Source organism: Hyaena hyaena, unplaced genomic scaffold (genome assembly GCF_003009895.1).
Source record: "Hyaena hyaena isolate Hyena2069 unplaced genomic scaffold, ASM300989v1 scaffold_379, whole genome shotgun sequence".
Classification (NCBI taxonomy): Eukaryota; Metazoa; Chordata; class Mammalia; order Carnivora; family Hyaenidae; genus Hyaena; species Hyaena hyaena.
Genome location: NW_024081011.1, coordinates 939,603 through 1,061,498, shown reverse-complemented (window position 1 = coordinate 1,061,498; position 121,896 = coordinate 939,603). Strand labels below are relative to the sequence as shown.

General features: G+C 39.1%; 2 protein-coding genes and 1 pseudogene across 4 annotated transcripts; 2 read left to right on the top strand and 1 right to left on the bottom strand.

The window, feature by feature from the left end:
• Positions 1–270: 270 nt before the first annotated feature.
• MXI1 (MAX interactor 1, dimerization protein) lies at positions 271–82,369 on the top strand. Of its 2 annotated transcripts, none has more exons than XM_039250715.1 (6): positions 271–713; positions 19,040–19,172; positions 44,597–44,626; positions 74,302–74,416; positions 75,027–75,198; positions 79,812–82,369. In XM_039250715.1, exons 1-6 carry the CDS (start codon positions 452–454, stop codon positions 79,973–79,975), a joined length of 876 nt encoding a protein of 291 aa, XP_039106646.1. In that variant the 5' UTR covers positions 271–451; the 3' UTR covers positions 79,976–82,369. The 2 variants fall into 2 exon arrangements, with proteins under 2 accessions (XP_039106646.1, XP_039106647.1); XM_039250716.1 differs by lacking the exon at positions 271–713 and adding an exon at positions 17,553–17,760.
• Positions 82,370–88,596: 6,227 nt separating this feature from the next.
• Positions 88,597–102,116, bottom strand: SMNDC1 (survival motor neuron domain containing 1). 2 transcript variants are annotated; one of them, XM_039250725.1, is made up of 7 exons: positions 101,929–102,116; positions 100,033–100,483; positions 98,642–98,761; positions 93,672–93,814; positions 92,910–93,071; positions 90,542–90,695; positions 88,597–89,862 (listed from the first exon to the last, which is right to left on the bottom strand). In XM_039250725.1, exons 3-7 carry the CDS (start codon positions 98,759–98,761, stop codon positions 89,725–89,727), a joined length of 717 nt encoding a protein of 238 aa, XP_039106656.1. In that variant the 5' UTR covers positions 100,033–100,483; positions 101,929–102,116; the 3' UTR covers positions 88,597–89,724. The 2 variants fall into 2 exon arrangements, with proteins under 2 accessions (XP_039106656.1, XP_039106657.1); XM_039250726.1 differs by lacking the exons at positions 100,033–100,483; positions 101,929–102,116 and adding an exon at positions 95,811–95,998 and having other exon boundaries at positions 98,642–98,727.
• A 5,713-nt stretch (positions 102,117–107,829) lies between these two features.
• LOC120244295 lies at positions 107,830–108,221 on the top strand (annotated as a pseudogene).
• The last annotated feature ends 13,675 nt before the right edge of the window (positions 108,222–121,896 follow it).

The window sequence follows — 121,896 nt, the reverse complement described above, 5'->3', positions numbered from 1 at the left end:
ACTAGTTTGTTTTAATGCAGGTGTACTCGGAGGCATCGAGTATTTTTTCTATTCGTGTTAAAATACAGCGCTCTGCTCTGAGGTGAGATTTGGGGAGAGGCGGGGAAGGGTGCAGGGGACGGGCAGAGGGCGTCCCCGTCTCGCTTTTCTCCACCTTTTATTTTGACCGGTCCGGTGGCGACAGGCTCGCACTAGGACCCAGGCGCCAGAGCGCCTCCGTCTGTCCTGTAGGTTCATTCAATCTCCCATACACACAGACCCACTGCGAGACCGACACACACTCACACACACTCACACACACAACTGCACGCAGCGCGGCTCGGGAAGTCAGGTCGCCTCCTCGCCTCGGCGCCTCCTCCGCTCCGGCCAGCGGGGTCGCCTCCGGGGACCGGAGCTCGGCCGGGCCGCGCAGCCCCGACAGAGGACGAGCTCGGCGGACCCCGGCTGCTCCATGGGCAAACGCGGGCGGCCGCGCAAGGAGGCGCGCTGCGAGGGCGCGGGGCTGGCCCCCGCCGCGCCCCCGGCGCTGGCCGCGCCCCAGCCCCCGGCCCAGCCCGAGGAGCCCGCAGGGGCCAAGCTCAGGTGCCCCTTCTCGGACATTTTCAACACCAGCGAGAACTCGATGGAGAAGCACATCAACACTTTTCTGCAGAACGTGCAGATTCTGCTCGAGGCCGCCAGCTACCTGGAGCAGATCGAGAAAGAAAACAAAAGTAAGTTTAGGGGCCCCTGCGCCTCCTCGGCGCCCGGCTCTTTCTTCCTCAGCCACTTGGGCGACCCCTGTCGCCTGCTCGGCCCGCGCCCCCCTCCCCCCAGCACACACGCAGCCCTCGGCAGTAAAGCCGATGACACCGGAGAAAGGACACGCACGCACAAAGCTGCTAAAGATGTAACAAAGACGAGCGGGGGGGTGGGGTGGGGATGGCGAGGGGGGCCTGTTGGTGCGTCCGTCTGTCCGTCTCCGGAAGGCTGGGAGGACCGCCGGATGGACAAGCGGGGGAGTGTTTGCTGACAACTGAGCCGAGAGCTCATCTCTTCGAGGTCGCCTTTCTTCCTTTTTCTACCCCCCCCCCCCCACCCCCCGGAGCCTTCTCGGGCAGACAAGTGTTGTTTTTCTGTCGCTCGTTCCTGGGTGGGGTGGGGATTAGAAGCCGAAAGTTGGAAATCGTAGGCAGAGCTCAGCGGTTCGAGAGAAAAAAAACACACACGCAGACACACACGACAACAATAACAACAACAACCAAACAGCCCTCCTCGGCGTGGGCTTGGTCTGGCTGGCTCGGCTCGGCTGCTCCCTTCTGCCTGCGGAGCTTTTCCTCCCCTCTCGCAGCCGGGCTCAGGCCGTCGCGTCCAGCGACACCGTCCCCCGGCACCTCCGTCGCCCTGGGGTGCCCCCACCCCCAAACAGGCCGGTCGGGCCGGGCAGCGCCCGCAGCTCGCCCCGGACCCGCCGTCCTGCGCCCGGGAAACTTGGCGAGGGGCACGTAGCTACAGGGAAACTTTAGGATCTCGCAGGAAACAATAGTTGGGGAAGAAGGTGTGGGCTGTTGTGTGAGGTTTCTTTATTTTCCCGGAGACGACTTGGGAGCGAGCGCGCCCGGCTGGGAAGGCAAACGCCTGCCTCGTCGATTTCCACCGTCCTCCCGCACCCCCCCCCCACCTTTGCCGATTCAGGTGGAGAACAGTGCCGGGGAGGGGGTGGTTCTGGGAGCCCCACCCCGGCCTGGCCTCCTTTTTTGTATTTGTTTGTTTCATTTTTGCCTCTGCTGGGTCCCCCAGTGCTCCCAGGCGGTCGACTCGGCGTCCTAGCGGGGGCACGCGTGTGCGGTGTCTCCAGCACGGTCCTCACAAATAATAGCCGCGAGAAGGGTGGAAGGGCCGAGGCAGATAAACCGATAGACTGGAGAGAAAACCAGGCTGTTTAATCTGTCCGAACAAGTAGGAAGATCAATGAGACGAGAGAGCGAGGAAAAAAAAAAAAAAAAAAGATCCGATTGCAACGTGTCAGATCTTGCAACCTCCTCCCCCCAAAACACAACCACCACCACCTCAAACACAAAAACACCTTAGCTGACCAACATCCCAGGCCTCCAGTGTGAAAGTAACCGTGTGCTGCCAGCGCAATCGTGCAGTGGCTGAAGGCAAACACAAGGGTTTGTGTAGGGAGGACGGTTGTGTGCGTTCTTTTCTTTCTCTTCTCTCCTGTTTTCTCGGAGTGCCTGGGTTGCGAGAAAGGCGCATCGCTGGCTGCGTAGCCGAAGCAGTTTGCGATTATTCATCGGGGCGGGGGGTGGGTGGGCGGCGAGGTGCATTTGTCAGGCGGGTAGTTTCTGAAAAGCCAGAGCTGGTAGGGAGCTGGGTGAAGACGTGGTTTTGTTTGGTGTGTTTGCTTTTGTTGGAGGGGGGAGGGGCGCGATTTCTTCAGCAACCCCCCCCCCCCCTTGTCCGGGGTTCTCTGGAGTCTGCCCCGTGGTACGGACTCCGGCGGGGGGTGCCCCGAAAGAAGGCACCTTGGCAGTGTGTGGCAAACACGACCCCCCCACCCCAGCACGGTGTACTGAGGAAGCGTTTGGAGCTTCCACCGCGTCCCGCCCCCCCTTCTCACCCGCAGACAATCGGAGACCTCCGTCCCCCCTTGCCGCCTCCCCCCCCCCCCCCCCCCCCCCCGCCGCCGCCTCCTAGTTTACCCCGTGCCGGGGCTCCGGCGTGGCCACCAGTCACGTAAGCAGAGGGCCGGGCGCGCCGGGCCGGGCTACCCCTCACGGGGCGGGCCAGCGGCTGCCGACTGGGGCTCCTGTGGCGGAGGAAGCCGGGGGGCTTCCTCCCGGTCCCTCTCCCGAACGTCCGCGCTGCAAGCCCAGCAGCCCCCGAGAGCGGCTGGGGAACCTCAGCGCCCCAGTCAAAGTCAACTTCGTGTGCGTAATCAGCCCCTCGGCCCCACTGCCACCCCCACCCCCCGCCACGGCCGGCTCCCCGCGGGAGTATTTTTAGCTCTCTTCCCTCTATTTGCCGCTGCTGTTTGGCTCTGCGTGACGTGATGCCAACGGCCCCCAGATTTCCCCGAGAGCGTGGGGGCGCTGCGCCTTGCCCGGCTTGGCCGCGGGGACCCCGCTCCAGGCCCTCGTCCCCTCCCCAACAGCTCACGCAGGCGGGGGTGACCTCCAGCAAACTAAGGGCTACCATCGCCAGGCCCTCTATTATGCCCCCTGCAAACAGGAGCGGCCCACGGGGGTTGCTTTATCCTCCCCACTTTCGCCCCCCCCCCGCCCCCCATCTCCCGCCGGGTCTGGGTTTCCTGGTACGGAAAACGGCGGGCCCTATATCTGCCTTAATTTATTGGGGGCGCTTCTTCGCGCTGGCGGCGCTCGCCGTTGTTTTCTGTTCGCTGCACACAATGCCCGCGCGTCACGGCGGTCCGCGTGTGCACAGCAATAACGCGAGTTGGGGGGCGGGTCGTGCGTGCGCCGGGCTCGGGCACTGCGGGTCGCTCCGCGCGCTCGGGGCTTGTTTTGCTTCAGAGCCCCGCTTTCCGAAACGCTTACATCATTCAGTCGTTGGGGGAGGGAGGGGGATCTGGGCGTTCCGATAGGACACCAGCATTTCTCAGGTCCCTGGTTTTTGGAAGGAAGCAGGGATCCTAGCTGTTTATGATGTTTATTATGATAGGAGGGGGCTCAAGTTTTGGGTTTTGGGCAAGTTTTTTTTTCTTTTTAGGTCACTACTGCAAAGGGCATTGCTGGCCGGCTCAGGTGCACAACCTCCCCGCCTTCATTTCAGCCAGTTCCCCGGTAATCACTTGATCTCAGTTTCTCCGCCTCCTCCTCCTCCCCCTCCCAGCTCGAGACACATGGTTTCCACATGGAGACAAACTTCTTTCCTCTGACTGGACTTGACCTAGCTGCGTCGTTCAGCCTATCGGCAGCTTCAGCTTTCTCTGACGTCACGCGTTGCTGAGGCCTGAGACTGGTGGGTGGAGCCAGGAGGCAAGCCAGGAAATCTCTGGGAGCTGTAGTGTGGCCAGCTGGTACAATCCCTTCTTAAAGGGACGCTCTTCTCCCCTGAGACGGGTGCCAGCCTTGATTCTCCATTTCGGGTTCTCTGAGACCTTCCCGAAATGCACCAGTAGACCCTGGTCACGAGTTCACACGTTTCGTTTTTACTGTTGTTTGCAAAGTACTTACTTGGCAGCAGCTTGCCTTATTTTCCATTGTTGCCAGAACTGCTTTTCATTGCCTCTTTGAGGTTTCCGTAGTAGGAGTGCTCACCAAGTTGTGGCCACAATGTTGAATTATTCCCAGTAGATATGGTGAGCCTCCTCAGGAGGAAGGGGTTCAAATTAAGTCACCCACTATTGACCGTTCTGTGCAAGGCAAGGATTCCCAACGATAACATGGGTAGCTTCTGAAGTTCCAACTGATTGATGTGAATCCTTAAGGATCTCAAATTAAAAGTCTCCAGAAATATTAATCATGGAAACTATGACCTGGTATCACAAAATCATAAGTTATATATAAATCATCTCTGGCAACACCTATATCCATTTGGGGTCCAGTGAAGGGGTGGCAATTTAGGACTGACTGATAATTAGAAAAATATTTACTTCCTGTTTTGGAAAAGGTTAAAACAAAGGGAGAAAGAATGAGATTCACAAAGCGGCATTATGTGCAGAAAAGCTGTTCAGTGGTCAAGTAAAAGCTACTGTAGTAGGGTAACATCTAGAGGGTTAGAAATGGGCTTCCCAGTGTCTGGGGAGGGTCACTTTGGGGGCAGTGCTTAAGATAGAGAAGAATGATGACATGGCAGTAGGAGTCATAGATTGCCCTCTGGAGTAGATTATCTGGGTTTAGAGTGAGGTGCTTTCCTAGGGGCATGGACAGGCCAAGGAGCAGCCTCTTTCTTCTTCCTGATGGAGGAAAGCTGCTGCTGTGTGCTGACATTTGGCCCCACCCTGCCTTCCTCACGTAATCTCCTCTGCTTCCGTCCAGCAGGTCCACCAGCAAGCAGGCTTCGCAGTCGTGCCTCTGTGCTTGACTCAGACCCTTCCCTCTGTCTAGAATGGCTTCATTCTCTTCTTCCACTGGGGTTATCTGTTTCTTACTCACTCTTCAAGACTTAGGCCAGCTCCTACCTCCTCTAGGAAGCCTCCTCTGGCTATTTCTTAATTCAGGGTAGTTGAGAGAATGAAAGCTTTACAGTTACCCAGATCGGGGCCCAAATTCCTCCTTTGCTGCTTACTGGCATTGTGACCGTATGTGCAAGTTGCCTAACTTCTCTGAGGTTCCATTTCTTTTTCGTAAAATGAGGATACAACGGCACCAGGCTCACCTCATTGCTGAACAACTAAATGAGGTACTCCATTTAAACATTTAAAGTACCTGGAATATAGTAGGTGCTCAATAAATAGTCTCTTCTCTGAGCTTTGATAATCAGTACTATGCAATTTTCTATGTGCTTCCTGTGTATCGGCTTCACCCTCACAGGGAGATGATTAGCATCCTAAGGGAAAAGATCACCAATAGTATTTCAGTATACGTCACCATTGCATATAGCATACCACTGGGCATGTATAGAAGACACTTAGTGTACATTCTTTGATTGGTTGGATTTGTCATTTATTGGCTATGGCACAGTGATCAGGTTTGAAGGCCATGAGACACAGAGTAGACTTTCTGGAGACTTGGAGAAGAATTGGAAATACTGATCTCTTCCAAGGAGAGAGGAAGTTTCATGTAATCAACACAAGACTGCCCTTGGGCTACAAAGACCGGGGGCTGCAAAGAAATGGTAGTTCAGGCCTGGAGAGCTGAAAGTGCCCACTGTCATCAACTGTGACTTTGAAAATGAATCAGTTACTAAAAGAGCAGGAGACTAGGGCAAGTTATGCTAAAATTAAGGGTTTGATGGCAACTAATGTTCAAGCAGGTCACATTTCTGCATAGCAGACATCTTACGATGCATTCGTTCATTCCGCAAATATGTATTGAACATGTAGGATGTGCACTTGCTTTTTTCCCGTAAATTCTGTGGGTTCATTTAAGGTGGGAGTGGAATGGGACATTTGGTTTTTGGAGAGTTGTGTAAAGAACACTTTTTTAATGTTATTTATTGTTGGGGGGTGGGGGAGAGAGAGAGAGAATCCCAAGCAGGCTCTGTGCTGTCAATGCAGAGCCCAACATACTCTCGAACTCACAAACCATGAGATGATGACCTGAGCTGAAATGAAGAGTCAGACGCTTAACCGACTGAGCCACCCAGGTGCCCGGTGTAAAGCACAATCTTAAATCAAGTTTTTATTTATGCTGCATCCTAAATTATGTTTCTCAGATTCAACTCTTTTCTTCCAGTTTTAAATATGATCTCTGCCCACTGGTAAATGCCAGAAGTAGACTTTGAGGCTATTGTTGTGGTTTTCAGAGTCCCAGAGCCCCCAGGGACCAGGCACCCTGCAGAAGGAGCCAGGGAAAGGGAACAGAGCCTTAGAATTTTGGAGAAGTTGATTTGAAGCATTCCTGGTGGGGGTGGGAGGGGAGTAGAGAGGAGGTTCTGTCAGCTCCAAGGCAAAAGATTATGCCCACTGACCTTCCCGTGCTGATGAAAATGCTCTCGCATTGACACACCCAGAAATGGGAATTTTCATCTGAGGATGGCTGGGCAAAAGTCGGGAGGCAAAACCGAGGGAAATGAAGAAGATTCTAGCATGTTGCAGCAGCAACTAATTACATTACCTAATGTCAATACTGGTTACCATTTTTCGAGCACTGACTATATACCAAGTATGGGGCTAAGCGTCCATTATCTCCTCCAATCTTCACAACAACGCCATGATGTGTGCAACTTTATTACCCCACTTTATAGAGGGGGTAACCAAGGTGCAGGGATGTTGAGTAACTTGCCCAAAAGGTCATACCGTTTAGTAAGTGGCCAAGCTAATTTTTGGAACTTAGGCCTCTGATTCCAGAATGAGCTTGCAGTCTTAACCATATATGCATGCACACATTTTCTAGACAAGGAATGACATCCAGAGAGGTAAAATGACTTGCCCAAGGTCACCCAGCAACCTAAAGCAGAGCTCGTATTTGAAACACTCTGTTGATTGTTCAAGGTCTTCCTGTACACACCCTGCTTAGAAAAGGCTTAGAAGTGAGGCTGAGGACAGAATAGCCAACCAGAGAGGGTTTTTTTGTTTTTGTTTTTCAGACTTGTTCAACTCTCCTGGCCCCAACTCAAGTTTAGGCTCCTAGGAAACACCACCCCCTCCTGCTGCCTTTCCCAAGTTTGTCCTCTGGGCATATCAGCGGACTTGGGCTGTTGCTATGGTGCTGGGGCCAACAGCAGGTTCATCAAAAGCTGGGTCTTTTGCCTTTAAAAAAAGCCCGGCCCTGCAGAAACGAATTGGCCACAAAGATTTGCATCAGTCATTGTGGCTTGTTCTGTTTTAGATCCCCCTGCGTCCCTACCCCACCCCCTCCTCCCTACCACCACCACTTTCTATAAATACAGTTGGATAAATATTGATTTAAACTGGGTTTCTGGAAGAGAAGCACATGGCCGCCCTGGTCTTCACTTAGATACCACCAGTATGCCAGGCCGGACACACCTAACTCCCGACAGCTCTGGCTTCCAAATGACCCGTTTTGGGGAGGTGAGTTGTGGTTTTGTGGCTTTGAGTTGAGAGAGACAGAGAGAGAGAGACAGAGAGAGAGAGAGAGACAGAGAAAGAGAGAGAGAGAGAAGGAGTGAAAAAGCAACAATCCAGCAAGAAATGGGAATCTTCTTGCAGAATGAAGAGAGCAATTTTCAGCAGGCAGCAATGGGGAGCGGGGAGCCAGGCATTGCAGTCTGGCCTTCTGAACCATCCGCTTGCCTTTCTCATTCTTCCTTCCACTGCATTTTGGGTGTTTTTAAAGGAGGCGGGTGGTAAGACAGAGTGTCAGTCAGGGCCAGAAGGAGCCCCAGAGGTCACAGAGCATCCATCATCCTCACTCTCACAGATGGGGAGGCTGAAGCCCAGAGAGGGACAGTAGCTTGCCTGAGATGACACAGCAGAAGCAAAACCAGATTCTTCTGGGCCTCTCGCCCTGGTGTGAGAATGGGTTATAAGCAGAGCCCCAAATTGGGCTTTTGTTTTACAGGTCAGGTGCTTATAAAGTCAGCAATTCTCAAACCTGGTTTACTGAGCCTAGGGTGTGGCTGGTTGGTGATTGCAAAGGCCATTGCAACATTCACAATAGTCTTTCAAAATGAAGCTAATTTGAATTCGCCATTTAGAAAACATTTTTTTTCTTTTACACTGGGGCTGGGGGAAGTAGGAGGGGTCCAAAGGCAGTGACAGTGACTGGATGGCTACCCAAGCCTCATCTGAGGAGGAGAAATACAAGTCTTCCCAGAGGGGCCTCCTCTGGGGGCGGTGGGTGGAGCTCTGGGCTCACACTGGAGAGTGGCTTCAATTCCACAGGGACAGACACCTGCTCTCAGGCTCTTTTGCGACTAAGGGGAAGTAATTGTCTCTGATATCATTGTCCCTGAGTGGCCTGGCTGGAGGTGTTAAAGCTGTCAACAGCTGACTTGATCTCTCTGGCCAAAAATAATGGGAATTTGCCACCATCCCCTCCAGAACTTGAGGCTCCTTCTTTGCTTCCGCATCTTTGCAGAGTTGCGCTAGGCCCCTTGCTTGTGAAACATTTTGAAAGTTCAGGTGACCCTTGTTTTGAGCAATAAATCTCCAGGAAATATATGTAAATCTCTCTCTCTCTCTTTTTAAATTTAAATTAGAGAACCTCTCTTTAAAAGGCCCTTGTGGCACATACTTTTATTTGGAATTATGTTTCTTGCCAGGAATTCTCCTTAAATTTGTTCTCGAATGTCTTCCTTCCTCCCTTCTTTCCTTTCTTCCTTCCGACTGATAATTTAAGGAGCACATATTGTTTTATGTCAGGCACTGTGCTAGGCCCTGGAGATACAGTCCCTGCCCTCCTGGAGCATATACTTGATTCCCGTGCCAGATTTTAGAAATTCAGTTGTCTTAAACTGAACCCCAACACTGTAGAAGTACATCTGACTTGGACCACGGTTCTAGATATCATTACAGACAGAACAAAATGTCTCTTGGGCTTCCCTCCTTCCCTGCACCCCCAAACCCCCACCTCCATGTTTCATGTCTTTTGTGTTTGTCCTTGTAATTTTTAAAGATCTTACTTTTTTTTTTTTTTTTAAACTACCTGAGCTTAGGAAACTAAATACCCTGTAAGCAGTCTTGTAAATAAAGACATTCCACTCTCGGTTCTTCTCAGAACAGGGCATTCTGTACTTGGAGGACTGTCCACACCAGTGTTCCTACCAAGCCCACCCTCCTATATAACATGCCCTTGGCCACATACCTCTAATATCCAACTCCAGCATCTGCTAAGGAAATTTAAACACAGCAAAATTAGAAAGATAAACATAGGGTCCTGAGGGAATTAGGAAATTCAAACCAAAGCCAATAAAAAAGGATTTGGATTGCCTACTATTTGAGATATTTTACTCTTGTATCTTTATGGCCATTAACAAGAATACTTGAATAAAGATGATTTGGGACAATTTTAATACTGTTGTATTAAATTGGAGGGCATGCCCAGGGCTGCTTTGTTTGTGGCCTGGGTGGCAAAGTGTGAGCTGGGGTGGCCTTTGTTTTTCTTTCTACAGGGGCCCAGAGCTGCCTTATGGCATCCCTGGTTATCTCTCTCTTACCTCCACCACAACTGACCTCCCGTACCATACTTCTTGACTCTTTTAAGGCCCTGAGTGCCTTGCATATGACCCTCTTTCATTCTTCTCACCAGCTGTAAAATGTAGCTCAATTCAACAGGTAATTTCTTTTTTTTTTTAATTTCTTTTTTTTTAAAATTTTTTAAATGTTTTTTATTTATTTCTAGGAGAGAGAGAGACAGCGTGAGCAGGGAAGGGTCAGAGAGAGAGGGAGTTACAGACTCTGAAACAGGCTCCAGGCTCTGAGCTGGCAGTCAGCACAGAGCCCGAGGCGGGGCTCGAACCCACGAACCGCGAGATCATGACCTAAGTGAAAGTCGGACGCTCAACCGACTAAGCCACCCAGGCGCCCCTCAACAGGTAATTTCTAAAACCTGCCAGGAGCCTGCACTTGGTCCTTTCAAAGTGCAGGAGCTGTGGAACTGGAGAGTTCCAGCTCAGATTCCAGTGCAAATGATAGACAAATAAAGACCAATAAAGAATTCTTGCCTGTGTCCTAGGAGTCTGATAACCTGTCCCCGGGGGGAACTACTACAGGTGCAATGTTGTCTCTGTTTTCCAGAGGAATAGTGATGACGACTCCCTTTACTGAGCAGTTACTACGTACCAGCACAATGCTAAGTGCTTTATATTAAATCCTCACAAGCAACAAATAGGAGGGTGCTAGGATTATCCTCATTATAAATGAGGAAAGCCTTAGCCTTAGCAAGCCTCACTAACGTTCCCAAAGCCACAGGTTAACGTAGAGTGGGGCTGAGACTCAAACCTAGGTTTTCCTTTCTTCCTAGGAGAACTTAGGCCTCAGGAGGCGAGAGGCAAGAGATGGAATCTGGAATGTTTGAAGTCAGCTGAGCTGAGGGTCCCCTTGGGGCTGCCTCCCGGGAGTCTCTTTACTTCCCACTCATCCTAGGACAGAGAGAAGGCGGCCAAAACCTTCCAGGGCTCTTTGCGTATTGACACTGAAATCTGATTAGGGCCCTTTTTCTGAAGGGCAATGGTCTAGGGTGTTGCTACTTTCATGTGCGGCACCACCTTGCCCAGCACCCCCTGGGGAACTCACCCAACCAGTAAAGCTCCTGTGGTTCTGCACACCAGGGTGGCAAGGGTGTGAATCCATACCCTGTGAGGCTGTCCCGGGTTTCCTGAAGGCGTTTGAGCTTGTAGGGGAACTGGTCTGGCCATGCTTGGAGCCAAGTGCTTCTGCCACAGAAGCCAGAGGGGAGAGACACGTGTGAGCTGCAGAGGTGAGCTACAGACCCTCGCCGCCGCCGTGACAGTGGGGCTGGGCTGGTTCTGGTCAGTCAGCAGAGGTCCAACCTCTTCTCCTCGATGAAGACTAAGGAAACCAGAGTGATTTTAAGAGTGATTCATACCACTTACTTGTTTAAGCCTTTCTTTCTTATCTCACCCTTACTGTTTAGAGTGAGTGTGGTCCAGGGCCATTTGGCATCTGCTGGGAGCTTGTCAGAAATGGGACTCCCAGGCTCTACCCCAGACCTGCTGAATCTGAATCTGTATTTTACCACAATTTCCAAGTGATTTTTGTGCTCATTAAAGTTTGAGGAGCCAGCCTAGACGGCCCTTGTGATTGCCCTGATGCTTCTACCCACCTAGAGCTACCCCCCGCATTTATCATTTATCCTTTATCCTACTTATCACAGTTTACAATGATTTTACTTGCTTATCATCAGCCTGTCCAACTAGAATACAAGCACCTGGAGCACAGGGTCCATTAAGTAGTTGCATTCATTATTCTGTCTTCAGCTCTAGCTTCGTGCCCAACACATAATAGATGCTTAAGGAATATCTGTTGAATGAACGATGAGTTCTCTGTCTTTAATCTTCTGACCTAGTGCTTCTCAGCAAGGGAGCTACTGGTGAGATAGTTCTTCTTGTGCAGATTAGTCTAGAATACTGCAGGATGTAACATCCTCGGTTTCCACTCACCAAATGCCAACAGGACCCCCCAGTCATTGTGACACTTAAGAAAGCACTTAAGTGCTTATTATTTCCAATAAGACACTTATTATTTCCAAAACCTCCTGGGGGATGGTATTATCCCTGGCTGAGACCATTGCCCTAACCAATTTTGTGTGGTTTGTCGGATCAAACATGCCTCGATGTGGGGTCCCGGAATTAGAAAATCTAAGGTTGAATCCACTCACTACCTAGGTGACATTGGGCAAATCCCTTACGCTTTCTGGGCCTCGTCTGTGAAACTCTCAGAGGTGTGCTGACAATGACATGAACTGACTGTATGAGCAGTGCCATGTACACAGTTGGTTCTCATTTCATGGAAGCTAGTGTGCAAATGGAGGCACAGTGTCCTAGCATCTCTGGGGAATCCCAGAATCCGTATCCTGGGGCTGGGAGAGATGGTGAGGTCACTGATGCCCTTGAGCAGACAAGGGCCTGGTGTGTTTATTCTTTTTTTTTTTTTTTAAATGTTTTATTTATTTCTAGGAGAGAGAGAGAGACAGCGTGAGCAGGGGAGGGTCAGAGAGAGAGGGAGTCACAGACTGAAACAGGCTCCAGGCTCTGAGCTGGCAGTCAGCACAGAGCCCGACACGGGGCTCGAACCCACGAACCGCGAGATCATGACCCAAGCGAAAGTCGGATGCTTAACCGACTAAGCCACCCAGGCGCCCCGTGTTTATTCTAAATGGTACACCTATGGCTGAGAACTCAGCCCCAAGGCAGCAGGCTGTGTGTGTGGTTTAATGGTGACCAGGGCCTGACTGAGCCTAAGAGTGACCTCTACTAGTTTCTGCTGCCTGGAAGGGAGTGGCGATGCCAATGGGTGGGGGCAGGGCAGCCCTGGCCAGCCTCCTGGCAGGGGAGGGAGGGTTACCCAGGACTGTGGCAAGAATGTGGCGCATCCTCTTAGCAGCAAGAAAGGCCTCTGGCGATTTTTTTTAAGGCTTTAAAATCAAGTTGCATCTACGTTTGAAAGAACTGGTCATTGCATTCAAAACCTGATACATGCAACAAAAAAACCAGATAGTATGTTCTTGCTTTTGAATACAGATGCAAACATTCTAAAGAAAATATTAACTCATGGAATGAGTGCCGTTTCAAAAGAATAATATACTATAGCTGACCAGGCTATATGCCTGGGATGGCTGAAAGTCACGAAATCTATAGGTATAAATGATTACAACCACAAACTAAAGGAGAATAGTAGGTGACCAGAACAACAAATGATGAAATGTCATTTGAGAAAAGTATCTGGGAGGCATTCCTGATGAAGAAAACTACTTCCATACAATAAAGATTATTTACCTGTGGTGGTCTTTTAATTATTGCAGTGTAACGAGGTTAGGCCTCTGGCTCCATCATCACCAGCAAAGGAGTTGATTCTGAGGCCCCTCTTTCCTTAGAGGACAATGAACCTTAAACGGAAAACAAAAGCAGGCTGTGGATCCCTTTGGAATGTAACTTGATATTTAGAGGTTTGGGGCTCCTCAAATTTAAAAGATCACAAAACTTATTTATTTATTTTTAAGAACATGAATCAACCAAAAAAAAAAAAAAAAGACTATAAAGATGGGTAGAGAGCACAGGATGAGAGTCTATAGGTCTGAATCCTAATCCTTCCTCCATCGGATTGATAGCTGTGTGGCCTTGGGTAAGTTACCATACCTCTCTGACCCCTCAGTTTTCTCATCTGGATGATGGAAAATGGAGACTGGATTGAGGAATAAGCCTGATGATATAAACTTCTATGAAATAAACCATGAAATGGTATTTGGGGGGACATTAATGTGGCATGTTCCTGGAAAAATCCTTTACCAAAATCTAGAATACCTTATCAGTTGCACCCCCAAGTGGGATGCTCTGGGGGTCAGCAAGTGGCTTAGATGTGCATATTAACTGAGTCCTGCAATGCAGGTTTCTTCTTGGATCCAAATTAATGCAAAAAAAGAAAAAAAAGGACATTCAAGAAATTAACGCGTCCATTATAATCACCGAAATAGGCTGCTGTAATAGGGGCCATTTAATAAAATTGTAAGAAGCCCTTTTCTAAGGGGGAAGAGATAGGCCAGGATGGAAGTCAAGTGCAGCTGTTTGAGCCTCTGCCAGTGGCCTGATCTCACCAGAAAACTGAAGTTAAAAAACAACAAACTTCCAGATTCAGCGATCTCAGATGAACACTGCCTCCCCCTGCCGTTTCCTCCCACCCCCGTGTCCTTTCTTTCCCTGTCTCCCCAGCTCAGGCACCTGGGTCGCTTGGTGCTTTTCCGTGTGGTTGGGATGTCAGCCGGCAGCTCTGGCGACTGGAGCCCTGGGAGGCGGCAGCTACCTCTCGGGTTTAGCATTACGTCATCCCTTCTAGACCCAAATTTATCTCGGCTGCACACAGACCCGCAGTTCTGAGCCGCCGCTGACTTGAGGAGAGCTTACGCATGAAGTTAGGCAAGGCTGACTCACTGGGCAGAAGGAAAGGTTTTCTGCTGCTCTTCACGTTTTTGGGCCCTGAGGGGAGAGGTGGGAAGGAGGCTGCGGTTGTCATTTTGGGATGGAGGATGCAAAGATGTATAGCTGTTATGGTTCTCATTTAAGAGCTCAGGACTCACCCTTCCTCCATCTTCAACCTTCATTATTTGAAAGCCCCCATCCTTAAAGATAATTGCAGAAAACAGTGCCCTTCACAGTAAGCATTTTGCACTTTCAGGGGAGTGCTCTTACTAAGCGCCAGGTGTCACCAACACAGTGACTTTGGACTTGTAATTTAAACTCGTGGTCCCTTCCCTCTTTTCCATCTCTCCTGTTTGCGGGAAAGATATAATGCAGACCAGCCTCCTCCATTGTTCATGAATCTGCAATAAATCATTTGGAAATTTGCATTGAGTAAACTCTGACAGAAAGGACCCCTAAGAATGGAGAGCTTTGCCTGTTTACTCCAAAAGGCAGATTTTCCCCATCTGGGCTGTGTTTGTTACAGGCATGGAGGATTCGGGGGGGGGGGGGGGGCTTTTTCCATCTTCAGATGAGGCTTCCCAGAGAGAGATATTTTAGGGACAGGACAAAACCAGAGACTGTGGGTAAGGTCCCAGGTTCTTTTGTCAGAAGGCAAAAGCCTTCTGGAAGCCTTGCTTTTCCTCAGTTTCCCCATTTGCATTGGTAGTGCAAACTAGATTCTTTTGAGCAAAAGAAAGGCCATAGCTGCCTTTGGGTCCCTCCAGGCTGGGATTGGTGCTGAGGGATGGTTTGTGGGGAGCATTACTCTCCTGAGGCTAGAGCCCTAAGATTTGTGCTGTGAGAGGCCCTTGTGGCCAATGTCAGAGCAAGAACTCAGGAAGTCAGCCAGAGCGGAGAGAAGGAAATGGCACCTTCAGCTGCTATCAGAAAGGCTGAATATTCCTGTACATAAATGCACCCTTAACACCACCCCACTGCCCACCATCACCATCACCTCTGCTGTTCTTTAACATATGCAGGTGGCCTTTTTGGTGACTGTTGCCCTACTGTCCATTTCCTCATCTCCCTCTTAGCCATGGCCCTAAAAGAAGGGCTGATTAGTTTATCTGGAGGTCAACTGTGAAAGGTCAGGCATGTGCACCAAGTATCTTGCTTTCCCTTAATAACCTACTAGGGCTTATGATCTATGGATTTAAACCCACGTGCATTTTCAGTTGGTACTTTTTTTTTTGACTGCATGTCACACGGTTTACCTCCCATCAGGGAGACTTTTATTTGTCATAAATCTACCTCTTTTAAATCCTGAAGTAGCCCTTCACAGTGTGGGATCTAAAGATTAAGAGTCTACAAGTGATAGAAACTTAACTTTCAACCAGTAATTTTTGCCCTCAGCCAACAGATCTTATTGAATAGCTATTTTCTTTTAAATACTTCCATTCTTCCCCTTACCCAGTGTATCCCTTGTTGAGAGTGGTTGTTACTGATACCCAGTGGGAAAGCCCAGATCTGAAGTGACCTAACCAACAGCAGAAAAAGCAAAGTCCCTGTTTCAAAGTCTTTACAAAAAAATCAACTCTCCTGGTGGCTTGTGGAGACCTCTCACTTTGGATCTCCCTGCATTTGATGGAACACCGATTTGGTTCTTAAATGTGGTGCCAAATGTAATATTTAAAAGAGCCGACATAATTTTGCAGCCTTTGACCTCATTGGTAATCTTGTTCACTTTGGGGGAAAAAAAGGGTGAAGGAGAGAGGGCATTAAAATGCAGCATGAATCTCATGATATTTTTGAGAGTAAGATTTTCATTCTGGGATGATGTATTTTGCAGTGGCCACTGGAATGACCATAGGGAAGGGGAAATTCTCCCCTCACTAAGAGCTTCCTGTTATTTTGGATGTCCACAAGCAGGTTAAAATAATCAGGGTGGGAAAAAGTTATGGATGTTTACACATTTCCCAGCTTGCTCGAAGAGCATTCAACAGTTATGACCCTCTTGCCCTTCCTCTCCCTAGACCAGTGGTTCTCAACTGGAAGTGATTTTGTGCCCTGGCAGACATTTGGCAATGTTTGGAGACCTTTTTGGTTGGTAGTGTGCTACTGGCATCTAGTGGGTAGAGGCCAGGAATGCTGCTGAACATCCTGCAAAACACAAGGGCACCCCCGCCCCAACCCTCCTGGATTATTTGTCCAAAATGTCAATAATTCAGAGGTTGAGAAATTCTGGTCTAGACTTTGAGAGGTTGTTAGACTGAGGACTTGGAAAGAGAATGGCACTGAAGACAGCCACTGGAAGCCATTTGTCCCTGATTTCTTTAGCCACTGCTTTCAGTTCCCTCTCTATGGAGAAGAACAAGAGAGGAAACAGTCATCACAGCCTCCATTAATTGAGTATCGTGTACTAAGTGCTGGAATCTTTTCATTTAATCTTTACAATAAGCCCTACTGGTTACAGACTTCTGGAGAGTAGGGTCCATGCCTGTTTCTCTCTTTACACATTATGTCTAGTATGTGCCTGGCACATGACAGGCCCTCAATGTTTGGATAAATGGAGTAACCATATCCATTTTATACATAAGTAAATGAGGCCTTAAGAGTCCAGGCAGCTAGTGTAAGTAGCAGAGTCAGGATCTGAACTGAACCCTGTGTGACTTCAGGTCCGAATCACTTACCCACCGAATTATATTCCATCACTTGCAGCACCAGTCATGGGCTGAGGAGAAAGAAGTTTTTAAAAATAAGATTTAAAAAGCCCATGAAAAACAAAACTACTTCTGTGTGGAAACTAAGGGGGAAGAAGGGCCTTATGGAAGCCCTCTCTGGCTCTGACAGGATCATCCCTTGTCTCCGAATAGTGACCCTGGTTTCTCAAATGCTTCTGTTTGTGCTGGCCGAACAGCACATTTTGCGATGGGGAAACTGAAGCATGGAAGTTACAGGAAAATGTGGTACTAGATAGAGGACTGGGACGTGGCACTTCAGCTAAAAAATGCTTTAGCTTCTGGGCACCCGCTGGGAGTCGCTGAGAAAGCAGCTTCCTCGCTCAAATTCTTCCTTCCCAAAAGTAAGGCCCAGATAACTTCTTAGTCCTTATCCTGAAGACAGACGCTAAGGGGAACTACATCTCCCGGCCGCCATTGCGGAATTTGGCAGGGCGCAGGCGCACCGAAGCGGTGGGCAATTAACACTCCCGGCGTGCAGAAGAGGGGCGGGACTACATTTCCCAGGAGGCAGAGGAAGGGGCGGGACGGGGCGGGCCTCGGTGCTGCGCCCGCCCCTCCCCCGTGCTCGCGCGGAGAGGTAAACAAACCGCGCGCGGGCTGTCGGCGGCGGCGGCGGCGGCGGCGGCGGGCGCGGCGGGGGCGGCAAGGGCGGCTGAGAGCGCGCCGAGCCGCGGCCGGGCTGGCCCGCCCGCCCGCCGCACATGTCCCGGGGCGGCGCCGGCCTGTAGCCGCCCGCGGCGCCTCCTGTCGGCCGGGGAAGGGAGCGCGGCGAGGCCCCGGTCGCCACCAGCTGTGCCCATGGAGCGGGTGCGGATGATCAACGTGCAGCGCCTGCTTGAGGCGGCCGAGTTTTTGGAGCGTCGGGACCGAGGTAACCGCTGGGCACCGCCGCCGCCTCCGCTGCCACCTGAGCCCGCGCACTCCTCCGCGCGCGGAGTGCGGTGCGGCGTGTGAGGGGAGGGAGGGTGCGTGCGTGAGGAGCGGGGTGCGTGTGAGGGGAAGGTGCGTGTGTGAGGAGAGGTGCGTGCACGAGGAGTGTGTGAGGAGTGCGTGTGTGAGGGGAGGTGCGTGTGTAGGGACGGGAGTGCGAGGAGGGGTGCGCGTGTCAGGGGAGGAGGGGGTGCGCGCGTGAGGAGTGCGTGTGAGTAGGGGTGCGTGTGAGGGGAGGCAAAGATGCGTGTGAGAGGAGGGGTGCGTGTGAGGGGAGGCGGGGGTGCGCGCGTGAGGGGTGCGTGTGAGGGGAGGCAGGGGTGCAGTGTGAGGAGGGGTGCGAGGGGAGGGTGCGGTGACGGTAGGCACCTGGAGCCTGTGAGGGGGCGGTGCGGGAGCGGCCGCGCGTGCGTGTGTGTGAGGGTGGCACGTGGGCGCGGGGAGGGCGAGGCGAGGCGGGCGCGGGGGGATCCGGGGGCCGCGGGGCGGTGCGCGGGAGCAGGCGGAGGGGGTGTGCCGAGAGTGGGCGTGAGCCCGGGGACTTGGGAGGTCGGAGCGCAGGACGCCCTGCGGCCGGGGGGAGGTAGGGGAGACCCGGCCGGGAGCGGAGGGAGGGAGGGAGGGAGGCCTGCTGGAGAGCGAGTGGGGAGGAGGCTGCCCGCCCGTGGGGAAGGGACGTCTGAGAAACCGAGGTGTGAGGAGGTGGGACCCCGTTAGGGACAGGTGGCAAGAGACGGGGGAGGGAAGAGGAGGGCCTCTGGAGCCTGGGGTCGGGGGAGAGAATGTCCTGAGACTAGACCATTGACTTGTTCAAGTGCCTGAGAGCGTGGCGCTTGGCGGGGCCGCAGAACGGGGAGAGTGGAAGGGCGCTTGTGAGGCCGGTGAAATCGTCGAAGTGAACGGTAACGGGTCTCCGAAATCCGTGTGTTTGAGTCAAGAAATGTTGGAGAAAAGGATTTGGGAGAGGATGGAGGATTCCCTTGGTTTAGGGGGAGGTATCTGTACACCTTTCAGGTGATGGGCTGGGTCTGTATATAACGTCACAGGTTTGGTGTCCTGGCAAGGACCGGGAATTTTATCTTCCAAAAGGTGGAAAGTTTTGACCTCTTTTTTTCCGTCAGCCCTTTTCAGCAGTGTGTGACTCCAAGGCTACGGATCTGTGAATCCGGGGATTTGGGTATAGGCCTGTTCTCATATCTTTTTTCTTGTTGTCTCTCTAGAGTGTGAACATGGCTATGCCTCAACGTTCCCCTCCATGCCGAGTCCGCGGCTGCAGCATTCGAAGCCCCCAAGAAGATTGACCCGGGCCCAGAAACACAGCAACGGGAGCAGCAACACCAGCACTGCCAACAGGTAGCAAGCCGTGGGAGGTGTAGAAAGGGTGGCTGGTGGGAGGGAGCACACAGGCGGAAATGGAGGCCCTGGTGACCTCAGTTCTCTAACACCGAGCGTGGAGCAGCACCGGGTAATAGCCAAATGAGTTCCTTTGTGACCATCCTTGGAGATTTGGCCCTTTGAAAGTAATAAACCCTAGGTATCCCACCCTGACTTTGTGTGGAAGGGAAGTGGAATCTGAAAGACCACTAAAGAGTTCTTGCTGGGATTAAGTGGGGAGGTCTGTGACCAAGAGGGACAGTAAGTTGAGGAACTTGGACAGACAGCTGTCCATGGACCCAACCACATGCTGAAAGTAATCTTGGGCCGGCTTTAAACTTGGATGATCCAAGAAGAATTTTTCAAACCCAGAAATAGCTCAAGCAGGATATAAAGCAGAATCAAGGGTTTTGTTAAAGGAGTGTAAATATTCAGAGTAGGAAGTTAGTGGGCGTGGTCTGTTTGTTGTTCAAGCATGAAAGGGAAGACCATGCTATGAAAGTGTTGTCTCTTATGGATAAGATTGAATTGGTAAGGGAGCTTTTAAATTAAAAACAACAACACAACAAAAAGAAAGAAGATGCTTATTTTTCAGTCCAAAGAGATCCCAAGAAAATACCTGTCTGAATGTACTCAAGACACCGTTGACTTCCATTTTTTGAAAACTTTTGGTAGTGTCTGGCTGTCTCTTCAGTGTTTTGTCCCAGAGGGCCAGTGAATTCTAAGGATTCACCTCATAGGAAGTTTTCAAAAGGCCATCTTAAAATCAACAGATGCTGTCTTTTCCATCGGTAAGAGGGATTAAATGAGACCTTTTTTCCTAATTCCCAAAGCTTTGTCTAGAGAATATAAGCTTGCTTGCTTTTTTTTTTTTTTGTAGAGGCACAGAGCAATCTCTCAGTAACTAAGTTACCTGAAGAGTTTGGAGAACTCCAGACAAGTAGTTGGGTAGCCACTTGGGGAAGCAGATTGGGAAGAGAGCAGGAGTAGGGGCTCTTACTAATTGATGCAGGAAACCTGAAGCTCCTACAGTAATAATCAGAGCTTAAAAGGTTGGAACTTCTCACTCTGAATTTTCGACATTGCTCAGGCAAAACTAGGATTCACTCTTCTTCCTTTGATTAATCGTTCAAGCTGTGTTTTCATTTTTGGCTTCTTCATTAGGACTATTTTGTATTTTTTAAACTTAATTTTTAACCTTATAAAACTATAATTACAATTTTATAAAATTATAAATTATAAAACTAGTTATAATTTTATAAAATTATAAAACTAAAACTAATGCTGTATTTTTGTTTATGTGTGGGTCTAGAGGGTTTGTTATAGTATGATGGGTCTGGGATGAAAATATGTAACATGGTATGTAGCATTAAAAAAACAAATACAGATTTTCTTGTTCACAGTTTCTCTGGTTAAGGTGTCAGCAATTAGGATCCATATTCAAGAATTCATGGGTTTTTCAATCCACGTGTAGATTAAAAAAAATTTTTTTTTTTAAATTTAGAGATGTGCAGAGTACCAGATAGGAAACCAGGCCTGGGTTTTGTCGTGCTCCAAGTATTTATTGAGTTTTTCCTATTTTGTAGGAATCAGATAAATGTTATTGTTACATTTTCTCTTCATCCTTGTTCTCATCTATAAAATGAAGGGATGGACTGCAGATTCACCAAGGTCCCTTCCCCTGAAGTTCTATGACACTTTTAGTGATCAGTTACTATATTGGTTATGCAGTATGCCATTCCATCATTGAAGATGTGACATTTTAACTAACAATTCAAGGATTATAGAGGCATTAATTAGACCTGCATTTCTAGATTTTACCAATTACATTACAGGTCATGAATAAGTCTTTGTCCTCTGTTGACTTCTACTTTGCTCAACTTGGAGTTTTGCCTAAGTGTTGTTTCTCTTTCATGGTAATGTTTCTGTTAGGATTTTACAATTGTGTGTAGGACCACAGTGCTAATTACCATATGTTGTAGCATAGCATATCAGAAAAAATTTAAAACTACAGGCATGCCATGTTCTCTCAGTACCCATGGGAGAATAATTATGTGTATATTGTACCACCCAAGGCTAAGGAAGATAATTTTTCATAGGATCATAAGTAATAAGAAGGGAAGAGAAAGAAATAGAATTTAGAATGTATTAAGGTCCACCTATGGGTATGTTTAGCCTTGGGCCTGTAGATGAGAACTAGTATGTTAAGCAAAACGTTAGAAATTATTTTTCCTTACCAAGGAAAGGATCGAGGAGCCAAGGATTAATTTCCAGTGCTGGGGTGTGTGGAAATGAGGTTGTTAGTCCATTTGAAGGAGACTTTACAGACTTCTCTTAACTTTAAGCCTATTACTGGACCTAAAAGAAATTTTATTATGTTGGTTACATAAAGCAGAAAGATGATTTGTAAAACTTTCCACTTAGTAGTCTTCTGAAACAAGGAAAGGAAGAGAGTTATGAGTGTATTTGTTTTATTTTCTGTGTCAAAAAGCACTTGTCTCGAAGTTATTACTATCATGCATCTTAGATGTTGATATCTTGTATGTCATACAATGACATTTGTTTCTCTGACATCATAGGATCTTTTCAGATATAATGTTGATTTTTTTCTTCCCTAATATTTTCAGGTATAATATGATCTTCCTGATATGAAATGTTATTTTATAAATTTATTCTGAATGTTAACTCCTAATATTATAAATAAGTCTTGAAATCTTCACAGAAGTATAAAGGAAAGAAAATCAGTGATGTAATGTGATATTACAAGCTTGTACCTTGAAAATCCCAGTAATTTCATTTTTTGGTATCCTTCTAACTGACAATTTAGAAGTGAGATCTATAATTTGTGATTATTTTTTAAATACCCGGTTGACTTTACTGTAGTCTTGGTCATGGCCTTCTGGCACATTTCCTAAAATTATCCTTCCTAAGATGTTACTGCTATTAGAAAACCTGGCTGCAATTGCTGTCCGGCTCATTGAGGAGCATCAGATAAGTTTAAATTCCCAGCTTTTTAACTCTTTGGTCTCACAACTGAAAAATTTCAAGATCTGTTAGCTTTAGAACTTTACTAACACTACTCTACCTGGCTTCACTGTAATGCTGATTTTCTCCTAAGTATCTCATGAATTTACCTTCTTTTCCCTTATCTTCATTACGACTTTCCTAATGAGTTACCATCCATCTCTCAACCTGGAGAACCATCATAACCTCCTAACTTGTATCTGTGCAACCACTCCTGCCCCATATACAATTCTGATGAATTATATTGGCTAGTTGCCTTTTAGTTCCTTCAGTACACCATGTTTCCTTCTGCTTCACAGTATTTGCACATACTCTGTTCTTTCCCCTTTTGCCAAATTGTGTCTGTCTAATAACACTTTCCACTCAGTCATAACTTCTGGGAAGCTTTTCTTCATCTGCCAAAGTGGATAAGGTGTTCGTGTGCCTGATGGCACATTTGTGAATATACAGTTTGTAAATATATACAGTTCTCTGATTGATGAACTCATGTCTCATTCATTGCACTAAAAGCTCTACGAAAGCAGAAATTAAATCTCTTCTGCTTAAGGATTTATCCCCAGTCAACTATTACAGGGCCTTGTACATAGTAGGTGTTTCTTAAAGAATGGAAGGTTTTCAGACTCCAGGTAGACTACCCTCTTTTGCAACTGAGTTTCTCTCTTGGGCTGAGTGCCATATTAAACTCTGGAAAGATATTAAACACTGGAAGGAGAAATTTGCAATTCCTGCTTTGGCAATCTCTGATTAGTTTGTATTCTTTTTTTCTTTTGAGAGCCACAGACAACACAAGTAGGGGAGAGGCAGAAGTGGGGGGGGGGGAGAGAATCTCAAGCAGGGTCCATGCTGCCAGCACAGAGCCTGATGCAGGGCTTGAACTCCTGAAGCCATGATATCATGACCTGAGCTGAAACTAAAGAGTTGGATGCTTAACCAACTGAGCCACCCAGGCGCCCCTGATTACTTTGTATCCTAAAGGATGTTATAAGTTATACATTTGGAAGGGAAAATAATATGTAGTATTTGAAGAATAAAAAAATATATACTGAGTGTATATTGTAGTATACTATAGTGTAGTATATAAGTATGTTATAGTATACTGTAGGATAGTATATAAGTATATTATAGTATACTATAAGATAGTATATAAGTATATTATAGTAGACTACAGAATATTGCAATTAACTTTAAAGAACACTCATTGTCATCCTGTCATGAAAAATATTAAAATTTGTATATGCAGGAACCATAAGTCTGTCAAATACTGGCAGTAAATGTTGGTATGAGCCTATGACGCATAGCAATTGCATTGTTTTAATATGATGTAGGAAGTAGTAAGCACCAATTTATGCTTGAATTTTAAGTTGAGGAAATTTTATTCTATTTGGCATCCTTTGGGTATTAAAGAATCTCACAGTAGCAGCCATATTTCAATTCCACCAGCTAGGATTGAGGGCACTGAAAAACAAAACTTTTCTTTTGCTTGCAAGGCTTTAGTTTAACTTTTCTTAAAACTACAGAATCATGAAATATGTTAGTCTTAGAAGGAGTGATTGTACTATTATATTTTTAGGTTTTTTAGCCTTTATGGCTGTCTTCATGCATTATTAGTTTTTTGGAATAGTGGTGAACTCTTTTTTTAGGATAGTTGTAGAGAATTTTTTCCAGTAGAAGTAATTTGAAATTTGTTATGTCTTCTGTTTTTATTCTTAAACATGTACCTATTTGTTCACTGAATAGTTGAGTGAAGCTTACAGTTATTGTGAAATTTCTTTTTACTATTCTACGCTTTTCAAATTTTCTATATCAAGAAATAGTTTCTAAGTCTGTCCAATAGAAAATTCCCAAAGTTTCAGGATAAAAGTAGAGATCTGTAGCAGTTAGACTCTTTATGATGTTAGTATTTTCCAAACGTTGAGTGATTACCACATCCTATGTAGTGTTTTCTGTGATATTCTGTCTTCGACTAAAACCAAGTTTAAATGAAAAATTCTCAAGAATTATTTATATGCTTCACCCTTAACAAACTCCGACTTTCCATTAAATGCTTCATTGAAGCATAAGTTTACTGTTGCAGAGTTTCTAAAGGACATATTCCCTATGGAAGTATTGTTTCAAGGAGACTTGATGATCATGACTTGTAAGTCAGTAGGACAGCTGCTTCTGTTCCTATTTGATGAGCAGCCTTTTGCCAGAATATTGAATACATGATGTGGAAGATCACAAGTTCTAGAAGGGAATTCAGAATTTCATTTGGTATAGTTCTCTGTTTTATGAAGGTAAGATATTGACAGTCATTTTATGATTAAAACTCATGTGGCCTAGAGATGGTAAGAGATACCTATTTAACTATAAGTGGTGGTTGGTTTAATATCAATCTGGATTTTAAGCAGAATATGCATCATTCTAACCAGATGAAACTTTTAACTTGAAGAAAGGTTTTTCCTTCTAGATTTCTCCTTACGAATGAAACAGCATTACTTGTAACCTTTTGGGTACAGTATGATTTCTTAAGTGAAACCCTTCTCCAGATACAAATCTAACCGAAGAGGTTTGATGGTATGGTTTGACCAAGTATATTTCCGGGCTCCATTTTTGATCAGTAACTCCAATGTAATTTAAGCATGCATATTTGTTGTTAGATTATTTTTGTATTTTATTTTGGCTTCCTACATTTTAAAATACCTGCAGCTATTTTCCCCCTCTCTGTGTATGTGTGTAGGAGTGTGTGTGTGTGTGTGTGTGTGTGTACACACCATCTTCATTACCATTTAATGAAGGAAACTTGTTACCAAGTAAATATATAAATACATTATTTCAAACTGTGATGAGTTTAATATGGGAAAAATAGAGGAACCTATGGGGATCCTGTAACAGAGGACCTGACTAAATTTGATGAAGGAAGGCATCTCAAGAGTTGAACCTTTTGCAGTCTTGCTTTCTCTTATCTTGAACATTTTTTCATGTTCACACACATCTGTTAAATCATTTTTGATTATAGTATGATACTCTGTTTCATGTGTATACCATAATTTGTTAAGCCAGTCATCCATTGATGACATTTAAGTTATTTTTAGATTTTTTTACTCCTTTGAAACAGGGCTACTGTGAACAAATACCTCTGCACAGATACCTTTGTGAATTTGTCCACCTAGATCCTTAGGATAAATGTGAAGAATTAGAATTGTTGGGTCAAAGAATAGAATCCATATTCAAAAATAATAGTAACTCTTTGCATTTAATATACCACTTATGCATAAATACATTATTTAATATACATTATTACCTCATTTCAATTTCATAACATTTCCGTGAGATAAAATGAAAATATCTTCCCTATTTTTTTTTTTGATGAGAAACCTAGACTGGCATGCAAGGTAACTTCCACAGGTAGAACTAGGAGATGAGACAGATCCCTGGATTTCTTTCTCTAGGATCAGCAAATAGTCCTTTGTAATAATTTACTTAAAACTAAGACTGAGTGACTTTAACCTGAAATTTTTGTGTTAGTGCTCTCCTTTTTTGCTCTGCCAAATGCTTGAAACGTGTGCAGCATCTGCTACTTTAATGTCTTCCCACCAATATTTTTCGGCTTTTGCAGTTTATTTCCTTTTTAACTAGCTATTGAGACTGCTTTCTTAAAGGTAATTAGTAACCAAATTTATTGGACTTACACTATACACACACACACACACACACATATGTATATAACTGTTGTTATATATGCTTCCCTACGATAGAGGAGTTTATGGTATATTTGGAAATACATGTGTATAATAAAATGGTAAATAAGACAAGTCCGTAAGTTGTTATAAATAAACATGGCTATTTTTGTCAGATGACAATGTACAGATTAAATTATTTAGATTTATAGAAGAGACTACAATGAGTTATTGTAGAAATGCTATAGATTCATAGTATATAATTATTCATTGATTAACTTTAACATTCAGGGAGATATAGGTATTCCATAACTTTGTATAAGTGAAATTCCTTGTATTTTATCTAAGTGACTAATTTCTTATAAGAGAAAATAATTTGGTTTGATAATTTTGTTATTAATGTTGCTACATACATTTCAAGGGAAAGTATTGTGGATTTTCTTTTTATTTAGTTTTATGACATTGGGTAAAAGGGTTTCTGTGTGGGTTTTATTTCCTTATGTTTGTTTTTCGTGGGAAATATTTTTGATAGTCTTTTGAGAACACTATGTATCATTTGTGGAGGCCACATGATGAGAGCTTTGAAGCCATTTGAAATGGGCATTTTTAAATTATAGAAGAACATAACTTTAAATATAGAAGAACATAGTTTAATTATAGAAGAATATAATTTTAAATATCGAAGAACACAGTTTTGTCACATATTTTGACAAAACAACTGATTTTCCTTTATTCTTATTTTGATTAATTAGACATGGACAATTTGGAATTCTTCTTGAGGAACTATAAAGAACCTTTTTTTAATGTAATGAGAGACTAGAGGATAAAATGTAAGTTTGTTTTGGTACAAGAGGAAATGTAAATTTTGAGGTTTTAGGTTTTGATTATGGTAGGTTTGTGTGATAGTATATATCTTCTATATGAATACCAGGAAAAAAGTGATTTTCAGACTCCACAAAACTCTGAATGATATATTGTTAATACTGAATGTGTTACGATTGGTTTCTATAGTCTTTGTTGTTAACAGTCAGTGCACAAAAGTTACAATTTAAAATTTAAAACTAGCCTGGCTCTAAAACCATTTGATGTTCTTAACATTATCATTTTAATATGTTATCCAGTCATTTGTCCTTTGGAAGGCAGGTTACATTCCTGGAAATAGTGCGATAAGCCAAAAAGAAGTACTTGAATCTCATTTTTCTATAGAATCATTGTTTATTAGGTTACCAAAAGCTCAAAGTCTGATATTTTTATGGAATTTATCACAAATACCATATTTAATCCATTTAAAGAAACAAAACAATTCATCTATATAAAAGTTAAACATTTTTAAGTATATATAAATTAATCAAATAGAATTACATAGTGGTTATCTCTCTGTTGTAAGGATATAATGCCAGAGTCATAGTGTGTTATATAGTTGTAATTTTCTTAATGAAACATGCCTTATTTATTTGCAAAAAGTGGATGATGGAATGTGAGTTACATGAGGGCAGAGACTTTGTAATTTTAGCGTATAATCCTAGTATAGGCACTCCTCATTAAATACTAAATGAATAGCTGAATACTCAGAGCGTGATCACGTAGATCTGAAGGTATTTTTGAATGACATGTTTACATATTTTTGAGAAGACTTTTAGAGAAACTTAGGCACAACTGATTTCCTTTGTAAGAAATTGATCTAGGAGTGTTTAATATCATTATTCTTATTGTCACTCTATTTGTGAGCAGTATCCTTATTGCAGACAAAGTTATGTTTGTGTTTTTAGCATTGAAATCGAAGCTCATATTACCAGAATTGCTGAGGAGCGTTTTTCTTTTATTCTTTAAACAAACATTTAAGTATCAGTAGGAATTTAATATTAACTTACTAAGTACCAGAATGTGTTTCATACTGTTGGCCATTTTCTTTCTTTCTTTTTTCTTTTTTTTTTTTTTTTTTACAAATAGTTTATTGTCAAATTAGTTTCCACATAACACTCAGTGCTCATCCCCACAAGTGCCCTCCTCCATGCCCATCCCTCCTCCCCCCCCAACATCCATCAGTCCTCAGTTTTGGTCAGCATTCAAGAGTCTCTCATGGTTTGCCTGTCTCCCTTTCCCCCACCATTTCCGCCCTTCTTTTCCCCCTTGTTCCTCCGTCAAGTTCCTCCTAAGCCTCCTATACGTGCAAACACTTGATATTTGTCCTTCTCTGCCTGACTTATTTCGCTCAGCATAACACCCTCAAGGTCCATCCATGTTGCTACACATGGCCAGATTTCATTGTTTCTCATTGCCAGGTAGTATTCCATGGTATAGATAAACCACATCTTCTTGATCCATTCATCTGTTGATGGACACTTAGGCTCTTTCCATGTTTTAGCTATTGTGGAGAGTGCTGCTATGAACACTGGGGTACATGTGCTCCTATGCCTCAGCATTTCTGTATCCCTTGGGTAAATTCCTAGCAGTGCTATTGCTGGGTCATAGGGGAGTTCTATTGTTAGTTTCCTTAGGAACCTCAATGTTGGCCATTTTCATTGATGTGGTAAATAACCTGGATGTTAATAATAAAGTGTAACAAGTGTGAAGCACTGTCCTGTGAGATGGTCTCCTATTCTACATGTCCACAGGAATACTTGAATGTGAATGATCATAGCACTATTCATAATCACCAAAAACTGGAAGCAAAATATCCATAAGCTGGTAAATGAATGGACAAATAAAACGTAGTATATTCATACAATAGAATACTCTCCAGCAATAAAAATAAGCTGCTCACTCGTATAACAGAGTGGATGAACCACAAAAACATCAAATAAAGTCAGATACATAATAGTACATATTTTCACATGATTCCATCATGTGGAATTTGTAAAAAAAAAACAAAACAAAACTATAGAAATTAGAAAGCAGATCAGTGATGGTCTAGGGATAGGAGTGGAAATTGACTGCAAATGGGCATGAGGGAACTTTTGGGGTGATAGAAGTGTCCTAAAACTGGGTTGTGGTAAAAGTTATGCAGCTGTGTAAATTTACTGGAGTTCATTGAACTGTACACTTAAAATGGGTGAGTTTTATAGTATGCATATTATTGTACCTCAGTGGAACTTTGAAAAAATTGCCTGTTCATGTTTATTGTACTGAGTCTTGAACATGTGACAGAGGCTAAAAAGAACTAAAGGTACAGTGAATGAATGAATGCATGAATATTAAGCAATGAAGCCTTCAAAACGTGAAATTAACCAATAAGAAGTTAGGAGCTGGGAGTGTGGCTAGTTGGAAAAAGGTACCTCCATTCTCCTACAGCTACCAAAGCAAGGAGAGTCAGCTATCCTGCCAGCCTCTCCTCTACTGCACTCTTTGAGAATCACTTTTCTGTGTGATGTACTTCTCTTAGACTATAACATCTAGTACTATAGAGGGGAATGGAATATATTAACAAAAAAACTTGGGATCAACTTAAAAAAAATGGGCTTAGTGTTTATTATAAGTAATGCTGTTAATTATGGTACCATTCATTTCTTTTCCCTCCAAAGTATGTACTGAATGTTTATGTCATGCCCGACTCCTTTCTAAAATATCAGATTATAATTTTGAAGTCAAGGAATTTAGGAAATCACTGATATTTTCTCCCATTTTAAAAAAAATGTTTATTTATTTTTGAGAGAGACAGAACACAAGCAGGGGAAGGCGGGGAGAGATAGGAAGACAGAATCCAAAGCAGGCTCCAGGCTCTGAACTGTCAGCACCGAGCCTGATATAGGGCTTGAACTCCTGGACTGCGAGATCATGATGCAAGCCAAAGTCAGACACTTAACTGACTGAGCCACCCAGGCATCCTGATATTTTCTTCATATTTAAAGGTTTTTAGGGGCGCCTGGGTGGCTCAGTTGATTAAGCCTCCAACTTTGGGTCAGGTCATGATCTCACGGTTCGTGGGTTCGAGCCCCATGTTGGGCTCTGTGCTGACTACCAGCTCAGAGCCTAGAGCCTGTTTCAGATTCTGTATCTCCCTCTCTCTCTGACCCTCCCCTGCTCACGCTGTCTCTCTCTCTCTCTTAGAAATAAATAAAACAAGAAATTTTTAAAAAAAGGTTTTTAGAGTTGCTGTGTAATAGAATATGTTATCACACATTAAATATCCTGTTTTAACTTTTGGAAGTATGCTTAAGAGCAATAATTTTAATTTTTCAAATTCTCTGTAGTTTTTTGTTTTTTCAAATTTTTAAAATTTTAATGTTTATTTTTGAGAGAGACAGAATGCGAGCAGAGGAAGAGCAGAGAGAGAGGGAGACACAGAATCTGAAGCAGGATCCAGGTTCTGAGCTGTGAGCGCAGAGCCCAATGTAGGGCTCGAACCCATGAACTGTGAGATCATGACTTGAGCTGAAGTCAGACGCTTAACTGACTAAGCCACCCAGGTGCTCCTATCTGTAGTTTTTAATACTGCTTTCCCACCTAAGAAGTGATTATTTCATGAATCATGTGTGACTTCAGTATGTATTAGATGCTGCTTAATTTCTGGCATTACTAAGAATAGAAAGTAAGGTAGTTATCTTTTATTTTAAATACATAACATTTTTAAAAAGTAATAGTTGTATAGAGTTGCAAAAGTCAGTTAATACCAAATGGCTTATAAAGAATAACAACATTCCCCTGCCTCATCTCTTACCTTCCATTTTCTGCTTCCTAGACACTACCACTTCCAATAGCATAACAATTTCTTTGGCTGTTTGCTTTCTTTTTTTTTTTTTTTTTTTTTTTAAGTTTTCATTTACTTAAGTAATCTCTGCACCTAGTGTGGGGCTTGAACTCACAATTCCGAGATCAAAAGTTGCATGCTCTTCTGGGGCACCTGGGTGGCTCAGTCGGTTAAGCGTCCAACTTCAGCTCAGGTCATGATCTCATGGTTAGTGGGTTCGAGCCCTGCATTGGGCTCTGTGCTGACAGCTAGCCCAGAGCCTGGAGCCTGCTTTAGATTCTGTGTCTCCTTATCTCTCTGACCCTCCCCTGCTCATGCTCTCTCTCTCAGAAATAAATAAAAACATTAAAAAAACAAAAACAAAAGTTGCATGCTCTTCCTACTAAGCCAGCCAGATGCCCCTGCTTTCTTATTTCTAAGTAAGAAGCAGGCAGCCTAGGTGGCTTAGTCAATTAAGTATCTGATTCTTGACTTTGGCTCAGGTCATGATCTCAGGGTTGATGAGATCAAACTCCCTACTGGGCTCTGGGCTCTGGGCTGACAGAGGGGGAGCCTGCTTGGGAGTCTCTGTTTCCCTCTCTCTGCCACTCCCCTGTGCTGTCTCTCAAAAATTAAATAAATGTTTAAATAAACAAATAAGCTTTCCTGCTTATTATCTGTTGATTTCCTATTATGGAAGATGAAGATTTGACTCCCTATACTCTTAACAGCAGATTAATTGTATGCCAGAAATGAAAATTTTTTTAAGTACACATAAATATAGATATTTCCCAAAGGAATGATGTGTTTAAATTGTGCACTTTCTAGTAATTTATATTATTAGTCTCCCACAATAAGGAATTAATATTTTACTCTCATTGTTGAGTACTTTGTGGTATATTAGATTATTGCCTCAATTTCTGGATGAGGCTTACTACTTTTTTGAAAAATAAGTTTTGTTTGGATATAATTTCCATACAGTAAAATCCCCCATTTTTTAGTGTATAATTCAGTGACTTCATGTATGTATATACAGTCACATAACCTCCAGAAAAATTTTATAGGATATTTTTATCACCTCAAAATATTATCTTATGCCTCTTTATAGCTTCCTATTTGTACCTCTTTTCCCTTGCAACTTCTAAACTGTTTTCTGTTACTGCAGTTTTGCCTATTTTACAGTTTCATATAAATAGAATCATATATATACTCTTTTGTGTCAGACTGCTTTCACTTAGCATATTGTTTTTTGTGTTTTTTTTAATGTTTATTTATTTTTAAAAAATTTTTTAAATTTATTTCTAGGAGAGAGAGAGCATGAGCAGGGGAGGGTCAGAGAGAGAGGGAGTCACAGACTGAAACAGGCTCCAGGCTCTGAGCTGGCAGTCAGCACAGAGCCCAACGCGGGGCTCAAACCCACAAACAGCGAGATCCTGACCCAAGCGAAAGTCGGACGCTTAACCGACTAAGCCACCCAGGTGCCCCTTTTTAATGTTTATTTTTGAGAGACATGGAGAGCACAAGTGGGGAAGGGGCAGAAAGAGAGAGAGGGAGACACAGAATCTGAAGCAGACTCCAGGCTCTGAGCTGTCAGTGCAGAGCCCAAAGAGAGGCTCAAACCCATGAACTGTGAGATCCATGACCTGAGCTGAAGTCCAACGCTTAACCAACTTGAGCCACTCAGGTGCCTTTAGTATAGTGTTTTTTGAGATTCATTCCTGTTGTTCTACATTTCAGTAGTTCATTCCTTTATATGGCTGAGTAATAGTCCATTGTATGGATCTACCACAATTTGTTTATCCATTCACCAGTTGATAGACATTTAGGTTGCATATAGTTTTTAGCTATTATAAGTAAAGATGCTATGTACTTTCATGAACAGGTCTTTTGTATATATATGTTTTTATTTTTCTTAGATAAATACCTAGGAGTGGAATTACTGGCTTATATAGTTTAACTTTAGAAAGAAACTGCCAAACCATTCTCCAAAGTGTCTGTACTCATTTTACATTCTGACTAGCAGTGTAGGAGACTTCCAGTAGCTCCACAACCTGGATGGCCCTTGGTGGTGTTAGTCTTTTTAAATTTTAGCCATTTTGGTGGGTCACAATAGCTTCTGGTTTAGTTTGCATTTTCATTATAACTAATAATCATGGATCTTTTATATATGCTTGTTTGCTATCGATGTATCTTTTTTTGGTGAAGTGTCTGATTATATTTTTATATTTTTTGCCTTTTTTCTATTGAGTTGTTTTCTTGTTGAGCTGTAAAGTGTTCTTTGCAAATTCTGGATACATGTTCTTTACTATGTATGTGTTTTGCAAATGTTTTCTCCTACTCAGTGGTTTGCCTTTATAATTTTTTTTAATGTTTATTTATTTTTGAGAGAGAGACAGGGTGCCAGCAGAGGAGGGAGAGAGAGACACACACACAGAATCTGACACAGGCTCCAGGCTCTGAGCTGTCAGCACAGAGTTCAATTCGGGACTCAAACTCACAGTGAGGTCATGACCTGAGCCAAAGTTGGACACTTAACCTACTGAGCCACCCAGGCGCCCCAGCCTTCATTTTCTTAACAGTGTCTTTTGAAGAACCAAAGTTTCATATTTTGATGAAGTCCAGTTAATATTTGTATTTTATTGTTTATGCTTCTTATGTCCTAAGAAATCTTTACATAATCTAAGATCATGAAATTTTTCTCTCGTTTTCTTTTAGTAGTCCTTCAGATTTAGGTTTTACATTTAGATCTAAGCAAGCTTTATTTAGAGTTAATTTTTGTAGAAGGTGTGAGACAAAGGCTGAATTTCATTTTTTGGCAAATAGACATCTAGTTGTTCCAGTACTGTTTTTTGAAAAGACTATATTATCTACATTGGATTACCTTAACGTTTTTGTAAAAAATCATTTGACCATATATGTGCGAAACTATGATCGGTCCTTTGATCAAAATATTTTTATTTCAAAACCGCAGTGTCTTCATTACTGTAGTTTTTTTTTTAATAAGTCATGAAATCAGGTAGTGTAGGTCTTCCAATGTGCTTCTCCTTTTTTTCAAAAGTTCCTTTGACAATTCTAAGTCTTTTGCAATTTAAGATACATCATAGAATCTGCTTGTCAGTTTCTGCAATAAAGCCTGCTAGAATTTTGATTGGGATTGCATTAATTCTATAGATCAATTTGGGGTGACACATGTGAACGATATTGTATCTTCTTCTTAATGAATATGGTATGTCTCTTCATTTACTCAATTATTTAGATTTTTTTGTTTTATTTTTTAAAATGTTTATTTTTGAGAGAGAGAGAGAGAGCACAAGTGGGAGAGAGGCAGAGAGAGAGAGTGGGAGACCAGGAATCCAAAGCAGGCTCCAGGCTCTGAGCTGTCAGCACAGAGCCCAGTGAGAGTCTCAAACTCAACGAACCACAATATCATGACCTGAGCTGAAGTCAGGCATCCCTAGAGGTTTTTAAAGTTCAGCAACATTTTGTAGTTTTTCAGACTGTGGGTAATTACATGTTTTGTTAAGTTTATTCCTAAGTATTTAATATTCTTTGATGCTATTGTAAATGGCAGTTGAATTTGGTATATTAGTTTTAGTAATTTGTTTATTCCTTAGGATTTTCGAAATAGAAAATAAATGATGCTTACAGTAAAGATATTTTTACTTATCCCTTTCCATTCCGTATGATATTTCTTTTTCCTGTCTTATTTTACTAGTGAGGACCTCTCATACAGTGCTAAATAGAAGTAGTGAGAGTGAACATCCTTGCCTTGTTCCTAATCTTGAGAAAATATGCATTCTTTCACCAATAAATATGATAATTATTTTTTGTAGATGTCTTTTCACAGGTTCAGGAAATTCTTCCCTAATTTACTGAGGATTTTTTTTTTAAATCATGAATAGATGCTGAATTTTGTTAAAGCTTTTTCTGCATTTATTGAGATTATACTGTATTTTTTTAATTCTGTTAATGTGGTCAGTTACAATGATTGATACTTTTGTTGAATCTTTCATTCCTGGAATAAACTGTACTTGGTCATGGTTTATTTTGTGATAGTGATGCCAGCCTCCTGAAGTTAACACAGCATCCACAAGTTTAAGGGTGCAGTCCTCAACATGACTGCCCTCACTACAGATGCCAGCTGCAAGCAAGTTCAGGAGTCTCTAGGCCACCTACCCTTCTGACTAACCAACTGCAAATTTGGGTTCTCACAATCCCTTCAGGTTTGATAATTCGCTAGAACTACTCAGAGAACTCAAGAAAGCACTATACTTATTATTACAAATTTCATTATAATGTACAATTCAAGACTAGTCATATGAAGAGATACAGGGCAAAGTCTGGGAGAGTTGAGAACATTGAGCTTCTGGTTTTTTTTCCATTTGGAATCAAGATGCATTACCTTCCTGGCACATGGATGTATTTACCAACCAGGAAGCTCACCTGAGTCTCAGATTCCAGAGTTTTTATTTCAGTATCATTATGTAGTCATAATTGATGAATCGTTGGCCACATGATTGAACTCAATTTTTAGTGACCATTCTCTCCCTGGAGGTTAAGAGGTCAGGTGATGTCAGTAGCTTAAAGCCCCGACCTTCTAATCACACAGTTCATCTTTCTGGCATGAACAGACCCCAATTTGAGTCATCTCTTCGGCATAAATTCAAGTGTGGTCCAAGGGCCCACCATGAATAATGGAGACACTCCTATAACTTGAGAAATTCCAAAGTTCAGGAAGTCAGGACAAAGACCAGACACATTTTTTGCTGTAAAACTGATATTTTCTATTTGTTGATTCAGTTTGCTGAGAATTTCTGTGTCTATGTTTATAAAGGATAGTAATTTGTTTTTTGGGTTCCCCCCCCCCCCCAGTGTAATTTCTTTGTCAGGGTTTGCTGTCAGAATAATACTGGCCTGAAAATGAGTTGGGAAGTGTTTCTTCTTCCTTTATTTTTTTCAAAGATTTTATGCTTCGTAACATTTGCCCATGAACACTTCTGGGCCTAGAGTTTTCTTTGTGGGAAGGTTTTTGATTATGAATTCAGTTTTAATAGATGCAAGAATATTCAGGATTTCTAATTATTTTGGAGTCAGTTTTGATAATTTGTATCTTTTCAAGAAATTTATCCATTTTATCTAAGTTATTTGAATATATTGACATAAAGTTGTTCATAATCTCTTACTAGTCTTGTAATGTGTATAAGATCTGTAGTGATCTTTTAACTGGTGTTATTATTTTTTGTATTGGTAATTTTTATCTCCTTTTCATCAGTCTTAGAAGTTTATCAATTTTGTTGACTTGTTTATAGTCAGCTTTTAGTGTTTTTCCCCCCCCCCCAACTTTTTTTTGAGAGAGAGAGAGAGAGAGAGAGAATTCCAAGCAGGCTCTACACTGTCAGCGCAGAGTCTGATGTGGGGCTTAAACTCATGAATCGTGAGATGATGAGGTGAGCCGAAATCAAGAGTTTGGATGCTTAACTGACTGAGCCTGGTCACCCCCGTCAGCTTTTAGTTTAATTGCTATTGCCTGTTGTTTCCTGTTTCTTATTTTGTTCATTCCTGTTCTAGGCTTTTATTATTTTTCTCCTGTACTTCAGAGTTTCTCAGCCTCAGTAATATTGACAATTTGGCCCAGATAATTCTGTTTTGAGCATCATAGGATGTTTAGCAGTATCCTTGACCTCTCCTCACAAAATGCCAGTAGATCTCCCTAGTCGTATTAACAGAATGTCTCCAGACATTGCCAGATATCTTCTGGTGAGCAAAATAGCCCACACTTGAGAACCATTGCTCAACTTCTTTCAGTTTAGTGTGCTGCTTTTTCTAGCTTCTAAATGTGGAATCTTAGATCATTGATTTTGGACTCCACCCCCAACAAAAAGAGTTAAAGCTAAACATTTTTCTCAAAGTACTGCTTTAGCTGCATTGAACAAATTTTGATTATGTTGCATTTTCTTTATTATCCAGCTAAAAATATATATGTATATATATTTAAAGATTTTATTTTTTTGAGTTATTTCTACACCCAACGTGGGGCTCAGACTTACAACTCTGAGATCAAGTGTTGCATGCTCTACCAACTGAGCCAGCTGGGCGCCCTTGTTATTTTCTGATTTCTTTGTGATTTGTTCTTAAACCTGTGTCTTCTTATTTCCTTCCTCTGTTTCATTGAGTTTAATTTGCTCTTCTTTTCATAGCTTCTTAAGGTAAAAGAGAGCTTACTCTGTATGACATTAGTAGTAATAAACATACTGAAAGTTATACTTTACAAAGTGTATAACTTACAGATATTTATGTAGTGAGCCAAAAGATTTATCAGAGATTTAAATTAGGGTGTTTGCTATATTTGAAATAAGAATTACTTTTTACTGAATTCATTTCATATGTAATTAAAATTATTTTCCTTATTGATTGAAAATGAACATAGAGAAAAACAAATTCTAAGTGTATAATTTGATGAAGTTTCGCAAAGGTAAAGAAATAAAGTGTTATAGACTCTTCTTAGAAGCCCTTCCCTTTGACTCTTTCCAGTCAGTGTCACCCCCTCCCTGAGGCAACCACTATTCTAACTTTTGATACTGTAAATTAATTTGGCCAGGTTTCAGCTTTGTATGGGTGGAGTTACACAGTAGGTATTTTTGTGTCTGCCTTTTTTCATTCAATTATGTTGAAATTAAAAGATTCATCCATGTTATTGAGTAATAGGTGTTCATTTGCAAAGCTCTGTAGTATTACATTGTATAAGTATTTCACAATTTGTTCATCCATTCTACTTTTGATGGACATTTGTTTCCAATTTTTGGCTAGTATGAAAAGAATGAACATTCTTTGGTATGTCCTTTAATAAACATATATTAGTTTGGTATATGCCTATGAGAGGAGATGCTGAGTCCATATAATGATTGCATACATTCAGCTTTCATATGTAAGTTTTAAGGGAAATTTTACTGATTGTAGTTATTCTTATGCATCCTTTTTAGACACTTTTTATGTGGCCTTAGTTATTCTGGTTATGTTTTTGTCATTGTTAAGGAAGAAGAAATATGTTTCTTATAAGGCATTTTTCCTAAAAGCCTGCAATATTCAAGTTTTAGTATATTTATGGTTTTTAAAAATGTGTCCCTTTAGTAGAAACAAATATACAAAATTACCTTTTTTAAAGAATGACTTTAATAAGTCATGGAGGTGAAAAGTATGACATAGGGAATATAGTCAATAAAATTGTAATAACATTGTTTGGTGACAGATGTGACCACACTTATTACTAAGTGAGCACTGACTAATGTGTGGAATTGTTGAATCGTTATGTTGTATACCTGAAACTAATATAATACTTTATGTTAATTATACTTCAATAAAATTTAATTTAAAAATTAGCATGGTTTTTCTTCTATTACCACGGTGGTTTTAAAATGTTATTGAACCCTGTATTTATACCACTAGCAACAAAAAATTCTATATTCTTGTCAGTGCCCTTCAGGCATATACTTCAGAGATCCCTGTACTAATATGGCTGAAGTTTTCTGTTTTTCCTGTCCTTTGAGTATAGGTATATGAAACTACAAGTTTTAAGATACAATTAGTAGATATTTGTTTGGCTTCAGAGAATGTGTTCTTTTCATTATGTGGAGGGCAACATCCATTAGGCACTGTAGGATTACAAAGCAAGTAAATAAAACATGTTAACAAATTTGGGGTTGGCTCATCAATTCCACAAAGATAGATCTTTCCTTTTGCTAAAAGAGAATATTAATTCTGAGAATGGCTGCTTTTATTTTTTCCTCACAGTGGCACCACTCTTGAGCCAGACTGTACTATTTTGTTCAGTTTCAGTCGTATGCTTCATTTCATTGACTGCCACCAAACTACAATCTAAAGAATTAAAAGTTTATGTATTAGAGCTGTGTTGTAGTCCATGAAAAGTCACAGATCTGGTTGAGATAATGATTCCCATTCAAATAGGAAATTCTTTAGCATGTCTCTCTTAAAGGGATATTATTTGTGAAAAAAGATTACCTGTGATTCAGTGATAAAATGATAGAAATGTCTTTTCTCTGTCCTTGAAAGTTAAACATTCAGAGTAAGGATATCTGAAAGGCATACAATTCATTAGTGCTTGCTTTCAGAGGTGCATTTTATTTAGAGAAGAGAAGTGGGCTAACCTGATGGATTATTAGAACATCTCAATTTTATAGAGAATTCATCATAATTGAATATTTCAGTGGCAAATTATTGGAAGGGTTTGTTTGGACACATAGGCTCAGAGAAGCAAAGAGGTTGTTTCTATTATGTGATACTCATTTATTGCCAGCAGTATTTAGATCATTATTTGTGTACACATAATTAGTCATTTTTCTCTCTGTCATAACCTAAACCTTGTACTGTCTTCACAGCTGACTAAATGACCAAAATACTTATCTTTTCTTTCAGTATCATTTTTTCATCATTATGGTTGTTTATTTCCAGGCTAATTCTGAGTGTATTGTGAACTTATTGATTTATTGCCCCATGTAGTATACTCCATCATTTTAGGTAGTATATTTTTAGTTTTGTTAAAAATAATAAGAGTAGTTGCAGTGGCTGATACTTACTGAATATTTTTTATGGCTACATGCCTTCACATATTTTTCTCTAATTCTCACAGTAACCCAGCCAAATGATTTGTTATTATTCCAGTTTTACAAACAAGGAAACTGTTAACTAGAAAGGTTAAATAATTTGTTTAAAGTTACACAGCTAGTGTGAGTGATAGAGTTAATAGACTTGGGACTTTTTTCCTCTAACACAATGAGTCTTGATGACCTATTAGTTGTTTTTTGTTTTTGTTTTTTGAGAGAGAGAGAGAGCATGAGCAGGTGAGGGGCAGAGAGAGAGGGAGACACAGAATCTGAAGCAGGCTCCAGGCTCTGAGCTGTCAGCACAGAGCCCAGTGTGGGGCTCCAACCCACAAAGTGTGAGATCGTGACCTGAGCTGAAGTCAGATGCTTAACTGACTGAGCCACGCATGTGCCCCCTATGTGACCTGTTAGTAGTTGTTTTCTAGTTTTACTTTGGACTTCACAGTGCTGCTTGTTTATTTTATTATTTTATTTTTATGTTTTTCTTCCAAGTTCTTATTTAAAATCAGTTAACATAAAGTGTAATAATAGTTTCTAGTGTAGGATTTAGTGATTTATCACTTATGTACAACAAACACCTGGTGCTCAACAAGTGTCCTCCTTAATGCCCATCACCCATTTAACCCCCTGCCCCCCTCCAGCAACTCTGTTTGTTCTCATAGTTAAGAGGTTCTTTTATGGTTTGCGTCCCTCTTTCCACACATTCCCACCCATGCTCATCATTTTGTTTCTTCCAGTTCCACATGAGTGAAATCATATGGTATTTGTCTTTCTCTGACTTACTTCGCTTAGCATAATATTCTCTAGCTTCATCCATGTCATTGCAAATGGCAAGATTTCATTCTTTTTTATTGCTGAGTAATGTCCATTATATATTCATACCACAACTTCTTTATCCATTCATCAATCGATGGACATTTGGGCTCTTTCCATAATTTGGCTTTTGTTGGTGATGCTGCTATAAACATCACGGTGCATGTGTCCCTTCAAATTAGTATTTTTGTATCCTTTGGGTAAACACCTAGTAGTGCAAATTGCTGGAGCATAGGATAGTTCTATTTTTAACTTTTTGAGAAACCTCTATACTGTTTTCCAGAGTGCCTGCACCCGTTTGCATTCCCACCAACAGTGTAAGAGGATTCCTCTTTCTTTCTCCACATCCTTGCCAACATCTGTTGTTTCCTGTGTTGTTAATTTAAGCCATTCTGACAGGTGTGAGGTGATATCTCATTGTAGCTTTGATTTGTATGTCCCTGATGATGAGTGATGTTGAACATCTTTTCATTTATGTGTTAGCCATCTGTATGCCTTTTTGGAAAAATGTTTATTCATTGCTTCTTGGCCCTTTGGCTAAGATCGAGTGTGGGGAAAATGGTTATTCATGTCTTCTGCCCGTTTTTAACTGGATTATGTGTTTTTTTGGGTGTTGAGTTTTATAAATTTCTTATATATTTCGGGTACTAACGCTTTATCAAATACTTCATTTGCAAATATCTTCTCCCATTCTGAAGGTTGCCTTTTAGTTTTATAGATTGTTGCCTTTGCTCTGCAGAAGCTTTTTATCTTGATGAAATCCCAGTAGTTTATTTTTGCTTTTGTTTCCCTTGCCTCAGGAGATGCAAAAATTTACTCTGCCAATGCCAGAGTGGTTTTCCTCTAGGATTTTGATGGTTTCCTATCTCACATTTAGGTCTTTCATCCGTTTTGAATTTATATTTGTGTGTGGTGTAAAACAGTTGCCTAGTTTCATTCTTTTGCATGTTGCTGTCCACTTTTCCCAGCACCATTTGTTGAAGAAACTGTCTTTTTTCCTTGGATATTCTCTCCTCTTTTGTTGAAGATTAGTTGGCCATATAGTTGTGGGACAGCTCTGCTTGTTTACTTATGCTCCTTTCCATTTGTTATGTCCTTTGTCTACCTGGTCCAGCCTCTACTAGTAGCAAATAGTTCGTCATTTAAGATCCATACCAAATGCCACCTTTTTCTGAAGTTTACCCTGATAGCCATATTTGGAAGTAAATTCTACCTATTTTATTTATTTATTTGGGGGAGGGGACCAGAGGGGGGGATAGAATCTCAAGCAGGCTCCATGCCCAGCACAGAGCCTGTTGCAGGACTCCATCTCACAACAATGAGATCATAACCTGAGCCAAAATCAAGAGTCAGATACTTAACTGATGGACCCAGCCAGGCATCTCAATACTGCCTACTTTAAACTCTCATAACATGTTGTACTTTTCTTCATATATTTATTTTGCCTTGAGTTACAATTATTGCTATACATGTTTTAAAATTACCAGAGAGGGTCTCTGATTCCCTATAGTCTAAGACAGTCTTAAAGATACAGAGTATTTGTTGACTTGATATTACAGGCAAAAAAGCCATGAAAATAGAAGTATTACTGATGGATTTTTTAAAAATTATAAGAGCATGGCAGTATGTTGAAGATTAGTGCACCCATGATCATTTTTGTTTCTTGATGCTTGGAAATATTGTTAAATGCTACTCGTGGTATAACTAGATATGATGTGCATTTCTCGATTTGATGAAAAAGTTCATACTCTTAGCTGTCATTTTATATTTTTTTTAGAAATAAGATAAATAAAAGTCTGAGAGAGGTGGGAAGAACCTGCTGTTTTAATTTTGTTCACAGCAGTGGGTCAGATTGTTCTTTTGGTGCTAGCTTTGATAATAGATTGAATACAATATTGGAATTCAACAATTGGTTATCTTTGGATATATATTCTTTTGTATTTGGGTATATATTCTTTTACATTTATGGCCATATGTGGGATCTCTAGACTGTTTAGAGTAAGTTTATGGTAAGTAATCTACTTCTGTCTAAATTGTTTCCATTTATTACTTAATTTCATTGTTTTTGTTTTACTAGTTTTAGGTTTTCTTCTCAGATAAATGCAGTTAAACCAAAACTTACTGTAAGGGGGTGGGGATTTCATTATTGATTACCCATTTAAATTTTGAACAATATTTTTTTGTTTTAAATCTCTTTAAAATATGTCTTTTTCCACTTTTGACTTACTGATTTCACTTTGACAAAAAAACTTAAAACTTTTTATAAATATTTATATAGTGATAGAGATTTTGCTATAATTTGTTTTGTTGGGTTTTGAACTCTTTTAAGTCTTTCTGTTAAACTAAAAGTTCTATATGTTTTTATGATTTCTTCCATCTAAATTGTACATGTCCTTGCAATTTGGCTGAACTCTTGAAGCATCGTTAAGATTTTTTTTTAACCTCCTTTGAGGGAGAAGTCCTTTTATTAAGACTATCTCTTGAAAATGAACATCAGTCTTTTTTTTAATCTGTGTCACTTGGATCTTCTGAAACTGTTAAGAAAGCAGAAGGTAAATAGGAGACAGTAACTCCAAAAGACCTTTGGCTCAGTGGGTAAAATTTCTACAAATTATAAGACTGACAACAACACTCCTATTAAAGTTTGTTTGTTATTTACTTAAAATTTTTTAAAATTTATTATTTATTTTTTGAGAGAGCATGAGCAGGGGAGGAACAGAGAGAGGAAGACAGCTGAAATCAAGAGTTGGACACTTAACTGCCTGAGCTAGCCAGATACCCCTAAAGTTTAGAAATGTATCCATTGGAATAACAAATCAGATTAAAGTGATCAGTAATATTCTAAAAACATTTGACATTAACCAGAATATATTAAATGATTATTAGTTTCTGTGACAGGAACTTAAACTCTATAAAATTCTTGTTAATGGTAAATTATTATAAAAGTAATATATTCATTCAAGAGAACTAGTATAACATAATTCTAATGATAGCTAACAAGAGTTTTTATATTTTGTTATTCAGTATAAACTGTTTATTCCTCCTAACAATCACATGAGGCAAGTACTATTACTTTTCCTATTTCATAAATGAGGAAACTGATCACAGAGAAATGAAGGGACTTTAACTAAACCATAGTATTTGAACCCAGGCAGGCTAGCCTTAGAGTCTTTGCCTTTAACCTCTCTTTACCAGGTAGTTAAGGATTTGGATTTTGGAATAAGAAAGACCTGGGTTTAAATCATGGCTGCTACTTACACTCTTGGGACAAGAGCATGTCTCTTGACCTAAGGTTCAGTATTCTTGTTTATAAAACAAGTGTGGTTTAGAGGATAAAATGAAATAATGCATGTTAACTGTTTAGCACACTGTTTAGCAGTTCAACTAAAGTAACAACATGTTAACAACTATAGTTCATTAGATGATAAGTATTAAAACAAATACTGGTGAGCAAAATGAAAAAAAGGCACAAAAAGAAAACCACTGTTAGCATTTTGAGGTATATCCTCCCAGTCTTTTAGAAGTGTGTTTCTTGGGGCACCTCGTGGCTCAGATGGTTAAGCATCTTAACTTTGGTTCAGGCCATGATCTCATGGTCTGTGAGTTCAAGCCCCTCATCGCACTCACTGTTGTCCACCCAGAGCCTGCTTCAGATCCTCTGTCCCCCTCTGTTTGCTTCTTCCACCCTAAAAAATGAATAAACACCTTAAAAAATAAAAATAAAAGTTATCACTCAGCAGTAACGCAAACCTTACTCAGCTTCTGTGCTAGCCAAAACTTTTTTTCTCCCTAGTTCAGGAGTGACCAAGTAGAGCTGGAAGAGGACACAGAAGTACATTTTTCTTTTTAAACAAAAAGGGGATTATGTGTGAATTAAAAATCTACAAATCAGGGCTTCTGGATGGCTTAGTTAAAAATCTGACTCTTGATTTTGGCTCAGGTCATGATATCATGGTTTGAGGACCCCGCATCAGCTGTGCTGTCACCCCTGGAGCCTGCTTGGGATTCTCTCTCTATCCCCCTCTTTCTGCCTCTCCCTGACTCCTGCAAATACATACACACACTCTATCTCTGAGATAAATAAATAAACTTAAAATTTTTAAAAATCTACAAATCAACAAAATGTAGGATGGGGTAGATAAGAAAACGTGCTAGCATTAATTTTATTAAGAAAACTGAGGGGTGGCTGGGTAGCTCATTCAGTTAATCATTTGATTTTGGCTTAGGTCATAACCTCACGTTCGAAAGTTTGACCCCCACATGGGGCTCACTGCTGTCACTGCATAGCCCTCTTTGGATCCTGTCTCCCCCTCTCTCTGTTTCTTCCCTGCTCACACTCTCTCTCCTTCCCCTTCAAAAATAAATGAACATTAAAAAAAAAAGTTAACAGTGAAACACCAGTTTCAGAATATTTAGTTGTTAACTAAAGACACTGTATCCAAATGAATAGTTCTGATGAATGTAGACTATTTCTTCTTGATGAGGGAGATTCTGGAAGTCTGACTGTATATTGCATTATTAAAGAAATTCACTGGGTGTGGTATAGCAGTAACTAATCTCCCTTTCTATAGCCTTAGCAACAAATGGCTAATTACTTTTTTGTTTTCCTTGTTTTCCTTTTAGGTCTACACACAATGAGCTGGAAAAGAACCGGTGAGTCAGTGATGAGTGCAGCTTTCATTTTTGTTAAAAAGCAAACTCAGTGTTTTATCTGTGAAAATAATAGTACGTATGTAGTTATAATTTTATTTTAAAATGTATAGCATATCATGATTCTGATATATATGTATTCTTTCCAAAAAATGACTTAAATAGTAAGTTTATACTGTCTAAACTGGAGGACATCAATAAGTTTTTAAGCTCATTTGAATTTTGAGTTCATGGCGTAGCCTTTCTTTCTGTTTCTAAAAAGAGGTTAATTGTGATAGGCTCATGGCTTGAATATGGGCATACGATAGGGTTAGGTTTCCGTGGTGTGCTAATACTATGACAGATTGTAGGTCATTGAATTTCTCTTTGCAGTTTGTTCATTTGTTCATTTATTCATGCATTCAGCAAATCTTTATCAAGCATGAACTATATGTCATTGCCAGGTAGGCATAATGCCTTAGATAGGAAATATAAGGATGTGTGAGATAGCGTTTGTCTTTAAAGAACTTACAGCTTTCTGAGGGAAACAGGTAACTAAAATACTGTATAGTGTGGTAAGTATGGTAATGGAGAAGCAGAGGGTACTGAAAAATCTCTTTGAAGAGTCACCTGATTTTCTTTTGAGGGAGTCTTAGAAGGCTCTAGAGATGATGGTAAGTGAGTACTTTGTGTTGAGGGAACTATAAGAGGTTCAGTATGAGTACAGTATAAAAGATTGTAGCAAGAGGCAAGCCAGAGTTTGGGTTTCTTCTGAGAGCAGTAGGGAGCTGTTGAATGATTTTGGGTTGTCATGTGATCAGATTTGTGCTTTGGAAAATCACTTTGGCCATAGTGTGAAGAATTGGTTGTGTGAAGAAGGGATCTTAGACAAGAAAACACTTTTGGAAGTTATTGGAAGCTTCCAATGTAAGGGATAGAAGTAGGGTAAAGAGACTATATGGAGTAGAATCAGTAGATACTGGTGATTTGTTGACTATGGAAGGTTAAGTTTTAGATAGTATTACTATTTACCAAGAAAAGTAATGAAGGATGAGGAGTAGCTTGGGAGAGAAGATGAGATTGTATGAGCAAAATATTCTGTTTTTGATACAGAGATTAGATTAATAAACAAACTGGAATAATCTGCATCAGCCATTTCTGACAAAAAAGATTTCCATGACCTTCAACTTTTTGTCCTACTTTTTTTTTTTTTTTTTTTAAATAAAAGGGTCTTTCCAGATTGACTAACCTAACTGCCTCATTGTAGATGAATTTAAATGTCAAGTCTTCTTGAACAGGCTTACTTAGCATAGTCCTCCAGGCTGACTTAGTGGGTTTTACCACTTTGTTTGCACAGTGCTCTGTTCTGTTGTATCTCCTATTGTAAAACTTAATCAGGTAGTATTGTAATTACCTGTTCATATGTCTGTTTCTGCTGAAGCCTCAAAGGCAGGAATTCTGTTTTGTTCAGTTTTATAAACTCAGTACTTAGTATTTGATGCATCTGTAGTAAATGATGGCTTTCCTATTTGTGAAGGATAAAACTGGAGCAAAGTTTGGTGGTCTAGTCCAAAACTGCTTTGTGGCAAAGCAAACTTTTCATATTAAAGAATCACCTTTCTGTCTTGTATTTCTGTATTAAAGGACGTATCTGGTTAGTTTAAACATGGCAAAAACTTTTACCAAGAAATGACAGCTCTGAGGATTTTAAAAAACTTACATTGTACTTTAAGTTAGAGCATTAGAGAATGTATTTTGGGCCACATTTTAAAATACTAGTAAACACCTGGGGGTGCCTCAGTGGCTCAGTTGGTTAAATGTACTCCTCTTGATCTCGGCTCAAGTCATGGTCTCAGGGTTCGAGTGCTGGAGTCCCGCGTTGGGTTCTGCACTGCACAGAGCCTGCTTGGAATTCTCTGTCTTTCCCTTTCTCTGTGTTCCTCCCCCACTTGTGCTGTTTCTCAAAATAAATAAATAAACTTCAAAAAAAAATAGAATAGTGGTAAACATCTAAATGTAGTCCTTGGGAGACCCTCATGGGAAATCTGGCAAAAGCCTTTAACACTGAAGTGAAAAGACTCTTTGAGTAAACTATTTGGAATGGAGCTTTTTAAACCTTTGAGTAAATTTTAATGTATTTCATGTATCAATTCTGACTTATTGATAACTTTATCACCCATATTATTACTTTGATATGTCCCAGAGTTGTTTAATCTAGTATGTGTTTGTGGCACTGGTGTTAACATGTGTAGCTTTTGATTTCCTGGACCATACGTAATCTCTAGTGTTTCCAGTGAAGGTTTTTTGTTCTCATTTTATTAACTTAGATCTAAGGCGCTGGCTGATTACCTACCCTGTCTCACTCAAGACATGATTTCTTCATCCTCTATTGTCTTCTTCTTTCTCCCTTCTTCCCTTCTTTTCTTTCTTCTTTCCTCTCTTCCTTGAGGCTTAATTGAAAGGTAATATAGACTTAACCTTTCCAAGATGTATTTGGTTTTTAAAAAATTTATTTTTGAGAGAGAAGGAGAGAGCTGGCAAGCAAGGGAGGGGCAGAGAGAGAGGAAGACAGAGGATCCGAAGCAGACCCCCATGCTGTCAGCGCAGAGCCCAAGACAGGGATCGAACCCATGAAGCATGAGATCATGACCTGAGCTGAAGTCAGATGCCCAACTGGCTGAGCCACCCAGGTGCCTCAAGATGTATTTGTTTTTAAAAGGGGTGGTTATCAATATGAATAGATTTCAAATTTAGTGGAATGTATCAGAGGGTGAGTACCAAAGAAGAATTCATTTTAATAATCTATACTCCACTTATGAAAAGTTAGAGGCTTGTGATCTAGCAAAAAAAAAAATATATATATATATTTATATATATGTGTGTGTGTATATATATGTATATGTGTATATATATGTGTGTGTGTGTGTATATATATATGTGTATATATATATATGTGTGTGTATATATATATATATATATGTAAACACAGGGTAATTTAAAGGGAGGGAGGTATTTTAGCCAAATGGCAACAAGGCAACACAAGAATATTTTTAAAATTTAAGCCTGTGTTGTTACTATGTTTTTAGCCTCCCTCCCTCCACCCCCCTCCATCCCTCCCAGCCCATTTTATTTAACAGTTCTTTCTTTTCCCCAAGGCACCATTTTTATTTGATAAAATAAGGAAAAAGTTAACCTAGCTTTGGCTTCCTTTAAATAGAATTTTGACTTTGCCTTTAATTTGCTTTTGAGTGTGATTTTTACGTGAGGAAGGTAATTCACTATCAAGAGGGTAATTTGATTTTGTCTTCATTCTAAGAAAATGTTCCTAAAGTAAGTCATATTCTTGAAAATTTTCCACTTTACATGTTATATATTTATATCAGGAGTTGTTTTTTTTTAACTTGGTTTAAAATCTTGCGTATAAAGCTGCTCTGTGGTAGTCTTTTTTTTTTTTTTTTTTTTACTGGGGCAAAGCAGTGAGAATTCGTATAGATGATTTTAAAGTGTTAGCGAATAAGAGAGGAATTCCAGATAGTTACCTTACTATTTTTTTTAAAATGTTTGTTCATTTTTTGAGAGAGAGAGACAGAGCATGAGCAGGGGAGGGCCAGAGAGAGAGCGGGAGACACAGAATCCAAAGCAGGCTCCAGGCTCTTAGCTGTCAGCACAGAGCCTGATGCGGGGCTCAAACCCACAAACTGTGAGATCATGACCTGAGCTGAAGTCAGACGCTTAACCAACTGAGCCACTCAGGTGCCCCCAGATGCTTATCTTAAAGCCCTAAGATTATTGAAGCTCTGGGTCTGGCCTTGAGACAATAGCCAGCAAATGTTGACTTTCATACACCCAGATCTCAGAGGAAAGCCTAACGTTTGACATTTGGGGTCTGGCAGGCCCAGTGTAGTTTGCTCCGGCCTACAATTACCCTAATATGCAAATAGCCCACTAGGAAGCGTGGACTAGTTTCAAGACTGTTAAAGGGATTCAGGTTTTCTTGGATAGATCCTGAGGGCTTATTTCTGCCTACAACTTTGATGGTTACATTGAGCCTACTTTAGACAGTTCAGAGCATTTATTACTTGTATACTTACCTTGTCCCCCTAGACCTATAATAGCTTATAACTGACTCCAGAGGTGGAGGTAAAAGGGAAGCAAAGTACCTTTAGATGTTCTACATTCCTCAGGAATCTGTATGAATCCTCTCATGGTATATAGTTCATGAATCTTTGAGATTTAAGAATTAAGTTCATGTTGTCCATTGGCTTATCTTATGAGTTGTATCCTTAGCAAAGAAAAGACTATGCAGTACAGATTTTAGATCATTTCATTGCTTTTTCATTTTCTTAATTCAGACTACTGATGTTATTGAAAGAGTCAACAACTTTAACAGAACTTTAGTAGTCAAGAACCTTAGTGCTGAAGACAGGAGAGGCCTTTCAACCCTGATAGCTGTCATTCCTTGGAAACAAAAGGCTTATCCTTATTGCAATTTGGCGGAATCTAGTAGGGCCAAATGAGGATACTGGCAGAGCAGTATAAAAGAGAAGCAGGTCCAATGAATAGTAATAGGGATCTTCCATATAAAGACTTTCTCATATTTCTGAGGGAAAGATTCAGATGACATATATGGAGTACTCTATTCCCCCCACTATGCAAGACTGTTATGTAATCCTGTATGGTAGGAAGGCAGAAAGTGTATGTCAAAGTGTTATTGAAAACTAGCCATTTTGACCATCATAACTACAATTTGAAACAAGATGATGGAAGCACAAAAATAGTCCTAACCATGATTCTATCTGATCATAAATATGATAGCTGTATTTAATATCAATCTTCAGTAATGATTAATAAATACTGTTTGTGGCGTTGTGGTGGATAAAATGAAGTATAAGATCCTGACTCGGTCCTGTCTTAAAGCTTTAGGTCATTATAGTTTGGTAATTATTTGTTTCATCTTTCAGTACCAGGAACTAGTTTAGTTACCAGGGCATGTCTAGAAAGGTGCATTGAAAGTGTCTTTGAAGTTGAAGGTTGAAACCCCCTAGTAGTCTTATGCAGTCATTTAGTGCGTCATTTTGAAAAAGAAATAGAAAAGACTAGAAAATACCAAAGTGCATTGCTTGAAGTAAAGTTAAATTTAGAATTATGAAACTTGAATATACTGGGTTATGATATAAAATGCTATGCTCATAGTGAAAAAGTCACTGCTCTGGATAGTGAAGGAGGATGTATGCTGAGACATGAAGAAGAGAGAATTTGAATCTATGGAAAAAAATAGGAAAAGAGGTCAGAGTAAGTATAGCCATAGAAGCAATGAAAGGTGACATTATAAAGGAAAGACTGAGTAGAACATATTGAATGGAAGAGCAGAGTCTATCAAATTAACACTAGGAAATGAAGCCAGAAAGGTGTTTTGGTGTTTGATTGTGGAATGGTATTGAATGTTAAGGAATTTGGATTTTATTTGTTGGTAGTAGTGAGTTTTTAAGGCTTTTGAAACAAAATGATAGGTATGATCAAATTTTTTATATATTTAAAAAAAGTACAGTCTAGGTATAGAAGCAGGGAAACTAGTTTGGATTCTTTTGAAGGACCTCATCTAGTAATAGGATATAGGAACCAGCACTCAGGTGATGGAATTGGGTACAGAAACGAAGAGAGAAGACTAAGCAACACCATTGCATAACAGAATATTATTTTCTGTTAACTGCTACCATTCATTTTTCCTTACATTTCATTATTCACATAGCAAGAGTGATGTTCCTAGGACATCAAATCGTGGGACGTATCAAATCATGTCATTTCAGTTTGTAGTCCTCCACAGCTTCCTTTTGCAATTAGGTAAAATCTATGACCTACAAAGTCCTTCTACTCTACCCCTTGTCTCCTGTGGTCCAGTTGACATTGCTGCCTTTCTTTTCCACCATGTTAATTTTCATCTTAAGGCTTTTGCACTTCTTTGTTCTGCTTGGAAAACCCTTGCTCTACTAGCTCTTCATTATTATTTAGTTGTCCGGTCATCTCCTTAGAGAACAGTAATTGTTCCCCAGTCACTCTATCCCATTGCCTTTTCTGCCATCTTAACATTTAATCTGTCTGAATTATTTACGTTTGAGTTACGGGACTTCTTTTATTGAATGTAAGTTTCAGAAAGGCAGGGACTTTGTTTTATTTACCCTTAGCACATAGCAGTCATTCAGTAAATATTCATTGAATGAAAAATGATTATATGTGTTATTGACTGTACCCGTCATGAACAGTATATGCACTTGAATTATAATGGCTTAAGTGAAAAAAGACAATTATAAAATAAAATTTTATTATCACAGTAAAATAATTTTATAGGATATATATGGAAAACTTAATTCTTAAGTTTTAAAACTTTAAGAAGTTTAAGAAACTTCTTCTTAATTGGGAGCATCTTAAAAGGTTTTTACCATGAAGGACTTTATCTTGCTTATAAGAAAAGAATCAGGAACTAATTGATTCTTTTAGTTCATTAGGATATTATGTAGTACACTAGGACAAAGACAGGTAATTTTCTAAAGAGAAATAGTTTACCTGATGTAATTCATCCTCCATTTGTGAGATTTTCATTTTTTTTCATTCTGTGAGTTGAAAATGGCAAGCATTTTGCAAGGTAAAGATTTATATATACTTGGAGACTAGAAAATCATAAGTAATTTCAACTTTTTTGTGTTAAGATTTTTGATGTATCAGTTATTTATATTTATCCCAATGATTTGTACATGATAAAGAATACAATATTTTTTTCTAGACTGTCTACATATCCAGTTTCCATTTGACATGGATATTTTGGCAGAGTGATTGTTTTGATATACTTTATTTTAGAACAAAACAGAAGACTAAGTCTTTATGACCATGGGTTAAGGCAGCAGTTTCTTAGTATATTACCTGACTACTTAGGATTCCGTGGAAGGAGAAGCATATCTTGATGGGCTTTAGCTGTCTATTTTGGGTGCTTGTATGACATTTGTTTAAAAAGAATATGTACTTTTTTAAAAAAGATTTTATTTTTTAAGTAATCTGTACACCCAAAATGGGACTTGAACTCACAACTCCAAGATCAAGAGTTGCATGCTCCACTGACTGAGCCAGCCAGGTGCCCCAAGAACGTACACTTTTCTTTTTTTTTTTAATTTTTAAGGTTTATTTATTTTGAGAGAGAGCACGTGTGGGGCAGGGGCAGAGAGAGAAGGAGGGAGAAAATCCCAAGCAAGCTCCCTGTTGCCAGCACAGAGCCCGATGTGGAGCTCCAACTCACGAAACCATGAGATCATGTTCTGAGCTGAACCCAAGAATTGGAGGCTTAACCAGCTGAACCACCCAGGCACTCCAAGAATGTGTACTTTTTTTTTTTTAATTTAATGTTTTATTTATTTTTGAGAGAGAGAAACAGACAGTGTGAGCAGGGGAGGGTCAGAGAGAGAGGGAGACACAGAATCTGAAACAGACTCCAGGCTCTGAGCTAGCTGTCAGCACAGAGCCTGACGTGGGGCTTGAACTCACAAACCATGAGATCATGACCTGAGCCGAAGTTGAATGCTTAACCAACTGAGCCATCCAGGTGCCCCCAAGAATGTGTACTTTTATACATAGTGTGCACATTTTTTTTAAAAAATGTACATTTGCTAGGAGGAAAAAATGAATTACAAGATGGTTTGGCAGAACTTTCACTGAAACTTTTAACTCAACTAATAGTACCCAAAAGATATTTGCTTGCATTAAAGACAAGTTATGGGGTTAGTGAAACTAAACTTTTATTGTAGGTTTGAAATCTATGACTGCTGGATCAGAAGTCCACAGTTTGGGATTCGGTTTAATAATTTTGGGAAGTTTAATCAAAAGCTCTTCCTAGCCTTGGTTTATTACTAAGGTGTAAATCTCAGTATGAAAATACCTTATAGTAACTTCCTTAGCCTGATAAAGGGCATTTCTGAAAAACCCACAATTAACATCATACTAAATGGTGAAAGACTAAATGCTTTCCCCTAAGATCAAGAATAAGACAAAGATGTCTGCTCTTATGGTTTCTACTCAACATTGTTCTAGAGGTTCTAGCCAGGGAAATTAGGTGAGAAAAAAATAAAAGTCATCAAGATTGGAAAGCAAGAAGTAATAGAACCATTTTTACTTGCAGATATTGTAGTCTTATGTATAGAAAATCCTTAGGAATCCACATATACAAAAAAACTATTAGAGCTTGTCAACAAATGTAGCAAAGTTGCAGAGTTCAGGACTGACACGCAAAAACTAGTTGTGTTTCTGTACATCAGTCTGAAAATGAATTTATGACAGTAATTCCACTTCTAGTGGCATCTAAAAGAATGAAATACCTAGAAATAAATTTAACCCAGGAGGCAAAAGATTTGGATACTGAAAAGTACTACTTAACATTGTTAAAGTGTCAGTACTGTCTGTATTGATCTACAGATTCAATGCAAAATCCCAACTTCTTTTTTAACAGGAATTGACAACTGCTTTTAAAGTTCATATGGAAATGCAAGGTACCCAGATAAGCAAAACAATCTCGAAAATAACAAAATTAGAAGACTCATACTTCCTAATTTCAAAACTTAATACCAAGCTACATAATCAAGGCCATGTGGTATTGGCCAAAGAATAGACTTATAGATCAATGGAATGAAGTCCAGAGTATAAACACTCACTTTTGTGTTGTGCCAAAGACATTTTTTCAACCAAGAAGGCAAGACAGTTTGGTGTCTTTTCAACAAATGGTAGCTGACACAACTGGATATCTACATGCAAAATAATGAGGTTGGATTGTTACCTCACACCATACATAAAAAGTAGCTTAAATGGATCATAGACCTGAATTTAAGAGCTAGAACTATAACTTTATTAGAACATGAGAGTAAATCTTTGTGAATTTGTGCTAGGCAGTGGTTTCTTATATATGACACCAAAAGTACAACCAACCAAAGAAAAAATTAGATACTTTGAACTTTATCAAAATTAAGAACATTTGTGCTTCAAAGGATACCATTAAGAAAATGAAGACAAATTACAAAATGGGAGAGAATGCTTGTAAAACATATCCATTAATAGTCCTATATCCAGAATATAGAAAGAACTCTTACAACTAAACAATAAAAAGACATCCCAATATAAAAACTGGCAAAAGATTTTTTAATACCTATTTCTACAAAGAAAATATACAAATAGCCAGCACCTGAAAAGATGTTCAACATCAGTGGTCATTAGGGAAATGCAAATCAAAACTATGTGATACCATTTCACACTCACTAATGGCTAACTTAAAAAAGCTCACTAACTTTTGTGGTCATCCATTCATTGTATCAGTCATTATTGATTGGTGGAAAGGTCCTAAAACGTTGACTGACCTCATAGTTTGGCACTTACAAAGTAGTGATATCACATCATCTGATGGCACTACTCAAATGACTCAATACTTTATGGTTACTTAAGACCTGTGATTAAACACATAAGTTTCCAATATGTTAATTATGTGGTGCTACTACCTAATATGGTTTGAGTACTTGATAATGAGTAAAGTTTGTGCTCAATCGCATGTAAGAAGGGTGTTTTTAAGGGTCTTTAAGAACCTCTTAACAGTGAAATCTTAACAGAATTAAGACCATAATGTATAATACATTGAAAGGTTGTACTAGTTGTGCAAGTTTCTTTTAAGCTGTAATAAAATACAACCTAATTGTATTTGTTAGTCTTTGAACAACAAATTTAAAAAAATGTAGTTGTGGAGGGAAGGGGAAATATCATTGTCCAGAGACCAAGAAAGAACTACTGATCTGATATTCTGGTTAGGCAAATAAAATGAAGCTACTTCCCTTTTTTAGTCTAAAGATGGAGAACTGACACCCTTATTTAATTCATGTAAAAGTCCTGAATAAGATAATTTTATTCTTTGTACTTTAGATAGTAGGAATCCAGTTACAGTACTGAGTTACTGAGAGTAACTATAGAACACAAAAAAGTATTTATGCATTAGAAAGTAGTGGATACTTATTTAACAGAGTTTTTCTATTGAAGCTGTAGAACCAGATGAATGTAGATGCTAACATTATCAAACAGTATGCAGAGTACAATCGCTGTTTGTCATGGAGACATATATTTGATGCATTTATTTTTGTATGCAAAAAAAGAATATTCTAACTGTATTTTTATAGAGATAGGAATGCTGAAAACTACAAACTAAAAATAGCTGTCAGAGTGCAGGGATGGGCACCTGTTAGAATTAAATGTTATATGAGATAGAGATGAAGTAATTGGTGGGTTTTGAAGATAAAATTTATGGTTAATAGAGGAAGCACAGCCAAGATAAAATTACACATCTAAAATGCAGCCTGTGCAATGAAGTCATTGCATTGCTATCTAGATAGATTCACAGTTTCTGTATTGACCTTTGTCAGAAATAGCTCATTAAGGTTAAGCTTTCTACTCCCACCCCCAGGCCATGAGGTGACAGAGGCGGACTTAGACAAGGATTACATGCTAGAAATCAAGTGTTCTCAGAATTACAGCTCTACAGTTCCTAAACTGTACTGAAATCACTTCTACAACCAATAAGATGGGAGGAGGTGAGATCAGTAGGTCTTAAAAATAGCCCAGAAATGTTATAACTTGAAACTCTAAAATTATTTCTAAAAATAAATAATTGTTAGACTTTAAATAATTGACATAGTGAATATTATAACATGGTGAAGGTGTAGTACCTTTTTATCTAAGTGATTGCCAAGTGTGTATCTCTGTGCCGCTGTAACTTGTTTAAGAAAACACTTCCTCTCAAACTACGAATTTGTAATTTGAAAAAGGGAATAGTTTAATTACTTGACTTTTCTGGTACGTTTTAGATGATGCAGTATACAAACATTTACTTCATATGCATCTTTAAGGAATATGTTTGATCCATAAAACTATACCTTTTATACTGATGTTCATAATAATTATATAGCAGCGGAATTCTACTAGACTTTTTTTTTTTAATGTTTATTTATTTTGAGAGAGAGAGAGAGTGCAAGCAGGGGTGGGACAGAGAGGGAGAGAGAGAATCCCAAGCAGGATCTATGCTGCTGGCACAGAATCTGAGGCAGGTCTCGAACTCATGAACTGTGAGATAATGACCTGAGCCAAAATCAAGAGTCAAACGCTCAACCAGCTCAGCCACCCAGGCACCTCAGAATTCTACTAGACTTTAAGGCAACATGCTGTTTTGCTAAAAGCCACAGATAGTACTTAGTATAATATAAATGCTCTGATAAATAATGGTTTAATAATAATAACTGCAATTCAAGTACTTTTTCTTAAGCACCTTCTTCATTTAAAGAAAATTCTATTTTTGTAGAAATATTGGCAATTAAAGCATGTTAAGAGGTATATCAGGAAGAAATCTTTTTATTACATCAAGAGATTTCTTTTTTTTTTTTTTATATATATTTTTATTTATTTCTAGGAGAGAGAGAGAGAGAGACAGCGTGAGCAGGGGAGGGTCAGAGAGAGAGGGAGATACAGACACTGAAATAGGCTCCAAGCTCTGAGCTGGCAGTCAGCACAGAGCCCGACGCGGGGCTCAAACCCACGAACCGCAAGATCATGACCTAAGCGAAAGTCGGATGCTTAACCGACTAAGCCACCCAGGCGCCCCTACATCAAGAGATTTCTTTAGTGTCTTCCATTTTTTAACCTTTAAAAAAATGGAGAAATTCAGATCTGTTTGATAATTTTAGCTTTTGCAGAGTTCTTTTGTATCTATATTTTTGTATGTTTCTAGTGAATAATGCCAATTGAAAGTCCCATGGGTATTACTAGTGGAAAAACCACAGATCTAAAGGAGAATTCAATAGTGAGAATAGAGTCTTCTAATATGGTTACTTGCTAACCAGTTCTTGAAGACAAATTGACTTAGAAAATAATTAACAGTCCTGGATAAACACATGACATGTTGCTTACACTCAAATTTTCTAACTCAAGAAAAGTAGAAACTTAATAAGCTTGTAAATATATGACTTTCTTGTTTTATTGTTATTTTGGGGAAAGCTAATGGAGAAAGATAGATTTTAATACTAAACATGGTTTCAGAACTAATTTCTTGAAAAGGATACCTGAAATCCAATACAGCTTCTTTGTAGGTTTGTAATATCTTGATGTGAGAATTGTACCAGAGGTCAGAAGATAATAATTTTCCTTTCATCTCTACTACTGGTAGGCTGTGGATGTTATATAAATGGTCTGGTTTCTTTGAGTCTTGCTTTCCTTGGCAGCAAAAGGAAGAGACCTAGATGATTTCTGAATTCCCTTCCTACATGAAAAGTTTCAGAGTTCTATGAGTTTTAAGTTCAGTAATCATAGACATATTAGAAACTTTATTATTATTCTGTTGTTTGCCAGGCATTTTCCTAATATACATGTGCAACATACATATTTATAAATACATACATAAATGCAAATGCATGCAACCCCTCCCCCCAACACACACAAAAAAGGAAAGAACAGCTGGAAAAATGACTTTAGAACCTCACCTCCTTTAAACTTTGGGACTTTGTAAAATATCTAAAAATTATTATAATACATGGTGCCATAGCTGTAATAATAAAAGTAATGATACATAATAAGTGGTTCTGTAAAACTAGAATTTACTTTGGGAGGCATATGTGCCTGTGTGTATATAAATAATATAAACACATTCCTCAAAGCTGTATATGTGCGTGCATGCGCGCGCGCGCACACACACACACAGACACACGTGAATTCTGAAATTTAAATGCTACTGAATATTTAGGACCTTGTACCTTTTGGAAAAATACTTACCATTGACTTCTAAGGAAATGTAACAAGTTAATCTATAAACATTATTGTGCTAAGTCCTGGTCACATTTTTTTTTAAATTCTCTTGTCTAGTTTATTTTTGCTCAGGCTACAGAAACCCTGTAGTGTGACTGTAACTGGATTGTATTGCTGTATCAAATCAGTCATTTTAAGAGGCCCCTGTGATCACTAGATGAGGTATGCCATACCAGGAGGAAAAAGCACATTGTGGTTACACAGAACTTTAAGGAAGGATGGTGTGGCTTATTTAAAACATTTTATCTATAAACAATCTGAAGAGAAAGTAGCTGTAGCTCAATATATTGGAGTCTTTCTTCCTTACCATTTGAAGAATCAAAAGTAGCTTTTCAGTAATGTCTTCATTACTTTGATAGTCTGCCAAGCTCTAATTTTGGGACATCTCCACTGTCCCCTACACCCCAGCCCATTTATAGAGTTCCTAAGGGTTCTTGGACACCAGAGTTGTGCTAAGTCCGCTAGAATTTATGCTCTTTAACTGAAACCTCCTTATGAACCAGTCGTTCTCACTTCTTATGGTCTTCCTATAACATTTAGCACAGTGACTATTCAACTTTGTTTTTAATCCCCCCAGCAGAGTGTGAAGCAAAATCACATTCTAGTTTACAGGTAGGGCTTCACTTTCTCTAAAATTAGGTATAGAATTGAATGATCCTCAAGATCTCTTCTAGTCCAGAAAACTCGGAGATTTCAAGTACCCAATCCCACTTTTTACTCTCAGATCTAGTATTTGAACCAAGGGCTAGGACCTATTATCTCCTAACACTTACTTAAAGACTTTGCTAGTATATTATTATGACTTCCGCTTTCTCATTTGCTGAAACCGTGGACAACCAGGTTCAAACTTTATCTTCTCTATTTTCTGCCTTTACACTTTTGGCTCAAATTCTTTGACTGTCTCCACTCTAGCCTCCCTTTTGAACATCTAATGCACAGAGAGGCATGAACAAGAATAACAAAAGTTTTTACACTAACCAGAATGGAGAAGTAACCTGAATTTCCATTGATAGGGGAATGGTGTAATACAGTCATAACTCGCAGCAGGTAAGAAGAATGATATAGACTTCCATGTGTTTATGGAGAGATTTCCAGGCATATTAAATAAAAAAGCAAATTGAAAAATAGTATTTTCAATATGATCTCATTCTGTTAAAAAGTAACACAGTCATCTGTATAAATACATTGGAAAATTTCTGGAAAGATAAATGTCAGATTGATACTGTTGTGTTGATTTTATTGTTTTTGTAATAGAAGTGTATATTGTGAATATTATATTGTGTGTATTCTATTAAAAAGGTAATATATATAATCCTATTAATACATTTGCATAGATAATAAAACTGGAAGGGACCTTAAAACTCATCTAGTCTGGTATCCTTATTTTATGGATAAGGAAACGTAAGCCCATCTAAGTTATATGCTCCACTAAATTGATTAATGACAAAGTCAAAATAAGAACCTAGATTTTCTGATTTCCCAAAACCAGAACTTTTTCCACAGTGCCTTCTAAGTACAGCTACAGTAAACGTTTTTTATGAGGTGTTTCCTTATTGTACAAAGTTATATCTTCTCTAAGTTCCTATCTGTTCATTGTTTGTATCACTTACATGAATTTTAACCTATACTACTTTATAATATAATGTCCTTCCATTCTAGATCATATATATCATGTGAGGGGAACAACTTTAACTTGGCATATTTTTCTGTCTGACACAGCGTCTTGTGTATAACAGGTGCTTAGTGAATTAATATATTTGTTTGATTTTTGTGGCAGGCTATGCACCTCATGTTAGATTAAGGGGAAAAAGTTAAATACGAAACCAAATAAACAGCTGTGGGGATTTTTTGTTTTTGTGTTTTGCTATTTTGTGAAGCCTGCCACTTCAAGATAGAAAGTATTTTAGGAAGGCACATAGTGAGATATTTACTACCCTGCAAATATCTTCTCTTTCCAAGGAAAATAGTTTGTTCTCCACTCGTGCTTCAGAGAGAACAGTTTGTCCCCCATAGGATATTCTAGGTAATATGACCCACTTAGGAAATATGTGGTGATTGTGCTTCATAATGGGGCCTCTGCTAAAGTTGTTGTACCATGGGAAAATGCCTCTTGAGTGTGATGGTTTTACAGATGAAAGTACATTTTTCTCTGTATTTGAATTGGTACAGCAGACCAAGAAACTGAATTGTGACTTAAAGTTTTACTATAAATAGCATAGAAGCTGTGATAGATCTTTTTTTGTTGTTGTGAAAACATTTCCTCAAAATGTTTGAAGTTTATACAAGCATCTTGCCCTTGATGTGTTGTCACCCTGTTCTGTCTAAATAGCTCTATAACTTACTATTAGCATCTTACTAAATTTCAGCTTGCTTTTTGAGATATAGAGTCTTCTCCTATGCTTTTTATCTGCAGTTGTTTTGCTTTTGATTTTTTGGTAACTTGGTTTATTCTGATAGCTGTTTAATTTGACATCATTAAAAGCCTGCAGAATTTTTTTTAAAGATTCTTCATGGAAGTTCCCATTATCAACTAGAACATTGTGCTTGGGAAGATTCTTAGGAAGTCTTTTTTTTTTTTTTTTTTTTGAAAGACTAATGTCAGTTTAGAGTTAATTACTTTAGGAAAAAAGTCATAGAATGCTGAGAATTTCCATAAATGCTTTTAGCCAAAGCGATTGTTACTGAAATGGCCCATTGGTGCTCATAGGTTTTCATCTAGTCATACTTATTATGCCAGAATTCAAAAGTGTGTGTGGTGTGTGTGTGTGTGTGTGTGTAGTTTTGTTTAAAAGCAGTTATGAGTTTGGCTCATTTGAAAACTATGAAGTAATTAAAATAGAGATAAGACCTTATTAAATAGGAAATGAACTGTAACTAGTGAATTTCAAATATGGTATACTGAAACTTGTTCTTGCTTTAACATTTTATTAGAAATTTTAAAAATAATTATGTTTAGCACATTTTGAACTGCTATGCTTGGAAGGAAAGATTTTAGTGGTTAGTTTTTCACTGTTCTTATTCATAGTTTTTTTTTAACTTTCATACAGATAAAGATTATAGATTAATTTACTCATGATAAAATGAATAGGCCTTTGTCATTTTCTAAATTTTTAATTGGCTATAGAATTTGCTATAAGAAAGTTCTTTTCATTTAAAAACTGTAGTCAACAATGCTTAGTAATATTTGAATGGAACAGAAAAAAATTTTATTTTCTAATTCCAGTGTAACATATAGTGTTATGTTAGTTTCAGGTGTACAATACAATGATTCAACAATTCTATACATTAGTGTTTACCATGACAAATATACACTTAACCCTTTACCTATCTCACCTATTCCTCCCTATCCCCAGCAGCCACTAGTTTGTTCTCTATATTTAAACATCTGTTTTGGAAAAAAAAAAAAAAACAAAAAACAAATTTTTAAACATTAGCTTGAGGGCATTTTCTGGTTGGTGCTTTAATATAAAAATATTTTTTTCAGATGGTAGGTCTTTAGGAGAAAGGTTTTTAGGATATAAAGAACTGTATTCTGTCTGATTTCTTAGTTCAGGCATAGCAAAGCTGGAGCTCAAACAGGTGTTTGAACTTCACAGCTTTAATTTGCAAAGTGGTCCTACCTCTCTGGGTAAATGAAGGTTAATTAGAGGTTTCTCAACCTATTTGATCAAGCTTTGAGTACTTTAGCACAGAGGGGTTGTATGCTAGTACAGGTTCAACAGACAGAGGTTAGGAATAAACAATTGTTAAGAATTATTCATCTTTTAGCTTTAGTTTTACTGTTTCGACTAAAGTACAATTTGACCTCTTTCTCTCTACCCACTTCCCCACTCTGTACTATTATGTGAGATAAGTAGGAAATATGTTGAACATTTTGTTTTAGAAATTGTTTCAAATTTCCTTGATCTTGAAAATTTAACATTTGTTCTGAACATCAATCTAAGATGACTGGAATATCAGTCTAAGATGACTTACATGTAATGGTTAGATGTCTATACTAATGTCTCTTAAGGGTCTTGTGCACCATTCACCCCAAGATTATGTTTTCTAATTTAAAATCTTTGGTGGAAATGGGAGTTCATTTGAAGTGGCTTGGTTTCTGGCACTGACAAAGGACCCCTAAAGAGAATTACAAACAACTGACAAGCACTTACTTATTAAATATTGACTGTGTGCTAGGTACTGGGGATAGGATAAAAGAAGTCCTGGATTCTGTTTTTGAGGATTTATAGTCTAACTAGATAGAAGACAAAATATATTATTATAAAGCCCCTATAAGCAATATATAATTTAAGTGCTAACTTGTGTGTATCCCAGATGGGAGTTGAGTTAAACTCATAGCAGCAGGTTATCATAGGCTAAAGCTAGCATAAACATCTTAGTTATGAGTGATTATTCCTGTGACTTGCATGCTTCTATCTAGGCATTTGCCAAAATTGGTTTTATCATATTTTCAATATGTTTGAAAGGGCTTTCAGGAAAAATGCTGCATCTGAAGCTTTTTTGCCCTTTTAATCTTAAAATATAGTTGGTCACTTATTCTGGAGAGAAAGTGAGCTTTCAGCTATTCAGCATGTATAAGATTGATACAGACTTGGGACTACATTTAAAGACTGTGATAAAGTCTTCTTAATCTATAGTTGCTTTCCTGATTTGTCCCTAATGACAGCTAAAATACAGAGTCGTTTTTATTGGCTGTGTTTTTCTTACCGAGGGGTGTGTGCTATGGTTTTCCCTCTTTTGTAGTGGCAGTGTTGGTGAATACCCGAGTGTCTTTTGAGAAAAGCTTTAACTGGGACAGTTAAATCTGCTATAGCTCTGGGTAAATAAAGAAAACTGAAAACCCATTTCCTTAGCTCTCCAGAATCTTTTCTATGTCCTTTTGTTTTGGAGTACTGTTGAAGATGTTCCTTTGATTTTAGTAACCCCTATATGATGAAGTCTTAGAAACTTCTCTGATTATGTTTTTCCCCTTGTAACATATTTCTTCTTAGTGCTTCACAATTTATCCTTTGAGAACCCTAAATAAGATGTTTCTGTGGGAAATATTGGGCTTTTGTAAACTTTTTTCTAGTACATCAGCCTTAGATTACTGACTTAAAAATTTCAACATACAGCCTATCTCTGAAGTTTGCCTAAAAACTGATACTGGAGGTTTATATTGCATTTTATGCTATTACAAAAAAATCAGTTTTTCATAGTATGCTTTATTTTCTAATACATTTATCCCAAAGTAATTAGAACGGTATTAACCCTTTAAACTACTCTAAAACTAAATGAGAAAATTTGGGTTTTCTAATTGGAAATAAGGGAGGAATCTGGAAATGAAGAAAGGGTACACCAAGATTTTTTTCACCAAAATTGTAATGACTAGAATTAGAAAGTATAGTCCCTTGAAGCTTAAAAGAGGGATTTTGGGATTTAAAAAAAGAAAATGGATAGTCCTGCTTTACACAGTGAAATCCTTTATAGGGATTTATTACCCTAATAAAAACTGGAAATAAAATCAAACCACCTTAGATCAGTTTTTTAATAAAACATTGCTACTGGGCTTTGGTAAGAAGATGTTAGGGGTATGTGTGTGTGTTTATATATATTGTCATGGAAGACAACCATCATAGTTTTCCTGAGCCATCTGTTGGTGTCACTGATAAAAATGTGCTCTTTGGTATTTGGATCATTGGTGTGACCAATTACAGCATTTTTCTCTGGGGTTGTAATGTCTGTATGGTTTTTCTATCTTGATTCACTTTATTCCAGTCTGATTCACAATTATTCCTTTACGGAACAGCTTGTATTTGGCATAGATGTAAAAAAAAAAAAAAAAAAAAAAAAATCCAGTCTTTTCTAAATAAGGTTCTTTTTCAATTGGAAATTCCGTCTTTGTAGTTAAAACATTTGTAAACATAACACAATTTAGATAGAGCTGAATGACTTTGCAAGACTGCTATTTTTGTAATGCAGGAGGCTTTTCATAAAGAGCAATTTGGTGATATGGGGCTCCTAGAACTCCGTTGAAAACAGTTGGAATTTTCTGCTGTATATATTGGGTTAGATGAAGGAGGAAACATGCATTTTCTGGCTTACAATGTTCAGAAAATATTGGTGTGTTTAGAAGAAATTACTGAATAAGCTTTGGGTGTTATTTTTCATCATTTCAAAGGATCCTTCACATATCTTTTGTCTCCTGAGATTAGAGATGTTGGTGATCCCAAAGATATTTCAGGACTTTCATCCTGTTATATCTCTGGTGTCTGAAAGGAAATACAGCCAAGTTGGGCAAACTTGTCCTCCAAATTCTATCACCTTCTTTGGTTGGAGCAACAATTTTTTTTTTTTTTTTTACAAATAGTTTATTGTCAAATTAGTTTCTACATAACACTCAGTGCTCATCCCCAAAGTGCCCTCCTCCATGCCCATCCCCCCCTCCCCCCCACATCCATCAGTCCTCAGTTTTTGTCAGCATTCAAGAGTCTCTCATGGTTTGCCTCTCTCCCTTTCCCCCACCATTTCCGCCCTTCTTCTCCCCCTTGTTCCTCCGTCAAGTTCCTCCTAATCCTCCTATATGTGCAAACATATGATATTTGTCCTTCTCTGCCTGACTTATTTCGCTCAGCATAACATGGAGCAACAATTTTTAAATGTTCTCATTGGAATATACTTAGGTGAGCCATACAGCCTGCCCTGCAGAACAGCCAGGGTTTTGATTGCAGTGGTAACAATATGGAACATGTTCCCTCAGACTGGCAGTTTCTTCTTTTCATCTTCATAGAACAGTCTAGATTTGTTCTTTAATCAAAGTGCAGTGGCACTTGTGCAGCAATCATTCTTGGACAGAAAGCTGTGTTGGAATAATACAAACTAAGTATTAGATCTGATTCTTCTCGCATTTAATTTTTTTCCTGGGCTTATCCAGAGGAGAGTCAAACTAAGATTTAGACAGATATTAATAGAAACAAGTCATAAATTTGAACCTAGGTTTTTACTGATAAAAGTTTGTCTTTTAGGAGACACTGTAAATGTTTTTAACTCTGCTGAATACTTTTTCCTTTTCAGATTGGTGTTAAGAAATAAAGTAGTTTAAGACATGTTCATAATCTACCTACCTTAAAAATGTTCAAATGCCTTAATATAACACTGAAAATATTTCTGTTTATCAGAAGAGAGCATGCCCAGGATTGGAGCCAGTTGTTTTGTGAAGCTGCCTCCAAAAGAAACTTTTAAAAAATAAACTTCAGTGGGGCCCTTTGTGATCAGGAAAAAATAGATACAGTATAATAGAAGAGAAAGATCAGAAGGGTTATATAACTTTGAAATAAAGATAAATCAAAACATCAATTCTCTGTCATTGTCAGGACTCTGGCATGTTTAACATTTTGTGTATCTTAGTTTTTTAGAGATTTTTCACTGCCCAACAAATACCTCAAAATTATTATTATTTTTTAAATCATACATTGGTCAACAGTTGCTCTTTGTTATTACCCTCTTCCTGCCCTAAATTTTATTCTCCCAAACAAAGCAAAACAAAAAACAACCCCACATTTTAATTTCAGGGAAATTTTTTCTAAAACGGGACTTTAAAAATAATGCCTGGCTAACTAGACTGAATTGGCAGATACTCACCGATGCCAGACCATTTGCCCTCTGCCAGTAGCAAGCATGGTCACCACTTTTAATCATTTAGCTTCCTATTTCAGGTTTCTTATATTGAGTACAAATTATGGATATTCATCTTCCAAGGCTATGTTCCTTCTTAGGCCAGAGTGTTTCTTTTCCATTTCAATAAAATATGTCTTTCCTTCTAAGTGAGTACGCTCCCTTAAAATGAACGATTATACTAATCACATCTTATTAGAAGGGCCATTTTTAAAAGCATTGTGCTATTTTCATTTTATACTTCTAAATGAACATCTGTATTCCAAAGCATTCTTCAAGCATGTTGTTTGTGCTGTGTGGAATCATCATTTTATTAAGATAAGTAACAATATTTCTTCATTTCCCTCTACTATCCTGGACTATAATTTGGTATAATAAAACAGTTGCACTGGGCTGTGGGTAGGAGTGGAACTGTAAGTGTTAGACTTAAACTTTTATATAGAAGAGTAGAGTAATGCTTGCTGTGTGCATTTTGTGTCTAAAACTAGGGCAATGTCTTACAGAACGTTATCGCTGTGTCTCAAATCTGACTTGCCAGCACGTAGGAAGTTTGTTTTGGTTTCAAAATGCACTTTACCCCATGGTGGCTGGCAGGGTACAATACTATTGACATCACTGTGTTTCAAATAGAAAATTAACAAGTAGCTACTGTTGTGATTGCAGATTGCCTTCCCAGTCCCTGTGAGAGAATGCTTTTTCTTTGGACAGCAACACTTCTCAGCCCCTTGGTACCATTAAATCAGCCAATGGGGGCTGCCAAAATAGGGATGAACACCAACAAAAAGCTGAAGAATAGAAAAACTGTTAATAATGCAAAAAATCTTTAATCAGTGTCCAAATTGATGTGAAAGATAAATAATTGTTAAAAATTTCTCTCCCACCCACAGCTAGGTTTTGACAGTTGGCCAGGTTCAGAGCCTGATCTCTCCAGAGAGGAGTATCCTTTCCCTCCACCCAAACCCCTGGAGAGTTGCCAAAGGAAAATAAGCTATTTTGTATTTAGAACAAATTGCCACTGTTTTCTCTAGTGATGTAGCCCTATTTCCCAGACTTTGAAACTTGGAATACAGAAAGTTCTTGTGTGACCAAAGAAGAAATATGGTGAATGAATGATCAAGTTTTTTTTGTTTTTTTTTTTTTTTAAACCAAATACTCATAAACAGATAGGGGAGAAGAAATGTATACATGGAAGCTAAAATTAGCACAGAATGGATGTCACAGGAACAATTTTTGTTAAATCACTTTGGAGATTGGGTTCCTTGTGGGGGGTTTTCAATGAGGAGCATATGCATCTAGAACCATATTTTAATTACTTTTTTCAAATGAGGCTGTCAAAAGTCAAGTTTTCCTTATGGATGAATGCAGGACAATTTTAAAAATTGTTTATATGTTCTGTACTGTAGACTTTAACTGATTAGCAGTCCTGTGATTTTGTAAAACTGTGCAGTTGTTAGTTTCTCATGTTATCAGATGGGATAAAAATGTTCATTTAATTTTTCTCTCTCTCTTGCATTGTATTTTTTTTAGACTTTTCTCTCTCTTACCTAGGTTTTCTTAGCTTTGTCTTTTCTATTTTTTTCTTAGTAATTGCCTTCCTGCCATTATACTTGTCATTACTATTTCTTGAATAACAGCTGGAACAGAGGCCAAACTTAAATTTTCTGTTTGCTAGGAGGCTTATTAATAATGTTAGAAAGTTAAAATTGGTGACCAAAAAATTGGATTTAAAAAAATTATCTGTGGTGGCTCCCGGGTAGCTCAGTTGGTTGAGTGTATGGCTCTTTATCTCACCTAAATTTTGATCTCGGGATCTTGAGTTCAAGCCCCACGTTGGGCTCCATGATGTGCAAGGAGCATATCAAAAAAAAAAAAAAAAAATCTGGGGCGCCTGGGTGGCTTAGTCGGTTAAGCGTCAGACTTTCGCTTAGGTCATGATCTCACAGTTCGTGGGTTCGAGCCCTGCGTCGGACTCTGTGCTGACTGCCAGCTCAGGGCCTGGAGCCTGTTTCAGAGTCTGTGTCTCCCTCTCTCTCTGACTCTTCCCTGCTCACGCTGTCTCTCTCTCTCTCTCTCTGCTAGAAATAAATAAAGCATTAAAAAATTTTTAAAAAATCTATGAATTTCATTACATATTGTCTTAGTCTCGCATCACTGTAAGTATATTGATAAATCAGTCTAATGGCTGCAATTCTTAATCCTTTGTTTCACTATTAAAGGAGATGTTGGCCCTAATCAAGAGTTAGATTGGAGATTGTCAGTAACTCTACAAGTAGTCATCTTTGGTGGTAACCTCAGCTGCACACAAATTTCTGGTGTACAGTTCTGGCATCCATAAGCAGGTCTTTCATGAATGCCAGCCTGGCATCTGAATATATTATTTGGAGCCCAGTATGGTTACTTCAACTTTGGTGAGTTAGAGAGTCCCAGAAATATCCACTAGAAATTATGTTACATCCTTCCTTCCCACTGTGTGCCAGTTATTCTGTTTGTTATTAGAAAAACTGAAATGACTAAAAATACGGATTCAGCATTTTCTAGAAAGTGACAAAAATACAGTATGATTAGTATGAAAACAAGTATTAATTTTCTGAGGAAGGGATATAGCAAGGAAAGTGTCATAGAAAAAATAGTAATTTGGCTGTGGGCTGATAAGTGAGTTAGATGCTCACTAGGTAAACAGTGGAAAGAAAGAATGATGTTCTGGGTAGAGAAATGGGTAAATGTAAAAGCACATTTGGTTTGTGGAAGAGGTTTGCAAGGGTGTGGGTGATACAAAGTATGGCTAGAAAAGTGGTAGGCAGAAGGCCAAATTATAGCATCTTCAAACAGATAAAAATTACTACTGGCATCCCAGCATCTTGGTTCAGTGGTGTAAGGTGCAGCTCGTTGTTTACTGATAATCATTGTTATTGACTGAATGGCACTTTGTCCTCATCATATCTCTGAGATGTAAAGACTAAACAAAACTTCAGCCCATATGGAATCTGTGCAGTTTGAGAAAGAATATATCACCATTTTGTCATCATTAATTTACTGAGCACTCACATGTCTCCCTGTCTTTTCTCCGCAACTCCATTCTCCCTCACTCTCCAAACTTTTGAAAAACATAATCCTAGCTATGATTTAGAAGTGATATTCTGAATTCTAAAGTTCTGATGCTGATCTGTAGTAATTTGCTCTAGTAGTTTGAACATAGATTCCTGGAGGTCTTGAGATCTAGTGTAAAATAGTGCAAGATTTATTCGAAGTGTTCTTTTGTCTTAAAAGTCTACTTTGCATTTGTACTTATTTTCATTAAATGGTATTTTCTTCCAAATCTTTGAGGAAAAGTAGGACTTCCAAAAGGCATACTACTGTATATTTAACCTGGCTTTAAGTATTCTCTGGCTTTCTACCCTAAGAACTACTTAGATCTTATTGGTAGAAAGTGATTTTAAAAAGTCTTTCAAGAGTGAATAATGTGTATCTCAACCTTAACTGATTTTATTTATAGAGATGAGCCTTTCATCTCTTGACAGTGACAGTGGAATAATTTATATTATTATGATATATAGTATATATAATTTAAAGTTTCATTGGAACACTTGTTAATATCTCTATCTGGTTATTTTATAAGATCTCAAATGAATTAAAAGGAATGTTAAAGCAGCTTTTTTTTTTTTTTTTTTTTTTAAATGAGAAGAGAGTCCCAGCTATTCAACTATGTTTCTATTTTGTTGTCGTTAAGCCCCATGACACCATAATCCTTCTGATGCTAGGGAAATGCCATTTACCAAGTTACTACCTGGGAGTGCTAATAGTCTGTTTATTTGTTGTGAAGCAGATAATAAGTTGTAAGTGAAAACATGTAATTAGCACATGCCATTTTATGGGAATAACTTGTCTAAGTTTTCTTATTTCACAAACAGAATAAGCTGAACAGCAGAATATGGTCATATTTATTTTTGTAAATAAGATCCATGATTTGATATCTGGATCTATTTTTAATATTATTTTTCATAAGAAAAAATAGGCAGATTTTTTTGGTACCTTTAGAATTTTTTGAAGATTCTCAACACTAAATTTTAGAGAAACATTGAAATAAAAATGTATAGGTTAAGCAGCTAGTTGCTGTCATGTGCAAAAGTGTGTAGGGAGTTGGGAAACCTGGCCACAAGCCACTGCAGCTTTGAAGAATGTGGCTCAAGGGAGGACTCTCAGTCCATTGCGTAACTTTCAGCAGAGAGGAAAGTACAAGAACTGTCCCTATCACTTGACTTGTTTTCCATTTTGATTTAGTTACTTGGCACAGTCTTGGTATCCCGTAGTGGAGGAATGAAAGACAAGCAAGTTCCAATGAAGGATCGTGCCTCCAAGGGCATCAGCCAATGGATGGTTTGTGAGACTGGGCAGGTGTTAAATTTCATATTGTTTTTGGACAGAGGGATTAGAGTTTCAAGAGACGGCTTGAAAAAACATCATCCTATAGTACTTGCAATTTTTTTTTCTGAAAGGGAATTCTTTCCTCTCTCTTCCCTCAACACTGTGTGCTGCCTGTGGTGTATATACGTCCGCTTTAAAATATCACAGCTACTAACTAGGAGGGGCCATTTAATAGCAAAATCATTTCCCTCATGTTCTGTGATATTTCAGTTTGGCAGCAGAGTTTACAAGGTTTGAAATCAAAAGCAGTGTTGGTTCCTTCAGGGAAAAATGATCTCAATCTACCAAAATAAAAGCCAAACAGACTCTAATTGTTCCTTTTCCCACTAGGGGCTTGCCCTTTTTGAAGGTGTGGGTTAGTTTGATAGGACCTTCTCTCTAACAAGGTTAGTCACTGGGAATTGTCTCTTTACCTGGATAAAACCCACTTTTAAATCTATTTTAAAACAGACCTCAAAGTATTTGAAAATAAAAGTACTTTGGTATCTCTCCATTCTCTTGCCTCAGCAAGGAGACTCCAGTTTTCTCACAGGGCACCCCTGCTGCAGTGTCTAATCCTCATGCTAAGTTAGGAAAGATTTATGTTTTTATAGTTTTTATTGAATTATCCATGTATTGTGAAAAGTTGAGTAAATGCTAACCAGGGGGCTAAATTTTTTTTTCTCGTTTTCTGTCAAGGCTAGTTTTACAATGTCAGGCTTTTCTGTTGGTTGCTGGTCTGGTGTTCATCAGAATATTCAGAGCTGCAGCCTTAACTTTCCCCAGCTTTCTTAACCTGCTTTGACTAAAGGTACAGGAGTATGACTTTCATGAATCCTTGTTCTCTATGTCAACTCTTCCACAACTTGGAGACTTGAAAAATACCATCTTAAGTTACTTGCAGTTTTTTTTTTTCTCAGTGCATAAAGATTTTCAAATCAAACCAAGGGCTTTTTTTCTTCTGTCTCTTGTCCTCTTTTCCTTCTCCAGTGTCTTACAGCCAGCCCATGATTTGGCAACCCCTTACAGGAGGCTCCTGAGCCACCAGTCACATGAGAATGAAGGCAAGAAAAGAAAGGACCAGATGGCATCAAAAGATATGCCTTTCTAGGTCGTTGGTGGTTAAGCTTACAATCTGGTTACCAGCAGGGAGACTATGGGGGAAAGGGTGAGAGCAGCATAGTACCACTGTAAGGGAAGAATTTTGCCATACAGTTTGTTTCAATAATTTGCTTGGAGAGAAAAAATTTACACATAAAGGTGAATGAATTTTCTGATTTAACTTCCCAGTTTACAGTCACAGGGTATCACATTGATTGCTCTTGGAAGGGTGAATTTACCTAAAACTGGCATAATTAGCGCATGTGGAAAACTGTGTGCGGTATTTGGATGGCAGCTTTGAAAAGTATGGCTCCCACTTGGTCAGTTGCTGGCCTTCAACTACCATTAACCTTTTGTTACTCTATTCTCTAAATTCCTGACTGACTTATAAGTAAAAAAAAAAAAACTGAAGGAAATGACATTTGGCTCTCACAGATAGACCTTTCCCCTCAGAACGGAGGACATCATTTACCACTCATTCTTCATACTCTTATCTATTTTGATGAATTGTATTTACAAAACATGGAAAATGGCATCACTGGCCTTTGTGAGACATGAAACTCAGAGTATGTTTTCTTAAGCTATAACTTGGAGCACATTTGTAATTATTTGAAGAAATGTTTGATAGTGGCTAATAAAAAATATTTTAGAGGGCAGTCTGCCTTCCCTGTTCATCTAGCCATCTTACATATTGACTCCCTTGGCCTGGGCAAATTCTGATTTGACAGCGCTACTGCAGCAGATGAGACTGCTGAACTTGGCTGATATTTCCTTACAAAATTCCAACTTAGTTGTTTTTCCCTGAAAGAAAAAAAGTTAAGGTATTTTTATTTTTAGGTTTAAATTTGATTTCAGTATATGAACTCGAGTCCTTTACTCTTTTAATCTTGAAAAGTGTTGCTCTCTCAGAGACAAATTCAGTATCTCTCAAGTCCAAAGTCAAATTTTACCTTCTCTTGTAAGTCTGCTTTCTCCAATTACAATCTCTCCTTTTATTCAGATTCTCTTGCCCTTGATTTCTGTATGACTCATTTCATTGTGAACCAAATGAAACAAAACAATATGTTTCATTCGGTAATCTAGATTATAAATTCTTAAAGTACATTTTTTTTTTTTTACTTCTACCACTCAAGCGTGTGCCATATTGCTGAATACATGAAAGTCAGGTAGTAAATATACGTCTCAATGATAAGAAGAAAGAAAAAACATAGACATTTTAATATTATGTTAGTTGATTTCTGCCTAGATTTTAATGTGACTGTAAATCACAAAACAGAAAACTGACCCACCCATTTTTTTCCTTGATGTAAAGTAAGGAGTCATTCTGAAGTTTCTTAAACTCAGTGTAAAAGATACTTTCTATATTATTTCTGGGTTTAAGTAATTTAAACAAAATTGCCAAATTATTCTTGCCATATATGTTAACTTTACTAGTTAGTTGCTCTGTTAACTTTTTTAGATGACTGAATTCAGAGCCCCCTTTGTAGCCTCTTAATTATTAGCTGGACAACCACCAGTCTTTGTCTCCACCTTCCAGTAATTTCATGAGTGCAGTCCTTAAGCATATGCTATAATAATCCTAATGAAGAGGTTAAAGGATTTTTTAGTATGGATTTCTTTTGTGGGGGTTTTTTTTTGTTTGTTTTTTTGTTGTTTTAGTCTGCTCAGCAAGAGCACTTTGTGATCATGTGAATCTTCATTTAAGAGGTTTTCCACTTAAAATTGAGAATTTTGCTAAAGGTTCTATGATTTGAGGTAGCACAGCAGGGGAGCAGAGTGACCTTTAAATTGTTAAATTTGAAATTGAAGTTGGGGCACCTGGGTGGCTCAGGCAGTTAAGCAACCAGGTCATGATCTCTTGTGTCATGGGTTAGAGCTCCTCATCAGGCTTTATCCTGACAGCTTGGAGCCTGGAGCCTCCTTCAGATTTTGTGTCTCCCTCTCTCTCTACCCCTCCCCCTCTAGCACTCTATTTCTCAAAAATAAATGTTAAAAATTTAAAAAATTGTTAAATCTATTTAAAGGGAATCCATTGATACACCTTTAAATTAGGGAAATTTTTAAAATTCCTTTATATCAGGTATGTCAGATTTCAGCTTGGAGCCAAGTTGATAGGATATGGGGAAAGTAAATCCATGAGACTCTGTGCTAGCATTTTCAGGAGAAAATTTCCCTAACTTGCCCAAAGGATGGGCGGATTAAAGATTTCAGTTATTGAACTCTGTAAAGAGATTTGGAATGGAAATACTAATGGACCTCTAACTATAGTGGAGGTAGTGGGTACTGTAAGAATCTTGACAGTTCATCACCAAACCTCTGATCTCATTCCCCTTAATCATCTTGCTTGTCTGTGACATAATTGGTTGCTTATTGCCTTTTCTTACCCCTCTTTCAAATAGCTAGCATTTGAGAATTTCACTTGGCATTATTTCTTGTATATTAAGACAGAAGCATAGTATGGTGAGTGAACTAGTAAAACCATTTTGGCCCCACTTGAGAAGGTGATGTGTTTTATTCCTGGTGCAATTGAAATAGTTGCTAAATGTTCAGTTATAGCTCTTTAAGGAATAAAGGTGAACTGTGAACACATTTGTGGATTTTATTTTCAGATACACTTTTAATTGCTGAATTATATTATGCCTGTGAAGCACAGAACCAGAGATTGTTTTAGGGTACAACTATGTACCCAGAACCCTCATCATGGGTCATCATGATCATAGTACCTTTAGGATATGGGGAGAGTAAATCCATGAGACTCTGTGCTAGCATTTTCAGGAGAAAATTTCCCTAACTTGCCCAAAGGATGGGTGGATTAAAGAAATGCAGTGACTTTCAGTAAAGAATTTTGTCACCTTTTTCTTATGTGTAGCAGACTGGAGGTGGGGTAATGAGAGAGAGAGGAGAGGGACAAAGAAATAAAAATTAAAAACTAATGAGGTGGTACATTTAGATATTAGGAAGTAAAGGACTGTTTTATGGGTTGTTGTTTCAGTGGCTGAAATTGACCACAGAGCCACATATTTTGCCAAACCCTGTCCTAGCTGATAACAAAGTTTTGCTGTTCATGATGTGTTGGATCATATGAAGTTGCGATTTTTATAAGTGAGAATTGGCTGAATATCAGAAATTTTTTATGGTTCAACCTAATACATAATAATAACATGTAACATGGTAGGATGGCTACAGTTGTAGGGACAGGTATGTGTTTGGGTGTGTGCAAAAGATGGGAGGGAGGAAATGGAAATTTGTGAGCATTTTCAACCCTCTGGGGGTACTCCAGCTGAAGACCTAACTCTCTAGCCTGTGGTTCTAGGCATTCAAAATCAAATACAATTAATTGCCCCAGTCTGCTTTCCTAGTTACGCATTAATACAGCTGGAGACACTTTATGGGGTGGGTTAAAAATTAAATCATCTCTGACAGAGATTACCATTGGGGATAATAATCTAAAGTGAGTGTGTCTACAGAGTACAACAGAAATGGCTGAGACTGAAAACCAGTAGCCATGACTATATTTGCAGATATTTAGAAACTGAAGAATTAGGGACGTAACATGGGTATAGACTAAATAATGTATGAATTATTATTTGTCTTAAAATAGGTTTTAGAATGTTTCTAGTAGCAAATTCAGGCTGTGCTGATTTGATTTTTCTTTTTTTTTCTTTTTTGGTCTGTCTTAGACGAGCTCATCTGCGCCTGTGTTTAGAACGCTTAAAAGTTCTGATTCCACTAGGACCAGACTGTACCAGGCACACAACACTTGGTTTGCTCAACAAAGCCAAAGCACACATCAAGGTGAGAATTTCTGCTTTCATATTTGTACATGATTGTCTCGGCCCTTGTTTCATTATGAGCAGTGATTCCTATTCATAAACATCAACTAGCCCACCGTTCCCTCCTTAATCACTGACCTCACGAGAAATCTTTTTGAAAACTTACCAGCTAATCTGATGGGAACATAACCTGATTAAACTAAATTGTTGTGACAGCATGGCCATTTGAGGAGCTGGGAATACTAAGAAAATAACAATTACTCTGCTGATCTCCAGAAGGAAGGCAGTTGTGCCCTCTGGTGGAGATGAGTTTATTTGGCTCTGTGTCTCAGTATTTTTCCATCAAACTACAGCACAGAGCAAGTTTCTTTTTCATGGAGATAACTTTACAGACTTTGAGAATTCCATACTGTTCTTGTAATGTAGCATTCATTGTACACAAAAAAGTGAAGAAAGAAGTATTCTTGATGTTTAAAAATAAGTATTTATGTTTTTATATACACATACACACATATCCTTGTGTATTCATATTTCTCTGCCAAAGAAGAAATGTTTTAAGATGTTAGGTAGAAATCAACTTTATTGTTTGTAATGGACTGTACACATACTGAAGTATAATTTTATCATTTTAGAAACTTGAAGAAGCCGAAAGGAAGAGCCAGCACCAGCTAGAGAACTTGGAACGAGAACAGAGATTTTTAAAGCGGCGACTGGAACAGCTGCAGGGTCCTCAGGAGATGGAACGAATACGAATGGACAGCATTGGATCAACTATTTCTTCAGATCGTTCTGATTCAGAGCGAGGTAGGCAGTGTACTTCTTCCCTAATGAAATACTAAGCATCCCTGTATCTAAATTTAGGCAGGGTAAGTTGGAAAGCACTGTATTTGCTTTCTTCGTTGTAGCTAATACTGCAGCATTCTAGATTTTGTGCAATCACAACATTGTCTAGTGATGCCTGTATGAACTATAGAACTCTTTTCCTTCATTATGTAGATAATTTATTAACTTTCACTCTGAAACAATTTTAAACTTACATAAAAGTTTTTTCTGTAGAAAATTGTAGAGTTCTCATATGCTCTTTTCCCAGGTTTCCCTAATGTTAACACAGTCATAATACAACTATTATAACCAGAAAACTAATATTCATGTAATGCTTTTAATTAATCTGTATACCTTATTCAAATTTCACCAGTTTTCCCACTAGTGTCCTTTAGGATCCTGTGCAGGATTCAACATTGCAGTAGATAGTTCCTCAGTCTTTTATGACCATGACGCCTTTTTAAAAAAATTTTTTTTAACATTATTTTTTGAGAGACAGAGCATGATTGGGGGGGGGGGGAGGGAGAGGGAGGGAGAGAGACAGACAGACAGACAGACAGACCAGAGCAAGCTCTAGGCTCTGAGATGTCAGCACTGAGCCCAACTCAGGGCTTGAACCATGAACTGAGAGATCATGACCTGAGCCAAAGTCAGCCACTTAACCACCTGATCCACTTGGGTGCCCCAGCCATGACACTTCTGAAGAGTATTGGTTAGTTATTTTATACAGAGTTTCTCTGGTGTCTGATGTTCTCTCCTTATTAAATTGAGGTTATACATTTGGGGGGAAGAAATATCACAAAAGTGATGTTGTGCTCTTCACAATTCATTATGTCAGGAAGATACATGATGCTGATATGTTTTGTTACCGATGATATAAATTTTTATGCCTGTATTTTAAAGTACCACACCCCTCATTTATCTCTCCATCTGTCTCATAACATTTGTCTTTGGCAGAATGAAAGAACAAGAATTAACCAAAAAATTGTTTGAATATTACTCATCTATTCTCCCACCACATCAAGTTTCATAGTGCAATAAAGATCCCAGAGGTGAACTCTCATGATTTTAAGCTTTACATTTGGGAAAACAGCTCATGAGATCTTGAGGATTCTAAAACAGAAAAAGAATTGTTTGTAAAATATCTTTTGACTTTTTATTATGAAAATTTTCAAACATATATAAAAGTAGAATTGAATATTGAATTGTCATGTGCCCATCATCCAGTTTGAACAGCTATCAACATTCTTGTTTCATCTGTTCTCTATCCCCTCATCCTCACCATTTTTTCTGGAATGTTTTAAATCAAACCCCAGATAACATTAATCATTTTGTCCCTAAATAGTTCAGTATGTATCTTTAATAAATAGGACTTAAAAAAAAATCATAATGCTGTTATAGCCCACAAAATCAATGAAATCAGATAATCTTATTTAATGTCTGATAATCCAATTTCTGATAGATTTTCTCAAAGATGGCATTTTACCGTTCATTAGGGTCCAAAGTCCATTTTGCATTTGTTTTTGTCTTTTAAGGTACTTTTAATCTGTAATAGTTTTCCCTTCCCCATTTCTTTTCCCTAGTGCTATTTATTTGTTATAGAAACGGAGTTATTTTTCTTATAGAATTCTCACATTCTGGATTTGGCTGATTGAATCCTCATGGTGTCATTTAACGTGTTCTTCTGTCCTTATTTCTGGTAAACTGGTTGGTGGAATCTAGTGGCTTGATTAAATTCAGGTTCTTTTTTGAGGCAAGAATAATTCGTAGGTGACGCTGATACATTTATGCAAATATTCAACCTTTCACTTAATAGTTTTAGCAACCATTAGTGATTGCCCCAATTATTTTTTTTTAACTCATGCTTTGTCTTAGTGTACTGTTTCTTTCTTTTTTTATTTCTGAGAGAGAGAGAGACAGCGACAGCGACAGCATGAGCAGGGGAGGGTCAGGGAGAGAGGGAGACACAGAATCCGAAACAGGCTCCCGGCTCTGAGCTGTCAGCACAGAGCCCGATGCGTGCCCCAATTATTATTTTATTGATATTACAAATAGTATTTTCTAATTCTATCATTCTTCTTGCATTTACTAACTTTTTTTTATAAAGAAGAACTTTTTGGGGGTGCCCGAGTGGCTAGATTGGTTAAGCATCTGACTTCAGTTCAGGTCATCATTTTGAGGTTCATGAGTTTGAGCCCTTTGTCAAGCTGTCTGCTGTCAGCACAGAGCCTGCTTCAGATCCTGTCTCTCTCTCTCTTTCTCTCTCTCTCTCTGCCCCTCCCCATCCTCTTTCTCGCTCTCAAAAAAAAAAAAAAGAACAACATTTCTTCATCAACTTTTTTGGTTACTCCAAAATAAAGTCCATATATGGAAGATGGGATAGCTTCTTTTTTTAAACTTCTGTGTTTTTGTTTTTTAGTCAGTTTTCTGAATAATGAATCAGTGTCTTAGCAACCTCCAGAGGTAACAGGGTTTTTTGTTTTGTCATTTGTTTTTGATTATCTTATGAACTCATAGATTTTCATGTATTGACTGTGTTCTAACCCATTGTAGTCATTCTTTTTATCCTTTTAAAAATTTTTTTTAGAAAGAGCATGAGCCAGGGAGAGGGGCAGAGAGAAACTCTTAAGCAGACTCCGCACTCAGAGCAGAGCCCAACAGAGGGCTCAGTTCCACAACCCTGGGATCATGACCTGAGCCAAAATCAAGAGTCAGATGCCCAACCAGCCGAGCCACCCAGGCGAACCTTTATTCTTTTTAATACTCAAATTTCCCATATTCCATAGAAGCATTTCAAATTGATTTTTGATACCTTTTAACACAACCCTAGGAGTCCTTGGGTTTGTTGTTTTTATTGTTATTTTGATGTGTTAAGTTTATTTTCACATGGCACTCAGTTTCAAAGAACAAAAGTTTATTAGAGGCAATAGCAAGAACCTCAACAACATGCTACATTTATGAATGATACTGAAGTGTAGCAGAAATAACCCTGAATTAGGAGGCAGACCTTGATCCTAGTCTTTCTTCTACTGGTTACTAGCTGTGTGGCTTTGTCAGGTCTTCTGCTTTAGCTACCCTTTCTGCTGTTAACTCCTCTTTGTACCTACCCCACCTCCAAATTTGACTAAAGGTGTATCTTCATTATAGTTCTCATTTTTTTAGTAATCCCAGTGTAGTACCTCTTTTCCCTATTCTTATCTGGACGCCCTCTTTCCCAGTATTACAGGGGACTTTTAGTAATATCTCTAGTCCATTTGGCTAGAGCAGTCTCTCATTTTACTTTATTATGATTGAGTGCAGCATGCTCTGTTGGGTAGGGTGTCTTGATTTTATTTTCCAGTTGTAGGTTGGAGGAGTATTCTGTGATACCAGGAAACACTAAATAGCCTGTGAAGCATTATGGATGTAAAACAAATAGTTATGAATTCATAGGATTGTTTGGACAGCTTGTTTGGACAGATGCCTGCATTTTAGAAACAGATTTCTAAAACTTTTTGAAGCAACAAGCCCTTTTGAAAATTATACTCTTTGAAATAACTTACTCTGTCTTCTTGGGCTCAGCACGAATCCACTTTTCCTAAAGCAGAGTTGTGATCAGTGTGAACCCTTAGAGTCAGTGCCAAATATGAAACATCAGACTTTGGGTTTAAAAGAATTGAATAATCTTGAGTTCATTCTAGCTGTTATGGAAGAGAACAATTTTTCAACTGCTCTGTTTTTTAAAATGCATGTTGCATTTTATGTATTATTGGTGACTGTATGTGTAGTATTTAACAAACTACTTGATTATTGGTCATATATGTATTTAGGGATTTTTTAAAAATCACATTTGATATTTGAAGTAAAGTTAAATACCACCACTGAAATGTCTTTACTATAATCTTTACTATAGATATCACTATAATCCAGAGACTTTTCAGGCTTATACCCTCATTTCAAGCTATGTTTGATACAAGAAAATTAAATTGAATTGAAGGCAGATACCTCAGAGTTCACTTTGTAATGACTGGCTTAGTTTGGTTATTGAATACACAGAGGTCTTTATGGTGAATCCTAGAAGTCTGCAGAATTGTCTGTAGAATGATACCACCAAAGACGAGAAGAAATGGATAATGGACAATGGATAACTTTTCTAGTTCACCTATACTGTTTATACTTTTTTCCCTCTTTAAGGCAACTCTGATTAATAAACAGCACTGAGAATTAGTTTCTAGTTTAATGCAAAACAGATGTTGTTAAACCACTTGGGGTTGGATCTTTTAATATTAAGTACTAATTCCCAAATAGGCCAAATGCTTTTGGTGGGAGGTCCAGACGGACTGGCGTCAAAGGCTTTAGAAAACTTGCTGCCTAAATTGAGACCACCACTGGATACCAGACATTCCCCTTTGCAAAAATACATCCCTGTGTCTCTTCACCTTTGATAACTTCTGTTCTCCAGGGTTCACTGATAATAGGCTTGTATAACAATTATTTTTAAAAAATCATTTTACATTACAAAAAGTAACCACTTTTTCTTATGTCCTTTTCTCATTAATTTTTGAAAGTGCCTGTATGCTAGATTACTAATGCTCTTCCTTTTTTCTCTTTGGCAGAGGAGATTGAAGTGGATGTTGAAAGCACAGAGTTCTCCCATGGAGAAGTGGACAATATCAGTACCACCAGCATCAGTGACATTGATGACCACAGCAGCCTGCAGAGTATTGGGAGTGACGAGGGTTACTCCAGTGCCAGTGTCAAACTTTCATTCACTTCCTAGAACCCAGCATGACATAACAGTGCAGGGCAAAATATTCACTGGGCCAATTCAATCCAAACAATCTCTTAAATTGGGTTCATGAAGTCTCCTCTTTAAAACTAAACAAAATGATACTTGAACAAAAGGGTCAAAAGACCTCTATTTAAGCAAATACTTAGCAAAAAGTGGGGCAGAGCCTCCCCAGCAGAACAAATACTCATTCGTATTTGAAAATCACAGTTTCTAATGGCAGCAGAAAACTTCTGTGAAATTTTCTTGATTTAGTTTATTTGAAAGAGGACATCAGAGATTCTGTCCTCTTTTCTTCTCTAGTTTGCTCATACTGCAATGGGTAGACACATTTAAGGACGGGGTTATGAACCCTTCCCGAGTTTTAATGGTTCTAAAAACAAACCTATATAGTAATGAGAAGACAAGATAATCAGGCATTAATCTTAGATAGCTAAAGAGCTATTAAAACTCAGCCTGGGACAGCTTATCATGAAGCCTGTGGATGATCAATTCTTGAAAAAACAAACAAACAAAAAAAAAGCAAGCTCATTTCATGCTCTGCAAAAGGAGAGACTCCCATGAAGCCTTTTGAAAGGGATCATCATGCAGCTCAGCTTTCTGTTGGATTCCATGCTAAGCAAGCTAACCTTATCCTGCATTGTTAGCAGTAGGGCACCCAACCGCCAGCTCAACAGTCAGCCGCCCTTAGGCCCTTGGGCAGCATGGGGGCCGTCTGTGTATGACAGCCTCTACACACAGGGCCTATAATTCGGATTGAGGGGCCAGAAGGAAAAAGCTCTCCATGCCTCTGTGTCTGCGTGGGCCAGAAGAGTTGTGCAACGCAGATTAGCAGGTCAGGGTCTGAGCCACGGCAGCATTTTTATTTCAGATTTTGATAACTTTGTATGTGTTGAAAACCAAAATGACATCTTTTTAAAGCTTGTCCATAAAAAACATAGATGTCTTTTATAGTGGAAAAACATATGGGAAAAAAATCATCTATTTTGATGCAGCATTTGATAATGATAAAACACCTCACACCTCACTCTTTATAGTGCACAAAATGAATGAGGTCTGGGCTAGGTAGAAGAAAGGTCAATGCTGTTTTTATTTTCTTTTAGAATCATTACCTTTACCAGCTTTTAACCATCTGATATCTATAGTAGACACACTATAATACTTAACATAGTTAAGTTTGGCACTTGTCTCATTTTATTGTAAAGATTTACTTCCATTTTCCTACAGGCAGTCTCTCTCCTTCCTCACAGTCCCACTGTGCAGGTGCTATTGTTGCTCTTCTCAATATTTTCAGAAATGTTTTAAGTGAAATTTCTTTTCTAACCTGCACTTTGATGTCATGTGTTCCTTTGTCTTTCAAAATCCAAGGTTCCCCCCTGGCCCTCTCCTTTACCCCAGGAAGCCTTCTTGGACACCTTACCCCTGGCTCTTTGGACTTTGTATACTTTAAATAATTTAACTACCCTTAATTACTTAAAAAAAAAAAAAAAGCTTTATGATTTTCATAACTTATTGCTGATTTTAATGGGTTGTTAATTTCAGTCCTGTAGTTTTATTTTGTTTAGATAGGGCTGGCCAAGGAAAAAGAAAATAAAGACAACCATATTTAGCAGTGCAGTTGAGTTGTGTGTGTAATGTTAGACTATCCTTTGTAAGTAGCACTTTAACAGCTTTCACTGCTTCTCTGTATGAAGTGTACCATCTTGGCCATACACAGGCCTCCACATATACTTACTTGTTTTTTGTGCTTTTCCTGTGCCTCCAAAAATATTTTATCCTTGACTGTGCTATGTTTGAGTGGAAGAAATTCTTTGAAGTAGATATGTGAAAAACTGCATGCCTTTAGAAGCCCATTATTAGAACTTGCTAACTTCAGGTGCTGGGGACTTAATGAAAAACATGACAAATTCATTTCTCTGGGCCCAGGTAAATTATTTCTGGTTTTACTTATAATTACTCCTGGCTGGGTCAAAATGTTGCTCTATATATTTGCTTTCTTTTGACTTTCCCAAGGGAGACAGTTCAAAGACTGCTAACTACCATGGAAAGAAAATGGAAGCCAATGATTAAGTTTCCATTTTGTTACTCCCATGGCATTCACGTACATCACTTGCCTAGGGCTGGAATTTTGGACTTCATTCAGGAGAACTTGAGGTGCTGCCATTTTGTTGTATATGTACAGGTTGGTGGGCTGGGAAGCCTTTGTCATGAATCTATAGTACCTATTTCAACTGCCCCCTAAATTACTCCTTCCCTGGGTTTGTTTTCCTTGCGGGAGGGGAATGGATTGTATGATGAGTAAAAAGTATTAATTTTTTAAAAGACAAATCGACTTTGAAGATATAAAAGTTAATTGCAAGAAATAAAAATTGTGAATGAAGAATACCCGAGTGCTTTTTGTACCACCCTTCTCTATGAAGGGAAAAATATGAATGAGCATCCACACCTTGAGAAGCAATGATCTCCTAAGTTGATACTACTTCAGTAGTCCAGAATTAATGGCCATTTGAATCATTGCCATTTCCTGTTCTGTGATTTAAACAGGTGCCTTCTTGACTGATAGAACTCCATGTAACCTAACTACAGATGGTTTAATGTACCCAATAATCTTAACTGCTTCAGGTAGGACACCAAGTCATTTGTTATTATCTGTTCTTAATAACTTTTGAGGGAATCCCTTTGGCTACACTATCATTTAAATTGAAAATAAGTCTGCAAGTTCCCATTTAGTCCCCACACACTAACCTGCGTTAAGGTACCCTTTATATAAAATGCCTAAGTAGTATATTAATATATAGAGGTAAGTCCTTTTTCAGTGCATATTTATTACCAAAGAAGATTCTAATGAAGTCAAACTGTAGTTTCTGATTAGAATAGGTATGAGAATTCTGGAAGAAATGCCTAGTCCCCATGACAATGACAGCTTTTAGCATTATGAAGGGATTCCGGAAGGCAGGATTATTGAGCCAAATCTCCTAACCTAAGACCACACTGCTTCCTGGGTTATTTCTCATGAGAAAATTGTTTAACCTCTTGGGGAAGGTTCTTTGGTAAGTTTCTTTTCTTCCACTTGAAGAAGCAACTAGCTGCCTTTTCCCTTTCTTCTATTATCCTTCCACTTCAGAAATTCCATACTCCCTACCAACAATAGCATAATGTGGGAAGAACAGGGTTTTTTGGGTCACATTTAAATCCCAGTTCTAATATTTGCTAAGAACTCCGGGCAAGTTACTTAACTTCTTCATGGAGGCTGTTTCCTCCTGAAAAGTTGTTATAAATACTACCTCTATCTTGAAAGGTTGTAAGGATTAAAAGTGATTTATGTAAATCCCCACACATACTCAATCTAGGAGTTTGTAGCACCAAAAGGAAAATAAGAGGTATGTACTTCTCTACTTTGATAAATGCAACCTTCTCATTTTTTCATCTTTCATCTTGAATTTTAGTTATTCTGACTCTGGGTCTGACAGAAAAAGACTATTTCTATAAAATGGTTCATTTTCACAAAATTCCATGACAGGTTATATATACTTTGTAAGAAGTCAATTTTTGATGTCCTATAGAATTTTTTAAATAAAGACTTTATAAGATGGATGTATCAGCGGTTTTAGTGATTACCTACCTGGTCTTTCTAAAAAAAAAAAAGACTAACCTGAGCTTGAGTATGTTAAACACTAATAGTAACCATTGCATAATGCCCTAGTTATTATTAAGTGTTGGCCTTGCCAAGAAAAAAAATCTTGGCTCCTGTACTAGATCTAATAGGAAACTGGTTTTCTTGTGGAATACATCTGAGTCTTTTAAATAATAAGTGTAGCTCAAAATACATGTACTGGCTGACAACCTCACTTCTTGGTTCTGTTCTACCTTTCTATACAGTCATAAATTATTAGGGGAAATGGCTTAGACGAAGCTTTTTTAAAGTATTGCCAACTAACTTCCCATAATTTTGAAATTTTTTCCATTTCCTCAAGCTCTTAACTGTTATGGAGGAATGCTTAAAGTCTTTATTGGTAGGGCAATAACGGGCATATTTATCTTAGATTTTCACACCAGGGAATCAAACAGCATTGTAGAATATAAAAGCCGTAAAATATCTCTAAAATACATGTAAAAAATACAGATAGATTTAAGAAGCCAGTCGCTTCTTATTTAGCAGCGCTATCACAGTCTGAAAGCTATGTCAACTAAACCTGACAGTGCTTTTGGAGGGAAAACTTGACAAAAGAACCAAAGGGATATTTATTCCTTCCTGCATACTTCTGAGCAATGAATGAACAATTGGACAATTACCGTCTATTAAAGACTAGCCTAGCTGCAGGTCTCAGGCTTCAACTCTAGTTTTCCCAGGATAGAGAATCAAGTGTTTCCTCCAAGCCTGAATTATTTTCTCTGGTTAGAAATGCACTGCATCTTGCTAAAGTCAGTACAGGGCTTGAAAGAGGAAAAATAAAAGCACCTCAGTTTTCACCAAGAAAAGGAAACCATGAGCCAGCCAAATAATAAATATGACTTTGGGCCTCAGGTTGACAAAGTAGCTCTTGAAAAAAAGGAACCTTTCCTCATAATGTGTGTAACTATGTCTTCTTTAGTGATCTTAAAAAACTGGGAGAACAAATTACAATTGTAATAATTTCAGGAACTTGAGTCTGTACTGGTTTTGTAAAAATGAATTGGTGAAGTGCTTGGTGTAAGGAAATTGTCCATTTTTATTTCCTGGGAACTGGAAGATTATCCAAACTTCGGTATTTTTAGCTAGTTCAGCTGTCAACTACCAGTATTATTCTCAGATCTACTTTACCCCCTTAAGTCCACAAAAGTACCACCTTTATACATAAGCTGAAAGGCAGAAAAGGCAATTGAAGAACCTCACAGAACTCTAACACCCTCATCCTGTTTTTTCTTTTGGTTAGTCCAAAACAAATTCCTAAAATGTCAATATTGGTCTCTGTGCCTCTTAAGGTATTTCTTAAGAACATGTCTATACATAAAAATCAGTGTTAGGGGATTCAATTCCTTGGGTTTTTCTTTGTTTAAACTATGGTATTACCTGTTCTTACTGCCTGCTAGGCTCTTCCTCTCCACTGTAATAAAAATTCAGTTTAACTTGCAACTCAAAAATCCTAGACATAAAGAATTTGTCTTTATTATAATATATATAATATAATATATATAATATAATATATATAATAATTTACTGTTGAACAGGTAAATTACCATTTATACTAACTGGTTGCTTCATAGTATGACACAAATACTACAATTCAGATATTTATTGAATTTTATATTCTAACAAATATAAAAACTTACTAGTTTTAAGTTTTTTCCCCCTTTGTCTTTCAGTTTATATCCAAATTGAGGCAAAATGCCAAACCAGAGCTTTAAAAATATATTTTGGTTAAATCTGCACATCATTATCTTTCACCTTTTATAATTACAACCTACAGACACACGATTTATGAAACTATGATTTTTGTTTGTAAACCTGATGGTTTTCCCTTGTTATTTTTTGTTTAAAGTTCATTTATTTTGAGAGGGAGACAGCACATGCATGAGCGTGGGGGGGTGGGGGTGGAGGTGGGCGAGGGGGACAGATTCCGAGCAGGCCATGTGCTGTCAGCACAGAGGCCTACAAGGGACTCAAACCGAGGAACTGTGAGATCATGACCTGAGCCAAAATGGAGTCTGTACACAACCTACCCAGCCACCCAGGCATCTCCCCCTATCCAGGGCACCTGAGTGGCTCAGTTGGTTAAGCTTACAACTTCAGCTCAGGTCATGATCTTCCTTCCAGTTTGTGAGGTCGAGTCCCATTTGGGGCTCTGTGCTGACAGCTCAGAGCCTGGAGCCTGCTTTGGATTGTATCTCCTTCTCTCTCTGCCCCTCCCCCACTCACACTCTCAAAAATTAAAAAAAGGCAGATTCACTCATCACTCAGCATTAACACTGCATTGTAATGGAACACACCCACAAGCACACCTTTCATTGTGACAAAGCATTTAAAATAATGAGTTGTTACAATAAATGGATGCACTTCATTTGGTTTGATGCCTAACTTTTGTATCTTCGAAAACATCCAGTTACTAGTTTTTTTTCCTTCATTTCAAAACTTTCTACATTTAATCTAAAACATGGTTATCGGACAGGGTTGCACATCATAATCACCTGTGGTGTTTATCTCAAAATACACTTTGGCCTAGATAGGTCTGGAATAGGTCCCAGATCCAGGAATTCCTCTTTAATTTTAAGCAAGCATTAGGGGTAACTATTATAAGTTTGTACCCTCTTCCCATTACAGATATGCCCTTGTAATATTCTAACGCAAAATCTTAAACTTCTACTAGTATGTACTTAATACAGAACTTTGGTAATTTGGTAACATTTCAATAATACATTTTAATTCGGGGCTTCACATTATAAGCAATGGGCATTATAATTCATTATACTGTGAATTTTCATTGTTTCTTATAATACTTATTTTTTAGACGGGGGAGGGGCAGAGAGGGAGGGAGAATCCCAAGCAGACTCCAAGCTGTGCACATGGAGCCTGACTGCGAAGCTTGAACCATGGGATGATGATGACCTGAGCTGAAATCAAGAGTCAGATGCTTAACCAACTGAGCCACCCAGGTGCCCCTGAATTGTCATTGTTAAGGTTAGGGAAAAAAGATGACGATTACTGCTTGCACAGTAATAGCAAACACTTCTACAGTATTTACCGTATGTCAGGTATCCTACCAACTAAGCACTTTACACATATTAACTCACTCATCTACAACCTAATGAAATATTTTCATTCTACAGCTGAGGAAACTAAGACAAAGAAGAGTTATGCACACAGGTTACAAATGAGGGGCCAGTCTGGCACCCAAGTCCTCTATGCCCCTTCTACATGTTAATTACAAAAGCATTTATTGGGGCACCTGGGTGGCTCAGTCAGTTAAGCGTCGCAGTTAAGATCATGAGCTGAGTCAGTTAAGCTCAGGTCATGATCTCACAGTTTGTGGGTTCAAGCCCCGCACTGGGCTCTGCTGACAGCTCAGAGCCTGGAGCCTGCTTCAGATTCCGTGTCTGCCTCTCTCTCTGTCCCTCCCCCACTCGTTCTGTTTCTCAAGAATGAATTTTTTTTTTTTAAATTTGTGACATTAAAATCTTAAATGTAGTTATTTATTTTGGGAGGATTGGGACTGTTCTTTCCTTGAAATGGTCAGTAACAAAGTCAAATTTCAAGTTTTGAGAATATCCAAGACAGCTGCTTGGGGGCTGTACACGACAAATGGTTTATTCAGTCAGGTTCAGAGCTTCAAAACTCCCTTCTTGACAGAGGGGAAACTACATTACATTTCATAACAGCTTCATAAGACCGTATCATATCTAAGAGTAGTGAAATCAGGGGCGCCTGGGTGGCTCAGTCGGTTGGGCGGCCGACTGCGGCTCAGGTCATGAGCTCACGGTTCGTAGGTTCGAGCCCCGTGTCGGGCTCTTTGCTGACAGCTAGCTCAGAGCCTGGTGCTTGTTTCGGATTCTGTCTCCCTCTCTGGCCCTCCCCTGCTCATGCTGTGTCTCTCTCAGAAATAAAAAAAAAAAAAAGTGAAATCAGCCACCTTCATTTATAAAATACCACTGGTATCATGCTTCTCATGAAAACCTCACACTAGAAGACAGGTACACCATCTCCCTAGGGATCCTTTTAGTTTAGTCCAGAAACACCATCATCATCTCGACACTAGGACTTTTCAAAGGGCCACTTACAGGTCCTTCACACAAAGACTCCTGTGTGCTGTATTTTTTAAATGTTTTATATGGTATGGTCGTTTTTATTCCTTTTCTCTCCTACAAAGCCCCTCCCAGGAGAATTAAATGTGCAGAAAGGAAGGCCCTTGGGTCAAAGGGGATACAAGTCTCAACACAAGGGTCTTGCCCGCACAAACACCGGGTGAATTACTATTCCAACATGCCAAGGTAATCTCAACAAAACACGTTTTGTGTGGTGACACAATTGTACCAAGTATCCTTCCAAGTGCTTTTTAAAGTTCCCTTGCAATCCATCCTGCAAAGATACTCTTCCTAGTTCTTAAGATGTTTGTTACACTGGTTACAAGAACAGTATATTTTTAGGAGTTCTTCAGGCTAAGTAGCCCTTTTCTGCTGTAATTATTGCCATGTATTTAAGGAAGGCTTCACCTTTCATTCGGTCCTACATGTTCTACCCTGTGGCCATAAATTATAGAAAGGAAAACAGTGATCCTCCTGGGTTGGGAGAGAGGTGAAGGAGCAAAATAAAGAACTCTACTTCTCACCACTGTCCTCCTAAGTTTCAGTTTGCCACAATAATTAAAATTCATTAAATTAAAATTTTTATTTTCCCCTTTTACCAAAAATTTACAAACACCTCTATATATAACACAAGCCCTTAAATAAAAATAGTTTGTCCTTTAGGACCCAATTTTTTATGTCTAATGGATGTACATAAGGATTTACTGAAACCTTTATCACAAACATACTCAATATTCTCTTTTCTGTGGAAATGATGAATGAAAATACACTGAAGCTTAATCACTAGATCAATGCTGCCAGGTAAGACTTCACCACCCTTCTGTTAACACATCCCGGAGATTTTAAAAACACTTTATTTAATAAAAGTTAAACATACAAAAAACTGAAATTAACACATATCCTAAAAATCACCATCTTCCATTAACAGGAAGACACTTTACTATGCATATATTTGGCTTAAACTCAGGATAACTGTGATGTTCACTTATACCAACAAATGCTGACAACTTGATCTAGTTAACAAAAATTACAAACTCAGCTACATGAACATAATATACAGGGAAATTATGGTCAGATTAATGCACAAGAAATACAGTAAATTTTTAATGATGAAACATTCAGTACTCCTGTTCATTAATTTAGCCTTGGTTTTTTTGTTTTTTGTTTTTTTACAAAAATAGTATCTACACTGTATACAGGGCTATACATCAGCTTTTTGTTTTCTTATATAAACATTACACATCCAAAAAATGGTACCACTACCGTAAGGGAAAAATCAACACAGAAAAAGAGCAAACATTTAAAAAAAAACAAAACAAAACAAAACAAAAAACCACCCTAGAAAAGGTAGCAGGTCCTAAACATGGTTTCTTAGATAAAATTAAAACTCCGTGGAAAGACTAGAAGAGCTGAATCAATTTTAGAGATAGCCTAATAGGCTTAGCAAATTATTGAAGGAAAAACCTCAAAACAAAGTTTGACATTTACAAATTAACGTATGTCTAGGCTTAATTAGGCAACAGCTAGGTTTACACTGAAGATAAAAGAGCTCCTTAGCAGGCTGGTATTTTGCCTTGATGTTCCAGTGAATTGCTACAATATGTGGCAAGTTCAAAGCATCTGAGTATTCCAAGTTAGGACTGTACAAAATGTATACACCATCCATTAAGTAAGGGCCTGATATTAGGAAGATCAACAATTCATCTAAGTGCTGTATTGCAGCATCTATCTAGAAAAGTTGCTTTATTCAACAAACTTTAAGGAAACTGTGGTAGTAGTAACAAAAGGTAAATGAATAGCAGTTATCAAATGCAATTTCTTCAAGTTTCATTCTATTGAAGTCAAACAAGGACGACAATGGTATCTTCCTTACTCATCTAACAAATAATTTACCTTTAGAAAAATATAAGGATAAAAAGGTAAATGTAAAGCCCTGCAGAGATGAAATCCAACAGTTTTTCTGATTATTGAGGCATCAAATGCCTGACATTGTATTTAGAGGTATCTTGATATTGTGTCATAGGTTTATCAGCAATTCCACAAGTTCCTACTCCAACTTTGCCAGTTACACTCTCAGGTGAAGCAAAAATACTCCTTTTTACCTAGTGGAAATAAAAGAGAAACCACTTTGATCAGTTTTGGTGGGGGGAATTTCTATGATACACGTAAGAAGTACAGTACACATCAAGAGAACCGGAGTGCTCTTTTAAATAAAATCTACCAGGGACCCCCAGCATATAAAGCAGGTTAACAAAAGAGGTAGGATTCATCACACTCCCTCTAAGTGGTAGGTAAGGTAGCAAATAGTTCTTCAAATTTTAGTTTATAGAAGGGTAAATGATCTAGATCTTCTCTAATTCCTGAGATAAACTCTCTCATAAGTGTTTCTATTGCAAAAACAGTGGCGAATGGGTATTTTGCAATAAGTTAAACAGAAGATTGAAGAGGATTATGAATTTAAGATCCAGCTATGATTTTTTTAAGCCTATGTACCACCTTTTTCATTTTATTTTTTTAATGCTTATTTATTTCTGAGACAGAGACAGGGTGAGTGGGGGAGGGGCAGAGAGAGAGGGATACATAGAATCTGAAGCAGGCTCTAGGCTCTGAGCTGTCAGCAGAGCCTGATGCAGGGCTCAAACCCACAAATCATAAGATCATTACCTGATCTGAAATCGGATGCTTAACTGATCGAGCCACCCAGGCTCAATCATTTTAAAGTTATTTTAATGACAGTTTTACTTTTCACATTTATGAAGTATGATGGAAAGATTTACTAACCTGGCCTTTTTTGTTTTTAGAATAGGCTCTATTGTTGAACTGCTGCCATTTCACCTTCTGGTCCTCTCTTTCCTGCTCAAGTTCTTTTATTCTCTGTGCTTTTTTCAAAGCTTTCTTCTTTTTATATTCACGCTGCTGGGCAATCATTTCTTTTCTGTGTGGATATAACAGCTAAATGTCAACTCTTAAGATTTAGTAGATGATTTCCTTAGAGATATTTAGCAGTGCCAAACAAAACTAACAACAAAACCAGAACAACAACAAAAAACCCCATAATATACCTACACACTCCATGAACAGAAGCACTAAACATCAACAATGCCAATCACTCAGTATTACTATGAAGTGTTATTTGAAATACACAGCATCCTTGGAAGCTTTCAAGCCATATCTGTAATCTATTACCCATTCAAATCAAATATTTAAACAGGACTTTTTGACATTTACATTGCTTTTGCCAGGTGTGTTTTAGAAATAAGTTTTAACATTAACAGTGGTCTAAGCCTTTATCCTTTTCTAAATGGATAGATAGCAAGTTTACTATGACGCATTTAGCAAAAGTATATAAACTATTTCATCTAGACTAGAAGAGTACAGCAGCACAAAGGAAAATCACAGCTTAAAATTCTTAAAGACAAAAACTGGGGTTTTTCAAAAACACTCCTGCATCTAGGATCAGAGCCTAATGCTCTCAATAATTTCTGCTCAGTTTACGTACTGACTTCTCACCAAAAGAAGATCATGTCTTCTGTATCATATAATCACAACTACGAAGCTAAATGTGGCTTTTTTTACACAGATGTCAAAGACTAAAAAGGGAGAGGTTATATTGTTCTACAATCTGATTTTTTAAAAAATTTTTGTCATGTTTATTTTTGAGAGAGAGAGAGAGCATGAGCAGGGAAAGGGAAGGGGAGGGAGGGAGGGAGAGGGAGGTGGGGGGGGGGGAGAGAGAGAGAGAGACAGACAGAGAGACAGACAGACAGACACACACACACACACACAGAAACCCAAGCAGGCTCCAGGCTGAGCTGTTAGCAAAGAGCCCGATGTGGGGCTTGAACCAACAAACTGCATGATCATGACCTACGCCAAAGTCAGACGCTTAACAGACTGAGTCACTCAGGCACCCCTACAATCTGAATTTCTTATTGGGATACTCAAGTGATATAATTTCCCCAAGTTCAGATATATTTACTTCTGTAGCCACTTAAGTTACTTGTGAGGGGTGCCTGGGTGGCTCAGTCAGTTAAGTGTCCAACTCTTGATTTCAGCTCAGGTCTTAATTTCAGAGTCCTGAGTTCAAGCCTCACATTGAGGCTTAAACCAAGCAACAACAAAAAACTGTTGAAAAATCCAAAAAGAGAGAAAATTGTGGCAAATATGCGTAAGTTTACTAAAATGTTAACTCTACCTCAAATACAGGTCAAGCCATATCCTTCTGTACCCTCCTACTGCTGCTCTCAGGGTTCAGGACACCATTATCTCACATCTGGATCACTGCATTAGCTGTCCGGGATTATTCAAAAGCTCAACTATGATCACATTATCTCCTCTATTTGAAATACAACAGTGGCTGTCAAGCTCTTGGTGATTTGGCCTCAACCTCTCTCTAACCTCTTTTGTCAAAGCACCGACCTTCAAGCCCTAAGTTTTCACTACAGGAATTTGTTTCTGTTACCTCTATGTCCCCACTTGTTTTCTTTTTTTGAAGTAAACATTTACTAAACTCTTACAACATTATAAAGAACTGGACCACATGCTTTATTAATGCTAATACTTATGCTTACAACCCTACAAAATAGATACTATCAACCCTGTTTACAAATGAGGAAAGAAGTTAAGAAGTTTAATCAAGGTCATACCTTCAAGTTCATTTACCTGGCTAACTCCTTTTCTTTTCAAATCTCAGTTTGGATGTCATTTTCTCAAAGAAATTTGCCCTGATGACTAAAATATAGTTTAGGTATCTTTTCTTTGTTCCCTTGAAGTACCCATTATGTTCTCTTAATAACTTCTATAATTTACTATTAAAGTTCTTTAATTTTGTGTTTTCTTCTCTATAGACTATAAACTCAATCAGGACAAGGTCCAAGTTGGTTGTATTCACTACGGTATAACCCCAGCACCTGGTTTAGTGAGAGGTACATATTATCTTCTTAATAAGTGTTTACTGAATGCCTAAGTGGGAACCAAAATGTCTTCACTTTACCTAGGCGTACATATACATACACAGCTATCTTCGAAACAACGGTAAGGAGTATCATAACCTTCTCACCCTAATCTAGCCTGCATGAATTCCACAGACTACCTAAAATACCAAAATGGGGAAGATTACACTTAAACTGCTAACGTCAAAGTCACTTACTTTGACATGGGCTTGTTGCCACTGTCCTCCTTTGCCTTCCTTCCTTCTTCCACAGGCTTGAGGTTCAACAATGGAGTCACTTCAGCATTGCCATAGCCAGCAAAGGTGATTGCAGCGGTGCCGTTTTCTTCATCTATCTCCTCAATCTCGGCTTCATAACACCTGTAAAGATATCATGACTGTAAGCAGGTGAGTAAAGGTTTAGTACTCAGCCTATTAAGACTTTACACTGCAGTGATTCAACTATTACATGTGTCTAAAATGGAGCTTCTGTAATCAGTTGGCTCTTTGGTAAAGACAATACAAACAGTGGTTGGAGTTAGTCATCTACTATCAAAAAGGGGGTCCTAATTAAAATATTGTCAGGAAAGTCTCCTACATGTCTATTAAACATGCTTTAGTCAATCTCTTTGAGAAAAGATATTTCTAACAGGAATAATCTGAGTGTTTCTCATGTAAGTCTAAGACAGCCAACTATTCAATTTTCAACCTGAGGAAGAAATTTAGATTACTTTTTAACTATCCATTCATTTTCCTCTGCTTTTTCTTTCTACTAGGATGTAAGTCCACCAACTGCCCCAAAATTAATTCTAAAGCTAAAGACTTAACTGTCTTAGTGGTAACCACCCAAGAATCAAATTTACTTTACAAATCACACTAGCTATACATAAAGATTAAAACAGGTAGTTCAAACTGAATAAAAACTTCTTACCATTGTATTTTATTATTTCATGTTATAGTTAGAGTTTTTTCTACACTTACTGTCCATCTTCACTCCAGATTGCCATACACTTGTCTCCTACTTTCCATGAATGAGTGGGCTGAGTAGAAGCAAAACTGTCTGAACTTGCAAGAGTTTCAGAAGGCTGAGTTGACAGAAGGTCTTTGGTTAGTTCTATAACTTCCTAAAACAAAACAAAACAAAAAAACAACAAAATAAAACCATAGCATTATTTTTATAATTTGCTTATCACCTTTCAACAGGTTTTTATTTTGATGACTTTAGGTCTCATACCATAAAGCACCTATTAAGTATGCTACATAAGTCTGCTTGCAGTTCATAACAATACTATGACATAGGTACTCTGATTATCCTCATGTAGAAACTAAGATACAATATTTTATACAGTGGTGGAACCAGGATTTAAACCTAGACAGTTGCCTTTCAACTTTAATTAACCTCAAATACTAATAGAAAATGGCAGACTTAAGCTTATACCACGCATTATTTCTTTTTTCTTTTCTTTTTTTTTTTTTTAAAGTAAGCTCTACACACAACATGGGGTTTGAACTCCTCACCCTATTATCAGGAGTCACTTGTTCTATTGACTAAGCTAGCAAGGTGCCCTGACCATGCATTATTTTTAAGCTCCTATTTTAGCTAAAGAGATCTAATATGAGAAAGAGTTGATTATGAGAGACTGAACTACATTCAAGATCACTTTTATCTCGTATCTTTGTCACATGTATTTCATGCAACTGGACTGTTATACAGGGCATTGCTTGACAGTAGTATTAACTCTCTAGCCAACATGTTCCCCACCCCCAACAGAAGACAGACAAAACCCAAAACACCTGAAGCAACTTATTAGTAATTTCCTGCTCATACATATTACTAAAATATTATAAGCATACAGAAAAAGCCAATAGTCTTCCTAGTCATTTATTACATTTATTATATGACTTACCCCATCCAGGTAAGCAAATTACCAGGTTAGATTTAAAATATTCTAAAAAGCACATCAGCACAGCTTCAGTTTAAAAGGAAAAAATAAAATAAATGTAACACACACAGAAAGGCAATACCTGCCTGTGTGGCAAGTGTTTTTTCTACTTCAGTCTTACACTTCTTGGATTCATTCAAGGGTGTTTGGTAGGGTTAGTTAAAAAACATGATATAGTACAAACGGCCAGATTCTGCTACCTATCTCCTATTTTCACTCCAATGAAGATTTGTGTTATGTATTACCTTTTAAGATTTATTTTAAAAACTTACATACCTGTTCCCCCATTGTTGCATATAAAATACCTTAAAGCATCGCAGTGTGTTTTGGGAGAAAAAGTAACAAACTTAAACTCTATACTGAGTTTATGTCTCTCTCCCACTGAAGTTCTATAATAGTAGTTCTGGATCAGAAGCCCAGAAGTTATATATTACCTCTCTCCTGAAGATTCTAAATCTTCCTGGCTATTTCTGAAAAACTAATATTTGAGCCTTCAAAAAAAAAGGGGGGGGAGAGGGAGTAAGCCCTTGGACAAAGACCAATTTTGTAAATAGAAAAACTAGGCTAACTCAGATTTGAATTAAAAATTCAGTAGAGTAGTACCTTTAATGACGTTCTATTAGGTGCCAAATAGCCATTCAAATGACTTAATTAGACAATCCTTTGCAAATAAGGCAAAGAATTTCCAAATAAATAGATGAGGTACTGTAAAAGGAGGAGAGTAAACTGTCCAGTCTTGTTTTTAATCACCCACTTTTAGGGCCAGAATATACTACAGTAAGCCTTGACTCAAGAGCCAATACAATCCCTATCATTAAATAATTCCATTTAACTAAAACACAAACATGACTTCTGCATTTGTAGGTCTCAGATTTAGAATTCTACCTCTCTTAGGATACAGCATCTTGCCATTTTATTTTCCTAAGGAAATACATTTTCACCAAAGGGTCTTGAAAAGCTGTGCATGTTATAATTTTCAGAGCCCTGCACTGAAGTGATACTTTAAAAAAAAAAAATCCAGGGCTTATCCCTAATTATCCTTCCATTTTGCCATGTTTTACAACACCCCTCCCAACAAACTATGAAGACCCTTCTCAATGTTTTCTTTACATGTGCATATGGACCAAAGTATTAGAGAAACTATTTTATGTATGAGGGGGTTCTTAAAGGTACATACCATTAATTACTTTTCCTCCCCCAAGTCTGAGTTCTGAAACTGCTCCTTCATCGACAGATGGGCAGCAGTTACAGTAATCGGCAATTCCAGGAAGCATCAGATGTTGTGATCTACATATCAGCAGGTCAAAGGGTGCACTCAAGCACTCTGCTTACTGAAGGAAGGCGTTTCGGGGATGCAGAGAGCCACTGTAATATATGAGACAAGTGACTTGACCCCTGCCTCCTTTAGAACCAGTTTATTCAGCACAACAGCCTAATAAATTGACTATTTTTGTGATTAGCACAGACTGCCTCGGGAGCTAGTAAAAGCTAGCCTAGAATTTACTATTCCTACTTTTTTAAGTGAAAAAGGCAATCAGGACTTCAGTAGATTAATGTGCTGCCAGGTGAGTAACTGTATTCTATACGAAAGACAGTACATATAAATGTGGAAGCCTTACTGGCAAAATGGAGTCAACAAAAAAAATGTAGGAAAGCATTTTGTCATAAATGAAAGGGCAAACAAATTCAAAACCAGGATAAAGACATTTCACTAACGGAACACAAAATAAAGGCCACAAACTCAGTCATCATCAGTCTGAACAACTTTTCAGCAAATACAAAAGGAAGAATTAAATATCCAATGCATGAGGCACATCCCAAAAATAGAGAAGAGGAAAAAAAGGAAAATTATTTTTAAAAAACCCATGACAAAACAGGAGCTGTAAGTGTAGTCAACGGAGACAACAATTACCACGTGGAAGCAGGTATCTAAACACTTTTCAGAACTTTAATCGTCAATAATGCCTTCCAACTTTGAGGAATTTTCAGTTCAAAACAGACCTGTATCTAGTAAACCAAAATGAAAAATTTGTTTTCATGACAAAATAAGAGGAAAAGAAATCGTGATCACGTCTGGTCAGGAAAAACATACTGTGTTACTACTATCTTAAGTTTTAGAACTTAAGCTTCTAAAGCTGTGCTATCCAATATGGTAGTCATACGTGGCTACTTAAATAAAATTAAAAATTCAGTTCTTCAGCTACCCTAGCTATAGTTCAAATAATCAACGGTCCCTAGTGGCTCCACTACTACAGTAGATACAGAACATTTCCATCATCATGGAAAGTTCTACAGTAAACAGTGCTGTTCTAAATGGATATTTTACAGATAAATGACCATTATTAACTGAACCCTAAGTAAGCCATTTATGTGCTTACCACAATGCCTACCACAATGGTCTCGCTCCCTACAATACTTCCACTACAGATCATGTCATAGCAAGGCAATTCTGCCTAGACACTAACAATTTATTCCAGAAATTTTAAAAAGACCTCACAATAATGTTTCGACCTTCACTCCCAACTCCCCCTCCACCAGTTCCACATATATCCCTCCTCCCAACTGCTCAGGAAGCAATATACACAATATTGACAATGTTTTATTTTCTTCAAAGAAAAAAAGGACTGCTTTTAACTTGGTAAAACAAGATGCATGCCAGGATCCTTCTTTGAAGTATGCAGAAAGCTGGCCTGTGAATGGGAGAAACTGCTCCCAAAACATCTTTTATTGCTGACTGGCATTCTGAAGTTCACCGGCCTGACTTCCATATACTGAAGAAGAGTCCTGTCTTCTGTGTTTTTAAAAACCACATACTATTGCAACTTAGGTAAGTTTATCCTAAATCTAGAATTTGAACCTGAAAATATTCAGCTCATTTTAATTATGCCCAGATAAACCCTTTCAAAGTCCTATACCTGGCCTCTATTTCAAATAAGTTTCATTCATTTGCAGTTCTAATATCCCTAAAATATTGATTTTAATGGGCAAGAAGATGAAAAAGGGAGGAAAAGAATTTAGACAGGGATAAAGATGATTCAAGTTTTGTACCGAATCAGTAAAGACTATCTAACCAAAACACCATTTAAAACTTTCAAAAAAAAATCAGGTTCAAAATTTTAAGTTCTCAAATGTTCAAAAATGAAGTCATACATACATACACACACTCATACGGTATTTTTATTAATCAACCTAGTGTTCTGAGAAACAACAGATATTTACCATCATGGTTATTTTTGTCTTGAAACCCCAGTGCAAGTTTTAAAAAGCAAGTTTCGTACCTCTGAAACTCTCCCATGACCAAACAAATGAAGCTCTTTCCACATCAATTCAACCTCAACAAGTGTCAACAACTACACTGTAAAACCTAGCTTTAAATTCAAACATTACATAACATTTATGCAGAAAACAAGTATCCCTTTACATATTCTTATAATGTGTTTTCAAGAAGATGTTTACATGCTAGCTTTGAAACACACATACACTCTTATTTCATGATCAAGAACTTTGTGGCATTAAAAAGAATCCTAATGTTACATATTTCTCATTTTCTAGGTCATTTATAAAATTCTTCCACATTTGTTTTAATTCCAGTACAGTTAACTTTTAATTCAATATTATTTTTCTCTTTTTAGTTACCTTTCAAACTAAATTTCTTTTGCCAGATCTTTAAAAATAAAAGTACTTTCCACTGTAAAGGTATACATACCTCTTCTCTAGGTTTGACAGACTTCTAAAATCAACTCTGATTTTTAAAAATTATGAGCATGTAAAATTTACAGAACACAGAACAATGCTTTGCTCATTTTGATGTATACAACTAAGGAAACAGCAACCCTACTTCAGTGAGCAATACATGCCTATGTGCATGCACACATTTACACACAAGGGAGGATAACGGGAGAAATACTCCTCCCAATTGTGCTTCGGATTCTAAGCAATAAATCATCTGAAAAACACAGAAATACTTTTTTCCAAACACTGTAACTATTAGCGTCCTCTCATACTTACTTGTAAATCTTTCTTTAATTTCAGCAAATCTTCATTTTCTCCATTTCCAGACAATGCAGCTTCAACTTGCTGGAGTTGAGCTTTGTAGCTTGCCAGCTGCTTTGCTAGATCTTCTGACATCTGGGGGGAAAAAAAAGGTTAAGGCCATGAAAACTGAACGAAAAACACCATAAAAAATAATTTCCCTGTCTGACTTAATCTCTGCCAGTTTTGCTCCCAACTCCTTAATATAACTCACTGCTGCAGCTTCACTTATTTCCATTACCTTTACACTTCATTCTGAGAAAAGCTGTGAGCCAAACCCAAACATCAAGGCAATGGATTCTGCAGATTATAAACTTGCCAAATAAATTCCACACAGAAACAAAAAACAGGAGCTAAGACAAAAGGGAAAGGGAGAATTTCTTTCTTTCTTTCTTTTTTTTAAAGCTTGTGAAACAAGGAAGACACTGTATTTGGCTCAATTAACACAGTTGTTGCACTTTCAAAAACAACAACAACAAAAAGAAGCACTGATCTGTTCGAAGAGTCGAAGGCTGCCGGAAAAAATATTTTGAAGCACTAAAGAAACTTCCAAAACAAAATATAAGTAGCTTTTGAATTAACTACATAAAAAATTCTCTGTACATGAGCTCTTCGGCTAGTGTTTGGAACATCTTCCTCTGAGGAAAAAAAAAAAGATTAAAAAACCCCAATCATTTAAATACTGCCTTCATCAGAGAAACGGCACAAATACTACCCCAGTTAGGCATTCTACGGAGCGTGCCTTTCACCAAATCTGGTTCGTCCTTCTGCGGAAAATAAGATACAAGACTCCGTTCTCCAGTTACAGAGCAAACACGCCGGGTTCCGAGGACCCTTCGCTGTATTCCCGATCCCTGTTCAACGCCAGCCTGGAAGCTTGGAAGGGCTCCAAGGGGGCCACCGCACGCCCGCTCGCTCGCTCTCCTCCCAGTCGCCCAACGCCTCAAAGCCCGCCACGACTGGTCGATTATGTCAGACCTCGAAATTCAAACGCAAGCTCCAGGGAAACCGAAAACACAAACGGAGCGGACCCCAGCGGTGCCGGAGCCTCACAGCTCACAGCCCCAAACACGCTCGGCCCCGAACGGCCGACGGCGTCCCGAAGAGGCCTCCCGCGTCCCTATCCCACCCGACGACGGATTTCCGGGGTTAGCCCCGTTCGCCGCCACAGCACCGAGGCCCGAGGCCGGCCCGGGGCAGCTCAGGGCCCAAAACGCTGGCTGGGAGAGGTGGCCGGGCTCCTAACACTCCTGCCGGCGCCCAGGCCTCTCCAGCGCGGCCCGCTCCTCGGCCTCAGGCCTCCGCTTCAACTCGACAGAGGCCGAGGCCTGGCGAGGCCCTGCTGTCTGCCTCGCCGGGTTCGTTACCTTGTGTGGGGTTGTGGGCAGGGCGGCAGGAAGGGGTCGGGGCGGCGACAGCTGTGGCAGAAGGGAAAAATCTCCGCGGCAACACCAAGGCGACTCCGTCTGAAACAGAACTTGGTCGGCGATGAGGGGGAGGGGAAGAAAACCGGGCACGGGAAGGAGGAAAAGACAGAAGCGGGTGAAATCTCGCGAAACGTTGAAAGCCTCGCGAGACGTCGCCTTACTCACGCGATTCCCAGCGTTCTCTGGGCGGCCCAGCCTTACTAGCGACAGGGACGCGGACTAGGCGGAGCTTCGTAGGAAGGAAATGGCGTAGGTGGGCCGCGCCGGATGTAGGCTTGTCTTTTGTCAATTTCTGCGGAGGGAGACACCTTGCTTTCCGTAGGAGTTGGTGCCGTTGGACCGTTCCAGAAGTTCCCAAGGGAATAATCGCGTGTGCCTTAGACTAGCGGTGCTGGGAGGTGGGAGGAACGGAATTTAGTGCAGCATTCATACTAGGGTTGGTTCGCAAAGTGTGGTCCCCGCAACTCCCGCATCCGCAGTGCCTGGTCATTTATTACAAATGCAAGTTCCCAGCACCCATCCCACACCTTCTGAATCAGAATCTCCAGGTGATTTAGCAACCTAGTTTAACAAGCGCTCCAGGTGACATCAATGTCCGCCCAAGTTTGACAGCCATCGCTTTATGTAATAACAAAAGCCTTGGTAGCAATAAAAAGCTAATTAAATTGTGGCAGAACCTGTCGGAGAAGAGGCTGATTTATTTAAATCCTATTTTGTTACAACCTACTTGGTTTTAATAAAGTGAATTGTATATAGGTTAATCTCGCCTGATAGGGAACAGTCTTCAAGTTACAGTCTTGAATGATGAGCAGAGTGATGTGAATACTTCTATTTATGTTTTAAAAGACATGTGCATTGTTTGTATTTATGATAATATATACTTCTAGACGGTTACATAAACCTCTCTGGAGATTTGGAATGGAAGCCAAATATTTTCATTGATGATCTTTTTTACTGTTTACCTTGTAAACATTTTTTCCATACGTATACCATTTTTTCCCAGTTAAAAAGATAAAATCCTGTGACACAAAGAGGCCAGAAAAGAACCTTCCCAGGCGGATTGGGGTCTTTTGCTGGACCTTTAAGAAGGCCCTCCCCTCAGATGGGCTCTTTCCGACTGTAACAACATCTTGCTTTAATGCCTTCTTCCTTTTTTTAAAGGGGCCTTCCCTTTTCTTCTCTACATATACAAACATATATCCCTCTTATTGAGTCAGATAACCTTATAGAGATGGAAACTAGATCAGGTTTGTGATAATTGGGTGGCAATGTGTAAGAATTGAAAATGCTGCAGAGGGCAGTAGTGTGTTGCTAGAATTAAGAGGGAAGACAGACCAGAAAGGATGAAATTCCTTAACATAGTAGAAATTTGTTTAAAATATAACGTAATTTTTAACAACTGCTCTTATTCTAATTGTGTATTCTAAGAACTAATGCCAAGAGGATCTTCCCCAAGTATAAAGTAAACTTTACAGATGTGTAAAAATCTCTCAAAGAGAACTCTTAATGAACACCCCCTCCCCCGTCAGAAAATAGGAAAGTATTTATTATAAGAAATCCTATATGGATTTCTGGATCATCTTGATAGCTTTTGTTTGCAGTATTGCTTTTAATATCTCCCTCCTCTGTGCAACACAGATTATATTTGGTGGGGGGAGAAAGCAATATAGTTTTAATTTTAGTTCTCACAAAGAGATAACAGTTGTATGTACTAGGCATCAGTCTAAGCATTTTACATGTACCCATTTAATATTCACAATGGTTCAATTGAGACAAAACTGGAGCAAGTATAAACGTTGACTAAGAGTGATACTTCAAATAAGTGTTCAGACTTACCTTTTCCATTGAAGTGTGAAAGTCTTTCAGTGTCTTAATATTCTCATTCAAATCTGATCATGTTTATTTTTCAAAAACAGCGTCATCTAAAACTTCTAGTTCTTTAAACCCGATGTTTATTTTACTGAAACCTGGTAAGTAGGGGCATCCAGATATTTCAGCTGGTTAAGTGTCCAGCTCTTGATTTTGTCTTAGGTCATGAACTTTTGGTTGGTGAGCTGGAGCCCCGAGTCAGGCTCTGTGCTGACAGTGTGGAAACCTACTTGGGATTCTCTCTCTTCCTCTCTCCCTCTCTCTGCCGCTTCCCCATGTGCTCTGTCTCAAAATAAACATAAAAAAAAAAAAGCCCTAGTAAGTAAATAACATTTGAAGACTCCAAATTGTCATTAGGATATACAACTATTTCTTTTCACTGCTAAAAAGAATTAAAGTATAGCAGCTTTGGAAATGTATGAACCCATTGTAGAGCAATGTTGTTTGTGCAACAAATGGTTGGTTAACTGAGAGATTGCATTCTTTAGCTTAGCTTTTACTGCGTCCTTCCTGACTAAAAGTAGCCTCAGCTTTGCTCACATTTTTTGCTATCTTGACTAAAGCCTAAAGTGATGAGTTAGAGACATGTACATAGTCATAATAGCTGCGTGTGCCCTTTGTCTTTAGTCATAATAGGTGTTTTGAATGTTTGCATGGGGATTTGCTGCAGGGCAAGCTACTGACTTTTTGTACTTCTTGAGTATTTTGGGGTACAGTGCATTGAAAATATATCTTGAGATGATTGTTAGGTGGCATCATTCATTTAAGGTTGAGAGAAAAACACCTTAAATGGATGCCAACCAATGCAGGTGCTCATCAGTCATAGCAATTCTGGTTTGTTCACTTAAAACTGCACTGACTTGCTTATCTTGGGAATGTGCATTCTCAGCCATTCCTGTGTTTTACATGTACCACTAAAGAAAGAAAACATGCCACTGAAAAGAGAAAATAGGATTCCTTCAGTTTGAAAAAGATTATAACCTAAGGCTTTACAAGGATCAGAAATGGAGGAGTCATTCAAAGTTCTTTAGACATACTTGAAAGTGTTGTTAAATAAAAATCTTACATATGTTCTTAGTGGGATATATTCTGACGGCAGAAAGAACAAAGAAAATCTCAACTGTCACAGATGTATTGCTAATATTATTGGCAAAACAGTTTTGAAACTCATGTCTATTATAAAGTGAATAACATGTTTATATTAAAACTCTAAGGGGAAAGAAAGAAAAATATAAAATAAGGTTTTAAGGTGGAAAGCCCTCTGATGTTAAATTTGAATTAGGGTTGTTTATGTATATATATATTTCTTAGAAGTATATATAGGGGCGCCTGGGTGGCTCAGTCAGTTAGGCATCCAACTCTTGATTTTGGCTCAGGTCATACATAATCTCACCATTTGTGAGTTCAAGCCCCAAGGCAGGCTTTTCACTAACCATGCAGAGCCTGCTTGGGATTCTCTCTCTCTCTCTGCTCCTCCCCCACCCCCAGCTCGTTCTCTCTCTCTCTCTCTCTCAAAATAAATTTTAAAAACTTAAAAAAATACTAATTTTTTAAAAAAGGTATATAATTTCTCCCAATGGAGTGTGTCCGTATCTTGATATTTAGATCCTTTCCCCATAAAAGAGACAGCATTTCTTGGAGAAATGGCTGTTTTTTGGTCTCAGGCCAGGAAAGTACAAAAGTATAAAGGTGAGCCTAGAACACCTTGCCAGAAAGCAAAGAAGTATCCCAGAACTAAGAAGATCCAGTCAAAAGCTCACAGAACCCAGTGTCACTCCACTGGCCAAATGTGAGTCAAGTTGGGCTAAACAGAGTAAGTACTGTGATAGATTATCAGAGCAGTGAATGCATTTTTAGAATCCCTAAATCTGGGGCACCTGGGTGACTCAGGTGGTTAAGCATCTAACTTCGGCTCAGGTTATGATCTCGTGGTCTGTGAGTTCAAACCCTCCATCAGACTCTGTGCTGTCAACTCATAGCCTGGAGCCTGCTTCAGATGTGTCCCCCCCCCCCCCCCCCCNAAGTTGGGCTAAACAGAGTAAGTACTGTGATAGATTATCAGAGCAGTGAATGCATTTTTAGAATCCCTAAATCTGGGGCACCTGGGTGACTCAGGTCGTTAAGCATCGCTGAAGCTGGGGGGTTATGATAAGCACGAGCCGACGGCCAGCCCGCCGCAGATAGACCGGCCCCTCAACTCATAGCCGCGAGCCTGCTTCAGATGTGTCCCCCCCCCCCCCGTCCCTCTCCCACTTCTCCCACTCATGCTCTCTCTCTCTCTCTCTCAAAAATAAACAAACATTAAGATCCTTAAGTCTAGAGTGATACTCAGAATCAAGGGTGAGGGAAAGGTCTTTTTTCTTTGTAGGAGAATGCTGGCCAGTACTTATAGATGGAATAATAGAATTGGAAAAATCGTTATGTGCAGTCCCCAATAATTAAGGCAAAGGTCATCAATAGAAGCCAAAGCCCATCTTGTAAAGAAGTGGGGAAAGGGGGATGTTTGCAAAGTTTCAGAATATCACCCCATAGATTACTTAATTACAAAGGGGTAAAGGCAGAAATTTAGCAGTCACCCACTTAATCTACTGATCACACTGAGCACAACCAATGGGGCAACAACCTGACTTCACAGTCCTCTTGATTTGATGCAACATGAAATAACAGCATCACCAATGAGAACTGCCCAAAGTGCTTAACCTGAATATAATCAAGCCTTTTGACCCAAATTTCAGTTTACAGGAAATACAGAGATAGAGGAACAGATAAAATGAACCTGATTGAAGAATCAGAAACATTCCATAAGAAAATGCCCACATTCTTCAAAAGGTCAGTGTCATTAAAAAGAGTGGGGAACTGTTCTAGATTAAGAGACAAAATACCTAACAATAAATCCAATGGGTAAATCTTTATTGGGTCTTGGTTTGAAAAAGCCACAGAAATTTTGAAGGTAGTTTGGAAAATTTGAATATGGACTAGGTATTAGATGATATTGAATTACTGTTAACTTTGAGTGTGAAACTTACTTTGGTTACTTAGGAAAATGACCCATTCAGGTATTTAGGGATGAAGTGCCATAACATCTGTAATTTATCTTTAAATGGTTTATTAAAAAAAACTTTATGAAATTTAATAAAATTCATGTGTATGTATATATATATATACTTGTGTGTATTTCATAAAATTTATGTATATATATATATATATATTTGTGTATTTACACAGTAGTTGCCACTTGTCTATAGGCAATATGTTCCAAGACCCCCAGAGGATGCCTGAAACCAAAAATAATACCAAACCCTATATATACTGTGTTTTTTCCCATACATAACATACTATGATAAAGTTTAATTTATAAATGAGGCACAGTAAGAGATGAACAATAATATATAAATAAAATAGAATATTATAATATAACATATGTAGTATCATATATTATAATATTGTTCATATATTATAAATAACATACTATATATATTACAGTATATAACAATATACTGTAATAAAAGTTATGTGCTGTGGTCTCTCTCTCTCTCTCTCTCTCAGAATATCTTCCTGTACTGTACTCCCCCTTCTTGTGATGATATGAGATGATAAAATGTCTTTGCAATGAGATGAAGTGAGGTGAATGACATAGGTGTTGTGACATAGTGTCAGGTTTCTATTAACCTTCTGACAGTACATCAGAAGATGATTATCTGCTTGTACACTGCAACTGACCATGGTTAACTGAAACCATGGAAAGTGAAACTGCAGATAACGGGGGAAACGTGTGTGTACACACATATGTGTATACATATATGTATATATATAGAGAGAGAGAGAGAAATAATTAAATTGTGGCAAGACGTTAAGATGTTAATAGCCATTGTGGAGGATATATGTGTTGATTGTACAAATCTTTCAACTTTTCTGTATGTTTCAAATTTTTTTTAAAAAAAGAAAAGTATTTGTAAACTAGCTAGTATAGTTTTAGGTGATCGTGTGTGTGTGTGTGTGTGTGTGTGTGCACGCGTGTGCACCAGTTTGGGGAATGGTGGGGGAATCTCGGCAGACTGAGAGGATCTCTAGGAGCTAGGAACAGTTTAGCAAGCTTAGAAGTAGTAAGAGAGATTACAAAAGCATATGTGATTGTCAGAAACAAAAGGCCATAGAAAGCCTATGGGTCAAGGTCTAGCAGGAAGATGTGGGCAGTGGAGGCTAAAGCAGTCACAGGAGCTCTTTGAAGGCCAGGAAGGAAAGCATGAGAATGAATTACTTTGACTTCCCCACATGCAGGAGACAGTCCACTGGGCCTTGCCCTCTGATGTGGTGACAGGAACTTTTTTCTTCTTTTTTTTTTTGGCCCTATCTGGCTTTCTCCTAGAACAACCTCCAGTAGTAGGTAGTCTTAAGATGGTCTTTTAAGCTCAGAGTTAATTGGATTCATCTGCATTACAGCCCCTAAAAATACCCTCTTTATCTGAGTGTTTCCCACCCCCATGTTTCATGTTGACTATTTATTTAACTTAGAAAAAGATTAGTTTTTACAGAAACAGCCTGGAACATTCCATATCACTATTACTGTACAATGGATAATAGAGCAGTCTTTCTTTTCTTTTCTTCTTCTTCTTCTTTTTTTTTTTTTTTTTTTTTTGGTGGTTGGGAGATACTTAAACCAGACAACCTGGGTGGCCAGAGATATATGTACCCAAATGTAAAAAGGAAAAAGGAGACACTGAACACAACTTCTTTCCAGAAGCCAAAATGGTCCATAGTTTGATATGGTCACATTGAGCCATTTTATTGATAATAGTGCCAGCAGTTGAAAAGAACTGTACAGTGGAGGACTCAATGCTCAAAGAACCCATTAGGTGGCAGTGGGGACGCAGGCATCTTTTGATGTCCAGTTACATACTTCCTCCAGTGACGGGGCCTTGGGAAGTGACATTTTCTGGCAGCTTTTCAGGGGAGGAGACAGGAGAAGCAAACAACCAGAAAAAACAAAACAAACAAAAGTTAAGGCTTATGGTATCCAGTAGATGAAGAACTGCTGGTCATCTGGACTCAACTCCTGTTCTTGATTTTAATGTTTTTATTTGTCCTTGCTATGATTCTTCCAGTAAAATAATTTTATATTTAAAGTCCTTTAGATGACTTGTGTGCTATTTACAACATCTCTCTGGTGTCAGTTTTAGAACATAAGCTAGAACATGAGTAGGGAGTATGGCTCATTTTGCTTGAGACCCAGTACATTAATACATACTTTTATAGTGACAGTCTCATTCTCCGTAAGGAGTGCTCATGAAAGGCTTTTTGTGGTCCTGGCACATGGCGTGCATTGGGGTTCCTGGGAAAAGGACTCTGACATTTCTGTGCAAGAAGTTTATTGGGGAGTGCCCTTAGGAACATCCCCTGTGAGAGAGACAGGAGCAGGGCTGCGCAGAGGGAGAAGCTGCCACACATGTGCAGCCGAGACTTCAGCCAGTCCTGGAGCAGCTCTGGAGCTGGATGGCCCCTCAGAGACCCCCCTGCCCCTTAAGTCAAGGGGGCCAGGACTTTATACCCACCCAACCCCAAATGATCAGGCAATACATGTGGGCTGCCCTTTGAAGGGGGCTCAAAATAATTCGGCTGGATGTTGTCAGCACCAGCCCTCCCTCATTCTGTGTGAATGAGCACCTTGTCCTGAAAGGAGAATCTGGACTGCACACCGCAGCACCCACAGTGGGGGAGAAGGCCTACTTTCTTGGCATCACCCTTATTTTTAGCCACCTCTGATGCCACCTCTCCCACTGAAGCTACTTATATTAGGAATTGTGAAACAGGCGGGCTCAAGCGCCAGAGTTCAGGTGGGCACCGTCTGGAGCGACGCAGGGCAGGGTCACCATGGCAGACCTGCAGTAGCTCCAGGTACAAAGGCAGTAGACTCCAAGATGAAGAGTCTGGAGAGAGAGAACATCGGGAAGTTGTTCATGTTCTGGTACAGCTTTTGTAAGGACAGCTAGGTGTCCATGTGGCAGGTGCACCAGGGCATTGAGCACTGCCATGCGCCTCTGGCTCAAGCCCTGTTGAAGAAATTCCAAGACTGCCTGGCCCACATGCACTGCAATGACAAAGCCAAAGATTCAATAGATGCAGGAAATAGAGAGCTTCAGCTGAAGTGGCAGCTGGAGACTTGTGTGACCAAGTGTGTGGATGACCACACGCACCTCATCCCAACCAGGACCGGGAAGATGAATAAGTCTCTCTTTTCCATTGGGAAATTGAAGTCTTTGTAATTGGCCATCAAGGCTGACAGCAGTAATCCATTTAATTTTTTTAATGTTTTTTTTATTTTTGAGAGAGAGACAGAGACAGAGCATCAATGGGGGAGGGAAGAGAGCAAGAGGGAGACACAGAATCTGTAGCAGGCTCCAGGCTCCGAGCTGTCAGCACAGAGCCCGACATGGGGCTCGAACCCACAAATCCTGAGATTGTGACCTGAGCCAATGCCAGAGGCCTAACCAACTGAACCACCCAGTGCCCCAGCAGGAATCCATTTAAAAGGAGAAATGGGTTTTGGGCTTTGAAGTTTATGAAGAAATTAAGGATGGAAGGCAAGTTTGAGGTGTGTGTCACTTTCATCTAGACACTGGGTCCTTTGTGTTTCAACCCTAGAAAGTGAAATGGAAAAAAACTGGTGCTAAAATTTGGGTCCGAGATAGTACAGGACAGTTTTGATAACCTAAATTTCACATGCACTGGCACTAGGGATCTCCCTTGTACCAAGCCAGAGGCCTCCAAGGTACGAGATTCTTCTTAGTATACAGATAGTGACAGGTTTCCACCAGCTTCCTCTAACCTGCCTATGATCTGGTGAAGTACAAGCAGAGGTGTTTCTGTTCTGCCAACCTTCTGTTTACCAGAAGGATCACCAAATCACTTTCTATAAGCTGTAAAACAAAATCCACAAGGTCACTAATTTAGAAGGGAAAAAAGGTTTCCAGGTCTTTGTTTTGTTTGGTTTTGTTTTATATACAAGATTTTGTTTTATATCTATGAAGTTGATTTAAGATGTGGAGTTGGGAGAGGTAGTTTGGATAAGAACTTTGAACAGTTCCTCATGGATATCTATTTCTGGCCATCAAGATGTGGATATGCATTTCTTGAAATACACATTACATCGTTCAGCTAAGAGACCCTACAGAAACAAGAGAAGGGATGTTACACTGGGTATGGGAAGCAGATCTTCCCTCACGGGCTGTCGTGGTGGGCCCTGAGCCTACCTGCAGCAGAGCCACTGACCCATCTTGCAGTAACACTCTCCTTGAAGGGAAAGGGGATTTGATTGCACTACATACCAGTATCCAGGAGGGAACACTGAAGGAGAAACTGTTGCCTTCTTAATTAAGAGAGTTATTAAGTACTGGATTTGGGAAAACCTGGTTTTTATAGAACAGAATGGAATCAAAGCCTGAACTCAGTATTGCTTATTTAGCCCCCTGAAATAACAGAGCCCTACTGAGACAATCCCTTGGCAAAAGGAAGGCTAAAGGAGAAAGAGTAAGCAACTCAGGGGTGAGCTGTGATTCCTTTAAAGCAAAAGAGGAATAACCATCCCCTCATTACCAAATGACACTTTTGCCTGGGGCCTTTGCAGAAGCAGTGCTCTGCCCCTTATCATTTCATTATTTTTTTTTTACCAGTTTATTATTTGAAATGATAATATAGCCAATGTTTGGTGTTTCAAGGCTGTAATATATTTTCCTAGTGGTTCAGCTTAAAATAAAAAAGGTGTAGTTTTTTCTCAAAACAAAACAAAACAAAAAAATTGTGAAACAATGTCACCATATTTTTTTCCCCAACATTAAAAGCTAAAGGGAAAATGTCTTGGTACTTCCTGTAGATGATATCATGTTTGTTTTAAATTGATTTCTGATTGTGTGTGTGTGTGTGTGTGTGTGTGTGTGTGTGTGTGTGTGTAGGGAGAGAGATTAATATATAAATGCTATTATATATTTTTATGCTATATATATGTATTAAAGCTTGCATCTTAGATATGCAGATTAAACATTTCTTCTGTTAAAAAATGTTCCAAAAATTTTTGGCACAATTGGTAACTATTTACTCTAGCAATCAAAACCATTAGGATAAAATTTATAAAAAGAAAGGCCATTAGGATAAATATTATTTTTTACCAAAAAAAGGAATACATAACTTTTTTCCCTTAAAATAGCCTCCTCATAGGTATAAAATGATTAGCTATTTATAAAGAAGCTTTAAATTTTTTTAAATTTTATATTTTTGCCTGATTTTGTCTTCTTTTGTATTCTATGACACTAATGCTTACTAATATTTTTTCCAGTTTCAGCTAAAACAATTACTTTCTGTCCTTTATAGTCATTTGATGAATTTGACCCCAAAATGTCTTTTGGATGTATTTCTCCTCCATCCTAGTGCTATACAGACCAAGCTGTCATCATTTTCTCTCCTAGTCTGATGGAATAGTCCTAAGAATGGGGTTCCTTCCCTGAGATTCATCTTCCACACTTAGCTGCCAGATGGATCGTCTGGAAACATCGATCTAAGTAAACATACCCACACCTACCTATAAAATCTCAACCTGTTAGCCCACCATATAAGGCCATTGGTGATGTGGTCACAGCCTGCTTCTTGAGCACTGACCACACATTCCAAGTACATACCTACACTGCTCTTTCATGCCTTACTGCTTCACTACTAGGCTCTGTTCTATGTCACATGCTTTTGCTCACTTCCCTGTCTGGAAGAATATCTTTAATTAAAAAAAATTTTTTTTTTAAATGTTTATTCTTGAGAGAGAGACAGAGACAGAGCTCAAGCAGGGGAGGGGCCCAGAGAGAGGGAGACACAGAATCCAAAAGCAGGCTCCAGGCTCTAGGTAGTCAGTCAGTTGAACGTCTGACTTCAGCTCAAGTCATGATCTCAAGGTCCATGAGTTCAAGCCCCGTTTCGGGCTCTGTTCTGATAGCTCAGAGCCTGCAGCCTGCTTCAGATTCTGTGTCTCCCCCTCTCTCTCCCCCTCTACTGCTCATGTCTCTCAAAAATAAATAAACATTAAAAAAATTATATATATAAAAAAAGACCCAGTTCTTTTTAAATGTTTTTTTTTTTTATTTATTTTTAGGAGAGAGAGAGAGAGACAGTGTGAGCAGGGGAGGGTCAGAGAGAGAGGGAGTCACAGACTGAAATAGGCTCCAGGCTCTGAACTGGTAGTCAGCACAGAGCCCGACGCGGGGCTCAAACCCACGAACCGCNTCAGCACAGAGCCCGACGCGGGGCTCAAACCCACGAACCGCGAGATCATGACCCAAGCGAAAGTCGGACGCTCAACCGACTAAGCCACCCAGGCGCCCCAAAAAAGACCCAGTTCTGAAGGGGCATTTGTGACTGCTCACCAGCTTTCTTAGGTGGAGCTTCTTGCCTCCATCTTCTGCTTTCTTTAGTATTTTTACATGTAGTAAGAACACCCTAGGTGTTTAGAACAAAGCTCCTCAGGGCACCTGGGTGGCTCAGTTGGTTAAACATCCAACTCTTACTTTCAACTCAGGTCATGGTCTCACAGCTCTGTGGATCCGAGTCCCACATTGGGCTCTGTGCTGGCAGTGTGGAGTCTGCTTGGGATTCTCTCTCTCACCCTCTATCTCTCTGTCCCTTCCCCACTTGTGTTGTCTCTGTCTCTCTCAAAATAAATAAATAAAACTTAAAAAAAAAAGAGATTAGCTCCTTTAAGCATCAGATGCAAGGGGCAAAGTGTGCTGGCAATCATAGAATTCCATCTCCTTGAGAACATAGGAAAAGCAAACTTTTGAAAGCAGTAACATTATATTTGACTTTGGAGAATATTCTAAAGATTTCTTGTAATTAGCATGATATTTTTCTGACATGGGCACATGACCACATGACACTAGTTTCTTCATAAGGCTATTACTATAGTGAGATCTAAGGAGTAAAGATAATGAAGCATTTTATGGTTGGAGAGAACTTTTGATTGATCTTAATTAATGGTGTGTCTGCAGGCAACTGAAAGTGATTTTTACATTCACATTTGCTGATAAGGATATAGATAGGAAAAACAGGACAGCTTGATGATGAGCAATTTAATCAATGTGTCTAGGTATTTTTTGTTTTTTGTTTTTTGTTTTTCCAGCATTACTGATTAACGCCCAATTTGATGCTTTCTCCACAGGCAGAGAAACTAAGAACCAGTTAACCTGATAGTCAATGGAAAAACAAAACTAATGTAAGTGCAACAAGAAAAGTACTATAATTTATAGAGATATGTGGCCATTCATCTTGTGGTTTAGGAAGACAAAAGTATTGAACGTGAAGCCCATGTTTTTTGACTTTTTTGCTATGACTTGTAAAGTGCCCTGGGTTAGGTCACTTTACCTTTTTTTGTCTCAACTGGGAAAAAAAAAATGAGAATAACATAGCTCCCTGCATCATCATAAGATGAACAAGTTGATGTGACTATAATAGCTGCCTGTAACAGTTTGTGAGCCCAGATTAAATGGTCTTGGGCCTTTTCTGGTTGTAATTGAATTTCTGTTTCATCTTACTTGGCTTTTGCTTTACAGCACTCTTTGACCTCTGTTTTATGATCCAAAGAAGACATGTCAACTTGCTTGACTGGCAGGTTGAACAGTACATCGGACCCAGGATCTGTAGTTCTAGTGTGAGTTCTGCCTCTCACTAGCTCGGAGGGCTTAACCTGGGTCAGCCTGCATTTCCTTATCATGTTTCCTTGTGGCCCTGAGACTTTGTGCTGCTTAGTTTATGGGGAGTCAAGAAATTTGATGTATATGGGGTACCTTAGTGGATCAGTCAGTTGAGCGTCCAACTTCAGCTCAGGTCATGATCACACAGTTCATGAGTTTGAGCCCTGCGTCGGGCCGTGTGCTGACAGTTCAGAGCCTGGAGCCTGCCCCTTACTGACTCTTTCTCAATCTCTCTCTCTCTCTCTCTCTCTCTCTCTCTCTCTCTCTCAAAAATAAACATAAAAAAAAAGAAGTCGATGTATGGTCTTCCCTGATTAATCCAGTCCATAGACAATTAACTTGATCCTACCCCCATCTCTCCTTCCTCTCAGTTTTTAAGGAAGTATACCTGGGTTACACAGTCTAACCTGTATTAGTCCTCTGATGGAATGCTCTAGTAAAACAGGGTTCCATGCATGCAATCCCATCTCATCCCCTCCATCCACCCCACCTCAGTCAACTCCTAGATCTAGGCATTTATTGTAGACATAATTAATACATGTCAGCTACAGGAGGAACCTCAGGGACTCCACCATTTTATCTCTTCAAAATTGACTTATTTTACTTTGCAGGGAAAAGAAAGGTCATCTGGCAAAAATTTCCTTTGATTAGTGGCCCCCTCCAGCACACACACCTAAAAACTATTTGTGTTGATTCATCCTTGAAAAGATTGAAAAAATATGACTATAGGGGCACTTGGGTGGCTCAGTCGGTTGAGCGTCCGACTTTGGCTCAGGTCATGATCTCACTGATTGTGGGTTCAAGCCCCACATCGGGCTCTGTGCTAACAGCTAGCTCAGAGCCTGGAACCTACTTCAGATTCTGTATCTCCCTCCCTCTCTGACCCTCCCCTGCTCATGCTGTCTCTCTCTCTCCACTCTCTCAGAAATAAATTAAAAAAACATTAAAACTTTTTTTAAAAAATATGATTGTATTAAAATATAAATCATGTATATGACCAAAAGCATCATTAAAAAATTAGGCGAGCCACAAATCACAAGAAGATATTTGCATTAAAGAATCAGTAACCAGAATTTTTAAAAAACAAAAACAAAAAACCACCCTGTTTTTTCATATCATTAAAAAAACAGCCCAATGGAAAGGTAAAAATAATGAGGAAGAGAAGAGAAGAAGAAAAAGATACGAAAAAACAATTTACAAAAGAAAGAACTCCAAGTGGCCAATAAACGTATGGGAAATACTCAAACTTATGCATAATCAGGGGTATGTCAACAAAAATTGTAACCCATTAAATGGGAGAAAATTTAGAAGTCTGGGAAAAAGCCAGAAAATGGTAACAGTCATGCACAGCTGACAGCAGTACATGCTGTTATATCCATGTGGAGAGCAAATGGGCACCATCTAGAAAGTAGAAGATGGGCACCTCTCACAAGCTGGCAATTCCACTCCATGAGAAGTTCTTGATGCATAATAAGGAGACACATAAAATGTATTACAGCTTTGATTTTAAAAACAGAAACCTTAAAAATAACAATCTGAATGTCCACCAACAAGGAAATGGAGAAAAAATTTAGTGGATGAATAAATATTCATGAAATTAGTAAAAGCAAACTAGAGGTACATGTATCAACATGGATAAATCTCAAAAACAATGTTCAGCAAAAATAAATTACAGAGTAATATGTATAGCAGGAGGCCATTTAAACAAATTTTAAAGTCATGCAAAATATGTTGTTTATGGGAACATATCTATAGTAAAAATGTAAGACCATGCATGGGAATGAAAACTACCAAATTCAGGTTGATGTTTTTATCTGGGGAAGAAGAGTAATATGCAGGAGGCTTTCCATTACATCTGTAATATTTAATATATAAGTTTAATATGTATATTTACTGTAGTATATGTAAGTTCTATACAAGGCCTCCTTTGTAAACCTTAGGAAAATGTACCCGACACCTCACAAGCATGGCTTGGATACTACATTAATAGAAGGTGCCAACACAGCCCAGCATCAGGGCTAATAACTTCAGAGCCAAATGCCCCCTCCCCCAGTCAGTGGTCATACGGGACCTATACAACCATATGTATGTACCAGCCTGACTCTACATCAAACAAGCAAACCCATCTTCTTCTCCTCCTTCCTTGCATCTCAGAGTCAAAAGGTGAGATCTTTCTTCTGACCAAGGCAAACCCCTCCAGCTGTGCTGAGCTGGGCTCATTTCTCCTCCCCTTTTCTCTATCATTAACCCCTCACTTCTGCGCCGGGCTTCCCTACTTGGCCTTTCTCCCAGCCTTTGACGCTGTGTTTCTATTTGCTGCGACTCCATCCCGCTGTGGTCTGGCTTTCTCTTTCACCACGTCACTGAAATCACTGTCATCCGTAAAGTCACCAAGGCCCTCTAGCTCTCAGACAAGGAGCCACTCTGCAGTTCTTTGATCTTTGCAATATTTGGCACTTGGAGAACTCCTCTTTTGGCTTCTGTGACTTTATTCTCTCTTGCATTTCCTTCCTTTGGCTGCTAGTCTGTTTTAATGGCTCTTGTTCTACCTCCCAGCTTGTGAATGCTAGTGCTCCAAACTCACCCCTGCTTCTTCTCACTCTCTTCTAGTCAAGTAGCTTCAACATTTACTTAACAAATATTTATTGAGCACCTATTGCATGCTAGGCACTTTTCTCAGTATTAGGGATTCAGCAGTGATAAGGTCTTGCCCACATGGAGCTAACATTCCTGTGAGGGGAGACTGACAGCAACAGTTTAAAAAATAGATCTATAAAAAATAGATCTATAATATTTACATGGTGATAAATTCCATGGAAAAAAATAAATGAAAGTAAGGGGATACATGTGCAAGAGGAAGGAACCAGTTGTATTCGTTGTATAGCAAAAGGTCAGGAAAGTGTTATTTAAAAATTGACTTCGGGGCTGATACCTGAAGGGACTAAGACTTGTGAGCCATGTGGATATTTGGTAGAAGATCATTCCATGCAGAAGGAACAGCAAGTACAGAGACTCTGGAGAGAAAGTGTTCCAGTTTGGGACATGCTGAGTTTGAAAGGTCTATATACATTTAAGTGGAAATGCCAAGAAGGAGATATATAGATATATCTATATATATCCTTTCTAGAATATAAGCTAATATATATATAGATATATCTATACATATCCTTTCTAGAATATAAGCTCCATATGAACAAGAGCCTATAAAACAGACCAATGTCCCACCAGCTAAAGGGAGGAAATCCAAGAGAGAATAATGTCATGGAAGCCACAAGAGGAGTTTCCATAAGGAAGGTGTCAAATATTGCAGAGATTGAGTAGAGGACTACAGAGTGGCTCTGTCTTTAAAATTTGGAGTGCCTTGGTGACTTTATGGATGACAGTCATTTCATATATCATACAGATATGACATTTATACGTACCATATATATAATAAAGTAGATTTGGGCAGGAGCAGGTTTGCCAGAAGTGGGAGAGTGAATCAAGAGTTAATTTAGACTAGGTTAACTGATAGTGTTTATTCGAGATCAACATGGAGATATAATAGGTACTTGAATTTATTTAAGCAATAGTTTTGTTTTGAGAGAGGGCATAAGTGAACGAGGGGCAGAGACAGAGAGAGGGAGAGAGAGAGAATCCCACAAGGAGCAGAGAGAGAGATAAGCGGGGCTTGTGCTCATCTGATGCAGGACTTGAGCTCACACAAAGCAGGGCTCAAACTCACAAACCGTAAGATCATGACCTGAGCAGGGCTTGAGCTCACCCAAAGTGGGGCTCGAGCTCACCTGATGTGGGGCTCGAACTCGTAAACCTTGAGATCATGACCTGAGCTGAAGTCTGATGCTTAACTGGTGCTTCTATTTAACAAATATTTATTGGGCACCTGGAATTCCATGTCTGTTAATAGCAGAATAGTTTATATTGGATTAACCCTTGTGCAAATAAGAATTATAAATGCTGGAGGAAAAACATTACCTAATGGCATTAAAGAGAAACCAAACTAGAAACTGGAGAAGAAGAGTTGACACTTAGGAGAAGAGAATGGCGCTAGATGACTTACTGTTTGTTTTTTTAAAATGGCTTTCTGCCTCAGGGCGAGTACCAGAAAATCATGGTGGGGCAGTTAGAATGTGGATAGAAACTCACAGTTTTGATGAATTTATTTGAGGAATTAGCAGACAGAGTTTGAGGCTATCACAGCAACTGGAAAATGGTAGTGGTAGCGGGGTGTCCTAGAAAGAGAATTGCAGAGGATAGGTTCCTGATTCTGTGCGTTAAGTTCTCCCAAGCTCTGCCTGAGCTCTGAACTACACACATGTGGGGGCAGACTTCAATTAGCCCAACTAATGATAAAAGAACTGAATGGAAATTTCAGTCACAGAGGAGAAAGATTTAGTAACCAAGTTAACACTTTAGTAAAATAAAAAATTTAAAGCTTAGCATAACAAAAACCATAGTCTCTACAATGTGCCATTTATAATGTGCAAACACAATACAAAATCACGTAGATAATAAAAACAGAAAAACATGACCCATAATCAAGAGAAAACACAATAGATGGAAATTGATCCTAAGATGAGCAGAAATCAGAATTAGGACATAATTCTTTTAAACTATCTATTATAGAGAATGCAAACTGGTACAGCCACTCAGGAAAACAGTGTGGAGGTTCCTCAAAAAATTAAAAATAGAACTACCCTATGACCCAGCAATTGCACTACTAAGTATTTATCCAAAGGATACAGGAGTGTTGTCTCAGAGGGGCACATGCACCCCAATATTTACAGCAGAACTATCGACAATGGCCAAAGTATGGAAGTATGGAAAGAGCCCAAATGTCCATAGACTGATGAGTGGATAAAGAAGATGTGGTGTGTGTGTGTGTGTGTGTGTGTGTGTGTGTATACATATATATATGCAATAGATATTACTCAGGGATCAAAAAGAATGAAATCTTGCCATTTGCAACAATGTGGATGGAACTAGAGTGTATTATGCTAAGTGAAATAAGACATCATATGATTTCACTCATATGTGGAATTTAAGATACAAAACAGATGAACATAAGGGAAGGAAGAGGGAGACAAACATAGACAGAGAGAGAGAGAGAGAAACCATAAGAGACTCTTAAATACAGAGAACAAACAAGGTTGCTGGAGGGGTGTTGGGTGTTGGGAAGGACTAAAGGGGTGAGGGACATTAAGGGTGACCCTTGTTGGGATGAGCACTGGGTGTTATATGTAAGTGATGAATCACTGAATTCTATTCCTGAAATTATTATTACACTCTATGTTAACTAACTTGGATTTTACATTTTAAAAAATAAAATAAAATAAAATAAAAATCAAATCAAATCAAATAGCTATTATAGGTGTGCCCGGGTGGCTCAGTCAGTTAAGCGTCTGAATTTGGCTCAGGTCATGATTTCATGGCTCCCAAGTTCGAGCCCCACATTAGGTTCTCTGCTGTCAGCATGGAGCCTGCTTCAAATTCTCTGTTCCCCTCTCTCTGTCTTCCCCTCCCCTGCTTGTGTGCACTTGTTCTTTCAAAAATAAATATTAAAAAAATAAACTAGCTATTATAACTGTTCGATGACACAAATGAAAATATGCTCATATTGAACAAACAGACAGGAAACTGCAGCAGAGGGAACAAAAAAAAAACTACAAAAAGGAAACAAATTCTAGAAGTGAAGAATATAATATCTGGAATAAAAACCTCACTTAATAAGGTTAACAGATGATTGGAGATATTGGATGGAAGAGTCGTTAAGCCTGAAGGCAGATCAATAGAAATGATAAAGGATGAGAAAAAAAGTTGAAGAAAAATTAATAGTGCCTCAGTGGCTTGAGTCAGTATCAAAAGTGCTAACATAGGTGTAATATTGTAATCCCCAAAGGAAGTAAGAGAGAAAATAGTTCAAACAAAATGTTTTAGAAAATAGTGGCTAAATTTTTTCCAAATTTGGTGAAAGACTCAAAATTACAGATTGAAGATGCTTAGTAAACCCCAAGCAGGATAGGTGAAAAAACAAAACAAACCTAGACATATTATACTCAAACTGCTAAGAATGAAAGGTCCTTGGAAATACTTATGGAGCACCTACTATGTGTCAGGCAGTTCTGAGCAGTGGAATAAAATAATGTACAAGACAGTTGTAATTCCTCTACTCATAGTCAATACAGATGTATACATTTTTTACTGAGAAAACATGCTCTTTGTCTTTTAAAAAATTTTAATGTTTTTTAATTTATTTCTGAGAGAGAGAGACACACACACAGCGTGAGTAGGGGAGGGTCAGAGAGAGGGAGATACAGAATCTGAAACAGGCTTCAGGCTCTGAGCTGGCTGTCAGCACAGAGCCCAATGCGGGGCTCGAACCCATGAACCGTGAGATCATGACCTGAGCCGAAGTTGGGCGCTTAACTGACTAAGCCACCCAGGCGCCCTGAAAACATGTTTTTTAAATATCAACTGATCTTTACCTAGATGGCCCATAGATCATACACTGTCTAAAATGGAATTTATCTTTTTGCCATTCCTTATATTTTCTCTTTCAAGAAATAATGCTACCTGCCACATTCACATATAAGAGAGAAGACTGGAGTCCCATTGGACTCAGCCTTTCTTTTCTTCTCCACCTCAGTGAGACATCAATTCCAGCTATTACACCATTACATAGCTCAAACTCTTCCCTCCTCGCAGCCACTGTCTTGGTTCAGTTCTCTAGCATTTATGGCCTGGAAGCCTCCTAAGGTGTCATCCTGCTCTTCTTTTAGCTGCCAGATTTGTTATTTTAAGCCCCAATTCTTATCATGTCATTTTCCAGTATAAAACCTTCCAGTAGTTTTCCATCTCTTTGGAAATAAACTTTCTTCACCTTAGCATGACCTAGAAGTTCCTTTAAGATCTGAGTTCTGCGGAAATCTCTAGCTTTAGTCCTGTCAAATCATTTGAAGGTCTCTGAATGAGCCATGGTATCACACCTCTATGGCTTTGCCAATGTTGATCTTTTGTATTTGATCAGGGGGAGGTTTTTCTTCTCTCATTTCTTGGTTAATCTGTACTCATCCTTCAATCCTCAGCTCAAGGATCACCTCCTCTTGTAGGCTTTCTCTTATTCCTTTCTCCAGTAGAATTGGATGTTTCCATGATCCTCCTTTATGATGTCATGACATCCTGTGCTTATTTACCTCTGTTATATCCGGTGTTCCACTCTACTCTCACCATTGATTTCCTATAGGATCAGGTCTTATTCATCTGTAGGTTCCAAGAAAGTGGCATAGAGTAGATGCCTTGATGTTTGTTGAATGAATGTCTGAGTAAAAGAGCTTGAACTGATTACCTAGATGGATCCTATCCATTTCTTAGCCACTAAGATCTTCTTTGCCCTGATAAACTTTCCCAAGATAAAACATGAAGATTCATGTGAAAAAAAGTAGAAAAGAACTTGGGGCAAAAGCCCAAGGAGAGGGATTTTGTACACATGCGTAGGTAAGGAGACTTAAGGATACTGAAGCATATGGGGCTTATTTTCCCACCACAAGGTTGACTTGAGCACCTCCTTAGGTCACCACCGTCTCGTATGATCATTAGCACATGGGTAGACCAACTGGCTTAAATTGGGAGCACAGCCTTTTTCAGTGAAATTATTTTTGTACTCTTTTCAACTGTAGGTGGTAGACTACCCTTATTTGCTTTTTATATTCTATTATTTGTAGAATAGTACTCATGCCCACCACTCATATTTCTGGGGCATTTGCTTCTAAGCTAGATTTAGTAGGTCCTTTTATGAATTTCTCCTAAATGGGTTTTAGCAACTCATTTGCCAAAACAAAATCTAAATTTCTCCAAAATATTATCCTTTGTTTGCAGTCATTTTCAGCTCATTAGCATTTATTGATTTCAGATCCACCATGTAGGGAAATCATTCTCTGAATTCAGAGACCAGCTCAAACCAAGAAAGGTGGGACCCACAGAATGGTTTGACTCTCACAGCTGAACAGGTGTGAGTCATCTGTAACTTTGGAGAGAGGCCTCTGCTACTGCATCACCCCCACATCAGCTGCCCTGGCTTCTGCGCAGCTTCCATTTGCCAGAGCTGGTGGGTACAGGACTGGAGGCCAGGCAAGCCAGCACTTACCTCTGCTCTCGTTGGTGTACACCAGTCCTCTTCTCTGTGGCCTACTGTTCTCCTTCTAGGAGCTTCCAGTCAAAATTATTCCCTTATAAAGTTTATCGTATGTCCCCTAGTTGAAAAATATGCACATATTTTGGGGTTTTTTCATTGCCAGATGAAAAATTACCAGATCAGTATTTTCTGTAGATATCTCTTGATTTACGTAGTGTTCTTGCTCTGAATCCACTTAATAGATTATATAGGGAGGGCTCTTGAGACCTGGGAGAGGCAACATTCCTCCAAAATGTCCAACCCAAGCCACACACGGCAAGTCTGTTGCCAAGTCTCTACCTCTCGGAAACTCCTTTAGGATAAGAGAGATCCCTTTAAATTTCACTAAAAAGCAATTCAAATGCAGCAGAAGTATCAACAACAAAGATATACCAAAGAAGGAAAATAAGTTGTCAAGAACAGTGAGTAATGGCAGAGTTAAAAAAATCAATATCTGTCCACATATTTCTATGCATGGGGTGCATCCATCAAAGTGAGTGGGTGACATTTGTCCCAGCCTTGCTTGAGCCAGCCAGTGCTGCATGACTCACCTTCTGTGCTATCAGCAAACCACCGAGCCTCTTGTTTGGGAGTTAACAGACTCTCTAAAGGAAACACTATTCTGAATCTGTCATTAATTGCGTCTTTAAATGTAATCCAATTGCCAACCAATTTACAAATTTCCTCCATATTCTCCACGTTGTTCCTAACTTTCTTCCCAATCACTTTTGCAGCCTAGCTGGATTTGATTGGGCTTATCTTAGTTTGCTTTGAGGAGGAATTGACATATCTCTGTCTCTAAGATCATTGTGTCTCCCTCACAGAGGTCAGGTAGAGCAGAGAGGTGATCTCATAGGGTTTTTCCACCCAGTGATTCTGATTTTTAAAACAAATATGTGAAAGCCCCAATCATTGCCTCTTAAAATCCCCTTTGTACTCAAAGAGGAAGCTTGGTGAATAGTTCCAGCAAAAGTATCAGGAATATCAGATAGCACTGATTCACCAAGTTTTGGAAACAAACCTCAGTTTCTCCAATTATTGGTT

Coding starts and splice junctions, on each gene's coding strand:
- MXI1 (XM_039250715.1), top strand. CDS start 452: ATGGGCAAACGCGGGCGGCCGCGCAAGGAGGCGCGCTGCGAGGGCGCG. Junction 74,417..75,026: donor AAGCCAAAGCACACATCAAG/GTGAGAATTTCT, acceptor TTATCATTTTAG/AAACTTGAAGAAGCCGAAAG. Junction 75,199..79,811: donor TCGTTCTGATTCAGAGCGAG/GTAGGCAGTGTA, acceptor TCTCTTTGGCAG/AGGAGATTGAAGTGGATGTT.
- SMNDC1 (XM_039250725.1), bottom strand. CDS start 98,761: ATGTCAGAAGATCTAGCAAAGCAGCTGGCAAGCTACAAAGCTCAACTC. Junction 93,815..98,641: donor AATTAAAGAAAGATTTACAA/GTAAGTATGAGA, acceptor GTTTTGTTTTAG/GAAGTTATAGAACTAACCAA. Junction 90,696..92,909: donor GGCAACAAGCCCATGTCAAA/GTAAGTGACTTT, acceptor ATATCCACACAG/AAAAGAAATGATTGCCCAGC.